The sequence below is a fragment of the Dromiciops gliroides genome, chromosome 2 (genome assembly GCF_019393635.1).
Source record: "Dromiciops gliroides isolate mDroGli1 chromosome 2, mDroGli1.pri, whole genome shotgun sequence".
NCBI lineage: Eukaryota > Metazoa > Chordata > Mammalia > Microbiotheria > Microbiotheriidae > Dromiciops > Dromiciops gliroides.
In genome coordinates this window covers 490,696,237-490,826,930 of record NC_057862.1, presented here as the reverse complement: position 1 = coordinate 490,826,930, position 130,694 = coordinate 490,696,237, and the positions used below count along the sequence as shown (strand labels likewise).

The window sequence follows — 130,694 nt, the reverse complement described above, 5'->3', positions numbered from 1 at the left end:
AACCAGTAAGATATTTATTTTAAAATACCGTTTTTATCCTTGAAAGTTCAGTTACTTTTTAGAATATCAAATATATTATAAAAGTCAAGGTTTTTTTTAGTGTTATGACTTCTCTTGTGCCATTATGAATTTCAACATAGTATGATTTTAGATCCATTATCTGACAACATCCTAATGTCTGAAAAAGTTTATAGAGAAGTATTTTATTTATTTATAAGTGAAAATGTCCTAGGTATTTCAGCCTTTTCCCCTTTTGGAACAATTTGAGTTGAACTGAATGTCTTACTTTGCCGGCCACTTTTTTCCAGCATATTTGCATACCTGTGACTCAGTGGTCCAGAAGGAGGAGGTGGAGTTAGAATATGTCTTGCTCCCCATTGCCACTTCCAGGTTCTCCCCTTTATCACCATCACCTCCTTTTTGAGGTTCCTTCCATCCACATTTATCCCAAAATCAAGATTCTGATGGCTGATCTCTATCAACCTACAAGACACTCTCCTTAATGAGTTCAGTGCCTGGATCACAGCCTTTCTCATCTCCTCAACTCCTGCCATTATACTAGGGGACTTCAAGATATCTATTGATACTCCCTCAGACATCCCAGTCTCCCAGTTCCTCACCTTACTCATTCCCATTACTTATTATTCTTCCACCCCACCACAGCTACACCCAAAGGTGGTCCTGATCTTGCCATCATCCATAACTGTTCCACTTCCATGATCATGAACTCAGAAATTCTTTTATTTCATCACAATCTGTTGTCATTCCATCTCTCCCTTTGCTTTGCAACTCTTTACCCTAACCCTCACCATGACCTCTAATTCCTCCACCACTTACAATGGCCACAGTTCTCCCTTACTGATCTGACTCCTTAGTAAACCAGTTCAACTCTACACTGTCCTCAAATTCCTTATCCCCTTATCCTATCACTGATCTGCCCTTCCAAGGCTCAGCCTTAGATCACTCCCTCCATCCTCTGTCTTTCTTCTTTCTTATTGAACAAAAATTAAGAAAAGCACAAACTGTGTTGACTGGGTCCACTACAAATTTATGCCACATTATCTCAACTGGCCCTCACTGCTGTGAGGCAATCCTTTCATGCCCTGATTAATTCACTATAACCTCAGTGGCTTTTCCACATTTCTTTCATCCCTCTTCAAATTTCCTATGGCTTCCCCTTCCCCCTACCCTCTCAACTGAGTACCTTGCTTCATATTTCCCTTGAAAATCTCACCAGGAACTTTCTTTCTTTCATTCTTTTTCTTTTATCTGAGTCTTCTTGCACAAAATGACTAATATGTAAATGTTTTGCATAATTACACATATATAACATATCTGATTGCTTAACCATCTCAGGGAGGGGAAAGGGAAAGTAAGGAGAGAGGAATAGAATTTGGAACTCAAAAAAATTTTTAAATGTTAAAAATGATTTTAGGGGGGCAGAGCCAAGATGGTGGAGGAAAGACATTAAACCCACAGGGCTCCTGATACAATAACCCCAAAAATAGCAATAAAAGAACCCTTGGGGCAGAAAAACACACAAAAATACAGGCTGAGAGTTTTCTCCAGCTATAGATAGATTTCAGGGGGCCATGCTGGGCCACGAATAAAGCCTAACCCTGCAATCCAGCCGACACACCAAACACCCGCCAGAGGAATTTGCCCCAGTGCCTCTGAATTGGCTGCAGCACCAGAGTCTTCTGGAGCCGAACATGTGGTCGGACTGAAAGGCTGGTGGGGGTGGGGTATAAGTGCAGAGGTACCAGTGGACTGCGGGGAAGGATTCGACTGTCCCACCCCAGCCAGGAACCAGGAAGAAATCCTGAGTGGCAGGAGACCCAGGTCGGGGAGGGGAGCAGTGTCATTGGAAGTTGAGAACCACACCACAGAAAGCTTTGCTGGTTGGTTGCTTAGTAAAGTAGGCCTGAGGTTATCTCCGGACCTGAGAACAGGCCAGGTGAGATTAAAGCCTGCCCCACCTCAACCCAAAACACCTGGGACCCTGTGAAGCTGAGAACAGGAGTGGAGCTGAGAAACAGCCCCCCACCCCCAACTCCCCAGTGGAGAGTTTAAAATCAAATGAAAGTGAGGCCAGGCAGGCTGAGAAGAAGCCCAACCATCCCCCGGGCCACTCTGTAGCTTGAACAGTGTGTCCTGGAAGCAGAGCCACACTTTAATAAGGAGTTAAAAGCCAAGAAATAGTAAGCCAGGATAAGTAGGCAGAGAAAGCAGAAGACCATCGAAAACTTCTTTGGGGGTAAGGTAGACCACAATACAACCTCAGAGGAAGAAGATAATAACAGGGTCAAAGCTCCAACATCCAAAGCTTCCAAGAAAAATATTAACTGGTCTCAGGCCATGGAAGCTCTCAAAAGGGACTTTGAAGAGAAAGTAGGAGAAATAGAAAGATATAGAGAAAAGGAGGAAAGAATGGAAAGGGAAATGAGAGAGATGCAGGAGAGTCATGAGAAAAAAAGTCAACAGTTTGAAAAGCCAAATGGAAAAGGAGATTAAAAAATTGTCTGATGAAAATAACTGCCTAAGAATTAGGATTGAACAAATGGAAGCTAGTGACCTTATGAGAAACCAAGACACAGTAAAGCAAATCCAATTGAACGAGAAAATAGAGGGCAATGTGAAATATCTCCTTGGGAAAAGAGCTGACCTAGAAAATAAATCTAGGAGAGAGAATTTGAAAATCATTGGACTACCTGAAAACCATGACCAAAACAAAAGCTTAGACACCATCCTCCAAGAGATTGTAAGGGAAAATTGCCCTGATATTCTAGAAGCAGAAGCTAAAATAGAAATTGAAAGAATCTACCGATCACCTCCTGAAAGAGATCTCAAAAGGAAAACCTCCAGGAATATTATAGCCGAATTCCAGAACTCCCAGGTCAAGGAGAAAATACTGCAAGCAGCTAGAAAAATGATTTTAACATCTAATTGGGGAAAATAGAATATATGTTGAAAATGGGGGGAAAATTCATCAGGAGCTCCCCTTATCCTCATCAGATAGTACTTTCCCCACCAAATCTTCCCCTCTTCCTAACTTCCCGTTTGCTGTCAAGTAGACTGCCATCCTTCCAGACCCCCAGGCTCACAACCTAGGTATTATCCTCAACTTCTCTCTCACCCCATCTCTGCCCTCATATCCAATCCTCATATCCATTGTCAAAGTTTTGTCTACTCTACTTTCAAAACCTCTTTCACATGTCTCCTCTCCTCAGACCCTAACCACCACCCTGGTGCAGGCCCTCATCATCACCTCCTACCTGGTCTATCACAATAACCAGCTGGTTGGTCTCCCTGACTCATCTTTCCCTCCTCCAGGCCATCGTTCTTCCAGCTGCCAGAGTGATCTTCCTAGTGTGTAGGTCTGATCATGTCTTCCTTCTCTTCAGTAAACTCCAGCAGCTCTCTCTTACCTCCAGGATCAAATATGAAAGTCTCTGTTTGACTTTTAACACCCCTCATCATTTGGCCCCTTCTTTCCTGTTTTCTTATACTTTCTCCCCTCCCACCCACCATGTCCTCATCAATCCAGTGACTGCTGTGCCAGACGTTATGCAATAAACTGGGGAAACAAAGACCTTGCCCTCCCCACCAAAAGAGAGCTCCTGCTGTCAAAACCTTATATTCAAGGAAGGGAGAGTGAGGGAAATAATGTGCCCACAGATTTAAGTAACACAAAATATATACATAGGAAATGCCATGTAATTTAGGAGGAAGTATTAACTACTTGGGAAGGGATCCGTGTTGAAGGTAGCACTTGAGCCAGCCATTCCAAGGAACTGAAGAGAGAAGGCAGAGCACTCCAGGCAGGGACAGGCTCTGCGCAGGGCCCAGAAGCACAAGAAGGGTTTTTGTGGACAAAGAACAGAAACTCAGTCAGTTTGACTAGAACCTAAAGTGCTTGACAGAGAGTAATGTGATGGCTTTAAACGCTACATGTAGGAGCTCATGTTTTATCCTATAAACAAAAGGAAGCCACTGGAGCTTCCTCAGAAGGGGAGTGACACTGTTTATACCTGTACTTTAGAAAGATAATTTTGGCAGCTGTGTGAAGGAAGGATTGGAGAGGAAAGAGGCTGCAGGCGATTAGAAGGCTACCAAAGTAGTATTCCAGGGGCCAAGAGATAAGAAAGGGACCAATGTGAGATAAGGATGATGAATCCACTTTCCTGTCTCTCCCTTCCCTCCTTCTCATGATCAGTTGCCAAATCTTGTTGATCCTTTCCTGGCAGTATCTCTCTCATCTGTGCCCTGCTCTTTATTCCCACTGCCATCATCCCATCCCAGCTCTCCAGATCTCTCAGAGTTATTGGAAGTTTCCTAACCGGCCTCCCTGATATCAGACTCTTCCCTCTAAAGATCCATCCCTCTTCTTCCCTGGCTTCCTTCAGTTCCTGATTGATATCCCACCTGCAGAAAGCTTTTCCCGATCCTTTTTCTGTTTGTTATCTGCAGTTTATCCTATATTTTACATGTTAACACATAGTTGTTTGCATGTTGTTTCCCCCATTGGACTACGGGCCCCTCAAGAGCAGGGACTGTTCTTTGCCTTTCTTTGTATCCCCATTACTTAGCATAGTTCCTGCCACATGGAAGGTGTTTAATAAGTGTTTATTGACTGACATATCTGCCAAATTAATCTTTATAATGCATAAGTCTGTCTGACTGCTTGGGGGTCGGGGGGAAGAACCTGCTGTGGTTTATTGCTCCCAGGAGCAAATATATAGTCCTTAGCCTGGCATTTAAAGAATTCCCAAATTTGGCTCTAGTCAACCTTCTTTACCTTGTAGGTCTTCACATGCACATGCCAACCCAAAGTCGTCTAATTTTTTTTCCACCACTTCTACCCTATCATCTCCTATATCTGAATAAGCAATCTCCTCATCTCTACCTGTTGGAATCTTTCCATTCCTTGAAGGTCCAGGTCAGCCGCCACCTTTTCTATGAAGCCTTCTCTACTTTCCTGCAGGGAAAGAAATCTCTCCCTTTTCAAAGTGTGTGTGTGTGTGTGTGTGTGTGTGAGAGAGAGAGAGAGAGAGAGAGAGAGAGAGAGAGAGAGAGATTTTACCTGGCCCTCCTCCATCTCTTTCACATTCTTCCTTACCTAAGGACTTATCTTTTCTATTATATAGTACATTTTGTTTAGTGCATGTGTTTTATTCCTCTTAAAGGAATACTTGAGGCTCCTTAAGGGCAGGAACCATATCCTGCTTATCTTTATCTCTTTCCAAGTGCCTAGCACAGTGCTCTTCATATAATGGGTTTAATAAATATTTGTGGGAAGTATATTCTCGAGATGGGAGAAGAGACTATGTGTGTCAAATATTAGCTAGCATTTTTATAGCACTTTAAAATTTGCTAAGTGCCTTACAAATATTATCTTATTTGATTCTCATAGCAACCCTGCAAGACAAGCACTAGTATTATCCCCAATTTTACAGATGGAAAAACTGAAGCAGAAGTTAGTTAACTAACTAGTGTCTCAAGCCAGATTTGAATACAGGTCTTCCTGGCTCCATGTCCAGCATTCTATCCACTGTGCCACCTACCTGCTGGTTGAATTTACTGACGGTAAAATTTAAAGTGTTGGTTAGTTTTGATGAATTAGGCTTTTTTTTCCCTTTCTTTTTACAAGGCATGGATCATTGGGTAGGGGAAGAGGAAGGGCTATATTCAGAAATGAATGTGATATAAAAACAAAAGGCATTAATAAAAATAAGATGACAAGTATTTATGGGATGAAGAGGAGAGAGAAAAGAGATGAGTAAGGAGTCAAGATCATCTGCTATTATTGACTTAGGGAAATGGGTAGGATTAGGGGTGTTAAGATGGGGGAATGTTGGGGGCAGCTAGGTGGCACAGTGGATAAAGCACCAGCCCTGGATTCAGGAGTGCCTGAGTTCAAATCCAGCCTCAGACACTTGACATTTACTAGCTGTGTGACCCTGGGCAAGTCATTTAACCCCCATTGCCCTTCCCCCCCCAAAAGATGGAGGAATGTTTAGAACAACTGCATTTAATAACTACTCATTGTTTAAGAGGTAAGCATGTCCATTGTGCCCCCTGAAATATAAAGACAGTTGTAATTTTGTTAGGAGAACAGTGGCTATTGGCATTTTGACTTAACTGAGTGAGCCTTGATACTGTCAAGAAACACTCACCAATACCACCTGCTAGACCCATAGAATGATGGTACTATGAGAGACCAGAGATATTATCTGGCCAAGTTGTCTCAAACTAAAATTTCCTGTCTTGAGTTTATAGCACTAAATTCTTTGTGCTGCTGCCACTGCTGCTTCTGCTATTGCTACTGCTACCACCACTACTCTTACTATAATACTTATTTCTACTGCTGTCTAAATCTTCATTCACCTACACAGATTTTTAAATCTTATTAATATTAAAATATTCTCATAAATCATCTGCATTCCTATATATAAACAAGAAGAGCTAGAAAGAGAAATTCCAATAAAATAACTAGAAAAGTTGGTGGAGCTATAAATTGGTCTAGCCATTCTAGAAAGCAATTCGGAAATATGCCCCCAAATGTTACCAAACTCTTCATAACCTTGACTCAACTATACTACTACTGGATCTATCTATACTTCCAAGAGATCAAAGAAAGAGGAAAAGGATATATGCGTGATGTATTTCTATCAGCTCCTTTCATAGTAGCAAAAAACTGATAACTAAAAGGATGTGCTCCTATTGGGGCTAGAAAAATTATGGAAAAATAATGGAATATTATTGTGCCATGAGAAATGACAGAATGTATAATTTCAGAGGAAACTGGGAAGATCTCTAGGCACTGAGGCAAAATGAAGTGAGCAGAATTAGAAGAACAATTGAAGGGTAGCTAGGTGGCACAGTGGATAGAGCACTGGCCCTGGGTTCAGGAGTACCTGAGTTCAAAGCCAGCCTCAGACACTTGACACTTACTAGCTGTGTGACCCTGGGCAAGTCACTTAACCCCTATTGCCCCACCAAAAAAAAGAAGAAGAAGAATTGATACAATGTTAAAATTATACAGAAAAATAGCTTTGAAAAATTTTAAACCTCTGATGAATGCAATGATAAACGAAGAATCCCAAAGAATGAAGATGAAACATGGCACTGACTTCATAACAGAGAAGTGATAAACTTAAAATGTAGAAAGACATACATTTTCAGAATGTGGCTAATGTGGGAATTTGTTTTGCTGTACTATGTAACTATATATCGAAGGCTTTGTTTTTTTAAAAAAAAAGTTCAATGAGGGATAGTGGGGGAATAGATTAAAATGCAAGTCAATTGAGAAAATTAAAATAATTATTAAACAAAAAATTAGAAAGAACAAAGGCTTTTTTTCCTATTTTCTCCTTTGACTTCTTCTTGGTGTTATTAAAAACACACACACACCTGTTTATTAAAAAAAAAAAACTGTCCACTATCTCTCTCCATTTTTCTTGATGTCCTCTTTTCCCTTGACTTCTGTGATGCTACAGTCTGGTAGTGTTGGCCCTAACTTTTTGATTCTTCCTTCCCTTGTCTTCCCAACTGGTTCCTCATCATCCTCTCATTCTTTAAATGGAAATGTACCTCCATGGATCTATCCTTGACTCTTTTCTCTTTACACTCTCACTGGTGACTTTATCTACTCCCAAGGCTTTTGTTATCATTTTTATGATTTAAAATTTTATATTTCTACCTTCTCCCCTGAGCTTCATTCTCATAATTCTAATTGTTTATTTAGGCATCTCTATTTGTATATTCCACTGGAAACTCAAAGTCAGCAAGTCCAAATTGAACTCTTTTTCACAAATTCTGCCCCTCTCCCGACTCTCCTCTTAATTAGTTAATTAATTAATTAGTTAATTTTTTGGTGAGGCAATTGGGGTTAAGTGACTTGCCCAGGGTCACACAGCTCATAAGTGTCAAGTGTCTGAGGCTGGATTTGAACTCAGGTCCTCCTGAATCCAGGGCCAGTGCTTTATCCACTGTGCCACCTAGCTGCCCCCTGACTCTCCTATTTTTGTTGAAATTCTCCTAATCCCATAATCGTGGAATCATGTGTGGCTTTCTCTTCTCCCGTATTCACATATTGCCAAATCCTATTCATTCTACCTTCACAATATTACTTTCTTATTTATTCTTTTCTATTCCAACTGCCAAAACCTCATTTAGTCCCTCATTAATACTTACCCTATCATAATTAAGTTCAAGAAACATTTCTTGGATGTTCAGTATATACAAGGCATTATTCTAGTTTCTCAGGATTCAAATGTAAAAATCAGCACAGCCCTTGACTTCAAGTTTACAGTTTACCTGAGGGAATGAGGAATATGTCTATATTATGATGGATTGACAAAAACCATCCATTTAAACTGCTTGTGAGAAATTTCAAGTGAGGGGCAGCTAAGTGGCACAGTAGATAAGGCATCTGCCCTGGATTCAGGAGGACCTGAGTTCAAATTTGGCCTCAAACACTTGACACTAGCTGTGTGACCTCAGGCAAGTCACTTAACCCTCATTGCCCCCCTTCCCCCCCCCCCCAAAAAAAAGAGAGAGAAATTTCAGGTGGAAGAAAACTTTCAGCTATGGTAATAAGGGAAGACTTCATGGAAGAGGTGGCATCTGAACAAAGACTTGAAAGGAAAAAAAAGAATATAAAACCACCATCCAAAGAACTGGAAATTGAGAGAATGCCCATCAATTGGGGAATGACTGAACAAGTTGTGGTATATGATTATAATGCTGAGTAATGATGAGCAGACAGATTTCAGAAAAGCTTGGAAAGACTTATATGAACTGAAGCAAAGTGAAGTGATCAGAACCAGGAGTAATAGCAATACTGCATGATTATCAAGTGTGTATGATTTAGCTATTCTCAGGAATACAATGATCCAAGACAATTCCAAGACTTTTGGTGAAAAAGGCTATACACCTCCAGAAAAAGAACTGATGGAGTCACTGGAGATTGAGGCATACTATTTTTCACTTTCTGTATTTTTTCAGTTCTTTTTTTCGTTTGGGTCTGTGTCTTCTTTCACAACATGACTAATATGGTAATATATTTTGCATGATTGAACACATATAATCTTTTTTTTTTTACATATAAGGTATTTTATTTTTTCCGTTACATGTAAAGATAGTTCTCAACTTTTGTTTATACAAGCTTTACAATTTCAGATTTTTCTCCCTCCCTCTCTTCCCTCCCCCCTTCCCTAGACAGCAGATAATCTGATATAGGTTATATCTATATATCTATATACATATAGATATAGATATATTTATACACACATATACATATATACACATAATAACATTAATCCTATTTCTGCATTAGTCCTGTTATAAGAGAAAAAATCAGAGCAATGATGAAAAACCTTAAAATAGAAAAAAAACCAACAGCGCCAAAACCAAAAGAAATAGTATGGTTCATTCAGCATCTATACTCCACAGTTCTTTTTTTTTTTTTCTTGGATTTGGAGATCCTCTTCCATCATGAGTTCCCTGGAACTCTTCTGTCCCATTGCATTGGTAAGAAGAATATAGTCCATCACAGTAGATCAACACTCAATGTTGATGATACTGTGTACAGTGTTCTTCTGGTTCTGCTCATCTCACTCATCATCAGCTCACACAAGACCCTCCAGGTTTCTCTGAACTCCTCCTGCTCATCATTTCTTATAGCAAAATAGTATTCCATTGTATTCATATACCATAACTTGTCCAGCCATTCCCCAATTGATGGGCACCCCCTCAACTTCCAATTCCTTGCCACCACATAAAGAGCAGCTATAAATATTTTTGTACATGTGGGTCCCTTTCCCCTTTCCATGATTTCTTTGGGAAAAAGACCTAAAAGTGGTATTGCTGGGTCAAAGGGTATGGACAGCTTTATCGCCCTTTGGGCATAATTCCAAATTGCTCTCCAGAATGGTTGGATCAGTTCACAGCTCCACCAACAATGAATTAGGAACACATATAATCTTAAAAAAAAAGAAAAAAGGAAACTCCTTTTGTTTTGGTTATAAAACTTAAAAAAAAAAGCTGCTCATCCACACCATGGCACCATCTGTGCTGCCATTGTCCCCACTTCTCTCCATGTGAAACACCAACATCCTTTCTATCAGACCTTTAAAAATCATGTTCATTGTCTTTGGGGCAATTAATCCACTCAGTTTTGGGACACCTTTCAATTGAGCTGTTTTGATGATTGAGTGCAAACTTACAAGTCTAGTATCTCCTGACTTCAGACCATACCATGCTTCATATCCCATTCAGCTAGCCATCCAGACCCAGGGTATTTGCTCTCTCCTTCCCTCACTGTAACTTTTCATCTCTTGCCTTCCACTTAGTAAGTAAATCTGTTACCACTACTGGAAAAGATGTATCAAGCAGTCTAATAGAGAGGACTGGTGGCCAGGGAACACATAGCAGAACAAGAATAAGTTATACAATGACAACAATACTACAAAAAAAGCCAAACAACAAAAGAATTAGACAGCTTAAGAACTCTGACCAAGCATGATTCCAAAGAATCAATGATGAAGCATGCTCTCCGCACCCTGACAGAGTGGTGATGGACTCAAGGTACAGAATAGACTTTTTTTTTTCGGGCAGGGCAATGAGGGTTAAGTGACTTGCCCAGGGTCACACAGCTAGTGTCAAGTGTCTGAGGCTGGATTTGAACTCAGGTCCTCAGAATAGACTTTTTAAAATATGGCCAATACGGGCAGCTAGGTGGCTCAGTGGATAAAGCACTGGCCCCGGATTCAGGAGGACCTGAGTTCGAATCCGACCTCAGACACTTTACACTTACTAGCTGTGTGACCCTAGGCAAGTCACTTAACCCCAATTGCCTCACCAAAAAAACAAAAAATAAAACAAAATAAAATATGGCCAGTGCTAGAATTTGTTTTGCTTGACTGTGCATATTTTACAAGTGTTCTTTCTTCCTTCCTTCCTTCCTTTCTTTCTTTTTAAATGGGGGTTGGGATAACCAGGAGAGAAATTGATTTTTACTAATTAAAAAAATAAAATTTAATTAAAAATATAATATAAATTATCTCTAACAACCCCCATCCCTTGAGAGGACAAGGTCTATTTCACCACTTATCACAATATTGGATACATAGTAAGGGCTTAATAGATGCTTTTTTATTCATTCATTCAACGGGTGGAGAAAATAATAATTTTAAAAATCCAGCTGCCCTTTTGACTATTTACTCTCTAATCCATCGCAAATACAGTACTCAGCCTTTAGGTGGCACAATGGATAGAGAACCAGCCCTGGAGTCAGGAGGACCTGAATTCAAATATGGCTTAAGACACTTACCAGCTATGTGATGCTGAACAAGTCACTTAACCTTGTTTTGTCTCAGTTTCCTCATCTGTAAAATAAGCTGGAGAAGAAAATGGCAAATCACTCTAGTATCTTTGCCAAGAAAACCCTAAATGGTGTCACAGATAGTCATACATGACTAAAATGACTTAATAACAACTATGTTCGTTATTCCCCTACTCAAAAACCTTCTGTGACTCCCCACTGCCTACTGAATATAATCTAAACTTCACATTCTGACATTCAGTGGTGTCCACAATCCATTTCCCCTCCTCCGCTTTACTTTCTAGTTCCTTTCCTCTGAAATTACATTCCAGTTACACTCTACATATTTTGTACATACATAATTATTTGCGCACTGTCTCCCCCATTACAATGTGAGCTCCTTGAGAGCAGGGATTCTATTTTTGCCTTTCTTTGTAACTCCAGTGCTTAATAGATTGCCTGGTACATGTTGTTCAGTCATGTCCAACTTTTCGTGACTCTGTGGACCATAGCATGCCAGTGTTGTCATTGGGGTTTTCTTAACAAAGATATTGGAATGCTTTGCCATTTTCTTCTCATTGAATTAAAGCAAACAGAGCTTAAGTGACTTGCCCAGGGTCACAAAGCTAGTGTCTTGAGACTAGATTTTAACTCAGGTCTTCCTCACTCCAGGAAGCCTTATCCTCTGAGCCACTCAGCTACCTCACATAGGTGAGTGCCTGGCACATAGTAAGTGCTTGATAAAGACTTGTTAGTTGACTAACTAATTTATTCCCCTTCACATATTCTAAATCCTACCTAGCTAGGCTAGTCATTCTCTGTTTTCTTTTTGTTTTCCTCCTCTCTGTAACTTTGCTCATGACGTCCCTGTTTCTGTAATGAACTAAGTAGCTCCACTCCCCTCCCATAACTGTCTGTTGAAGACCCTTCCTTCAAACCCTCCCTCGGGTATCTTCTCTGACTCCTCCGTTTCATAATTCGGACCCTCTGTTGAAAGTGTTCTCTCATAAATTTCTCCTAGCAGTTTTCACTTATTTTACACTACCTTGTATCATAATTTCATAGGTCTTTCTCACCTATTAGATTATAAGATCCTTAAAAGCATGGTATGTGTTATATAGCTACCTTTGTATCCTTAGTATAAAGCACAATGCCTTGCATACACTTAACAAATATTTGTTCATTTGAAATTGAATTGAATACCTTGGTGATTACCAGCTCATTCGAAAACATGGTTTTGTGTTCCCTAATCTAGTCCAAACCCCTTAGTTTTATAGGTGTGAAAACTAGGGTATAGAGAGATGAATTGGCCTGCCCAAGGTGATACCACAGTAACTGTGGGGATGAAATTAGAATGCAGACCTTTTTTTCCATCTGGAGGTCTTTTATATTACATAGACTGCCTTACTCCCTGAGCCTTGGTGCCATCATCTGTAAAATCAAGATAATCCTGTTGTTGTGATGAAAGCACTTTTAAATCCTTAAAACATTACAGAAATGTGAGCTATTGTTATCTATGTCGGTCATAGCAACTACTTTTGTTACTGTCATATCTTTGAATGCCTACTATGGGCTTCACTTTGCCTGCTTCAGCAAAGTGCTGGCTTCTTCCTTCAAATACCACTGCAATGGTTGTGTGAGTAAACTCCATGAGAACAGAAGTGTGGTCTTCCACGTGAACTGTAAAGCAGGTGATTCAATGATACCCTGTGACTTTGGAGAAATAATTTGACCTTTCTTGACCCTGTGAATAAATAAATGGAAAATACTAATTTCTCCCTTTTACCTATCAAGGTACTGTGAAATGTTAAATATATTCACTGTGGCATCATTTAAAAAGTAAGACTTTACTATTAGTGATTTTTGCTTCTAACAGCAAAATTCTCAAATAGGAGAAAATTAATAGAACAACTTAACTCCAGACTGGGGCAGCTAAGTGGCACAGTGGATAGAGTGTTAGACCTGGAGTTAGGAAAACTCATCTCCATGGTTCAAATCTAGCTTTAGACACTGACTAGTGGTGTGTCCCTGGGCAAATCACTTAACCTTGTTTTTCTCAGTTTCCTCATCTCTAAAATGAGCTGAAAAAGGAAATGGCAAACCACTTTAGTATCTTTGCCAAGAAAACCCCAAATGGGAAAGCTGGGATGATAATCCACTGTTGGTGGAGTTGTAAAAAGATCCAACCATTCTGGAAAGCAATTTGGAACTATGCCCAAAGGGCTATAGAGTTGTGCATACCCTTTGATCCAGAAGTACCACCCCTAGGTTTATATCCCAAAGACATCCCCCAAAAGAGAGAAAGACCTATTTGTACAAAAATATTTATAGCAGCTCTTTTTGTGGTGGCTGAGAACTGGAAATCAAAGGAATAGCCATCAATTGGGGAATGGCTAAACAAACTGTGGTATATGATGGTGATGGAATATTATTGTGTGTTTTTTTTTGTCTTTTTTCAGGGCAATGGGGGTTAAGTGACTTGCCCAGGGTCACACAGCTAGTAAGTGTCAAGTGTCTGAGACTGGATTTGAACTCAGGTACTCCTGAATCCAGGGCTGGTGCTTTATCTACTGCGCCACCTGGCTGCCCTGATGGAATATTATTGTGCTATAAGAAATGACAAGCAGGATGATTTCAGAAAGGCCTAGAAAGACTTGTATGAACTGATGAAGTGAGCAGAAGTGAGCAGAACCAGAATGTTGTACACAGAGACAACAGGTTTGGTTTTGTGGTTGTTTTTTTTTTGACTGCAGTATTGTTTGACAAAGAACTATGAATGACTTGACTGTTCTCCTCAATACAATGATCCAAGATAATCCCAAAGGACTATTGATGAAACATACTACCTCCAAAGAAAGAACTGATATTGATGGAACAGATTGAAGCATGCTATTTTCCACTTTCTTTCATTTTTTCTTTTAATCAAATTTTTTTGTACAAAATGACAAATATGATAACGTTTTACATAATCATATCTGATTGTTTGCCACCTCAGGGAGGAGAGAGGGGAGGGAGGGAAAGAGGGATAAAAATTGGAACCTAAAACTATAAATAAAAATGTTTATTATTAAAAAAAGAAAGAAAACCCCAAATGGGTCTTTGTACATTACCAAAATAACTGAGCAATAACAAAATCTCAGGTCTCACACTTTGATGTAGTTACTGAGAATTTAGAACTAGAATATGGAGGTCATGTAGCCCAACTCCCTCATTTTACAGATGGGGAAACTCAAGTTTAGAGACAAAAATGATTTGCCCCGAGTCACGCATCTAGTAAGCAGCATAGCTGCAATTTGAATCTAGGTCCAATAATCATAGATCTATTAGTCTTTATATTACACAGTAGTAAAGTGGGATTGAGAAAATACAAGTGCCATTAGGTTTCTACATGACCTCGACCAAGGCACTTAACCTTTGTAGCCCTCAGTTTCCAACTCTGTAAATACCAGTGAATTGGACAAAATAATCCAATGATCTCTAAAATCAATTTCATCTCCAAAGTACTATGATTGTGAATAGTTATGATGGCTCCTTCTTGAGGCAGTAGAAAACTTAATGGGCAGCTTCTTTTTAAATTTTCATTTAGGGCAGTTAGGTGGCGCAGTGGATAGAACACCGGCCTTGGAGTCAGGAGTACCTGAGTTCAAATCCAGCCTCAGACACTTAACACTTACTAGCTGTGTGACCCTGGGCAAGTCACTTAACCCCAATTGCCTCACTAAAAAAAAAAATTGATTAAAATAAAAAATAAATTTTCATTTAATCCCATGTAAGGAAGATTTGCTGCTAAAGGTTAAATTCAGGACAAATAAGTGTGTGACTTTCTGTCAGTTGTTTTGCAATTGTTTAAGATGATGTGAGCCTGATCTGGAAGCTAAGATCTAAAGTGAGGCCACAGGAAAAGAATGTGAGACATCTAGATTTCTAGATTTTCCAGAAAGTGGTTGACACCCAACTTTAAATCCCCTCCTTTGCAGCCCATTATTAAGAGATGTTTGTTGAGCTGAATTTTCTGACCTCTAGTCCTGCTCAAAGTATCATGATTTATCCTCATCTTTAAAATGAGGATAATTATAGCACCTTCCTCCTAGGGTTGCTATGAAGATAAAATGAGATATATATAAATTACTTCACAAATTTAAAAGTGTGATATAAATGCTAACTATTATCATTATTATAACACATATTGCAGCATTGTGGTTATCTACTTGTCTCTTAGAAATAGACAATGGGGGCAGCTAGGTGGTGCAGTGGATAGAGCACTGGCCCTGGAGTCAGGAGGACCTGAGTTCAAATCCAGACTCAGACACTTAACACTTACTAGCTGTGTGACCCTGGGCAAGTCACTTAACCCCAATTGCCTCACCCCCCCCCAAAAAAAGAAAAGAAATAGACTATGGACTAAATATCAATTATTTGACAGGATCCATTTCAGAAAGTCATGCAGAAATATTCATAGCATTAGCTATAAAATATTAAATGTATTCTCCCAACTTTTCCCCAAAGGGCAGAACAAAGACAATTAATTGGAAATGGGGGCAGCTAGGTGGTGCAGTGAATAAAATACTGGCCCTGAATTCAGGAGGACCTAAGTTCAAATCTGGCCAGACACTTGATACTTACTAGCTGTATGACCCTGGAAAAGTCATTTAACCCTCATTGCCCAGCACAAAAAAAAACCCCAAACGAACAAAAAAAGAAGTGAGGCTGATCTCCACTTCCAACTCCTCAATATAAAGGAAAATTTCCTTAGAATTAAAAGTTGTCCCACATTAACTGGATTGCGTTGGTATGTAGTGAGTTTCTTGTTACTTAACATGTTCCAGCAGTAGCCCTATAGCACTTATTAGGAATGATTTAAGGAAATTTCTGCTTCAGATGGAAGAGGGGACTTGTAATTTCCTCTTCCAGATCTAAGTTTCTGTGATTCTCTTAAGTCTATATTGAACATTTCGTATGTTCAACACTGTGAGTATCATTAGAAAGCAGGATGATTTCAGAAAGGCCTGGAAAGACATGTATGGACATAAGCACATAGAATGTTAGAGCTAGAAAAGACTTTAAATCATAAAGCAGAGGACCTTCATCTTTTTTGTGTTATGAACTCTTCTGACAGTCTGGTGATGCCTGTGGTCCCCTTCTCAGAACCATGCTTTTAAGTACATAAAAAAGTACATGGGATTGCAATTATATTGAATACAGTTAACAAAATATTTTTAAAAGTTCATGATCCCCAGGTTAAGAATTCTTCTCATATACAAAACAAAAAAACAAAAACAAAAAAGGGGGCGGCTAGGTGGCGCAGTGATTAAAGCACAGGTCCATGGATTCAGGAGTACCTGAGTTTAAATCTGGCCTCAGACACTTGACCCTTACTAGCTGTGTGACCCTGGGCAAGTCACTTAACCCCTGTTGCTCCGCAAACAAAACAAAACAAAACAAAAACAAAAAGAATTCTTCTCATAGAGTCATAAAATGGGTCCTCAGAACAGAGAACATAGAAATAAGGTGCTAGAGTGAGAAACCTGCTTAGAGTCAATGAATGGGGGAGATGTCAGGCACTGTACTTAGCACTACGGATACAAAAATAGGCAAGAAAGACAGCCCTTGCCCTCAGGGAGCTCACATTGTAACAGGGAAAGACAACACACAAAAAGGAGTATGGCCAAGGAAGTCAGAGGCAATGGTGATCAGAGTCATTGGTTAATGGAGTGACATTGACATAGAACTGGGTGTAGAATATAGAATGTTAGAACTAGAAGGGACCTTGGAACTCATGTCAGAGGTGGAAAACACCTTAGTGAACATTTAGTTTAGCTTTCATTTTAGAAGTGAAGAAACCAAGACTCAGAGTGAGGAAATTACATGCTCTTTGCCCTCAAGAAATTTATAGTCTAGTTGGGAAAACAGAAGGAAAAAAAAAAAGCAAACAAGGTAATGTAACCCAAAGCAAAATCGTATGGCGCAGATTATAAAATAGGAGACAGAAAGATTAATGAGGACTAAAATGGCCAAGGAAGACTTCATGGAACAGTTGGGAATTGAGCTGACTCTTCAAGTATAGATAAGCCTTTTATCTGGCCAAGAAGCTAGCCAAAATGACCTATTTATGCATTTCTCTTTCACTTATATTATTAGTGGTCTTTTTCATTTTTTTGTTCTTGTTCAGTTGTTTTTAGTTATTTAGTTCAACTGTTTCACTCTTTGTGATCCCATTTGGAGTTTTCTTGGCAAAGATAATAGAGTGGTTTGCCATTTCCTTCTCCAGTTCATTTTATAGATGAGGAAATGGGGGCAAACAGGATTAAGTGACTTGTCCAGGGTCACACAGTAAGTAAGCATCTGGGGCTGGATTTGAACTCAGGTCTTCCTGACTCCAGGTCCAACACTCTATCCATTGCTATCTCTAAGTGTGATTAGACTCAGAAATGTCACCCATTCTCCCATTTCCATATCAATTCTGTTATTTGGAAAGCTCCTTAGAGTATTGCTAACACCACCTGTGGTTTGAATAGAGTTGTCAGCTAGCATCTCTATTTCCTGGAGACCTATTATTGAAATGGGACTATGTTCAAGAGATGTCTTCAAACTTACTTTTTCTTGTCATTATTTTTTATGTTTTTTAAAAATAATATCAGGAGGAAGCTAGGTGGCGCAGTGGATAAAGCACCAGCCCTGGATTCAGGAGGACCTGAGTTCAAATTTGACCTCATACACTTTACACTTAACTAGCTGTGTGACCCAGGGGAAGTCACTTAACCCTCATTGATCTGCAAATAAAAATTAATTAATTAATTAATTAATTAAATGAAAATAATATCACAATTACTTTAAGATATATCTAATTCCTGTCTTGGAACAGAAAAACAATTCAGGAAAACTGGGTCACAAAGCAACTTTATCAGAAAGCAAATGCATTTCATTTGTAGTCCTTCACTTCTCTCCTGAGAGGATAGAGATGTGTTTTATCTTCTGGTTCCAGGGGTCAAAATTTGTCATTGTAATTGACCTAATTTCTGCTACCTTTTTATCTTGCTTTCAACTACTATTATGGCCCATGGATATTTTGTTCTCCTAGCTCGGCTTACTTTGCTCTGTATCAGTTCATAAAAATCTTGTCATGTTTCTCTGTATTCATCATATTTGTAATTTCTTATATCACAGTCATATTCTATTAATGATCAGATGCCATAATTTTTTCTGCCATACCCAATCAATGGGTATATACTTTATTTCCATATTTTTGCTATCCCCAAACTGCTATTAGTATCTTGTTTATTGGGAGAACTTTCCCTCTGTCTTTAACTTCCATGGGATATATCCCTTGTAGTAGGATTCTAGATCAAAGGATATGAACATATTAATGACTTTTCTTGTATATCCCAAGTTGTTTTATAAAATGGTTAGATTGTGGGCAGCTAGGTGGCGCAGTGGATAAAGCACCGGTCCTGGATTCAGGAGGACCTGAGTTCAAAGCTGACCTCAGACACTTGACACTTATTATCTGTGTGAGCTTGGGCAAGTCACTTAACCCTCATTGCCCTGCCAAAAAAAAAAAAAGTTAGATCAATTTACAGCTCCACCAATAGTGTGCTGGGTACTTTAGTGTTGATAATTTCTATCTTTTATCATCATTGTTGATTTGATGGTCATGAGGTAAAATTTCAGAGATGTTTTTATTTATAAATAAACTATAGTTTTCTCATTAATTATTTGGAGCAATTTATTTTGTTAATAATGTGCATTCCTTTTTCTGAAAGCTGTTTATAAACTGTCTACTTATTTAACTGGAAGCCATACTTCTTAAACAAATCTTTTCTAACTGTAATGCCATAAATTCAGAAGTTTGCCTTCTTGAAACATTCTATTCCAAATTACTATCCCAAATGAGTCAAAGAAAAGCACCTCTCTGGATTTCAGAGAAACCTGGGAGGACTTACATGAACTGATGCTGAGTAAGATGAACAGAACCAGGAGAACATTGTACACAGTATCAACAACATTGTGTGTTGATCAACTGTGATAGACTTGACTCTTCTCAGCAATACAATGGTCCAAGATAGTTCCAAAGGACTCATGATGGAAAATGCTCTCCAAATCCAGGGAAAAAAAGAACTATGGAATCTAGATGCAGATTGAACCATACTATATCTATTTTTTTTTGTTTTTCTTTTTTTGAGGTTTTTCCTTTTTGCTCTAATTCTTCTTGCACAGCATGACTAATGCAGAAATATGTTTGATGTGATTGTACATATATAACCAATATCGGATTACTTGCTGTCTTGGGGAGGGAGGGAGAAAAAATTGAAACTAGAAATCTTATAAAAACAAATGTTGCAAACTATCTCTACATGTAACTGGAAAATAATAAAATACTTTTATGGAAAAATTTTTTTAAAATAATTTTTAAAAAGAAAAGCACCTCTCAGAAGAGAAAGATTTGTCATCAATCAATGATGTGCACTAAATCCTTCAGTTTTTAAGCCACAGGGAGAAAAGTCTTCCCTGGACGTTAGTTTCCTCATCTGTAATATCAGAAGATTAGTTCGACTAGACAGTCCATAACAGTGGTGTCAAGCTCAAATAGAAGGAGCCACTAAATGGGATAGGAAGAGCCCTGCAAAGGGATTAACATTATCTAATTTCAGGTGTATTTTATTTATTTCATTAAATATTTCCCAATTATTTTCATCGGTTCAGACTGGCACTCAAGGAATGTTGCAAGCCAGAGGGCTGTGTGATTGATACCTCTGTTTACAGGCCCTCATATTATTAGAGAAGATTTAGGAGAGATATGCTGTCTTCAAGACCTATTTGAAAGGTTTGTCCTCTGGGAAATAGCAAGGCTTTTTCTGTTTTGCCCCAAAGAGCAGAAGTAAGAGTGGTAGGTTGAAGTTGCAGAGGCAAATTTTGGCCAAATGTAAAAAAAATTAAGTTTCCCAACTATTATTAAGAGTTTTCTTGGGGCAGCTAGGTGGCACAGTGGATAGAGCACTGGTCCTGGAGTCAGGAGTACCTGAGTTCAAATCCAGCCTCAGACACTTAACACTTACTAGCTGTGTGACCCTGGGCAAGTCACTTAACCCCAATTGACTCACTTAAAAAAAAAAACCAAAGAGAGAGAGTTTTCTTAAAGGAGAACAAGTGGCCGTGGGTTCTAACAGGGTTTTCCTCATTAGAAGTCTTCAGAGAAAGCTAGATGACCATTTTTGGGAAATGTTGTAGATAGGATTTCTATATAAATATGGGCTTTGACTAGGTGACCTCTGAGGTCACTTCCAACTACCAACCATCACACACAGACCAGGTGAGCCAACTTAGTTGAAGCAGCAGGGCACCCTGAGGGAGAGATCGGGAGCAGCAAGTGCCAGGCAAGGCTAACAACCACTGCCAATTTGGCCACCATCTACCCCCCCCCTCCCAGATTCGGACAGGACAGGACAGGATTCTGAATCCAGGAGCCTTGGGGGCAGCAATGCTTCCAACCCAGCAGCTGTAGCCATCTTCCTGGAAAGCAGCCTCTCTGGAGATGTAGACTGGCAACTGTTCCTGCAGGTGCTATGACCACAGCTACTGATGACCTAGAAAAGAAAGTTCTTGCCACCAAAGTCCTTGGTATTGTCAAATAGTTCAACATTAGAAAATGATATGATCTTTTTCAGTGGAAATTACATTAGATGTGATGCATTTCTATACTTTGCCACTGCACTGTAAGGAACATGGCATTTTTCTCTCTGACTCGTAGCTGAAACCTGTCCCATGTCTTGTCTCTTCCATTTGAATGGGAGCTCCTTGAGAGCAGGGACTATTGTATTTTTCTGTTTGCATGTACTTTGCCCATAGTAAACTCTTAATAAATGCTTCATTCATGCATGCACACATTCATTCTTCTAGCTTTGAGATCACTCAGTGATTCTATTTATGATTCCCAGGATTTGGAGCTGAAAGGGACCTTAAGGATTACCTTGTTGAGTTTTTTTTTTTTTTTTTTTTTTTTTTTTGCGGAGCAATGGGGGTTAAGTGACTTGCCCCAGGGTCACACAGCTAGTAAGAGTCAAGTGTCTGAGGCCGGATTTGAACTCAGGTACTCCTGAATCCAGGACTGGTGCTTTATCCACTGCGCCACCTAGCCACCCCCTCTTGTTGAGTTCTTAATGTTGTGTCCATGAAATTGTTTTTAAAATATATTTTGATAACTGTGTTTCTGTATACTTGGTTTCCTTCGTAATCTTATGCATTTTATTTTATACATTTAAAAAACATTATTCTGAGAAAGGATCAGCATGGACTGCCAAAAGGGTATATGACTCAAAAAAAGGCTAAAGACCCCCTTATCTAGTCTAACTCCCCCATTTTACAGATTGAAACACAGAGAAACAAAGTGAGTGGCCAGTTAGTTCTAATACCAAGTTTACCCCCCAGTTCCTTAGATTCCATGTCTGGATCTCTTTGGACTACATTGCTGCTGATTCCTCTGCATCAACCCTAGATCTGGGAAGGATAGAACTGAGAGACAAAATCAATTCCTGAGAGAAGAAAATTGAAGGAGTGTAGAGAAAGGTAAAGACCTACAATATGCAGTACACACACACACACACACACACACACACACACACACACACACACACACACACACATACATATACTTGGCCAGATGTGTAAATGGACACTGAGTTGGGTCCAGGATTAAACAAGAAGAGAGCAAGCTGGATTGCGTTGAAATAACCCTGACTTCTCCCTGAAACAAAGGCTGAATGACTGTTTCAGGGAACACTAGTTTTTGAAAAGTCAAAAAATGAGTATTGTTCAGAGGACAACAGAGACATAAATGGGTGGATATGAATAGGCTGTAGTGTACAACAAAAGAAATATAAGAATAACCTGTGTAAAGGATATCATCAAAGCAACGTATGATGGAAAAAAATGCTGGTCATGTTACAAGAGCAGAGCTAATTGATAGGCAGCCCCTAGTATCCTCCTATCAGGAGAAAGTGAGAAGGGCCCCTATGAATCCCCTATGGCACATTTATGGGAAGACATGGATGAGTCATAAAGGCAGGCAGGCATGGATGGGTTGTGATCTGCATTTTGAAGGGAATGTCCACATAGATAAAATCACAGATCCATCTATGATTTGAGAGTAAACTGCACTGAATGTAGACTTGTTTGATGTTAGGTTTCTTTGGAGCTTTGGAAGGAGGGGGCTGAAGGGAAATGCAGAGCCAGAAGAAGCAAGGACTAGCATTTAGAGAGGTAGGTAGCTATTAGTTTCTCAATCAATCAATGAGCATTTATTAAGCACTACTATGTGCTAGGAATTATTCTAGGTGATGGGGTACTGAGACAAAAACAACCATTCTCGCTCTCAAGGAACTTATTTTCTGAGGGTGGGGGGGGAACGTGTAATATGTATGTATACCAGTATATATAAATAAATAAAAGTTAAGTTGGGGGAGGAGCTAACAACTGAGGAAAACAGGAAAGGTTTCCTGTAGAAGGTAGAACTTGGTTTTTTTTAAAATTTTCTTTATTTCTTTATTTTATTTTTCAACACTTGTTTAGATAAGATTTCCAATTTCAAGTTTTTCTCCCTCCTTCCCCTCCCTACCCCCCTTCCCCAAGACAGCAGGTAATCTGATATAGGTTATATATGCATATATATATAATATTAAACATATTTCTGCATTAATCCCGTTATACGAGAAGAATCAGAGCAAAAAGGAAAAAGCTCAAAAAAGAAAAACAACAGCACTAAAAACAAAAGAAATAGTATGGTCCAATCAGCGTCTGTATTCCACAGTTCCTTTTTTTTTTTCCCTGGATTTGGAGAGACTTTTCCATCATGAGTCTTTTGGAACTTTCTTGTACAGTTGGATTGGTGAGAAGAATCTAGTCTATATCACAGTTGATCAACACCTAATGTTGATGATACTGTGTACAATAGAAATTGAGTTTTGAAAGGAAGAAAAGATCTGAGAGGTGGAGGTGAGAAATGAGTATGTTCTAGACAACCAGGGCAAAGACACCAAGACTTGAGAAGGTGTTTGGCTGGAACACAGAATGCAGCAAGGGGAGTGAATATTTAACAAGACTGAAAAGGTAGGTTGGTGTCAAGATGTGAAGGTTTTTCAAAGCCAAATAGAGGGGTTTATGTTTGACCATAAAGGTAATAAGGAATTATTGGGGTTTATTAAGCAAGGGAGTGACTTGGTCAGACCTGCACTTGAAAAAAATCACTTTGTCAGCTATGTTTAGGAAGGATTGGAGTAGGGAGTGACTTGAGGCCAAAAGACCAGTTAGGACGCTGTTGTAATAACTAGGTGAGAGGCACCACTAGAATGGTGACTTGTGTGAATAAAAAGATGAGGGGTGGTGGAGAGAATTGAGAGGCTCTGTGGGGTAGCAATAACAGAGGGCAGGATTCAGAATCGGGAAGATCTGAGTTCAAGTTCGGTCTCTAATACACACCAGCTATGCAACCACGGGTAAGGCACTTAACGTCTTACTACCTCTATGATCATGGTTCAAATGAGCACCAATAGGTGGAAGGAATTTCCACAAGGGGAGTTCCCCCAAACAGCTTAAAACCACAGGTTTTTTTTTTTTAACTCTTCATATCGATTTCAAGATGCGGGGATGCAAAGGAACCTTTAACATTTGTCTTCTAAAATGAGGGTCGAACGAGAGAAGGTCCTTTTCAGCTCTAAAATGATATTCTTTTAATTTTACAATATAACAACTTCTGTTCCTGTAGTCTTCTGACCAGGAGTCAGAAGACCTGGATTTCTTAATGGTAGCTCTGCCAGTGAATCGTTGTATGGTTTTTGGATATGTCCCGGTCCCCTGGCTTATCCTGTTTCCCTATCTGCAAACGAAGAGTGTTGCCCTAGTTCTCTGGGGCCCCTTCCAGTACTGACGATCTGTCTGTCATATTTGCCTTAAGGGGTTTGGACAGAGGGTGCCTGCCTTGACAGTTTCCATAGCTTCAAAAGCTGTGGAGCCAGAGGCATTAAGGGAGTGTCCAGGTAAAGGGAGGAGGGGACTCTGGATGCTCACCACAGGTGAGGATCTAAGTTAGGGGTCGTGGGGAGGTAGAGGAGCACCGGGAAATCCAGGCGCTCTACAAACTCCGAGACTGACGGAATGGGGCACGAGTTGGTGCTTTGCCACTTGCCCCACAAGCATCGGGACAAAGGTGGTGAGCGCGCAGCGCGTGCCAAGCCCGGCTCTTGCTCGTCGCACGTCCCCCGGGATTCCAAACCCAACGCCTAGCACCCCGAGAATCCACACCCAAAGCTGCGTCCTCGCCTCTTTCCCCACCTTTACTCTTCTTTTCCACGAGCAGTGTGAATGCTCCAAGTCCCAATCAAGGACCTTCGCAGGTTTCCCAGCCCCCAGAGACCCCGCCCACGCGGCGCCAGCCAATGGGAAGCCAGGCCGGTGCCCAGGGAGGGGGGGCCCCCATGCGCTCGGCCAGCGCCGGGGCCAGCTCAGAGAGCAAGAAAAGCGAACCTAACCCGTCTGAGCCGCTGTCCCGGACCTCGCCAAACGCGGTCGCCGCGCGCCCGCCCGCCCGCCAACAACCAACCGCGCCGCCTCCTCTTCTCCCCCCCCCCACCCCCCATCGGGTGCACTGTCCCAACCCGAAAGTCCAGTTCTGCGACCGGGCCGGCGGCGGCGGCTGCAGAGAGAGAGCGAGACCCAAAGAGCGGGAGAACGAGATGACCCAGGAGTACGACAAGTGAGTGAGGGTGAGGGGCGCACGCGCCGGGACCCGGGGAGGCCCCAGCCCGGGAGCTAGCCTGACGGCTGGATCCCGCGGGTAGGAGGAGGGACCCTCCCACCGGTTGTGCGAGGGAAGATGTCCCCTGTATGAGGGCCTTTCTTCGTATCCTCAGCGCTTAGCATTGCGCCTGGCACATAGTAAGAGCTAAATAAATGTGCGTTGACCGACTGACTGACCGATCGTCTCCTGTCGGGCGAAAGGGTGGCCCTGGCCACGAGAGGTAGGTAGAGTGAGGAGATCCAGCCGAGGGAGTAGCCTCACCTCCTCCTCTTCTTCTTCTTTTTTTCCCCTTCTCTTCCTCCTCCTCCTCCTGCTCTTTTTCCTCCTCCTGTCAGCTTAGCCCGGCTTGGCTCCCACTCGCGGCCCCGGGGCAGTGCAGGTGAATCGGCGGGATGCGGGGGTTGAGGCTCTGGCCAGTGGAGAGTGGAGGCTGTTCTCTCTGAGCCTCCCTTTCCCTCTCCTTCTCCTGGCAGCTTCCCCTCTGGCCTGGATCGGGGGATGGGGGTGGGAATGGGGATGGGGATGGAGGACAGGCCAGGGGTCCTACGTGGCGCTGCGCCGTGGACTTGGTCCGGGAACTTGGGTCATGGTCCTGCCACCAGCCACCCGGGTGACCTTGGGCGGCTGTTTCTGGGACCTCGGTTTTCTCCTAAGATGTGGAGGTTGGACTAAGATGAGAGGGCTCTCAAGTCCCTTCCAGCCCCAAATCCCATGATCCCTTCGATCTCGTTTCCTCCAGTCTGGGAAGAGCCTTGTCTAGACATCTGGCCCGAGGGCACAGCACCCCCGACCTCCCTCCCCATCCTCCTCCCCCAATTCCCAGGCCCCGGTGCTCTCCTGGCCCTTTGATCCCGGGGTGAGTTGGGTTGGAGGTCGATCTCCTCGGACGGAGCGCACGTCTGGTGGCTCTGTCTGTGGCCGAAGCCAGCTGTGTGTGTAGGGTTGGTGGTGGATGCCTTTTCACCTTTTTGACTTCTTTCTCTGTCTCTGTCTTTCCTCTCCACTCCCCCCCCCCAACCTTATTCTTTGTTTAATTGAAACAACTCCGAGGAGATTCTTGGCTTTGGGGAAACTCGACACCTGAAAGGCGTTGGTCCTCCTCCTCCTCCGGCTTCTCCTTCCTTATAGTCTAGTCCTCCTTCATCTCCCTTTAAATGCTGAGTGTGAGAACAATCAGTCTGTGTGTCCAGAGGAGCCTCTGAGTCCCAAAGCTTCTTTTTCTACCTCCACCCCCACCCCCATTAAAAAAAGAAAGAAAAGAAAAGAAAAGAAAAAGAAAAAGAGAGAAACCCAGCCTCCAGTTACAGGGGCACAGGCACTTGTAGCTTCTGACTGTCCTTAAACAGAATCCTGCAGCATTGCTCTCTGCGTGCCACATCGCCACCCCCCCCCCATTCCCTTTTAAAATAAGAGTTCGGATTAAGGTTTAGTGAGAGAAGCTGGAAGATAGAAGCATTGCTACATGAGACACACCTATTTTATTCTATAATGGCCTGAGTGTTGTGGTGTCGTTTGAAAAAGAGATTAGTTGTACTCAGATTCAGGCCTTTGGTGATTTTAAATCGATGCGCAGATAGGAACTACGAAAATCCTTTCCCCTCGTGCTCCTTCCCTCTTCTGCTCCATAGCAGCTAATGGATTTCTTTGAGGCGCACCCCACAGCTGGAAAGGTGGATTTATCCAGGTAATCTGATTGCTTAAATATATATATTCGGCAAATAAATGGTGACAGAGAACTATTCTGGAGTACAAATATCAAGAGAGATGATATTTTTGTCTTTTGGCTCATTCCCTGGTTTTGTGAGGGAAAGAACCAATTGCATTTAGCTTAAAATATATTTGCAAAGTGCTGTGGGGCTTACTTTGTTATTTGCATTATTAGTGGTAATTACAGATTACTCAAATCTACACTATCAAGAGCATAAAACTTTTAAATTCGGATAATTAGCTAGAAAGTACTACATTTCCAGAGATATCTATAGATTTCCATTGATTAAAAACAACAAAATACAACCCAAAACAACAACAAACACCTAAAAAAATTTTAAAAACCCTCAGAATATGTCTTTTAAAAAAGGCAAATAGCTTTTAAAAAATTGCCATTTAACATAAATTTGGCACAGATATTTTTGAAAGTTTCTCTTCTGAAATAGACTAGGAATCATAAGTTCAATATATTATAATGGATTTTGCAAAATTTATCACAAACACTGGTAAACATATTCCAGTGTTTTGGTGAAGTCTTTGTTGAATAGATATAACTAACAATTAAGTAAATGGAATAAAACCTCTCCTACTTATGTAAGTATTTATTGATTTATAGTCTGTCGTAATCACCAAGGCACCCATTGGGGCATTTAGTACATATTGTTAAATGTAAAGTATTTTTGTGAAAAATATAAATGTGAAACTTTCAAAAAGATTTGGTTTGTTTTCTGATGTTTGAAAAATTTTGAGTATGGGGAAAGAAAAATAGCATTTTAGGAATGGAGGGTTCCTGTGATGTCATAACACTTCTGAAAGTTATTTTGATTATTAATAGTAATCACTGTAATATGTGACTTGGTTCATTAACTATAATCAGCTGTATTATTGCTCAGGAAAATGCCTACTCTTTACAATTTTAAAGTTTTTTTCAATGTGTTTAAGTAAAGTTTGTTTCGAAATAGACAATGCACTGCACAAATTTCTTTCCAAACTAAATACAGGTTCCTAGTGCTATGTGCCTAAGTGTAAGTAAAATGGTGATTTTGAGATTTATAATTCATCCCAATCGAGAAGGCAGCATTTGAACCCAGCTCTTCCTGACTCCAAAGTCTGCCTTTATTCACACTACCATCCTGCTTTCACCACCCAATCCCATCCCCATCCCCCAACCTCAATCAAAGATGGTCTCGTTTTCCCAAATGAATCTATAGCTCTGTTTTTAAAGGGTTTGGGTGGCTGCCAAACCCTACACTTTGTTGATAGCTTTAAAAGATAATCTTTCTACACTCACTCTTAAAGTAGGTAGGTTACCTTTAGGCCATTCACACATTTCATTTGAGTGTTGCAATGAGAAATGAGTCTTATAAACACCTGTAATGCTTAAATTTGCTGGTTCCCAGATTAGTGATTATTCATATAGTCCTTAGTATTTTCACTTTAAAATTTGTTTTTCTTCTTTAAGAGTCTTCTCTTTATACTTCTGCAGGTTTAGTTGTCTACTTCTTGGATATTTGCAGTTTGTTTCAATTATTAAATAATGCCATCTGTATAATAGTTAAGACTGTTTACATTTCAGATTTTTTGGAATCAGTGGTGTTTGTTTTAATCTGCTAAAATAAATTTTAATCTGCAATAGAGTCAAAGCACAGGAAGAGGAGGAGACTTTAGTGGAGTTTATTTTACTACTGTATTAAAACTTTACAAGTGTTATCCAGTAGGATAAATGAGAGAAGACTTTAAAAAAAGACATTTTTCTGTTTAAAAAACAAATCACTCAGTGGCTCTGAATGTACTGTTGTTATAGGTTATTGAATGTTTATCTTTAAGATAAATTGTTGAACTGTCTTGCCAGAAAATTACACCGCTTTGCTGATTTACAGTCCCCTTTGGCCACATTCCATGTTGAATCTTTAGGGAATTAGCAGCATATTATAACTTTCTCATATACCCCCAAGGATTAAATGAGGTGTCTCTTTTCCTTTTCACTCCTACCCCAATAACCTTTAGTTGGTAGAAGATGGGAACTTGCTGAAGGGATGAAAACCAACAGGAAAGAGCAAGGAAATAAATTGTAGCAGGGTGTTGGTTGAACCACTCTTATCCTAAGAGAATATAGTTGTGACTACATGGTGCCCAAAGAAAATGAATATTCTGTTGTTGTCATACCATGTCCTTATGTCTGTTTATGTAGAGTATTTGAATAGCAAGACATTCCCTTACATGGTTTGGCAAACTATGCAGTTTATGTTGGGTTCCAAGTATAGGATAGCTACAGGTTCCCATGATGTCTAAATACTTTGTATTCTACTGGGCGGCCTCTGGGGCTACATTTAAGTGGGCTGTTCTGTTCGATGATATCTGGCCTTAAATTGACTCACCTAGGTTTATGGGGCAAAAGAATTTCAAGATTTTCTTAGTGATTTTTAGTTGTTTTTTATGCCTTATAATATGCCCAATGGTTTTATTTGTCTGATTTTTGTTTTTAAAGCAAACGGCCAGTGTTGGTTCTTCAGAATGAAGCACTCTATCCACAGCGTCGATCTTACACCAGTGAAGATGAAGCTTGGAAATCTTTCCTGGAAAACCCTCTTACTGCAGCCACCAAAGCGATGATGAGTATCAATGGAGATGAGGACAGTGCAGCTGCCCTTGGCCTGCTCTATGACTATTATAAGGTAGCTCTCTCTCCTTGTTAAAGGTTTAACAACAGCTCAAGATGCACTCGATTAAACTGCATATAAAACAGTAATTTGCTAGTAGAATGTAATGCAAGTTGCTCTGTAGTGACTATAAATAACCTAATGAATACTCTGTTAATGTGGTTCAAAGCTGGAAATCTGCAATCAGAGAATCAAAGGATTGTTTGAAAAACTTATGAAGTAACCAGTTGCTCTAGGACCTATCTTTATAAGAGAAAGATGACGCTCTTACAAAAGATGATAGTAGGTGGGTTCTATTGATATACATTCTGCAGAAGGGACTCTTAGCTTTGGTAACAATTACAAACCAAATGAAAAAGCATTTATTAAGTACTATGGACCAGGAAATGGAACTCAGTGGCAAAGTGGATAGAATGCAACCTTGAATCAGGAAGACTTGAGTTCAAATTCAGTATCCAACACTTACTAGCTGTGTGCCCCTAGGCAAGTCATTTAACCCTGTTTGCTTCAGTTTCCTCATCTGTCAAATGAGCTGGGAGAAGGCAATGGCAAAACACTCTAGTTTGTTTATTTTTGTTTTTGTTTTTGTTTTGTTTTTGCCAAGAAATCCCCAAATGGGGCCATGAAGAGTGGGACATGACTGAGCAAACAACAGCAAACTAGGAACTGTGCTAAACACTGGAGATATAAAGTCCAAATAATATTTACACTGCATGTAAGAATTATTGCTGCTGATTCCCTATAGATTGGTCATGGCATGTGGATTACATAGTCCAGTGAGGACTAGAATTCTTACTTGTGGTATAACTTTGTTTTATTTTGCTCTAATCGAGGTGGTTTCTTTTTTGATGATATTACAGTGTGCTCTGTTGTCTATAAAGGAAGCCTGGAGTTCAAATGCTGTCTCTGACACAGGACAGCTTTGTAACTACAGGCAAGTCATTGAGGTTACTCTCAGTGACCTAGGTAATGCTTCACAACTATGAATTATAGAAAAATTGCTGTTGAGCTTTGATGGAAGGAGTTTCTAATACTAATGAAATCACAGGTCCAGTCCAAAACCATCACACATGAGTATTCTGCACTCAGTATGAAAGTAGAATTAATCTGTTTTTGTTCTTGTTCTGGACTTCACAATTCTTTTTTTTTTTTTTTTTTTTTTAGTGAGGCAATTGGGGTTAAGTGACTTGCCCAGGGTCACACAGCTAGTAAGTATTAAGTGTCTGAGGCCGGATTTGAACTCAGGTACTCCTGACTCCAGGGCCGGTGCTCTATCCACTGCGCCACCTAGCTGCCCCTGACTTCACAATTCTTATCAATTAGGGTGTATACTGCTGTCTGATTTAGAGACATGAAGAATATTGGCTTAAGTTTAGTGGTGCAGTAATGCTATTTCCTGCATTGATCTTCTTTGCTGTCCTTTATCTGAAGATGATGCTACTACTCATCCATCAGGAGAGCATATACTTTTGATTATTTTTCTTGCAGTGGTAATTTTTGTTTTTATTTTTGCTAGTTCAATATTAAGCCTCAAGGCTTTAATCTGGGTCCTCTTCTCTACATGCTCTCACTTGGTGACTTCATCATCTCACATGGGTTTAATTATCATCTTGGTGCTGATGACTCACGTATCTATATATCTAGCCCCAGTTTCTCCCCTGAGCTCCAGTCCTGTATCACCAACTACCTATTGGGCATTTCAAACACAACACGTCCAAAACAATCTTTCCACCTCCCCTCCCCACAACCGACATATCTTCTAAAATTTCCTATTTCTCCCGTAGGTACCCCTATCCTTCCAGTTACCCCAGTTTGAAACTTATGTGTCATCCGTGACTCCTCTCTTACCATACATACCCAATCTATTGCCAAATGTTTCTGCCTTCACATCTTTTGCATCCTCTCCTCTCTACTCATACAGCCTACAGCCACCATCTTAGTTCAAGCTTTTCTCACCTCTTGCCTGGACTATTACAATAGCCTCCTGATTGGTCTCCCTGACTTTAGTCTCTTATTTCCTTCACATAGCTGCTAAAGTAATTTTCATAAAACACACATCTGACCATGTCAGTTTTCTACTCAGTCAACTCCTGTGTTTCTCTATTGCCTCCAAGATTAAATAAATATAAACTCCTCTGGCATTTGAAGCCTTTCACAACCTGGCCCTAACTTGCCTTTCCACCCTTGTTATATATTCCTCTCTTTGCCATGCCAGCAAAAGTGGCTAGATCAGCTCTTACTGTGCTTTGGCACTGGCTGTCCCCTATGCTTGGGAAGCCCATTCCCTTTTAACCTCCTTATTTCATTCAAGAAGCAGCTCAAGCACTGTGGTCTACATCAAAAGTGTTAAAAACATGGCCCACAAACCTTCCTGAGGGTGGCCAGAACCCAGTTAAAATGAAATTGGGAAATGTTTAGCAAAATAAATAAAAACACAATAAACATAATGTTAATTTGTGGTTTTCTAAGTTAATATCTATCTGCAGGGATTCTCATGTCCAGTTTAGTGACCCCTGTTTCTATTTGAGCTTGACACCACTATTGTACCTGAAGTCTTTCTTGATCCCTCACTCTTTGTTTTTTTGTGGGGCAATGAGGGTTAAGTGACTTGCCCAGGGCAAGTCATTATTTGTCATTATTTTGTACTTATTCCATATATAATTATTCTGTATATACTTATATTATCTCCTCTAATAAAGTGTAAGCTCCATGAGAGTAGTAGTGGGTATTTTTTGGTTTTTGTATTTTCAGTGCTTAGTATAGAGGTGCACATGTCTTACATACTTTTTGATTGATTGAAAGAATGTAAGCTTCTCGAGAGGTAGTATTGTTTCATTTCTGATCTCTCTCTGGATGCTTATTCCCCTTCTAGTCACTTAACCTCCTTGGGCCTCAATTTCTTAACCCTGAAAATGGGAGGGTAGGATTTCTTTTTTTTTTCTTTTTTTTTTTTTAGTGAGGCAATTGGGGTTAAGTGACTTGCCCAGGGTCACACAGCTAGTAAGTGTTAAGTGTCTGAGGCCGAATTGGAACTCAGGTACTCCTGACTCCAGGGCCGATGCTCTATCCACTGCGCCACCTAGCTACCCCAGAGGGTAGGATTTATTTTTAACCTCTGAGCTTCCCTCTAGCCTTTATGTCTTGTGAAACAGCAGAGTGTCTGGCACACAGTAGGGAAATAATAAATGCTTGCCAGTTGTTGATTGTGTTTATTTAAGAGGCAAAGCCATTACTGATACCTTGAGTTCAAGTCTTTATCTTCCCTCTACCCTACAATAGCTTTGCTTTATTGTTTCCATGGGGTTCGTTGTTGTTGTTGTTCAGTTGTGTCTAACTATGAATTTTCTTGGCAAAGATACTGGAGTGGTTTGCCATTTCCTTCTCCAGTAGATTAAGGCAAACGGAGATTAAGTGATTTGCCTAGGGTCACACAATTAGTAAGTGTCTGAGGCCAGATTTGAATTTAGGTCTTCCAGACTCCAGGCCCCTAGTGAGATACCATGGTGTAGTGGCCTCACATCCTTCATGTAATTTTAGCATCTTGTCAGTGAGTGGCCAGAAGCCATGAGACAAAATGTCTTTGGGTAAAAAATCTGCTTCTAGCGCCACATTGCTTTTGGTGGTAAAGTAAGATACCCTTTCCCCACTTTGACTTAGGAAAGACTTTTGGCGATACAAAGGTGGGGAAGCAAAGAGGAATAAACTCTGTTATTGGAGACCTGAGCATGAAGTTTACTGGAATTCATTCCTGGCACCAGGTGCTGAGTCTGTCTTGTTTTCTGGTTTGGAGGTTATGGTTAGGGTTTTTTGTGGTTCTGGAAGAAATTTTCTGAGGAATGGTTCTTGGAGGAACTTTTGCCTAGGGAAATTAGTCCGAAAGGATTCTTTTGGCATGGAAGTTAAAGAGTATGTGTACTCTTCTGATGTGAAATTTATCAATCCAGTCTATGAAAAAAAAAAAAAAAGCAAATACAAGTTGTTAAGGTGGCAATTGAGTTGTGGCATATTTCTAATAATTTAAATTTTCAAAGAAGACCAAAAAACCCCTTTAATGCTAGAAAGACTGATAGGAAACCTATAATTACTTGTGTGTGTGTGCATGCATGCACGTTTAAAAGGTCCTGTAGATATTTTGAAAAATCTGTGAGCTTAGGGAAGGGTCAAGTCTTTAGTACTGCTTATTACTAGGCAGGCCTCTGAGGTAGGAAGTGAAGAACTAGATGCTTTTAATGACTTAACTTATTTATTCTCGGTTATCTAAATAAGCATCAATCATTGTTATGTAATATCTTTTGAAGCTTTACTAAAGTGATTTGAAGAACCCACTTAAGACTTAGCACATAGTTTACAAATGAAAATCTTTTAAAACTATATAATGGGGAAAGAAAAAAAGCAGCAGCACAGCTTTCTGTATCTTGGGTTATTGTATGACTTGCAAGGAGATTTAAGGAAATGAACCATTTAAAGACCAGGATTTCTGCCGGAGCAGTCAGTTGCTTACATGGCTGACAGGTTATACTCCCAGGCCTGCCTTTATATTTAACTTGGTCTTTAAGGAATGGTACTAGAGAAAATTAACTGAGAAGTGACGAGTTGACAGATCTTTAGTGTGTAGAAAAGTTTTCATTTTCTAGGACTTTACTGTATTTTCTGTATTATGCCATGTCAGTAAAAGTTTTTAAATGGCATTTATGCACAGGAGGCAAAATTTTCTGGATAAACTATCTTTCTTTTTTGTTTGTTTGTTTGTTTGTTTTTGGTGAGGCAATTGGGGTTAAGTGACTTGCCCAGAGTCACACAGCTAGTAAGTGTTAAGTGTCTGAGGCTGGCTTTGAACTCAGGTCCTTCTGAATCCAGGGCCAGTGCTCTATCCACTGCTCCACCTAGCTGCTCCTAACTATCTTTCTTTTAATGGAAGAAAATAAGAATAAGGTTCTAGTGACTTCTTTATTTGAAAACCAGAAAAAAATGCCTGCATCATTGACTGGGCTCCCCAGAATAAGTAGTGCTTCTACATCAGGATCTTATTGGAATCATGATCTTATGAATGTAGATGCATGCACCGTGTGCTTTATAAAAGGTGCCTAGCCTGCTGGAGGCCATCTTCTGGGTCTTTTAGTATTTTGTGCATGCCACTATGACTCAAAATGTCTATTATATTCCCTTAGTCTTGAGCTAAGTATTACCTAATATAGTGAAAAGCTAATAAGCTACATGTTAAACTAAGCTATATTAAGCTAGCTACTCAGTAGATGGAGTACTAGACTTGGAGTCAGGAAGACCTGTGTTCAAGTTGGATCCCAAGCACTAGCTACGTGACCCTAGGCAAGTCACTTAACCTTTCTTTGCTTTGGTTTCCTCATCTGTAAAATGGGGATGATAATAGCACCTACTGCCCAGGGTTGCTGTGTGGATCAAATGAGATCATATGTGTAAAGTCTCTGGTACATAGTGGGCATTATATAAATGCTAGCTATTGTTGCTGCTGCTGCTGCTGCTGCTGCTGCTGTTGCTGCTGTTACAGCTTTGGAAGAAGGACAGTGTTTAGAAATCCAGCCTCAGGACCAGGAGGATTTAGGTGCAGGTCTTGACTCTGACATCCTGGAGATATGACCCTGGGTAAATCACTTGAACCTCTGGTTGCCTCAGGAAACTCTCTAAAACTAGAAGTTCCAGAGAAGGTGGGGATGGGGGAGGTAACATGGCATTGTGGGTAAAGCCGCAGGGTTTAGCCAGTCTTGGCCTTAGGAATACCCTGGCTCAAGTCCTGTCTCTGGCACATATGGTTGTGTGGCCATGTGGAAGTTGGTACCTCAGCAAGTCTCAAGACGATAAAACACCAATGATCTCTGATATGTTTGGGTGGCAGGAGGTTCTCTGATGTTCTTCTTACCAGTGAAATCACAGGTCTGGAGAAAAAGAAATCTTTGGCTGGATCACCATTGACTGAAGACCTGAATTCTTTGTGTGTCTTAATTCATAAGGTTCCCAGAGAGAGAAGATTATCAACAGCAAAGCCAGATGTTGAACACCCTGACCCGGATCACAACAAAAGGTACTTGTTTAAATTCATGACAACATATGACAGCACAGTTGAAAGATGCCCCATTTAGGGGGCAGCTAGATGGCACAGTGGATAGAGTACTGGTTCTGGAATCAGGAGGACCTGAGTTCAAATCCAGCCTCAGACCCTTGACACTTACTAGTTGTGTGACCCTGGGCAAGTCACTTAACCCCGATTGCCTAAAAAGAAAGAAAGAAAGAAAGAAAGAAAGAAAGAAAGAAAGAAAGAAAGAAAGAAAGAAAGAAAGATGCCTCATTTCTTTGAGAATTCAAATTTGTTAAAGGTTACTGTTTTAGATTTGATATAGATAATACATGAGTACCTGGGGAGAGATGGATGGGCTAGGCAATTAATGCTTAATTTCTGTTATTGATCCTCACTAACTAGAATGCTTCTAGTTTTGAGAAAGTTACTGTTGCTATCTTTAAAATGAGATAACCTTACTCCTCTAACAAGATATCTTTAGAATTAACTTCAAAAATTTAAAAATATGTGTATATTTTTATCTTAGAGGAGGATTTAATAAATTAAAAAATAAAAACTTGAAATACCAGCAACTCTTGATTTATCAGCCCATGGGCACCTGGGTGCCATCGTGGATAACGGGCTGGGCCTGGGGTCTGGAAGATTCATCTTCCTGAGTTCATATACAGCCTTAGATACTTACTAGCTGTTTTGCCCATGGCAAGTCACTTAACCGCATTTGCCTCAGTTTCCTCATCTGTAAAATGAGATAGAGAAGGACATGACAAACCACTCCTGTATCTTTGCCAAGAAAATTTCAAATAGGGTCACAAAAAGTGAGATATAATTGAAAAATAACTGAAAACCAATTGAACAGCTCTTGGTTTATCAGCACATGGGTTTATCCATAGCACATTTAATTTAAAGTTGACTTCAATGACATATCTTAAGTGTTCTACCACAATGCTAGTTGATGTGATCCTGGGGAACCAGCACTGTATCCAAAGAACATTGTTTTGGGTATCAAAGGGACTGGTTCAAATCTTAACCTTGGGTAACCTTGGGCAAATAATTTTTTTAAACTTCATTTTTCTCATTTGTGAAATAAGGGGGCTGGACTAGATTGAGACTAAAGTCCCAATGAAATGTAAATTCTATGAAATGTGAGCTCATTTTGATGGCTGCCTAAGAATAACACCTAAGGAAAACATACTACATATTCCAAAGTTCTATAAAAATAATTTGGGGGATTTCGGATATTTCAGGCTAACCATCAGAGGTATACTGCTTTATTAGCAAAGTAAATGATGAGGTGACTCCATAGTGAACCTTTTTGAAAATAGTTCTAATTGTTTTAATCTGCAGGATTGTGGAATTTTTTGAAATCTACTACACATTAGTCTGCTATTAAATTTTACCTCCTGGAAACAAAAGAGAAGTGCATTTTTTTAAACTGTCATCAAAGCCAAAATCTCTTAGGTACAAGGAATCAAAGTGGAATTGGCTTTCATTTACTTAAAATAAAGGTTAAGACAGCAGGGGTGCTGACAAAAGTAATGCTTGTTGGGATGTGTGACATCACCCAGGTTAGCTGCATTTGTAGCTATGTGCCTCTAGAGAGAGAGGATTGTTTTCCTTTATCAAGATGATTTCAAAATAACATGTTTAAGGGGATTGCTTAGCAGTACCCTACATTAACTTCTATCTAGTACCCTTGGGTTTAACTTGCAACTATTTTGAATGATTTCATTCCTCCAATTATGGGTTTTGAGCCATTTCTAGTTTATTTAGTCCTCTGCCAGTAAATTGTGCATGGCCTAACGACATGTTTAAATACTTTTGGCCAAGAAAATTGTCGAAAAGGTATCAAAATTGAGCTTCAAAACATAGTTTTCTTCTCTTCTCTTAAAGAAACAGCATACCAAATGTGACTGAACAACCCCTCATTTCTGCTGGAGAAAACAGAGTGCAAGTTCTGAAAAATGTGCCATTTAACATTGTCCTACCCCATGGCAACCAACTGGGCATCGATAAGAGAGGTCATCTAACTGCCCCTGACACAACGGTCACTGTGTCCATAGCGACAATGCCTACACACTCCATCAAGACGGAATCTCAGCCACACAACTTTGCTGTAGGAATTCCCCCGGCTGTTTATCACCCTGAACCCACTGAACGTGTAGTGGTGTTCGACCGCAGCCTTAACCCTGACCAGTTCAGCTCAGGTGCTCAGCCCCCAAATGCTCAGAGGCGTACTCCAGACTCCACCTTCTCAGAGACCTTCAAGGAAGGCGTGCAAGAGGTACAGGAAACAACAAATCTTCCTAATAGGGCTGTGCATAAGTATCAGGTTCTACCTTTTCCTTGTTATATAAGACTGAAATCTCAGTCTGAAATGGATTAGAAATAGAAGATTTTTTTAAGGGAAAAGGCCCATGGGTATAATTGAGCAAACTAAGCCTATAAAACCAGAAATAATTATCAAAAGCACATGGCTAATCTTACCAGCAGTTGGTTTTAAAGATCATGATTTCAACTAAATAATTTGCTGAAGGGTAGAGAAAAAACCATTTGTAATCTCATTCACAACAGGTATCTTTATGTAGTCTGCCTAATTTAAACTGTACTTTACTAAAACTTACACTGCCTTTTAGAACTACTCATTCCTTCTACATGTAACCATATAATTCCTTTTTATCATGTATATGCTTTGTGCCTCTTGGTTGTTAACCATAATTCTAAACAGTGATTTGCTTAACCTAAAAGAGGTAGTGAAATCCTGATGTCAAATTCATGTGTGAAGTTTACAAATAACTCCACTGACTTCCAAGTATATTCTCCTGGTAAATGTTAAATTTGGTACCAGGTAAGGAACAGGAAAATGTGAAGGTAGAGCTTGGTATTAGAAACTGAACAGCAACAATTCTTGAGAAATACTCCAAATTTATCTAGCCAGAATGTAAACTTGATACTGTATTTTGAACTTGGCACTCTGTAATACTTGACTTCTAAAGGAATAGGCCAATTGAGCTTCTGATTGCAAAGTCTAAAACTTAAATCATAATTTGAATGTGTGGAGAAGATGGGCAAGAGGAACATTGAATCACAAATACTTGTGGGGAGTGACCAGAATCAGTTTTAATTTACATGGCTTGTTTATGAAAATGGATATTGGGAGGGTATGGGTTACTCTTAAGTTGCATCCTTTCGATGCTGTACCAGATCCTGCATTTTTGCAGGCCAAAACTTAGTCTTTTGTAACCATGACCAGTCAAGTAATTGGCCCTTATTATATTGTTTGTATTTCAGGTTTTCTTTCCTTCGATCTCAGTCTGAGGATGCCTGCAGGATTTCAGAGGACTATGTGTTTGACAGTGGTCTCAGGGTAATTATAATTTATGTAACTTTTTTTGCAACTTATGAGATTTTAAAGTCATTTTTGACCTGTTCTTCATGCTTTGATGAAGACTTGTTCCTCATTTTATTATGTCAATAAGCTATTAGGAAGAATGGATAGCAGTCTAATTATTTACTTGCTAGGATTTTCTTAGTGACAACTGATTTTGGTGCCAGTTATGATCTTTCAGGAGAAATCTTTTACATGTAACTGTTTCTCAAGTAAGAGTTCTTTAAATAATAGAACTGAAGCCTACCTGAGCTCTCGTCTCACCTATGATGTTTTAGGGTGGGAGGCTAATGTAATGTAATCTATGAGGTAATATAAATAAAACACTTGGCAAGCATTAAATTGCTCAGCAAATGTTACTGTCATGGAGTCTAGGAGAAAAAATGGGAAGAGAGGAGGTGGGTTATAGCTAAGAATTCCTTCTAGTTATAAAATTCTTTGTTTCTTTGACAATTTCAGAATAAAATAGATTGTTGCAAATAAGTACAAAAGAAAACCACTTTAAAAATTAACCTACCTCACTGTGTGACCCCTGGGCAAGTCACTTAACCCCAATTGCCTCACTAAAAAAAAAAAAATTAACCTACCTCCTTCCAGGGGCATTTACAAGGTATAAAATGAAGTCAACAGAACTTACTATTTACCTAACTGAAATTGTTACTTGCATTGGGAAACTGACTATTTGAAATACTGTAGTGAATACCGAAGAACAAACAAGTTTTTAGAGATAGAATTTTTCTGGCCCTCTGGTTATATATTAGAACGAGAGGCATATCTGCCTTATGTGTTTCTCTTCTTCATTAGTTAATTGATTAATTCACTAGACAATTGTCTTCTGTGAAATTTCAGTAGACCATTTAGATGCTATGTATTATAATAATGATTGACATTTAAATAGTACTTTAAAGTTTTTTACAGATTCTTTACATAGTTTTCCCTTACAAAAATCCTATGACATAGTTATCATCCCATTTTAACAGATAGGAAACTTAAATTTTATAGAGGCTAATGATCTGGCCCAATAGTCACACATAGTAAATGGCAGAGTGGGTGACTTAAACCAAAGTCTTCTTTGGTTCTTTTCCAAATCCATTGATCTCTCCCTTCAACATGTTACTTTTCAAGTGGACTGAGGTTTTTTTTTATTGTTAAGTACTTTTGTGTGAAAAATTATTTTCCTCATGGAAATGCTGTAAGAAAGAAGTCTTTCTTAAGATGGCAGGGCCAATTGTATTTTCCTTAGCAATTTAGTATATCAATGGATTCACTGGACCTTCTCCAAATTAAACTAAAGCACATTGGTAGCCTTCCAGAAGAGGACCTTAGTCTTCAATGCTGTTTTTGTCACATAGGAACAACTTTGAATATACTCTAGAAGCCTCAAAATCCCTTCGACAGAAGCCAGGAGATAGCACCATGACATATCTGAACAAGGGCCAGTTTTACCCTGTCACCTTGAAAGAAGTGAGCAGTAATGAAGGAATTCACCATCCCATCAGCAAAGTCCGGGTGAGTGTGTGGTCAGTTTTTGCTCCAGGAAGTGAGGGACAAAGATTCTATGTTCTCTTCCTAAAACAAAACTCGCTGCAGGTCCCAAACTGTAGCCTTAGGCCTCAAATGCAAAGTCTAATGTCAAGTAACACTTCTCAAAAAAGATTCACCCTCTGTTTTCTCAACTTCTTTAACCTTTTGTCTTCTCTCAGAGTGTGATTATGGTGGTGTTTGCTGAAGACAAAACTCGGGAAGATCAGCTAAGGCATTGGAAATACTGGCACTCCAGGCAACACACGGCCAAACAAAGATGCATTGATATAGGTAAGCAGCTCATAAGCCTGTTCTTACTCTCAGAATTGCAAGCACCCATTTTTTTTTTCTAAATCCAATTTTTTTTGGCAGTGATCAGCTTCCTGACAAAACCAATTTATTTTTTCACCAGCCACTAGCCTTTTCCAAACATTGTCCTTGGCCTCTCAGAATTGTCTTTGTCCTCACTTTTACTTCCTTCATAATGACTACTGTGTTCCATTTAAAGGTGGGAACTCCAGATATACAGTAAGCACAAAGGTGTCTTCCTCCCCATACCATTCAAGGATTTGGGGGGGGGTGTTGTTTATTCCAAAGCAAATTTCTATCATTTGGAGAAGGACAAAAAAAGAAAATACTTGGGCAGCTAGGTGGCCCAGTGGATAAAGCACTGGCTTGGATTCAGGAGGACCTGAGTTCAAATCCATCCTCAGACACTTGACACTTAACTAGCTGTGTGACCCTGGGCAAGTCACTTAACCCTCATTGCCCTGCCAAAAAAAATATAATAATAAAAAGAGAAAGTACTATTGATTGAGAGTTGCCTATAGGCAAAACAGGAATATGACTTAACTCTAGCCTTCCTTAGTTGCGAAGCAAGCTACACTGCCAACCCTTGATGTCTGGGACTAGAGTTAGAGATTAATCATCTGGTTCTTAACAGGAAACTTACATGCAAATTCATGTTTTCTGAAGTAATTTTATAAAGAGTTTTATCTTTGTATTGTCCTTTGGGGTATAGCACGGATGGTGGTTGTTATGCTCAGTAGCATTCCCTCCTCACCCCATTTTCTCTAGAGCCCTAGATTAGGAGTGAGGAGGATGTGGGAGCAAAGTCTTATTGTACCACTATCCTTACGATTTTTGGAAACTCGATTTACCTCTCTAGGTATCACTTTTGTCCTTTGTAAAATGAGAGAATGTGGGACTAGGTGATTTCTATGGGCTCTTAGAGGCTAGAATTCTTTTTTATCTTTAATGCATTCTCTTCAGTCCAAGAATATATTAGCTTCAAATTCCATAGGGAGATGAAAAACTGTATCTTGACAAAAGTTTCATATACCCCAACTTAAATAGAATTCACAGATTTCTCCTTCCTCTTTTTCACTGTGTCCCCTATAGCTGACTATAAGGGTAAGCTTCAATACCATCAGGTAACATTGAAGAGATTGCCTACAATCGCATTTCTTTCACTTGGGACATTAACGATGAAGCAAAAGGTATGTAACAAAGCCCCAAAGGGCTTCCTGTTCTTTCTGTTTTGTGAGGACGATAGGGAGGAGCAGAGCGCTAACAGCTGACATTTTCTTTGGGCATTTCATTTCTGTACTACGCAATAGATTGAATCATGTTTGATGAGAAGGGTAGGTAGGCAGTTACTGTGAGTCATGAAATTTGATGAAAATGAGATGGGATTGGGAAGGGAAGAAAAGAAGTATTATACCATTAGGGTTTTTCCCTCCTTCCTAAAGAACCAAGATGACTCTCTTGTCTATCTTAACTTTCCCAAAGAAAGCTCGTGCCAACATTTTAAGAATCAAAGCAAAGCGATTTCTTCCCATTCTCCAGCAAAGATCATTTATCTTGACACATCTACGCATGTGTAGGTAGTGAAGGAAGCCTTAGAATTGGAGTCAGGAGCTTGTGAATTTCAACCCTCAACCACTAACTCACTATTTCACCTTGATTGTGATTCAACTTCCTTCTGACTCTAGGTTTTCAATCTGTAAAATGGCGTTAGTAATACCTGCCTACTCCCTCACTGATGGGGCTATTGTGAGAATTAATAAGATAATGTCCCTAAGGCTCTTTAGGTTTCTTAGAGAAAGGCTTTACATTAAACGGATCATTAGAGTATTTTATTTCATTGCATTTTTTTTTACAAGTTCAACCCCCCTCATCCTGTTCTAAGTCAAATTTCTTAAACTGTGGGTCATGGGGGGGTCTGTAAAAGTTTGGTAACAAAAAATGGTTATATGTACCTCTTTTATATACCTATATTAAAAATTTCTCAGATGAAAAGGGGCTGCGAGTGGAAAGAGTTTAAGAAGCCCTGTTCTAAGTAATTCTTCTTTCTTGTTCTTTTACAAGGTGTTTGAATGATTATCACTGATGGTCATTTGGCTAATCTGGTGTCCTTTAAGAAAATGTAGGTTTACTTTTTCAACCTATTGGTCCCCCATACCTTACTAAAATATTTTCCTTTTATTGTTTTGTTTGGTTTTTTTGAGGGGCAGTGGGGGTTAAGTGACTTGCCCAGGGTCAAGTGTCTGAGGGCCGGATTTGAACTCAGGTACTCCTGAATCCAGGGCCGGTGCTTTATCCACTGCGCCACCTAGCCGCCCCAATATTTTCCTTTTAAGCTAGGTGGCCAGTGGATACAGCACTGGTCCTGAAGTTGGTAGGATTTGAGTTCAGGTCCTCATCTCAGACATTTACTAGCTGTGTGTACCCTGGTTAAGTCACTTAACCCCAACTGCCTTAAACATCTGGGGCCATCTCTAGTACTCCTGATTTATATCTTGCATTGCACCCAGATGGCTCTGGAGGAGAGAGTGAGGTTGGTGACCTTGCACAGCCCTCCCTCACTTAAATCCAATTCACTGCAAATCATGACTTCACCCCAATGTCATGGTCCTCTTTGAGAATGAAGGATAAACATCACCTTCCCCTAAATCATTGAAATACTGAATCCTACCCCTTAAGTTCATTTCGTTTAGGAACTGAAGAGTTCATATGGCATGTTCATAGCAAAAAGTATTTCTTATTCAGGAATTTGATTTTTGTAAGATTAAGAATGTCTCATTTTAAATAACAAGGACTGTATTCATTGTTGGGAATAATTTAAGAAACATTTGAATCCAATCAATAAGCATATATAAAGTACCTATTCAAGGACAGGCATTTTGTTGGGTGATGGTGATACAGAGACAGGAATGACAATCCCTGTTGTCAAAGAGCATCCATTTTCATTGTGGGAGACAGCTTGTCCAGTACATGTCGAGTAATAACAAAATAAATATGAGCTAGTTTGGGGAAGGAGAGTGGGCCCTGTTAGCAGGGGGATGAAGGAAGGCTTCAAGTAGAAGGTGGTACTTGAGCTGAATCATAAAGAAAGTAGGGGATTCTAGGAAGTAGAAGCAAGGAAAGGAAGAAATGCATTCCAGGAATGGGGGGTGGTGTGGCCAGTGCAAAGGAAGATGGGAGGTAGAATGCTCTATGTAAGGAACAACAAGAAGGGCAGGTTTGACTACATGATAGAGTATAGGAAGGAGAGTGATGCATAATGAGGGTGGAGAGGTAAGTTGGCACCAGGTTGTGAAGATCTTTAAAAGCCAGAAGAGTTTCTATTTTATCCAAAAATCACTATAGAGGCATTTGTGTTTATTGAGGGAGTGACATAGTCAGACCTGCATTTTAGGAAAGTTGTTTTGGCAGATGAATTAGAAAGGTGATAGACTTGAGGCAGGGAGGTCATGCAGCAGACTATGTGAGAAGTGATGAGTGCCTGATAAGGGTGGTTTCTGTGTGAGTAATGAGAAAGGGGGATGTATCTGAGAGATGTGGTGGATGTAAAAATGGCAGTATTTTGTAGGTGATTGGCTCTATTAGGTGACAGAGAATGAAGAATCAAGGATACCTTTAGGTTGGAAGCCTAGGAAACTAGAAGGGCTGTGGTTGCCCTTGATAGAAACAGGAAGTGCAGAAAAGGTATGGTTTTAGGAGGAAAGGTAATGTGTTCTGTTTTTGGGCATATTGAATTTGAGTTGTGTATGGGACTTCTATTTTGAATAATAAGTAGTTTGTAATGTGGGACAAGTGTCAGGAGAGATGTTGAGGTTGGATATATAGATCTGGGAGTCATCTGCATGTAGATGATAATTATGTCAATTCACATAAGTTTTAATTATCAAGTCAGAAATTACAGGGAGAGGGACGAGAAGACATAGGACACGGCTCTCGCCTTGAGATAGACTAAAAAATTAAATCCTTGGTTACTTTGGAGAGAGCAGTTTCAACTAAGTGATAAGATCAGAAGCCACCCTGAAAAGGGTTAAGGAGAGAGTGAGAGGAGAAAAAGTGGAGGCAATGAGTGTAGGAAGCTTTTTTTTGTGTGTGGGGGGGGGCAATGGGGTGACTTGCCCAGGGTCACACAGCTAGTAAGTGTCATGTGTCTGAGGCCAGATTTGAACTCAGGTACTCCTGAATCCAGGGCCAGTGCTCTATCCACTGCGCCACCTAGCTGCCCCCTAGGAAGCTTTTTTTTAGGAGTTGGCCTGAGAAAGGGAAGAAAGATATATTGATAGTTTGAAGGGACGGCAGGGTTTTTTGTTTGTTTGTTTTTAAGGATGGGGGAGACAGGCATGTAATTAGACAGCATGGAAGGAAACAGTATGTGAAAGGGTAGGCTCTGGAAAGAGACTGAAGATTAGAAAGAGAGAAGTGATGCTTGCAGGGCAATCTACTGAAGAAGACAGGAAGGAGAGAGTACATTCAGAGCAGTTAGCATTGGGGAAGCCACTTCATTATCAGATTTAGAGGATAAGAGGAAATATTGGGGAATGACAAGGGGTTTTGAGATGAAGAGAAGAGGGAGTTCATGTCATAGCAAATGGCCTCTATTTTGTCATTAAAGTACAAAGCAAGTTCCTCAGTTTGAAAGAGGGTCAGGGAAGAAGAGATGTGGAAGGTTTTAGGAGAGAAGAGAAGATTTGGAACATACTTTCTGGGGAATGGAATAGAAAATTGGGGAGGAGTAAGAGGCTTGCTTTGATAGACTGAGGGCCCAGTTGAGGTTGGATAATGTGCATTTGTCCATCATCCACTCAGCTCAGTTCTATATATAGCTCCCTCCAGCTCTCTTCAGTGGCAGGCGAACAGGAGTGACAGAGACTGAACACTCAGAATGTGAGAGGCCGTGTGCAAAGAGTGGCACACACAGGTGGAACAGCCACAGGTTTTGCTCTATAGAGCTGTGGTTTGGCCAGCAGAGCCAAGATACCTCATGTCTAACCAACTGAGAAGTTCTTTCATTGGAGCCACATAGCTAAATGTATGTTACGAGGGGCCTGTGAGAGTCGCTCTTGCCTTTTGCCACATTACAGCTTTTGAGGTTGTGGGTTCCAGAATGTTGGACAGCTCACCTGACTTGTGGGGCTTTGTGACACTGGTATAAGTCGCACTTCGTTTTCTGGCCATCCTAGTTGTGCATGTGTGATATCAGCAGGTGTTTCTGTTGAATGTTTGGTGCTTTGGTGTTTGTCTCCTTTTGCTGAATGTGCCTACTCCGATCCAATAGGTAATCTGAATATTCCATTCAACAAGAATGTCTCGCACACCAGCTATGTGCAAGCACTAGACTAATGTCAGGAGAGACGAAGACAGAAATGAAATAGTCCAATCGTTGTTGCCTTAAAGGAGCTTAAGTTTACTGGGGGGAACAGCACATGACAAACTTTTTACTGAATAAATGTGGAAGGAAAAGAACAGTGTTAACAACCGCTAATTAACTATCAAGGGCCTTTTGTAGGAGGTGGCAGTTGATCCTTGTTTTGTAGGAATTGGGGGTTTCTACAAGTCAAAAGTGGGGAATATGGCCTGGGGTGGGACAGCCTCACAGAAACCCAGAAATAAGAGATGGAGTGTGATTTGTGGGGACCTGCAAGGAGGCCAGTTTGGCTGGAACATAGGGGGTGTATGGTGGAGGGAATAGTAACATGAGATCAGTCTGTAAAGATGGGTTGGGGCCAGATTGTGGGAGCAGATGTGGTACATCCAAAAAGGACAATGGGAAACCACATTGTTTGTAAGTAGATTATTTAGGGTAAGTAGAAAGGGGAAGCAAGAACTGGTGACTTTTATCCCTCCTTATTTGCCCCTGTTTAATACTTTAAATTTTACTCTTAGTTGTTCATTCATGAAGAAGTATATTATTGTGTCCTATGACTTGGTGACATCTCTTGCTTATCTTTGTGATTTTGCAAGGTCCATGAGTTAGGTGCAGTGAGCCTGTTAGGAAGAAAAGGAAAGTTTTACTTTGTATCATTATTCTTTGTCTTATTATAACAACTAAATGATATTTAATGGAACTGAGTTTGCTGGCCCTTAACATTTCTAATAATCAAACAAACAAACAACTGACCCATACCCTCAGGAAGCTTCTGTTCCCAAAGTAAACTGTAGGCATATTTTCTTCTCACCATTAGGGCTAATAAGGAACTCTTAACAAAGATTCTGGGCAGGAGGACATTTAGGCCTGACTTCAGTTCCCTGACTGCCACTGGCTTATCTGCAACTTTGGATGGATGGCTCCCTTTGTTCACTGGCCCACTCATGTCCTCCATGTGCCTCTAGAAAAAAATGCCACACTGACCAAGTAGCTGCTCTCATCAAGGCCTTCTCAGGATTGAGAAGCACTTGTGGAAATGCTTAGATATCTTGGATGAAAGTTATTGTGGGGGCAGCTAGGTGGTGCGGTAGATATAGCACTGGCCCTGTATTCAGGAGGACCTGAGTTCAAGTCCGTCTTCAGATACTTGTCCACTTACTAGCTGTGTGACCCTGGGCAAGTCCCTTAACCCCAATTGCCTCACCAAAAAAAAAATAAATAATAAAAAAGGGAGGGGCAGCTAGGTGGTGCAGTGGATAAAGCACTGCCCTAGATTCAGGAGTACCTGAGTTCAATCTGGCCTCAGACACTTGACACTTACTAGCTGTGTGACCCCTGGCAAGTCACTTAACTCCCCATTGCCCCACAAAAAAAAAAAAAAAGGGAAAGTTATTGTGTATGGACAGAGTGGTTATTTGGTGTGTCGCCCTTGAGGGTGGAAGTGATGAAAGCCGAGATGATAGAAAGAAATAATGATTGTCATGAGTTTCATTTTGAAGGTCTCAAGAATATTAGTGTTAGAGAAGAACATGTGTGAGGTGGGGGTGGGGGTGAGAGTGAGGAATGGAGTGCTCTCCATGGCTCTAATAGCATCAGTAAATGAAGTTCATTTCCCTTCCTAGACCCCCCAAAGCTGCTTTGGTGCTTATGCCTTTTATGAGAAGAGTGTTGAGCTGTCATCTCATTAGGCTGCTGTCTTTTGAAACAGATATCATAGATCAGCCTTAAATGTGTTAAAATTAAGCATCTAAACTTTAGCTTTCTTCAGCCAAGATGATTTTCTTTCTACTCTCAAAGTAATTAATGCCCCTGGGCAGGTGGAGAACACAAATTCTACATGCATGATCCTGTAGAAATCCCCCCCCCCCCCGCCCGCCCAAGTGCTCCCACCATGCACCCAAGTTCCTTATCCTTCTTGGTCAGATTTCTTTCAACAACCTTATCATATTCATTTTGTGAAAAACTAGGTGGTTCATAATTTCATTAGTATCAGGATAGATAACTGCTAGTTAATCGACTTCCTGTATATCACCTAGAAGTCTAGAACACACCTTGGCTGTGTTCACTGGCCCCATCCCAGCTCCTTTACCTTAGAGGATGTAAAAAAGACTTATTCTGCTGTTGGAGGTAAGTAGACTAGCAATTTTCTCCAGAGATCTAAAGCTCTTATAGCTGTTGCTTTGTTGTTTGGGGTTTGGGCACTAACAGGATGAGTAAAATCAGGCTCTTGGCCAAATGCCAACTCATTAAGCCACATTTTAATTTCTGCCTCCCACTCTGGAAATGGTTGTATTTCAAGGTCAGATGAGATGAAATCCCATTTCCCCGGCTAATGTGAATCTTCAGGTGGAAGGATGGGGAGGGAGTCATCACCGAATGCAGTCCCTGACTTAAAATCCAGTCTTACACATAACACCTCTTCCCTCACTTTCAACTACCTCTTCCATGGGAAACTATGTGAAAAAAACCAACTCGAACTTTTTAAAGCATTTGTGGACTTTCAGAGTTAAAGAACCTGGAAACAGCAGGAAGAGCTTTGAGGAACAGAACCTAGAGGCAAACTCCTAGGCAAGACAGATCTATTTACCTGGTATCACCCTCCTTCTCAAGATCATCTTCCCCTACATGGACTGAATATTTTTTATCTAACTTTCTTGCATTATCTCAAAGTATGTTGACTTGAGATTCATTAGAATTTGTAAATACCCTCCTTTTAAAAGCATAAATATCTCTGCGATTTGTATTAGTTCATTCATTACTTTCTAGTAATATTAGTAAATATAATTTTTTAAATTAATAAAGTATTTTAATTTTTTTCCGTTACATGTAAAGATAGTTCTCAACTTTTGTTTATACAAGCTTTACAATTTCAGATTTTTCTCCCTCCCTCCCCCCTCCCCTAGACAGCAGGTAATCTGATATAGGTTTTATATGTATATATATATATATATATATATATATATATACACACATAATAACATTAAACACAAGTAAATATAAATTTTTAAAAACACTTTCTGGTTTATAAATGGCTTTCTTCACAACAAAAGCAGGTAGTACAAAACAGGGATAATATTGACCTCATAGTTGTGATGGTCACATGATTATATGTCTAAAGTTCATCATAGACCTTAACGCATTATATAAATATCAACTATTATTGTTGTTGAATACTATCAGCCTTGGTTTACAAATGAGGAAACTGAGTCTTAAAGCTTTTAAATAGTTCACCCATTATCACTAAGCTAGACTGTTGGAACTAGATCTTTTTTATTTTACTTTATTTTATTTTATTTTTTAGCAGGGGAATGAGGGCTAAGCGACTTGCCCAGGGTCACACAGCTAGTAAGTGTCAAGTGTCTGAGGTCGGATTTGAACTCAGGTCCTCCTGAATCCAGGGCTGGTGCTTTATCTGCTGGGCCACCTACCTGCCCTAGAACTAGATTTTGAACCTAGGTCTTCTATGATAACTAATGCTCTTTTTTTTTTTTTTTTAGTGAGGCAATTGGGGTTAAGTGACTTGCCCAGGGTCACACAGCTAGTAAGTGTTAAGTGTCTGAGGCCGGATTTGAACTCAGGTACTCCTGACTCCAGGGCCGGTGCTCTATCCACTGCGCCACCTAGCTGCCCCAACTAATGCTCTTTTAGCTATAGCGTGCTGTCTCTTCTGGATCACTCTTCTGCTTCCTAAAATGCATGAGTTAGTCTGACATTATCTACTCTGTGAGAAAGGGAGTTTTAATTGGTAGGGAGGTGATGTATGTAATTATAAAGCACAGAAAACTTTTGGGATGAGCAGGCCTGGATGGAGTGCTACAGTGGACTCTTCAAGCATTGTGGAAGGCCTCAGAGTTTGGGGAGTGACATCTGTACAAAGGAAGGCTTGAGAATGTCAAAAACAAATCTGAATTTTTTTCCCAGAATCTATCCAGTTTCCAGAAAAAGAGAAGGCAACTCTCTTCTTCCTTCTCCTTCTGCATCTTCTGACCCCACTTTCAGAACTCAGAACTGAGGCTTTTACAACTAGCAGTATAATTTACCTACATATGGGTTATGTGGTGGGCTAGTCTGAGAAGTTAACTACGACAAATATTGTTGTTTCTATGGGGAAAAAATGTGAAATTCCAAAGACTGACTTAGATTAAAATTCCTCAAACGCAACCTGTTTAAAAGGGAGCTACTACTAGCTATAGCATTTTCCAAACCAAGTGACTAATTCTAGAGTCTTATAGGCATATAAGGCCTCAAAGCCTTAAGATCTGAGAAACTAAAACTCAAGTTGGTTTGTCAGTACTAACAGAAAGGGATTCAGCCTTCTTAATGCCTTTGTGTTTGCTGTCCTATAGCTTCAGAAATGGAAAATGGTTTGCACAAGTAAAGAAATTCATAGGATGCTTTACTAGTTGCATTCTTAATAGGTCTACAAACTCAGGCAGCTGAATATCTACTAAGCAAACCTTTTATGTTGTTTATTAGCTGTGTGAATCTAGAAGCAGCACAAACAGCTGAGTTTGAAAATGAAAGCAAATGATATCTAATGATAAAATAATTCAAGGATTAAGCAATTTATTGAACATAGTCAAATAACCCAAGGAAATACTTAACATGAAAGGAGTCCTGTTTTGTTATATTGAAAAACAACTAAATAGGCTCACAGGAAATCAGAGTTCAAAGACAAAAACCATCTTGGAAATGTAGTTGTTTGTGTGCTTTATTAATCTTCAAAACAGAGCAAACCCTTTTAGGATATAATTGACCCAGAGGTGTCAAAGCCTTTTTTTTTTTTTTTTTTGCTTTATAAAGTCAAATCACTAGATTTGTCATTGGATTTGGGTTTCCTCTAAATGTTGACAATGAAAATCTGAGAATTTGAAATGCATTTAATAGCTACCTGAACATGTACCCAAAAGAGGTTGTGAGAAAGGCTGGACATCTTATCCCAAGATCTAATTTCTTTTTCTTTGCTGGTAATTCTAAGACTTTAAAACAAACTGAGATTTTGTTAGTTTTACTTCACTCTTCTGATGGGATCCTGGTTACTTGTTCCCAGGTATCCATAAAAACTCTGGGAGAAAACACTAAATGATCATATTACTCATAGACAGATGGAACTGCATCTCTTTTTAGATGGTATGATCTATCTCTCAGGTGACATGGCCAATTTCAACAAACTTTTTTTTCCTTTTTCCATGGTTCAGTCCTTTTTATTTTTTTTTTCCTTCTGCAAATACCTGTATAGAATAGTCTCTGGGGAAGGGGAAGGTGGGAGTCAAGAGGATGAGATCCTAGCATCCTGTTTCCCCAGGGAAAAAACTGTCAAAGAAAAAATACCTTGTGTTTTTGCTTTTAATCGTAATCTACGACTATAAGGAGGAACTCCCAGGCACTCTAAAAAGCTGTCCTTCAGAGCCAAATGTTTTGTGTGTTACGGAAGAGCTCATGTTACAAAAGAGAAGGGATTAAAGTAGAGTTTTGGAGCCAGCCTAGAGTACCAGGGAGCTTTAACGGGAGGAATCCTGGTGTTTGGATGGAGTATTGGTATCTTTTCCCCTTTGTCTCCTTGTCTCAGCAAAAGTATATGGAGTTCTCGGTGAGGATTATTGTGGCTTGCAAAGTTCATTTTCTAAGAGGGGTGGGACCATTCTGGTAATTTGAACTTAAGACTTGTGTGTGTGCTTATGTGATGCAGGTTTATCATTTTAATAAGTTTGTTGTGTCTAAGCACAATATTTGGAATTCACTGTGAGAGCAATTTTTAATTTGTTTGGCTTGAGCCTATTGCTTGCATTTACAGGAATTCCATTCTAGTGAAGCATCAATCAAGTGTTCCATTAAAACAAGGTGTTGCCATGTTTGGTTGCATTAAGCAGGGGCAGGTTTGGTTTGTTTCACAACTTTAAATTTCCCAGTGTGAATGAGAGGGAGGGAAGAGAGGTGAGTCAAACATCTACTTGCATTTGCAATAAAATGAAGGCAGGAGGTTAAGTTGCAGAACTACAGATAATGTATATGCTCCCTGGCCTAAATACAGTTTGTGGCTTAGGAAGAATACTGGGAGGAAGCAACTCTTAAAACCTGAGTGTTTGGCAGATGATCAAATTTTGCAGAATTAGAACTAGATTCAAACTTTGCTATCCCAGTGCCTTAGGAGGAGCTTAAGCTTGAAGTATGGAAGTTACTCAATGGAGATGACTCTTTGTGTGTGTGTGTGTGTGTGTGTGTGTGTGTGTGTGTGTGTGTGTGAGTGACAATTGGGGTTAAGTGACTTGCCCAGGGTCACACAGCTAGTAAGTGTTAAGTGTCTGAGGCCGGATTTGAACTCAGGTACTCCTGACTATCCATTGCACCACCTAGCTGCCCCAAGATGATTCTTTTTAAAAAATGTCATGTGAAGAAAAAGAGTAGAGTAGAAAAACAATGTTGTAGGGACTAGAGAAAAAGATGGCCGTTCAGATGAAGCATCCCAACAATAGTATTCCTCCTGGAGAAACCAATAGCTTTTGGAACTGGAGCTCAGATTTGGAGAGAGCAGGGACTTTCCTTGGTTAAAAATTTGCAGAAAAATTCATATTTATTCATTCATTGATATAGTACAAGCTACTTCACAGTTAGAGGAGTTTTTGTTGTTGTTGTTGTTGTTGTTGTTGTTTTTGTGGGGCAATGGCGGGGTTAAGTGACTTGCCTAGGGTCACACAGCTAGTAAGTGTCAAGTGTCTCAGGCCGGATTTGAACTCAGGAACTCCTGAATCCAGAGCTGGTGCTTTATCTACCACACCACCTAGCTGCCCCCAGTTTTTTTTTTTTAAACTAAGTATTCTGGGTGTATTTGTGTAGAGTTTTCTCTGACAAAACTATTCTCAATTTTCATTTTGAAAGGTGAGTTCTGTAGGGGTCTAAGCAGAGATATCTTCCCTGGTACAGAGGACTTTGAGTAAGCCACCGCTGGCTGAGGAGCTAAAACTTTATAATCTCCAAATAACAATAGCTTGCCTTTATAGTATATGCCTTAGGGTAAAGGCCAAATGTTTTAAGGTCTTTGGATGGATAGGCAAGACATTTGGCAGGTTAAAAAAAAAAAGCTTTAGTTTGGTAGCGAAACTTTTACCTCATGAAACAGATTAGCAACAGCAATTTTGGTTTAAGCACGACTTGTTGGCCCACTCTTGAATGGGCTTCTCTTCTTTTCATTACCTCTACCTTCTTTACTGTAAAGCAACAAGTTTGGTCCTCTATGGAGTATTCTTCTTTTGAAAGTTTATTACCAGGGGGCAGCTAGGTGGCACAGTGCATAAAGCACTGGTCCTGGATTCAGGAGGACCTGAGTTCAAAGCTGACCTCTGACGCTTGACACCTAGTAGCTTGTGACCCTGGGAAAGTCACTTAACCCTCGTTGCCCTGTGAAAGAAAGAAAGAAGGAAGGAAGGAAGGAAAGAGAGAGAAAGAAAGGAAGAAAAGGAAGGAAGGAAGAAAGAAAAGAAAAGAAAAGAAAAGAAAGTTTATTACCTTCCTTTCCCCAAGTCCTTCCAAGAAATTCTGTCCAATGTGGTTTTCTTAGTCTATCATTTCAACCAGTTTGTCACCTAAAAACTGAATCATGGAGAGTTGAATATGGCCTGGAAACATTAGTAATTCAAATGGATGTTTTTGTAGAATTTTCCCAGAGTAAAAGGGGAATGAATAGCAATAAGAAAGACAGCTTCTGTGTAGCCAAAAATACTGAACTCTCACCCTTATTAAATTTATATATGTAATTCATCCTCAGGATTTTCTAGTTTTAATTTTTTTAATTGAAGGAGAAAGCCCTAAGTGGAGCTGTCTTTCTTAGCTGGGTGTTGACATGCCTATTAATTTCTTCCCCTTATTAACCTACAAACTTACCTTTCCTTATTCCATATTTGGTGGTGGGGATGGAATGCGGTCTATGTTTGCCTTGGGTCACACCTGCATCTAGTTCTGCAGATTTCAGAGCAAACATATCCTACTTATTTGGGACACATGGCTGCCAGGACTCTCTATTTCCCAGGTGATTGCAGTTCACCAGGTCACTTCCAATTTGTAGGATCTGACAGAGTGACGGGATGAAGGCATTCCTTAGTGTGGTTTATTTTTTCTGTTTTTAGTCTGTGACTTTTCCCCTGGCTCGCTTCAATCTATATAGAAACTGAAGATGATGTGTGGGAGGTGTGGGAAGAGAGTACTATGGCAACATCAAGGTTGATGACTAGATACTTGTTATTCTTTTAGGGAAACGCCCCACTTAGAGGTGAAGAGTCTTCAAGTCAGTCTTCCTTCTTTTCCTTCTCCCATCTTCTTTCACCTTCATTTCTTTATGGTCATTGGAAGAGCAATACTTCCATGGTCACAACCCTTTGTAGTTTGTATTCATGTTATCCAATAGTGGTAGTGTAATAATTTAATTTTAGGAAACCTGAGGCAAAGAGCCATTTATCTAGGGCTGCTTAATGAAACAGAGAGAGCTGGATCTCACCTCTGAATTCTCAATTCAGATGTCAGAATTTTCTTGTTCTTGATCAATAATCATTAATCTATTAATAGCTAGTCATTAATTAGGCATGTCTATGTTTACGAAGGTCATTATTAATAACTGATGCGATTTTAACCCCAAAGTCAGTACCATAAAGATTGCCTTGTTATAGTCTGAAAGCATCTGTAACGTATAGAACTGTGATTTTAATGATGAAGAAAGTCTGAACTGAGTTGAAAAGGGGAATTAAACTATGACTTAAACTGAGCTATCTTACTATACTGCTCCCTGTGGCATAAATGGGCTTCTCAAAATCATGGCTATGCCTTCTCTAAGCAATTATATAACACATTGGAATGATTTTAAATGAAGATAATTTATCTGTAGGACCTTCCTTCTAGAATTCTAGAAGCTGGGAATGAACTGAGTTTAGAGTTTATAGTCAAGAAATACCTAGCTGGGACTAAATGAATGAATAAAAATATGTATTAAATGCTTCCTATATGTTAGCACTGGGTATGCAAATACAAAAGAGACAGTCCTTGCCCTCAAGGAGCTTACAATTTAAAGGGGGAAGCCAACAAATATAAGGGGGGAAACCCATTAGATATTCTGATTGCCATAGGGCAATCGATGACATGCCCTTTCCAGAAACAGTGATACTGCTCATTAATTTACTGTTCTTGTAGCAAGAGGTGAAAAGAAAAAGAGGAGGAAACAAGCATCTTGGCATGGTAGTAGCTGTTGTTGTTGATCCTTCCTCCTCAAAAAAGAATTGGTCCCAATGACATCATGAGGACGATGTCTTGACTTGTGTGTGAATTGGATTTAAGTGAGGCAGAGCTGTGCAAAGGTATCAGCCTCACTCTCTCCTCTAGTCATTGAAGTCCAACTCTTTTTGGATCATGCCGCCTTGGAAGAACTGAGGGCTTGCAGACCCCCCTCCCCACCCTGAACTAGCTCTGAAAAAAAAGGCATGCTAGTAAAATAGTAGGTGAAACAAGGTTGGGTGACTGGGGCATTAGTGGTGAGACAGTATGGCAGGAAGATGGAAAAGAAAGAATGATAATCACTTATCATCCTTCTGAGACTTGTATTTTAGTTTAACTCAGTCTGTCACCTTCTATTACATATGTTTGCCTAGGTTGAATATCACTACAAAGGGTTATAATAAGGACTCTTAGAAGTTGCTGAGACTGTGTACAAGATGGCTATAAAAGCATCTAGTAAATCACTGATTGGAGGACTATCATGTGACTGGGTGAACTAAAGTATAACCTTGGTATCAAGTAACTGAAGGAGCAAGTTGACATTGGTCCAGAAATGAGCAGCTAACTTATTTTGTACTTTGCAGGTCTTTAGTTTGTTAGAAGTATTGCCCAATGATGGGAAAAACTCCTCTTGGCTCACAGCTAAATGAGGTCACTTTTAAAATAACTTTTTCTACTCTCTTGAGCAATAATTTTCTATGAAGAACTTGCCCTTCTTTATGCTCTTTATGATAGCAATGTGATTTATCGGCAAGAGCAATGGATTAGGAATCAGATGACCTGAGTTCTAATCGTTACTTTGCTTCCAGCTACCTGTATGTCCTTGATCGAGGCACCTATTTTATCTGTGCTGCTTCTCATGTCAGTAAAATGGACACATTTGTTGTGTCCACATAAAAGAATTTTATGAACTAAGAAATGAGCTAAGTGCTTTCTTCCAAATTGTGACCACTGGCTCCATTTCCCTGATTGCTCTCCACTGAAGATCAGACATTTAACTTTTAGAACTCTATGATAGCCTTGGTTTTTGTGGGATTCATAACAATAATTGTCTTTATTTTTTAAAGCATTTATTAAATTTGACCATTTTTATATGGTGCTAAATAAGTAGTTTGCATGCCTGGGCCTCCCCAAATAGTTACTCACCAGGCAACAAGACAGAAAGTTCTGACATAGTAAAAGATATAATGATAAAGTAAAGGACATCCAACAGATACATAAACAGGAAAGATATTTACATAATATGCATGTCAAGGGTAAAATACTTTTTTGTTAGGGTAGACATAAAGAGTAAGTTCAGGGGCAGCTAGATGGCGCAGTGGTAAAGCACCGGCCCTGGATTCAGGAGTACCTGAGTTCAAATCTGGCCTCAGACACTTGACACTTACTAGCTGTGTGACCCTGGGCAAGTCACTTAACCCTCATTGCCCTGCAAAAAAAAAAAAAAAAAAAAAAAGAGTAAGTTCACTTTACAATATCTTCTTGGCACCTCTTTGTAAGAATGTCAATAGCTACCACTTTCCCAAAGCATCTTTCTTGATCACTTCAAGCTAATTTATTTTATTCTTTCTCTCAAAATGATTTGTGTCTTCAATATGCCATTGCATTCACCAGAAATCTGGTGTTTACTTGAAATTGATATTGTGAGGAAAGCACTTGTAAACCTTAAAGCACGGCATATAAAAATAGTAGTGGTAACTTTGTTGTTTCAGTGAAAGAGGCAGCGTGGTACAGTGGACAGGTAGGCACAGTGGATAGAATGCTGGGGCTGGAATCAGAAAGACTCATCTTCATGAGTTCAAATCTGGCCTTAGACACTTACTAGCTGTGTGACCCGGGCAAGTCATTGAACCCTGTTTGCCTTGGTTTCCTAATCTGTAAAATGAGCCGGAGAAGAAAAAAGCAAACCACCCCAGTATCTCTGCCAGGAATATCCCAAATGGGGTCCCAAAGAGTCATTAATGACTGAAACAATTGAACAACAGCAATTACAAACAGTGGACAGAGAGCTGAACTTGAAGTCAGGAAAGTCTGGGTTGAAATGTTGTCTCTGATGATTAACTAACTGTACAAACATGAGCAAGTCACTTAATCTTTCTGAGCTTCAGTCAACTTTCAGAGCCTCTTAAGTTATAGAAAGGTTGTGATTTGCATCATTGGAGATAAAATCACACCAATGAAATCACAAGATTTTTTTATATGTGGTTGCGCTGTTTCCTTTCAAACTGTACCCCTAAAAATGTCCTACACATTGTGCATAGTATGTATCATAGTTTAGTATTTAAGCTATTCCCTTCTGTAGGCTACCATTTGTAAGACAATGGAGTATATGCAATCTGAGGAGTTAGAAACAAAGCATCCTGCTTCCCTATGGGGTTTTCTTGAAAATGTTGTCCACTTTAACTTACTTCTAGCATCTTTCCAGGAAAAATTATGCAAGTTGATTGTCTTAATCAAATTCTTCGAAGTAATAAAACTGGTTGAAGCCATGTTACAGAATTGACTTTCCTGATGAGTCTGGTGTAGTCAAACAGCTTTATTCCATGAAGTTAAGTGATTTGATATGTTGATTAGAAATGAAGTTATAGTATATGGTTATTCCGACAGTTCATTGCTGAAATGCTTTCATTTAGGTTTTTTTCTCGTTTGTATTTTTTTTTTCATTCTAAAAGAGTGAGGTGAAATGGGACAGTTACATAAGGAAGCTGGTCAGAAGAAACACTTTGACATACTGAATAAAGCTCAGGAATTGTGAACTGCTGAGAAAAAAAGAGTAGCATACAGACCAACACAATTGGAGCTTTCAGAAATAAGGTGATTTGTCTTCAGCAAATATAGGACACTATGACTCTAAGAAGCACTCACAGGTAGTAGCATATCTGTAAAAAGCAGCTGAGGCTACAAGCAAGGGACCATCTTTCCAAATTCATAGTGTGGAAAAGATCATTGCTCATACATACACCCACATTTTCAGGTAAATGAAGAATAGTCAACTCTGGTGCTTCTTGGAAAGTAATTGAAATAGTAATGATGACAAAAGAAAAAAAGGACAAAATTTAGAGGGGTGGTAGGCAAACAAGTACACTGATGACCAGTGGGTAGAATTAGAAACCTGTCCAGACAAAGCGATGTGGACTGTGCTCAGAAACTCTGCATACCCTTTGACCCAGCTATACCACAAAGAAAGAGGAAATGGCTCTCTATTTAAAAAATATCTATAGTGTTATGTTAGCCAAAAATTCAAGGGTGAAGAGGTGTCTCTGCTGGGGAAATGAATATAATGAGATATTATTGTGCCATGAGAAATGAGAAAATGAACAATTTTAGAGGAAGCTTGGTAAGACCTCCATGAACTGATGCAGAGCAAATAGAGTAGAAATAGGAGAATGGTGTATACAACAATAACATTATAGAGAAAAACAACTTTGAAACACTTTAGAATCTGAGCGATACAATGGTAAACCAAGAGTCCAAAATAAAGAAGATGAAACATGCCACTCGCCTCCTGACAGAGAGGGGATGGGCTTAAAATTTAGAAAGATGTAAATTATGGGAACTGGCTATAGGTGTTTTTTGGGTTGTTGTTGTTGTTTTTTTTTTTTTGGTGGGGCAATGAGGGTTAAGTGACTTGCCCAAGGTCACACAGCTAATAAGTGTCAAGTGTCTGAGGCCGGATTTGAGCTCAGGTCCTCCTGAATCCAGGGCCAGTGCTTTATCCACTGTGCCACCTAGCTGCCCCCCTGGCTATATGTTTTGCTAAACTATGCAGCTGTTTTGAGGACTTTTTTTTCTTCTAAAATTGCACAATTTGGGGGTAGGGGTAGTGGGAGAGACAGATTAATAAAAAATATTTAATTTCTTGAAGAATAAATAAATTATTTTAAAAATAAAAACAATAGAGGCAGCTAGGTAGTGTAGTGGATAGAGCACCAGCCCTGGATTCAGGAGGACCTGAGTTCAAATTCGGCCTCAGACACTTAACACTTACTAGCTGTGTGACCCTGGGCAAGTCACTTAACCCCAATTACCTCACACAAAAAAATAAAAATGAAAACAGTAAGCTTAAAGGAGGAAAAGAAAATGTGAATGAGGTAATAACTTGCATTCATATGGCACTTTAACATTTGCAAAGTGCTTGACATGAATTTTAATATGCTCTTCACAGGTAGATATTACAAATATTATTATCCCCATTTTACAGAAAAGGAAGCTAAGGCCTTGCCTGGTATCATATGGCCAGTGCTCCAATAACACATGTGAAATAATGCTTCATATTTATATATGGCTTCAGGGTTTTCAAGGTATTTGCCTCAATAGCCCTGTGATGGGTGTAAGACGAGTACTACCAATCCCTTTTGAGGTGAGGAAACCAAGGTCATGCAGTGTCAGAAGCAGAACTTGAACCCGAGAAGCTCCTGATTCTAAGAATAGTCCACAGTTACTATGTTATGCTGCCTTTTTTTTGTGTGTGTGTGTGGGGGGGCAATGGGGGTTAAGTGACTTGCCCAGGGTCACACAGCTAGTAAGTGTCAAGTGTCTGAGGTCGGATTTGAACTCAAGTACTCCTGAATCCAGGGCCGGTGCTTTATCCACTGCGCCACCTAGCCGCCCCCATGCTGCCTTTTATAATGAAAGTGCTATAACAAACGGCAGCTGTTCTTATCACGGAAACCATAGACCTTTCCATCCCAGATTTGGCCATAGTGTGAGCATGAAATGTGATTGTTTATATACAATGACATTTCTGCTATAATACAGCAAGCCTAAGAGGCCAGTGTTAGCCCTGCCCCCTCCAACAATTGTCTCGGAAGTTACCCTGCAGTTTTTCAAAAGGTTTCAAGCCAACTGGTTTCAAAAGGTTTCAAGCCAATGTATGCAAATGAAACATTCAACAGCTATTTTGTGTCTGCTTAAAGTGACTATTCTAATAGCAATACGGGGTTGTAGAAATGAATAATGGACCTGGAGTAAAGAGACCTAGATCTGAACCCTGCTTTTAGCATGTATTAGCTCTATGACCACGGGCAAGTCACTTCACCAAACCTTAAGCTATTCATCTGTCAAATGAGGCTAATAATAATATTTATAGCTTCCATCTCATAGGCTTGTTCAAAGGATCAAGTGGGATCGTGTATGCAAGGTGCTTTGGAAACCTTCGGTGTTGGCTGCTATCATCTCTCTATTTGCTAGACTTTCAAAAATACACAGTCTCAAGGACCATGCCCTCAAAGGGCTTATGGTGTAATAAATGAGAAGAACATGTATATACCTAGAGTTAGCAAGGCAAAATGTGGTAAGGACCTTAAGAGAGATACAGCCATTGAACTGAAGGAGTTCCAAGCAGACATCACTTCCAGCTAGGGAGATTGAGGAAAAGTTCAAAAAAGGTAACAGTATTTAAGCTGAGATCTCAAAGATAGGTAGGAGATAGAAATAAACGGAAAATGCATTTCGAGCAAATGGAGTAGTAGTCACTAGTAGGAGCCGATCGACAGAGGCAAGTTGTAGCTGGTAAATAGTGAATAGTTCAATTTGGCAGTAGTATGGGATATTCAGCTTGATTCAATTCAATAAACATTTATTAAAGCCCTACTATGTACCAGGCACTGTGCTAAGCACTGTGTGGGGTAGAGAGAGAGAGAGAGAAAGATAAAGTTGGAAAAGGTAGGTTGGGATCAGAGAATGGAGAACTTTGAATACCTAGTAGGAGAATTTGAACTTTGTTAGGTACTGAGCTATTGAAGAATTTGTAGTTGTAGAAATTATGGTCAGAGCACATGCAGGAATTCAGGAATTAATCACTGTTTAGAGATTAATGATTTTCTCAATTTAATTCTTATACTGCTTTTTTTTTTAAGTGAGGCAATTAGGGTTAAGTGACTTGCCCAAGGTCACACAGCTAGTAAGTGTTAAGTGTCTGAGGCCAGATTTGAACTCAGGTCCTCCTGACTCCAGGGCCGGTGCTTTATCCACTGCGCCACCTAGCCGCCCCTCTTATACTGCTTTTTAATAATTTCTCTTTTCATCTCCACCAAAACTATGCAGAATATTGATTAGGAATCCTGCCACTGTGGGACAAGTCTCTTATTGCTCAGCCTCAGTTTCCTCATCTGTAAAATGAGGAAGTTTTAAACTCCCAATTTTAAGATTCTAATTTTCTATTAGGTTTTTTTTTTGCTTTAACTGTTGGTTGATGTGTTTATGTGTTTTGGTTTGTTAAAGTTAGAGTAGAAGCTGAAACTTTCTAAAATAAAGCTTTTATATGATCTGAATTTTTTTTTGTCAGTATTTTTTCTTTTTACCATTATCAGTAGCTGAAAGTTTGTAGATTTCTTTCTTTTTTTCCTTAGGTCTTTAATAATGTAGTTCATAGGGGGCAGCTAGATGGTGCAGTGGTGAAAGCACTGGACCTGAATTCAGGAGTACCTGAGTTCAAATCCGGCCTCAGACACTTGACACTTACTAGCCGTGTGACCCTGGGCAAGTCACTTAAGCCAGATTGCCTCAGTTCCTCATCTGTAAAATGAGCTGGAGAAGGAAATCGCAAACCACTGCAGTATCTTTGCCAAGAAAACCCCAAATGGGGTCACAAAGAGTCAGACACTACTGAACCCTGAAACTGTTCAATCATCATAGCAACTCTTCTCCAACTATTAAAATGATCGTCAAAGGATCAAAGATTTAGAGCTGGAAGGGACCTCAGAAGTCATCTAGCCCAACCCCCTCATTTTATAGATGAAAAGACTGAGGCATGGGGGGGGAGGGGCGCTGCAGAATGATTTACACTGGTCACACTGGCAGTAAATAGCAGACTTATAATTCAAACCTAAGCCCTCTGGTTCCCAGTCCTGAGCTTTTTTCCTTAGCTTTATGTCCTTATTAAATCAAATCTTATGAGTTCTCATTTGTCTTCACATGTAGAATATTTATTTTGTTGTTAGTTTTTCTTTGTATGGATTAAATTTTTTTAAACAAACCATCATGTGGATACCTAATACACAGCTGACCTATATTTTTCCAATAGAAGAATCTATTGAAATAAAGATGTATTACGGATTGGGTTATGCATTGGGTGTTAGTGGATTAAAAAAGATTTTCTTTTTAAAGTTGTGTTTAATCTGAAAGGCATGGAATATCTTCAGGAATTAATGAAAACGCTGATTATAGTGTGCTCATCAGGAAGCTTAATAATTTAGGCTTCTGACTCAACTACTAATAATACTACGTGATGTTTACATAGTGCCTTTCTTCTGAAGAATTCAAAGTGTTAACATGCTTTCTCTCTGTGAATTAGGTGGGTGGAAAGTATTTCTGTAATTTCCCCTGTGGGTAAATTGAGGCACAGAAAATAACTGACTTGTATAAGTTCACACATTTGACTGTGCTTAGACCAGACTGAAAAAGTCCCTTGTGCTATCATTTATAGAACTAAAGAAGATTGAATTGAGTATATAAGTCTTATACTTAGAAACTTTATTTTCAGGGAAATAAGATTATGGCTCTGATATATGTTTTAGATATAATTCTTCCTTCTCCCTTTCCCCTATTCCTCCTTTCCTTTTGAGAAATAACACTGGAGAATACAACCAAATGTAAGAGCTATTGTGTAGCTTTTGTAATGCTTCCTGGAACAATCATTATAAATTAGTTCAAGATCTTATTTCTTGTTGGTTTCTGGGTTAGCAAGCACTTGGTATCATAAATTTTATAAAAGTTAATCCTATGAGAAAGTAAACCACATTTATCTACCTTTAAAATTTTCTTCTCTTTTTAAAACTGAGACTTGAGAAATAAAATTAAATCTTTTGAAAAATAGTGAGTACATTAATTCATGGCCAAGAATGAGGAACTAGACTTAGAAAAATGGGTTGGACGTTTGAAGAGGAATCCAGCAGAGCATCTTTGGCCTGTTTAGCAGCTATTTTTTGTGGTTAGTTTTTTTTCTTCTTCTAGTAATTTTAGGGGTGGGGACTAAATGGGTTGCTTGCTCATCTTATGTGATTTAAAATCTTGGTACTTTATGACTTGATTCAAGGTTGCCATCAAATGTGGTAAAGAAATCTTAAAACTGGAAGAAAAGAAACATTTAACACTCAAATAGGGTTTTTTTTTTTAAATCTTCATGGGATATTGGGCAAGGAGGTATAAAAACCCCACCCCAAGAGGTAAGGGGGATAGCACTCATAGTTAAACCCTATACCCCTTTCCTGTAGGGTTTCTTTACTCCCCAATAAGACAAACCACAAATCTGGTGGGCTGCCAACTGTAGTTTTAGTTGTCACCTGTTCCCCCTTGGTCATTTGTAATGTTATTTACAAGTGAATAACAATGGTGGAATTAAGGGAAGAAGGGGTTTATTTTTGTTTTTTTCTTTTTGCCCGGACCAAGAAAAGTGGGGAAATCTAGATAGCCCAGCAGGTCAGGAAAAGACTAGGACCCCTAAGTTAAAACAGAAGTCAGAAACCCAACAGATGTAAGATACAAACCTTTTTAGAGAATAATGAAAACCTCTACAAAAAGGAGTCTGAGAATCGGCTCATTGTACTATTTCTGTATATGTCTGGAACATTTCTTTACACTGGGTCAATTATCACTGAGTTAATTCTTAGACTAAAAAAAAATAAGAATTTTGTCTTGCGGGAGAAGGGGTGGAATGAGGAGAGAAATTCATCTTCCGTTTAAAATCCTACTATTTTTCCATTCTAATACTTTGGGGTTTGTTTGCCTGTTTGTTTTTTGTGGGGCAGTGAGGGTTAAGTGACTTGCCCAGGGTCATACAGCTAGTAAGTGTCAAGTGTCTGAGGCCAGATTTGAACTCGGGTCCTCCTGAATCCAGGGCTGGTGCTTTATCTACTGTGCCATTCTAATACTTTGTAAGAACTTTGTAAGAAAGGTTGGTGGTATTTCTGTTTGTTTAGATTTATATCTATAGAAACCATTTCCCTAAAATATGAGAAAGGGATTGAATTTCTGCATTTTATAGCTAGGGGACACTGACTGACTTTGCCTAAGGTTTTGTCCTGTTTGGGCTATGGCATACTATTTCAAAGTATATTAAGTGACTGTCTACTGAGGGAAGTTAAGACTAATTCCTATTGCTTCTCAAACGAGTCTAAGATTACACTTATGATCCCTTTTATGCCTTCTGTTCCCGTTTGTGCTTTTGCCAGAAGAATGCTAACTTCCTAAATACAAAACCCTGGCTACCAGGTGGATTCAGAATCAGTGCTGATCCTAGCGGTCCCTACAGCTAGTAGATTTAATAAAGTATGCTGTGTAGAACTGGATCGTGCCACCTTGGAAGAACAGAGGCTTGCAGACAGAACCAGCTGAGAAAGAACTAACAACTAAGGGGATGAAGAACAGCTTCTCCTAGGAGATGGTTGGTGAGGTGAGCCTTACAGCTAATCTAAGATGCAGAGGTGAGGAGAGGGAATGCATTACAAGCCTGAGCTACAGTCTGTTCAGAACGCAGGGAGGCAGGGGGTGAAGTGCTGAGTTCAGAGAGCATCAGGTAGTTCAGTATGGAGAAGAGACATTGGAAGATATGTTAAAATCCATTACGTCATGTAATCATGTAAACTTTTTCATTCTTAAAGGTAATTCTCTGTTTGAAATATTAGGATTTACCCTAAAATTGTTCAGTGATTTTTACTGTTAACTCTGAATATTATGAAAAGGAAAAGGTTGCTTGTTTTTCCTGCAGACCAATCTTTATCTAAAGTAAGCCTTCTGGGGGCAGCTAGATAGTGCAGTGGATAGAGCACCGGCCCTGGAGTCAGGAGTACCTGAGTTCAAATCCAGCCTCAGACACTTGACACTTACTAGCTGTGTGACCCTGGGCAAGTCACTTAATCCCAATTGCCTCACCCCCCAAAAAAAATAAAAGAAAAAATAAAGTAAGCCTTCTTTGCTTATTGTCTTTGAACTTAATTTGTCTCCCAACATATCGTATACAATGGCCAAAAAAAAAAATGCTTGAGATTTTCACAAAAAGGCACTATATTTATGGGAACCCAGCTTTAAAGGGGTCTAATAGAATTAAAAAATTTTAGAGTTGGAAGGAATTTTAATTTTTTGAATTATCAATCACTTATTTCTCTCCTTTCTATCACCCTTCCCTACCACAAAAACCCAAAACCTTTATAAAAACATGCCAAATCAAGTAAAACAGTCTCCTATTTTCCATGCCCAAGTGCATCTCATTTTGCATATTTAGCCTATCACCTCTTTATCAAGAGATGGGTAGAGATGGGTGGAGTTGGATCAAAGGCTTTGAGGATGTTTCATATAGAGTACAAATGAAAGGGGATTAACTATAGTTTTATTAGTATAATCTGTGGTGAGGTATGGGGGGGGGGGAAGCATAGTTTCTGAATGACTAGACTAATTCACAGCTCCAGTGAAAGTACATCAATGAGCCCCTGAGTTGGAAGGGATCTTAGAGAACTTTGGTACTTAAGTGGCTCTCTGCCTTTCCATGCTCCATTACCAGCTCACATCTTCTACTGGTCATATAACTGAATGTCTCATGACATCCTCCATGCTCTTCTTTTGTGCATTTCTTCATGGTAATAAGTTGCAGCCTCTTTACACACATCTCATGTCTCTTTATTGTCCTTTTAGTTACCTGTGACTTTGTCTTGGGACATTTTGATTCTGTGATTCACAGATACACAGAATTCCCTAGAAGAATACTGATAATAAAAAGTTGGGCCTTTCTTTTAGGGAGAAATGTAGAGTTTTTAAAATGTTGCATGATTTTCCAAAGGAAATTCATTCTGGTTTGTACTGTTTGCATTGGTTAGTACTAAGAAAGTACTAACAACTAAGATTCTTTGGCTCCTATTCTGGCCCCAGATTATTGTCTATTTGTACTCTCTGTCCAAGGTATGTGTACTGATTTACCGACTCTACAAGAGATTCATTTAACTGTATTTTATCATCTGGACAATTGGCATTCTTTATCCACTTAAGTTTTCTTTGATAAATATCTGTTTATGCCAAACTTTCTTGAATAACTATGGATCTTGTTTAGGAAGCTTTGAAGTGTTCTGGGGATTGATATAATTATCAAGATGTCATCCTCTGTAGTAGTATCTGAAGGACCTCGTCCTCTAGAGTTAATCCCTCTTCCATTTGTAATCAGCGTGAGACATCCTCAGTGATGGTGCTGACTTTAGTGCTCAGTAATGAACATTCATCTTCCCTTTTTGTATGGGTAAGTAAGCCACACAAATTTAATCAGAGGATCACCAGACTTGTGTCTTTTATTTAAGCAAATATATGGGAGGCACCATGTTGGAGAGCCTTTAAATTAACATTTGGTTTTACCTAATTTTATTCTTTTTCAGTGTCAACAATTAGCACAATGGGATTTGATATCTTCTGTATATTTAAGGCAGTTGTGTGGCTTAGTTTTACAAAAGGATTTGCCAGAATATTCCTTAAATTATAAGCTCTCATGTTGCAATTAAAATAATTATTTTTATTAAATCATTTTGTGTTTATTGCATAAAGGGAAATTTATGCCATTAAATACCAAATAGTAGTACAACCGGGACCATCAGTTTCCAGCCGTTGTGATGAGTGTGGCATGGCCAACCGCCTCATTTGCAGTGCCAGCCTTTAAGTAGGGCTGGAGCAAATTGTCTTCATAGCTACTTTCCATAGTTTTTCTGCCTGCCCCTACCTTCCATAAGGAAGTAGCTAGGCAGTTGTGAGAAAGTTCAGGGAGTCCATGAACACTTCTGGCACATGCCCAGAAATGTCCTTCCTTTCTCCCTTTTCCTCATTTAATGCCTTCTCCCCATGCTGTCCCACCTTCTGCAAACACTCAGGCTATCCTGTCTGTTTCCACAGTATTATGACCTATGATAGTCAGAAGTCTGCTAACAAGAAAACGGGTGACATGTTTAATCCTGAAGAATTGGGGGGTTGTTACCATAATCTTCATATGAAGTGATTTGAAATGTGCCAACTGTAACGATTGGAATGACGCCACCTGCTGGAGACTTACTGTAGGAAAGCTGCGCCTGAGGGCAAGACATGTGGCTTTTCTTTGGCGTCAGGAAGTGACGTTTGCTTGTGGGAGGAAGAGGGGACGAGGCTGGCGCTCCCGCTCTCTTTTGTGAGGACTCTCGTGGAGAGCGGAGCTAAAGAAGCACTCTCCCTTTGATAGATGAATCTAGGCCTTTCTCTCTTCACCAAATTCTTATTCTCCTTAATAAATGCTTAAAAGTCTAACTCTTGCTAAAGCTTATAATTTATTGGTGACCACTCATTAGATATTTTAGACAGACTAGCTAGAATTTTAGCCCCTTACACAACTTTGGAAATAAATTTACAAAAGATATGGGAGTAAAAAAGCTGTATCTAGATGGGTCACAAATAATGGTGAGGAAAAAGTTTTCCTGGTCTCTGTTTATTCCTATCCTAAAATTGGACTAAAGCTTGTTTCATTTTTGGACAGAAGCTCTAAAATGGGTGGGAGGGCAGGACCACACTTTGTGTTGGATTGCCCAAAGGAATAACACTGTGGATCAGATGCTGCTTTCTGGAACTGATGAGAAATTAACTTTCCCAGGCAAAATCCATTCTCTTCAGGAAATGAACTACACAATCTAGATTGCCAGAGGATAGTTTAGTTGTTTCTTACTACAAAACTCTGTCTCGGATCATCTTCTAATGCATACATGTTATATGATGTAAATGAGTAGTCCGCACAAATCGAGTTGTCCTTCCCTGCCTTCTCCCCACCCCCACCTCCCTTTTCTAACTCTGGTCTTCAACTACAGCCTGCATCCTTAACTCTGGTTTGCAGGTGTGGGCCTGCTGATTGCAAAAGATATTGGTGAGAGGGAATGCTTCAGGACAGATATGATGAATATGAACAAAGCAATTCAAATTTTGCATTTTATCAATAATGGGTTTAATATTCTAGACTACATTTCTATATAGAGTAGGAAACAAATGAACTCAATGTAAACTTGCTAAAGAATTGTAAGGTTACTCTATACCGGTATTTATTTCTGCAGTTTATTATTCGAACAAATTGTTTACCCATCACCTGGAAACTAGGAAATAGTGTGTGTGTGTGTGGGGAAGAACTCACTATAAACATCAGTTAACAAATGGTGGAATTTTTGATCTAGAAAGTGTTAAAGATGATCTAGTCTAATACTGGCAATTAAGAACTTGCTATATTCAAGTGACCCTACTAGATACTGCAGGGGAACACAGAAACTTACTATACAATGTAAAGTTTTGGAATCTTGGCTCTATTGTCTATATAGCCTTGGGTATTGTCACTTCTTTGGTTCGTGGTTTTCTCACCTATAAAGTGAAGGGTTTGGACTAGGTGATCTCCATATCCTATATCATATTTTATGTGTGTCTATATAGTCTATATAGCTATACATGATTATATCTTATATATGTGATCTATATAGGATATCTATGTAGGCTATATCCTATATATGACCTATATAGGATATGGATTTTATATACAGGAGATATGTGATACATGTGTGATTTCCATATCCTATATCACACACATATTCATATGTGTGTATATTCCAACCCCTTCACTTTATAGGTGACAAGAGCCTATATCCTATAGAGATACATTATATCTATTATTTTTAAATTTTTTTGGTGAGGCAATTGGGGTTAAGTGACTTGCCCAGGGTCACACAGCTAGTAAGTGTTAAGTGTCTGAGGCTGGATTTGAACTCAGGTCCTCCTGAATCCAGGGCTAGTGCTTTATCCACTGCGCCATCTAGCTGCCCCCAATTATATCCATATATAGATGTATATAGATATATGATATATCTACACTGCTCTATATCCTAGAGAGCTTAGAGTCTAACTTGGGATACAAGACATATTCACATTTAAGAGTAACAAACAGTACCAAGCAGTTGATGTGAAGTGCCAATTGAATGATATAGATAAGAAGTACTATAGGAGTTAAGATCACTATTGTTTGAAGTGATTAGGAACTATATTAAGAAAGTAGTACTAGATCAGGGTATTGAAGGGTGGAGATAAGAGAAAGCACTGTAGATAAGGGAAATATTATGAGCTAAAGCATGTATGAGGAACTTTGAGGCTGGTCTAGTTGGCATGGAGGGATTGGGGAATGGTGGGAGATAAATTATAAATATTAAATGAGGATTTAAACACTCTAAATTCTGAGACACATACCCCTCTCCCCAAAATGCTTTCAGTGTAGTTCCACTTCAAAGCAGGATATAGACTATATCACGGTTGTAGTTTGCTCATCAGTAAGACGAAGGACTTAAATCAAATAATCTTTAAGGTCCCTTCTAGTTCTACAACTTATGAACATCAGAGTGCAGAATGGGTTGTGAAACTCAGTCTTACTGAGATACTTTAAGCAATATTGGGAAAGTAAATCATTCTTCTTCCTCCCTACTTTCTTCATGATATCTTAGGGCCATAAATTTAGAGATAGAAGGAAACTTAGAGACAATTTAATCTAATTCTATCCTTTTATATATGAGGAAACTAAGACCAAAAGTGGTGAGGTGACTTGCCCAAATTCACATAGCAGCAGAAGTGGGGGATTTGAACTCAAGTCTTCTGCCTCCAAATCAAGTGTTCTCTTTGCCCCATCTACATTTTTTCCCCATTTTTCTCTTTCTGGTCTCCTCCCTTAAAATCTAACCCTCAGATCTTCCAATTTCATCCAAAGATATTGTTTTACTACTGATATTCAAAGCTCAAGAAGGTATTGACACTTAAATTCTGCAATCTTTTCTTACCTTAAGATTTCCTGAATCTGGACCAGAAAACTTCAGCATTTAGGAAGTTGTAGTACCAATAATATCCACGAGGTGGTGCTCCCTTGCTGCAGATAAATCCTGAACTAACGCTTACTGTAGTTGAAACTGGCAGTTTGACGCTCTGAAGCTATGCTTTTAAATGTAGAGGTTAAAATACAAAAATCACAAAAAGGATAAAATTAGCCAATGATTTACTTTCCAAAATATTCACCTCAGGGTTTCTTTAAAGATTAAGGTCTTCTAGGGCATTTAAAATATGATTCAACTTAAAATGATAATTGTTTAGGAAGAGTCTACACAAAGTTAAATGCAATTGTATTTTACTTCTTTTGGTCTTCCATGTGTGTCTGTGCACATATGTATACATGTATGTAGTAAAGATATAGCAAGGCGATAGGACATCCCATGTTACTTTTAATAAAACAAAAGGAATTCTACTTGGGGAGTAAAATCCTAATAACTTGGAATGTGACTGTTTAGATCATTATTAATTGGGGGGAGGGGGGGTTGCCAGAAAGGAATCCCCCCCCAAAATTAAGCATTTAGAACATTGTTGAAGCAACAACACATGTAACAACATTCCCACACTTCCTTTAAAAAAATAATTCATGCATATGTCCACATTTTAAATAAAATAATCTGTAGAAATAATTCTTAGCTCAGATTCTATTCAAATAAATTAAGAATTTATTACAATTTTATAATACACAAACACCTTAAAATACAATAAAATAATGCAACAAATGTGTGATTCTTTAATCATGCTAATATCATTTTAAACATCACCCTTAAAATTTGATTATTAATATGATAGATGGACTCATCTTTGGAACAAAGTTTCTTGGAACAGGGAAAATATTGTTGCAATTTCCAACTCATAATTATCTTTATTAATTAATCCAAAAATGAGTTCTTTGTCTTTCTAATAGCTATAGGCATTAAACTCACACAAAGTTGTTAATAACAGTAAAAAAATGTTGTTTAATCGTCAAAATATAATTAGATTTCCATGTTCAAATGCTTGTTTCAGTGTATCATATTTATTCAAATATGATATTTAGAATATCGGCATCTTTAAGACAAAATGAAAATTGCTTCTATAGACTAGTCACAGAATCTGAGATGGAAGAAACCTCAGGAACCATATAGTCCAACTAATACATGAAAGGCTTATCCTCTGTGACAAATCTGACAAGTAGTTTATTCAGCTTCTGCTTGAAAACTCCTACAGAGGAGGAAGAATTCCATCATCTATTGAGGCAATTTATCTAAACCATTCCACTTTTTGGACCGCTTGAATTTTTAGGAATTTTTTCCTGATATCAAGCCTAAATTGGTCTTTTCAACTTCTGAAACTCTGCAATTTCACATTTATCCTTATTGAACTTCATCTTATTAAATTCAGCCCAATTCTCTAGGCTTTGAAGAATTTTTGGGGTCCCAATGTATTGGCCACAAACTTTGAGTCTGGCCATTGTTTTTGATTCTTCCCTTTGGGGCCAAACAGAACAAGGTGAATCCCCTTTTCTTAGGAGGAAAAAAACCCTTCAAATACTTGAACACAGCCATCATGTCTCCCATGATTATTTTTATCTTGGGTTAAACCATGTCCAGTTCTTCAACCAGTCCTCATATGTCTTAGACTCAAGGCCTCTCAGTGCTTTGGTTGCCCTTCTCTGGACACTCTGTAGCTTGTCCTTTGCACAGAACATAAGCCAGTGCTCTCCAAGAGGTCTGATGAGGGCAGAGGAGAAGGACTCTTGCTTCCATGTTCCTGGAAACTATGCCTCCTCAATGTATTTCAAGATTGCATTCGCTTTTCTTTTCTTTTCTTTTTTTTTTTTGGTTGCCGCATCACATGGCTGATTCATATTATACTTGTAGTTCACTAAAAACCCCAAATCCTTTTCAGAACAACTACTATATATAGTTGTGCTTTCCTTATCTTATACTTAGGAAGCTGAATTTTTTATATCTAAGTACAATACTTCACATTTATCCTTCTCGAATGTCATCTCATTTAAAATTCAGCCCAGTTCTCTACCCTTTCAGGATTCTTTTGGATCCCATCTCTTGCTTCCAGTGTGTTAGCTATGCCTCCCAGCTTTGTGTCATTTGCAGATTTGATCAGCATACCACTAATGCTTTTCTTTAAATCATTACAGCACAGAACCAAGCCCAGATCCCTGGCATATTCCACTGGAGACTTCTTGCCACTTTGACACTGAACCATAAACGTTGAATCTGGCCATCAACCAGTTCTGAATTCATCTGATCATATAATTGTCTAATCTTTATTTCTCCATCTCAAGAATATCATGAGATAGTTTATCAAAACTTTGTTAACATTTACATAAACTATATCCATAGAATCCTCCTCATTACTAGTTTAGAAATCTTGTGGGAAAAGGAAATGAGGTTATAGTCTTTCCTGATAAAGCTTTGCTGGTTTTTTATACTCATTGTTTTCCTTTGTAGATGTTCACCAACTGTTTAATGAGCATCTCTAGAATTTGTCCCAGGAATCAAATAAAGCTCTTATCCTATAGTTTATAGACTCTCTACTCTTTTAAAAAATCGGGGGATTTGCCCTTCTTCAGTCCGTGTTAACCTCTTCCATTTTCCATGATCTGTGTCATATTCATCAAAAAATCCATTGGTCATTTTGAACATTTCTCCTCATGTGGCATTTTAGAAAATGGGCTTGCAGAATAGCACCTTCCCTGACAGTCTCAACATGTTGTACATATATAACCAAAAGAGCTGTTGCTGCAATCACTTTTCACTGAGAAACGGGAAGATTTCACTTTCTCAGTTAATTGATCAAAAAGGTTTTCAGGCACATGGACAATCTTCTTTCCCACTGAGTTATCTGCCAATGCAACCATTTAAAGCTGTGTTGCCCTTGTTTCACTGAGTATCATTTTGTTCATATCATTAGCTGCAGGAAGTGCTAATATTTTTTCTATTGAATGAGAACTTTTACAATTAACAATTCTGTAGGCAACCTTCTACGTTGTAAGTAAATCTTTTAGTGTCACAGATGTGGTGTTTGTGGGGAAAAATTTATTTTTGCTTATTAAGAGCCTTCTCTCAAAAAAGTTTGTCTCGTCAACATATTCTGCACATATATTTATCCTTCCCTTAAGAAGATAATCTCGGGGGCAGCTAGGTGGCGCAGTGGATAAAGCACCGGCCCTGGATTCAGGAGTACCTGAGTTCAAATGGGGCCTCAGACACTTGACACTTACTAGCTATGTGACCCTGGGCAAGTCACTTAACCCCCATTGCCCCGCAAAAACAAACAAACAAACAAACAAAAAAAGAAGATAATCTCTATAACCATTCTAACATTATTTTAATTTTTTTTAATTGTAGTTTAAAAAAATAAAACCATTTACTGTACTTACCAGAATGTATGGTATATACCATATATATGGTAAAATATAACATTTTTTGTACTTTTCATTTCTGCACAAATATTGTTTAATTGTGTTTGCTTACATACTTAACATGAAAATGTAGCAAGCAGTGTGATGACACAACCCATCTTTGTCATGAGCCTAAGTCAGCTGACAGTGACAGATCCCCCTTATGTAAAGTCTTAGGGCTACCCATTGTCACAGTTTGAATGAGGGCTTTCTCTATGAGTTTGAGGAGTTTTCAAAGGAGGATATTATGTTAAATTTCTCCTACACATTTCAATTCCTACATTTAGCAGAAAGTGCCTTACAGAATGAAGGATCATGTGGTAACTCAGTTTCTCTACTACCAAAGGGAAAAGGAAAAGACTGACAGACAAGACTTTCATGTGAAAATGAACTTTAATGCCATCTGGAGACAGGAGTGGAGAGGGCTTGTGGCCTTTCCAATCTGCCACCAGACTGGGACAGGAGGTGATATGGCAGTTCCCACGGATGACTTCTCAACTTTCTCCATTTGTACCAGAAAAGTTTCATCTCTAACATGTTTTAGGGATACTCTCCTGTGTTACGGGGTGCCAGGATGGTGATTAGTGTAGTGCAAGGTTTTATCTGTTACTTCCACTTTCAGAGCTACCCTTTGGGAGGTGAAGATATAGAACTGGAATGTTTCTTAATCTTCTAGCATTAAGCTAACAAGGGAAATAGAAGGCATCTCATTTGTAATCTCAGGTACTGTGGAGACATTTATCTATGAAGTAATAATTGAAGAAAAACCTTCTTGACTGGGTTTGGGGCTAAAAGCAAATAAGAACGAGAAGCAATTACAATTATATAGGTATAGAGTATATTAGCCAATTAATATGGACAAGTCTTCCTCAAAAGATTTTCCTTTAAATTGCTTGGCCCCTGCCAAGAGTGTGGTTTTGGGATGTCCTCTCAAGCGAGGATCTCAGGCCCTCTGATGGGGCTATTTATAATTTTTTTCCTTTGGCATTCTATGCTCACTTGGCATATGAATGCTAACTCAGGTTTTATAGAGAACGAAAGATATTAACAAAAGGGAAGAAAGGCCTTATCTATTAATACAGCTATGTATTAATGTGTGTATGGATAGCACTTGCAGTTACAGATTTCTGCAAAGCAAATATATCCTTATACACTTCAAAGTTCATATAAACAACAAACCAAAAACTATGAAGTGGATAATGATAGCATATACAATACCATGTTGAATTTATGCATACCATATTAAATAATCTGTGTTATTTTCAATCGTTTATACTGTGGATTTGACTCATTATGGTAACTCCTTCATTTCTATGACTCCTAAAGTGAAAACAAAAGAAATGGCAAGTACATTGGTTGTTAATAGTGATCATAACTAGCTGCCACTGATATTTAAGGCTTGATTCACCATGTTAGTCTTGTTTTTGTTGACTCTTATTGTAACTTCTTCATTGAAAAAAAGGGTGATTGGGGCAGCTAGGTTGCTCAGTGGATAAAGCACTGGTCCTGGATTCAGGAGGACCTGAGTTCAAATGTGACCTCAGACACTTGACACTTACTGGCTTTGTGACCCTGGGCAACTCCTTACTTTGCCAAAAATCTTCCATAGAGAAACTATAGAATTTTCTTATGGTCTTCTTGTTTTGTTGTCTTTAGAGTGCCAGTATGAAAATCAAGAGATCCATATACTGTTTTTTCAAGATCACCATCAACTGGTCTTTGTCCTTTTCTGGTTTTACGTGTTCCCAATAACATCTTTCATGCCAGTTCTTGTAAATAAGTTGCCATTGGGAACAACCCACAGCTTACTTATACCTAATATGCATTTTGGTTTATTGCATTTTTAATTCTTCTGAGATTGTTGTTTTCATTATTCTCATTCCCGTAGCATCAGTGGGGGAGAATATTGGTTAGATGGGATTTTATTTTATTTTATTTGTCAAGGATGAAAAAAAAAGGCCAGCCTCTAAATATGAAAAAAGAAAGGCTTTGAGTCATTACTCAAGAAAAGGACCTGTGAATCATGATAGATTGTTCCCTAAGGATTTGGACTGTGTGTAGCCCAACTTCTGGATGGCATTTGCTATCATCAAAAGCGTATTGATAACAGAATTGTAAAGCCTTATCCTACCCTTAAAAATTATTTTCTATACCTCAAGAATTGGAATTAGAGAAGATCTAGAAAGGGATTTTTTTCAAGGGAAGGGAAGGAGAGAGATTTTTTCAGTGTGGTCTGAGAAGAGACATGACAAAAGCCCATAAATAGCATGGTTAAGGTGACTAGAAATATAATTCACAATTTCCAAAATACTATGACAAGGGGGCACCTTTAAAAAAAATTCAAATGGCATAAATTTAGAACAAATAAAAGTGATACTTAACACCATAGAGTGTAAACTTTGTAGTAATGAGTTCTATAAAGTTTACACTCTATGGTGTCAAATATCACTGCTCCTATCCCTCACCCCCCCAAGTGGTAAATGCATAAAATATCATTGAATTTTGTTTTTGTGAGGGTTTTTTGGTGAGGCAGTTGGGGTTAAGTGACTTGCCCAGGGTCACAAAGCCAGTAAGTGTCAAGTGTCTGAGGCTGGATTTGAACTTAGGTCCTCCTGAATCCAAGGCCAGTGCTTTATCCACTGTGCCATCTAGCTGCCCCTATAATTGAATTTTTAAAAAAAGTTTAATAGATTTTTATGGTCAACCCATAAATATCTAAGGAGTATGTGTCTTTACAGATATATTTTTGCAACGAGATAATAGATTTAACTGTACTGTGGATTTGACCTATTTTGAGAATTTTTTGGTACCTATTTCTGCTAAAGTGAAAACAAAAAAAAATAGCAAGTACTATTGTTGTTGTTCAGTTGTTTCAGTCGTGTCCAACTCTGTGTGACCCTGTTTAGGGTTTTCTTGGCAACAATACTAGAGTGGTTTTGCCATTTCCTTCTCCAGCTCATTTTATAGATGAGGAAATGGAGACAAACAGGGTTAAGTGACTTGCCCAGGGTCACACAGCTAGTAAGTGTCTAAGGCCAGTTTTGAACTCAAAAGATATGTCTTCCCGATGCCAGGCCTGTAACTCTACTATACCACCTAGCTGCCCTTAACGGCAAGTTGATAATCCTGATTATGCCTAACTCCCACTGATACTTAAGACCTCATTTCTCATTCACCATAGGGACAACATAAAAACATCAGTCCCACAAGACTTTTTGCTAGTTGGGAAGAAGGTGGAAAGTGCTATTGCTGCTATTTTTTTAAAAGAGAAAAATTAGGTATAGAGAAACTGGTTATGGATGCCAGAGATGACTGTTTAAATTGCTATTAGAACTCACATGTGCCTTTAATTGGGTACACTTTTAAACACTATCTCACCGGGTAATGAAAGAAGTTTAACCTGACTGACCTAATTAATATTAATATATGGCCTGAAGGATAAAGTAGTGGTATGCAGAACTACTTAGAATTTTTCCTTTTCTATTCTATCATTCCTTTGACCAACAAATGTATTAATAAATTTCCTCCCCCCATAATTTTAAAGATGCTTTGTGTAAAGCTAATGAGGCACAGTTCTTTAATTTTAAAGTAACCTTCATAGGCATGTCAGTGAAATTGGTTCTGTTGTGATGAATTAAACGTGGTACTTCAGCAAGCTGTTCTGATTGTGACTGTGTGACTTTGTATATGACCTGTTGTTCATGGAACCTTTCCTTCTTTTTGTAGGTTTTTATTTCTGTGAACTGCTTAAGCACAGATTTCTCCTCTCAGAAGGGTGTGAAGGGGCTGCCCCTTAACATTCAAATTGACACATACAGCTACAATAACCGAAGCAACAAACCTGTTCACAGGGCCTATTGCCAGATTAAAGTCTTCTGTGATAAGGTAAGATCAGCTGTGGGAGTACTTAAGAGTACCTCTTGAGCTTCCTTGAAGCCAAGCTGCCAGTCCAAAGTCCTTTTAACTCATATATTTGATTTTGCAATATTAAAAAGAGATCTGAGAACTGAGTTAATAATATTTAAGTGAATGCACTGAGGACCCTTAGACAGATTACTGCTATCTTTTACTTCAATAAATCAATATTTTTTTCTACTCCAAAAACTTTCCCTTTCCCTTCCCCCGATACTTTTTACTATTAAAGCAAAGGGTGGAAATTTTAGTAATTTAGAAATATTTACATGTCTTCTGTGTGCAAAGGATTATACTGGGTACTGTACAGATATATAAAGAATCATAACATTTCATGGAGCAAGAGATTTTAGCTGGGTCTTGAAGGATAGACAGGACGTGTATAGTATCATAATAAAAGTGGTTGGGGCAGCTAGGTGGCACAGTGGATAAAGCACCGGCCTTGGATTCAGGAGGACCTGAGTTCAAATCTTACCTCAGACACTTGACACTAGCTGTGTGACTCTGAGCAAGTCACTTAACCCCAACTGCTTCACCAAAAAATAAAATAAAATAAAATAAGTGGTGATTTACCCTAGCTGCTGGTATACAGAGGACCATAATTTCCCATCTACAAAGCTGGAAAATATACAGTGCCTAGCATAGAGCATGTTATAGGTTCTCAACAAGTACTTGCTGTTTAATTTTATGCTAGCATCAGTTTGTTTCAGAGACTACAAGATATTGATCAAGAATAGTTCAAGAACTATGATTAGATGGGTAATGCTCTCAGGTTTCCTTTTACCAACTTGACATTTTGGCAGTTCCCTTTTGATAAAATCTCCTTATATAAGATTTTCAGAGGGTAAAAGATTGATCAGTCAATCAACATGGATTTATTAAGAATTTTCTAAATTCTAGGCTCTGTGCTAAAGCACTAGGGACTTACAAAGACACAAGTAAAGAAATCCCAGCCCATAAGGAGCTTACATCCTAATGGATAGCTAAAAGCTTACATTTCTGTCAGAAATCCAAGCTATCAAGAGCCATATAAAAAGATCCTCAAAATTATTATTAGGGGAATGTATCAACTTTCTTCTCATTCCTATTTTGTTTTTATTTTTGTATTTTGTTTTGTAACTCATATAACATAATCATATAATTTAAGTTTGCAATGGACCTATAAAATAATTAGTATAGGGAGCTCACAGTGATGAAATTCCCTCTGCTAATCCAGATCATTACCTGCTCTGCAGTTTACAGTCTTAAAGAGTTAGATGGGATACCGAGATACCCTGACCCTCTCCCACCTCTCTGGTCTCCTTACACACTGCACTCTTTCTGCATTCCTCAATACAGTAATTCTGGTCTCTCTGCTGTTTTGGACACACCACACTCCATCTCCTCTCTGGGCCTTTGCATGGGAAGTCTTCTGTTTCTCTTGGGTCCTCCCTCCTTCCCCAGTTCCTGGAATGTTTCCTTTTAAGACCACTCCTCTAGTACCTTCTGAAGATCCCCCAGCTGCTCATGCCCCACCTCCCAAAAGTTCCTTTGATTCATTTTTTCCCTGCCCTGTAAAGCGTTGTCATCTCCATTTGACCAAAAGGCTCTTGCCAGAAAGAGTAGTTACCCTTTTGTCTTTAAAGTTCTAGCACCTAGCACAGTATTCTGTACATGGTAGGTACTAATTATTGTGTGAATGAGAGATTGAAATGAACAGACCGAGAAAATTAAAGTTTCATTATTTGTCTGATGACTCCTAAACGAGGAGTTGTCACAAGATTTAGAAAGCTTTTTTTTTTTTCATTGTGTATGTCATTCTTGGGGTAGGAGGGCAGTCACTCTGGAATGCAAAAAAATATCCTGACCATCCATAGTAGAATAGGTTTGAGACCACTGACACCATTTTATGGCAGCCTTATTGCCTTCCAATTCTTTTAATCACATGTAATGAGGACTTGATAATATCCCAAATCATGAAAAGCTTTACAGATGTTTAGCTAAGACTGAATTGTTGTAGTTATTGAAGAAAACTGCAGACAATTTTATATGAAGGAAAATGTGTGGTCGGCTTCTAGTGGTGCTTTATGGGCAGTGCCCCTGGAGTTTCCTGTTACAAATACTAATTTAAAAGATTTAAATCAAAGCTTGATTTAATTTCTTGTGTCTCATTTCCCCTAAAGAGGACAGAGTACTTTTAAAAAAAAAACATTTTTTTCTTCTTTTCCACATCTCTCATGGAAACCTCATCCCATTTCTCTCAGGAGAACTACACTGGGCAGGTGGGGGGAGAGGAAAGAGGGGAAAAAGGAGGGCAAAAATGAAACTTATAGTCCCCCATTGCCCTATTTCATACTATACAATCCCTGAAATTACAGGTGACTCAGGGAACATGAAAGATGAAATCGTATTCTCAAAAGCTTTCATGTCCAGTTTCTTAATCTTAAATCACTGAGGTGAAATCCTTAATGAAACAGAAAATAATTACAATTTCCATGCTATGGAACCCCTTTTCACAATGTTCCCACACACAGAATTTGAAAATATTCTCTATGGACTTGCAGATACCTTTCTGGTTTCTTTGTGCCTGAGCTTTAGCTCCTATGTAACTCATATCCTATAGACACTCAACAAATATTCATGATATTTTCTGGACACTCAGTAAACATTAATTGGTAATTAAAGTTGTTTCCTTTTATTTTAGGTTATTTCTATTATGTCTCCTTTCTTCTATGAAACACTTTAAATGCCTCTTTGATTCTGTCTCTTTTTGAGAATTAATCCATCTCTTGTTGCATGCTTATTATCTCATTTCTCCATGTTCATGCTGGCTCAGTACACAATTTGGGGGGGGGGCAGGGCAATGGGGGTTAAATGACTTGCCCAGGGTCACACAGCGAGTAAGTGTCAAGTGTTTGAGGCTGGCTTTGAACTCAGGTCCTCCTGAATCCAGGGCCAGTGCTTTATTCACTGCGCCACCTAGCTGCCCCTCAGTACACATTTTGTGCCTTCTTCTGTGTTCAGTGACAAAGAAGAAATGGTCTGTTATCCTACAGAGGTATTTTGTTTTTGTTTTCTCCTAGGATAAAAATGTCTGTACACTTTTTAAAATATAGACTATTTTGTTAATGATTAGCAAGTCAAAATGAGAGTTTTATCTTAGTAGAGAAAATACTTTTTTGAAAATATTCCTTTTTAGCTATGTGGTACTTTGCTTGGATGGAGCATCATTATTAGAAATCTGTTCTTGTGGGGCAGCTAGGTGGCACAGTGGATAAAGCGTTGGCCCTGGAGTCAGGAGGACCTGAGTTCAAATCCGGCCTCAGACACTTAACACTTACTAGCTGTGTGACCATGGGCAAGTCACTTAACCCCAATTCCCTCACCAAAAAAAAAAAAAAGAAAAGAAAAGAAAAAAGAAATCTGTTCTTGCATCAGAAGGAATGAGTGTTTCAGAGAAAACTGAAGAAAATCTAGGACCCCCCCCCAAACAAATGGAGATTTGGCAGGAGCTGTCCCTGATGAATTTTTATGTTTTCCTGGCCCTCCATAAGGGAGAAAATTTTTAATGAAGTCCATTTACCACAGAGAGCTTTCCCTGAAGTCAAAACTGAATTGAATTAATGTAAAATTAAGTTGCAACCATACCAAGAAGATCTTCAAATTAATTTCTTGAGCCATGCCATTTTTGATCAAGAACTGATATAATTATCTAAAGATATGTTTGTTTTTCTTAACTTTCAATGTCATAGTAGGTTGAATTTTGGAAGTTTTATCTACCCACTACTTTGGCCATTCATGAATTTGATTTCTACCAAAAAAAAAAATTATATCCCTTTTGCTTTAGAACTCCTGGTAGCATTCATATATCCATTCTAATTAGGGAACCTAAACTGGTTCCAGACATTGTCTCTCTGGATAGTATGACAATTAAATGTGGGTATGAACATGGCCTACAGTGAGCTGCTTTTTTTGAAGGGTATGATTAATCAAGTCCTCACTTAGTCTCCTACTATTTGCATAACCTTGGGCAAATCACTTGAGGTTTAGTCTTTAGTTTTCTAAACTATGAAATGAAGGGTTTGAACAAGATAACATCTAAGGATCTTTCCAGCTCTAAGTCTGTGGTCATATCATAAAATCTCTGTGCCAGAAGCAACTCAAAGGTCATCTAGTATAACCCATATCTACACAGGAATTCTGTCTTAAAGCATCCCTGATAAGAATTCCAATGGTGTGGGGAACTCATTACCTTTAGAGGCAGCCTATTCCACTAAGTATGTTGTTGGGCACTCACCCACTAACCTTACTTAGTAACCTTCACTTGACCAGTCTGAGCCCCCAGAAATGACTATTCATTTCAATAACAGCATATTACATTCATAGCCTAAAAAACCTTTTATTTTGGGAAAGGTTTTCTAGTGATTTCTTTCTAGTTTATGATATTTATAAAAAGCCCTTATCTATTTTCCATTTCACAAGATGTTCGCCCCAGAATTCCAAATATCAAATAGAAATTTGCTTACATTTGAATTTTCACTACACTTAAAACATTTAACAAATTTATTAATGTGTCATCTAGTGGCCAAGTAGAAAACCACAGGCTTTTTTTTTTTTTTTAGTTGAGAGCAACTGTCAGGTCACTTTGATGATTTTTAATAAAGCTAATTACTTCAGGAAAAATTATCTAGACAAAAAGAAGATATCAATTTTAAATTCACAGGATGCTTTTTGAAAAAGGAAACTTTGGTCCCTTTAAATTGCTTATGTTTTCAGACCTTTTCAATGTAATGATCAATTGAAATTTTATCTCTTCTTTTTCTTTTAAAAATAGTGTTTGTTATATGGGATTTCTGGTGATGTAAAAAACCAAAAATAGAGATAAAAATATAGTTATTTTAAAATAAATTCCAAGGGGGCAAGCATAATTTTTCTTAAGTATAATGAAGAACATATTGATTTTAAAGCAGATTTATTATAAAGAAAAAATTTTGGAAGGGAAGAGGATTGTGTATATGTGTATATACACATACACATACATATATACACACATACATATGCATGCATGCATGCATATATACATACACCTCATATAATCAATATGTATAGTATAGTTGCCCAATAAACTAGTGGCTCTGATACTAACTTAACTGTTTTACCTTGGACAAGTTACTCTCTCTGCTACTTCCTTTTCCTCTGTAAAATGAAAATGTTGTCCTTTCCATATTTAATAATCAGATTTTGTATGTTTATAACCATTCTGTAGTACTTACAACATAATTTTACTATTCTAAATGGTTATAGTTTTATCTGTTTTCAAGACACATTATTTCTTGTGATATATTTGATACTAAATATTGGGTCAGGAATACAATCTCCATTTATAAAATACCTCCTATGGGACGATAGCAACAACAGTAGCAGTAGTAATAATAATAATAAATTTACAATATGAGTTTAGGGACACATTGTGATGAAAACAAAACTTGCATATATCTCTCCTTTATTTTCTCTGAGGCAAGGCCAGAGAAAGAACAAAAGGAGGTGTTATTCTATTGAAAGGGGCAGTGCTGAGTAAGGAATTGTCCTTTATGCACAATTATAACAGAATCACAGAATTTTTGAATTGCAAAGAGACATTAGAGGTCATTTAATCCTATTCACTTCACCTTTTCTTCCTTAGTTATTTACTTGTGTTTCTGGGGAACCTTCTATCCCTTTTTGAGCAGACTTTGTTTTAGGCAATCAGGATTAAGTGACTTGCCCATGGTCACACAGCTAGTAAGTGTCTGAGACTGGATTTGAAGTCAGGTCCTCCTGACTCCAGGGCTGGTGCTCTATTCACTGTGTCACCTACCTGCCCCATGAGCAGACTTCTATAGAATCTTAGAAAATATTATCCTCCTTGTCATTTTTTTTAACCTACTTGAAATCCTTTCTCCCCCAAATCTAGCATTTGAGGCTATCTCTGGGTAAGACATAGTGGTCACCTTCCCCCTCAGAGACCAGTTCTTTTTTTTGTGTGTGAGGCAATTGGGGTTAAGTGACTTGCCCAGGGTCACACAGCTAGTAAGTGTCAAGAGACCAGTTCTTTTTCAGGTTCCTGCTCAGACTCTTGTCCAGAATAACCCTTCCCCTCATTGTTTTCTCCATTTTTCTTCTGTTCTTAGCAGCTCCAGCAGTTTTCCATTTCTATCATGTACCTTTGCCTACTTTATGACCTTCTGGAACTCGTTTCTTCCTTCTGTCCAGGTGGTTTTAAATCACGGTGGTGCTTCTGTTTTCCCTGCCCTTACTGTACAAATGCTTTCTCATTACACATTCCTCCTTCTGCTCGTGGATAGTCTCACTAGAGCATAACTTCTTTTTTAAAATATTAAATAACTAATTAGAGACAATATTAAACATCAATTTAAAAACTACTATTTAAATTTAGATTCATTTCAACATAGAACATATTGTAATTTAACCTCTTCAGTTTTCCCTCACAAACAAACAAAACAAAAGAAAAGAAAAAGAAAGTAAATATATATTTTTTTAAAGAAAGTAAATGTAATTTTGCCTGAAAAATCTTTGAAGAGATGCTATTTTAATAATACCATTAGGCATATTAACAACAATGAAATTATTTTGTCAAGGGCATAAGTATTATTACAACTCTTACTGTATACTGTCAGATTGCTATATATCTTCTTTTTTTGTTTGTTTTTTGCAGGGCAATGAGGGTTAAGTGACTTGCCCAGGGTCACACAGCTAGTATCAAGTGTCCCAAGGCCAGATTTGAACTCAGGTCCTCCTGAATTCAGGGCAGGTACTCTATCCACTGTGCCACCTAGCTGTCCCCGCTATATATCTTCTTGATACTATTCTATTGCCCCCTTTTATCTCATCTGTTCCTTTTGAAGAAAATAGCAGTCATGAGTCATAGCACACCTAACCTCAGTGATGCTTGCAAAGTCACTGAATTAAAGAACTCTTGCGGGGCAGATAGGTGGCACAGTGGATAAAGCACCAGCCCTGGATGCAGGAGGACCTGAGTTCAAATCCATCCTCAGACACCTGACACTTGCTAGCTGTGTGACCCTGGGCAAGTCACTTAACCCTCATTGCCCCGAAAGGGGGGGAAAGATCTCTCGAAGAACACACCTTAAATGTTTAGAAAGTAAACAAGTATAATGGTGTCTGAATACAGATTGAAGCATAATTTTTTGTTAGTTCCTTCATTTGAAGTTTTGTTTTTGTCTGTTTTCTTTCACAACCTGGCTAATGAAGAAATGTTTTGCATGACTACTCATGTATAGCTTATATTGAATTGCTTGAGTTCTTGCAGGGAAGAGGGAAGGAGGAAGAGAATTTGGAACACAAAGTTTTTTAAAAATTGATGTCAAAATTTGTATTTTACATGTAATTTGGGAAAATAAAATTCTAAATATAAAATTAAAAATTAAAAAAGAAAGTGAACAAGTAGACAAAGATGAAAAGGGATACACAGTCAAGAACAAGGGAGGTAATCATCTCACTCTTCTTTGTAATGATCAAACCATATCTATAGAGTCATATCCAATTCTTTTTTTTTTTTTTTTTAGTGAGGCAATTGGGGTTAAGTGACTTGCCCAGGTCACACAGCTAGTAAGTGTTAAGTGTCTGAGGCCGGATTTGAACTCAGGTACTCCTGACTCCAGGGCTGGTTCTCTATCCACTGCGTCACCTAGCTGCCCCATATCCAATTCTAAGTATCACTCTTTGTAAGGAATTATCCTGAAAAACTAAAAGGGATTAAGAAGATGCCCAGGATAATGAGGGATCTAGAAAAGTTATGCATTTGAGGAAATTGGCATTGTTTAATTTAGTTTGGAGAAAGAGATTAGGACTGGGAGCGAGGGGTCATCAAAAGAGGACAGAATAAAGAAAGATAACCATCTTTAAAACTTGATGGATTCTCATGTGGAAGGGGTTATATTTATTCTCGGTTTAGGATCATGGGATCTGGAAGTAGAAAAGATTATCTTGTAGATTATCTAATCTGATCCTTTTATTTTATAGATCAAGAAACCAAGTCATGCTCAGAGGGCTGAATCAAAGTCCATGGATTCATAGATGGAAGGTTTCAGATCAGCATAAATGATTTACAGTCTCCAATTTTGACTTGATGTAATCAGAATTGGAAGAGCTACTGTTGATCAGAAGTATTTTTTTCTTTATAAACAAATTTGAAAGCTTTAGTGGACTATTTTCAAATGAAATAAATCGATTTTAAGGATAAGCTTTCCAAAAGATACTGTTATTTTAGGTTCCAGGAATAGATCACATTGATGACACATCTCCAAAGAGGGAATTGTATTTTCTTGGGGAAAAATAAAATTGGACCTTTTTTTGAGAGGACTAGACAGGCAATAACACCTTTTATCTTCTCTGATAGGGAGCTGAACGAAAGATCAGGGATGAAGAACGAAAACAAAGCAAAAGAAAAGGCAAGTGCACTGACCCCAGCTCCCAGTTGAACGCCTGTAAGTAGAAACGTTTCCACTAAGAGTTTAACACTTCATTTACTATGCAGAACCGTGGCTACAGTTATCAGCCCTGAAAAAAACAAATGACAGTATAATTGTGGCTGGTTTTACTGGTCAAGAAACAAGAGTGATGTAAAATGTTTCCTTTTCCACATAAGGAAACAGACACACACACACACACACACACATCAGCAATTTGACTGGGAACCACAGAGAAGATACATACATACGTATATACATATGTGTGTGTGATCTTTTCCAGTAAATGGACATATTTTTATTATTTTTAAACTAACAACTTTTGGAAATTTCTTAACCCTTAGTGGAAATTTTAATGTGCTGACACCTGTAGGTTCCACAGTTGTTCTGTTTGGGCATTTCATGAGTAATAATAATGATAGTAATGACTATTAGCTCACCTTTATGTAGCATGTTAAATTTAGCAGATATGATGCATGTGCTATTATCCCATTTCCAAAATGAAACAATTGAAGCCAAAGAGCTTAGTTGACTTGCTTAGGGTCACAAAAGGTAGTGGCAAGTCTCAAGCTTAGGCATCCTAACTCCAAGTACAATGTTCTTTCTACTAATCAATCAGTAAATAAGCATTTATTAACTGTATATGTACTGGGCCCTATTTTAAGTTAAGTATTGGAGATACAAAGTTAAAGGCAAAAGACAGTCCCTGCCCTTGAGGAACTCACAATCTGACAGGAGAGACAGCATGCCAATAGGTATGTATGAACAAGTTATATAGAGGATCAGTAAGAGATAATCAACACAGGGAAGGCACTGGAAGTAAGAAGGATTGGGAAAGGATTCCTGTAGAAGATGGAATTTATCTGGACATGGAAGAGACCAATAGGCAGAGATGAGGAGGCATTCTAGGCATGGGGGATAACCAGAGGAAATGTCTGGAGCTGAGAGATGAAGTATCATGTTTGGAGAACATTAGTGAGGTCAGTGTCACTGGATCAAATAGTACATGGTACAGGGAGGGTGGCTGGTATTTAGGTGTAAAAAGACTAGAAAGTTAGTGAGAACTATGTTATAAAGGGCCTTGAATGCCAGACAAAGGATTTTATATTTTATCCTGGAGATGACAGGGAACCACTGGAGGGATGCGTGCGTGTGTGTGTGTGTGTGTGTGTGTGTGTGTGTGTGTGTGTGTGTGTGTGTGTGTGGAGATTTGCAGCAAGCAGAGCTAACAGTAGGCTATTACATTTAAAATTTTAATATTACATTTAATATATATTACATGTAACATAAGATATTTTACATATTAGTTCAGAATTGAGGAGATGAAACTCTTTACCAGGATAGTGGCAGTATAAGAGGAGAGAATAGGACCTATTTGAGAGTTATTGCAAAGGTGAAATCAATAGGCCTTGGCTATAGATTGGATATAGGGGGTGAGAAAGAATGAGGAGTTGCGGAGGATACCTAAGTTATGAGCCTAGGGGACTGGGAAGAAGGCAATGCCTTCAGTAGTAATAGGGAAGTTTGGAAGAGGGGAAGATTTGGGGGAAAAGATATTAAGTTCATCTTAGGACATGTTGAGTTTAAGGTGTCTACAGGATAAGATGTCCGATAAGCAACTGAAGATGTGAGATTGGAGGTCAGCAGAGAGTTTGGGGTGTGGGAGGGAATACATAGATTTGAGAATTATAAGTATAGAGATGATAATTGAATTCATGGGAACTGATGAGATCACCAAGTAAAGTTAGCAGGAGAAGATAAGAGAACCTAGGACAGAGCTCTGTGAAATAGCCATGGTTAGCAGGTGTAAACTGAAGGAAGATCCAGCAAAGGGATGATGAAGGCTAGGTAGGGGAATCAGGGGAGAGTGATGTTCTGAAACTTAGAGATGAGACTATCAAAGAGAAGAGTGTGATCCATAGTGTCCAAGGCTGCAGAGGGGTGAAGAGAAAACCCCATTGGATTTGGCAGTTAAGAGATCTTTGGCAGCTTTGGAGAGAATAGTTTTGGCTAAATGATGGGGTCAGAAGCCATACTGTAGAGAGTTAAGAAGAGAGTGAGGAGAGAAACAGAGGACCTTATGAAATTGTTTACCTACAAAAAGCAGAAGAGATATTGACATTATTAGATGGAAGGGATGGAAGTATCAAGGTGACTTTTGGGGGGGGGGTTTGTTTGTTTGGGTTTTTTTTGTTTTTTTGGTGGGGCAATGGGGTTAAGTGACTTGCCCAGGGTCACACAGCTAGTAAGTGTCAAGTGTCTGAGGCCGGATTTGAACTCAGGTACTCCTGAATCCAGGGCCGGTGCTTTATCCACTGCGCCACCTAGCTGCCCCCAAGGTGACTTTTTTTTGAGAATGGAGAAGACATGATATGGTAGTGGGCAGTATGGAAGGAGCCAGTAGACAGGGAGAGATTGGAGTGCGGATGACAGGGAGCACTCTGTTGGAGGAGATGGAATTGGATGGGATCACTTGTGCAAGTAGGGCCACCTTTTTTGTTTGTGAGACAAAGATGGAGATAGTGATAGAAAGCATCTGAGTGACATGAGATGAGGAACAGAGGAGAAGAGGGAGCTCTAGGTGAATGTTCTCAATTTTTTCAGTAAAATATGAGACAACATTCTCAGCTGAGAAGATGGGGTGGGGGGAAGGGAGCCATGCGAGGTTTGAAGAGCAATGCAAAGGTTTGGAAGAGCCTCTGTGGAGAGTGGGATAGTACATCATGCATTCTCTTCTGTTTGTTTTATATCACTAGTTTTCATTTTCACACAACTTTTTATCCACCTATAGGAAGGAGAGAGAACCATTGCTCCTTCCTAGTTGCTGTTTTCCATGTCAATGTGTGTGCATTTAAGCATTTTTCTTTTGAACAGGCTGCCCGAATCAACACACTTGCCAACAAACCCATTAGTCCAGATTCTTATTACCACCCCTCAGTGAAGGTTCCTGATACCACTTTAGAGGACAGCAGTGTATGCAGCTAGGATTATAGGGATGGCTAGTCTATATTTAACATTTTTGAAGCGGGAAGAAACCTTGTTTGCTCTCTTTTGCATTTGGTGTATTTGGAAGGTGAAGAGCCGTTCACTAATATAGTATGATAACTGAGATCAAAGGGTTTTTCTGTCTTATTTTCAGATATCTGTAACAATTTTAACTGGTACTTTTCAGACTAGAACTAAGTATGCTTGGTCTGTGTTTTCTTTTGTTGTTTCTACTATCATTTTTTTCTCTTAACTTTGATAAAAGTTACACTTTTTGTTTAGATTTTGGATACAGCACATTCCCTTATATACAAACCAATTTGTCTTGGCCCTCAAAATGGAAACTTATGCCACAAGTTAAATATGAAAAGTACTATAACTTACATCTCATTTTTCTTATAAGTGATATAGAATGTTGTGCAGTGGATATCCTGATACCAATTTTTCTTTTGAAATCTGTTTCTTCCACTTACTCTCTTTCAGGTCTTGATATGAAAGTGCCTCTGCTTCCATCCCACAAAAGAATGGACATCACAATTTTCAAGCCCTTTATTGATCTTGACACTCAGCCCGTTCTCTTTATCCCCGACGTGCACTTTGCCAACCTTCAACGTGGGGCTCATGTAGGTGACAAATCTTCTGGGGGTCTTAGGATGTTGTTTGATTCTGTTATTTGTCCTTTCAGTGTTATTATAGGTAGGCATTTTTATAGTCAGTACTTTCATATTAAATGGATGCTCAAATTAAATGTAATTTGACTACCTTTTAAGAGTTAGCCCTTCAGAATACTAAATGGAAATACTATGATATCCTCAAAAATAGAATATCTTTTAAAAATATTTTTGTAATAAACACTTTTATATATAGTTTGGGGTTCCGATTTTTTTTGTGAGGCAATTGGGGTTAAGTGACTTGCCCAGGGTCACACAGCTAGTAATTGTCAAATGTCTGAGGCTGGATTTGAACTCAGGTACTCCTGACTCCAGGGCCGGTGCTCTATCCACTGTGCCACCCAGCTGCCCCTTGGGTTCCAATTTAAAAACATTTCTATTTAAAGTTGTGAGTCCCAAATTCTATCCTTCCCATCCTTCCCCTGGCCCCCCTCCCTGAGTTGGTAAACAATCCTATATAGGTTATACATGTGCAATCATGTAAAACATTTCCATATTGATTGTTTTATACAAGAAGACTCAAATAAAAGAAAAGAAAGAAAGTGAAAAACAGCATGCTTCAGTCTGTATTCAATCAATATCTGGAAGCAGATAGTATGCTTCATCATTAGTCCTTTGGGATTGTCTTAGATCATTGTAATTCTAAGAATAGCTGTCATTCACAGTTCTTCATTGCCCAATATTGCTGTTACTGTGTACAATGTTTTCCTGGTTCTGTTTACTTCACTGCATTAGTTCATGTAAGTCTTTCCAGGTTTTTCTGAAATCATCCTGCTTATCATTTCTTACGACACAATAATATTCCATTATAATCATATACGACAGCTTGTTTAGCCATTTGCCAATTGATGGGCATCCCTTTAATTTACAATTCTTAACCACCTAAAAAAAAAGAGCTGCTATAAATATTTTTTGTACAAATAGATCCTTTGGGGGAATGTCTTTGGAATATAGACCTAGGAGTGGTATTGCTGGCTCAAAGGGCATGCACAGTTTTATAGTCCTTTGGGCATAGTACCAAATTGCTCTCTGGAAGGATTGGATCAGTTCACAACTCCACTAACAGATACTAATATATCTTAGAAATCCAGAATGTATTTCACTTAATTTTGTTTCTTTAGTGTATAAAATTGGATTCTTGTTCTATGTTTCGCTTATTTTAAAAGATTATAAATCATCACATTGGGTTTCTAAATGGATGGAAAGGAATACAAATGTAGAAGAGGTCCACAAGCACTTGGTTTTGGGAGAATTGACTGAATGAAATTTGGTTCCATTTGGTCAGTAATCCAAAGCTATTTGCCTTTTGGTTTAATAAAACACCATTTAAAATGTATATTTTGAGTGTATTTTAAGACAACCTATTTTTTTTAAGGTTCTTCCTATTGCCTCAGAGGAATTGGAAGGTGAAGGGTAAGTTTTGTTTTTCAGTATTATTAAGATTATATGCTTTAGAGCTAGAAGGTATTATTGAAATTATTTAGTACAGTCTCTTCATTTTATAAATGAGGAAATTGAGTCCCAGAAAGGGGAAGTGATTTACTCAAATCTTTTGACTCCAATTTCAATACTCTTTCTACTTCCTATGCCAGCTTTATCCTACCTTTTTGAGTTTAGACCAATTTAGAATTCAAAGTAATACAGATATCCAAGATGATAGCATTTCTCTTTTAGTAGGGCAAATGTTTCTTATTACTAACCATCTAATCATAGGCATATAAGTTTCAAGTCTCAGGATGCATTTGGTTTTCCCCAGGTATGATAGAAAGTAGGGTGGGGTTTTTTTGTTTGCTTTTTTGGTGAGGCAGTTGGGGTTAAGTGACTTGCCCAGGGTCACACAGCTAGTAAGTGTCAAGTGTCTGAGGCCAGATTTGAACTCAGGTCCTCCTGAATCCAGGGCCCGTGCACTATCCACTTCGCCACCTAGCTACCCCCAAAGTAGCTATTTTTAACCAGAATTCTATGCTACAGGTATCTCAAGCACTCTCCTTTCCTGAAATGACTAATCTGTAAGAAAAACTAAAGAACCAGAAACTTCTGACATCACCACCTAGTGTTGGATGACCGATGCTTTCTGGTTCTTTGGAGCCAATAGTGTGAAACACTTGGGAATGGTTCCCTTTCTCCTGGTTTTCCCCTCCCTCTCCCCAAACAAACTTCTACTTCTAAACTTGGGCTTAACTTTTTTCCATGTATCTGCCACCACTTCGGTTTAGGCTGTCATTACCTTTATCTTGAAATTTCAATATTCTCCTAATTGATCTTCCTGCTTCCATTTTCTCCTGGCTCCGATTCCACTTTTACTCAGTTGTCAAATTGATTTCCCTAAAGCACAGATCTGACTGTGTCACTTTCCAATTCCATAAACATTGGTGATTCTGTTTGTTCCCTGAATGATGAACATAAGCATTTAACATTGGCATTTAAAGCCCTGTACAACCTGGACCCATCCTATCATTCCAGCCTTGTCATATATTACTTTCCTGCGCATGCGCACGCGCACACACACACACACACACACACACACACACACACACACACACACACAGAGTCAGTCAAACTGGCCTTCTTACTGATACTCACATATTGCACTCCATCTTCTGTCTCCATGTGTTTGCACTGGCTGTCCCTATCTGGAATGTCCTTTCTCCCTCTCTCGGAATCCCTAGATTTCTTCAAGGCCCAGTTTAAGCACCATCTTCTACATGAGGCCTTTTCTGAATCTTTCTTTCCTCCCCCTAACAGCTTCTTGTGCTGGGCTATCCCCAAATTGCCTTAGATCCAATCTGCATATAATAATACATGTATGTAGGGGCAGCTAGATGGCGCAGTGGTTAAAGCACCGGCCCTGAATTCAGGAGTACCTGAGTTCAAATCCGCCCTCAGACACTTGACACTTACTAGCTGTGTGACTCTGGGCAAGTCACTTAACCCCCATTGCCTGCAAAAAAAAAAAAATTAAAAAAAAATAATAATACATGTATGTACTTTCTTTCTTAACTAGACTTCTTGAAGGCAAGGACTCCTTTTGTTTCTGTCTCTGTATCCATACTGTCTAGCTCAGTGCCTGGTATATAATAGCTACATAATAAATACTGTGTTAATTATTCCCAAATCAATCCATCAGTCAATCAGTAAACACTGATTAAACTCCTCCTACCTGCCAGGCATTGTACTAAGTGCTGGGCATGCAAAAAAAGACAAAAGACAGTTCCTACTGTCAAGGAGCTTGCAATGTAATGGAAGAAAGCACACACGCGCCCACACGCACACACGCACACACGCACACACGCTATATACAGTATAAATAGGAAATCAAAGAGGGAAAATGCTGGAATGAAGAGGGGTTGGGGAAGATGGGATTTTAGTTGGCACTTAAAGGAAGCCAGGGAGGTCAGGAGAGGAGTTGAGAAGGAAGAGCATTCATTCCGGTTATGAGGGTTAGCCCTGGTCTCTCTTCTAAATCTAGTCCCATATTCTTAGCTCCCTGATTCATACACATTCATTCATTCATCAGATAATCTGGATGACTAATGGGCAAATGATGTTCTGTCACTGGGCCATAGTTTCTTCATCTGTGAAATGAGGGGGTCTTGCCAGCTGATAGCTGGTATGCCCTCTCATTCAAAACTGGCAATCCTATTTTACTATATGCCTAGCACTCTTCTCAGTGCTTTGGGGAATACAAAAATATGTAAAATGTGATCCTTTCCCATGAAGAATCTAGAATTGGCTGTCCTGTTGTCACTTCAAATAATGGCTTAAAATGAAACTTTATCTTCTACCTCAATCTAGCACCTGATTGCCCTATTTCTCTTAATGATATCATAGACTCATAGAATGTTAGAGCCAAAAGAGGCAGAAATACTTTAGAGTAATCCCCTCACGTTATGGATGAGGAAACTGAGATCCAAAGTGGTTACTTCAGTGAATCCTAAATTTAATGCTGGAAGGGATCTTAGCCACAATCTAGTCCAACCACCCCATTTTATAAATGGTAGAAGTGAGTCTCAGGGAGATGAAGCAACTTGGCTGTGGTCTCGCAGGTAATAAATCTGCAGAACCATGATTTGAATCTATTTTTCCATGTGTGTGTGATTCCAGATCAAATGAGCTTTCTTTTCTTCATAAAAAGTTTTATCACTGCCTTTCACTTTTTACAGTGCTGTCATTTCCTGTTTACCACCCTTAACCCCTGCATTGAATTCTCCCTTTTTTTTTTTTTTAGTGGGGCAGTGGGGGTTAAGTGACTTGCCCAGGGTCATACAGCTAGTAAGTCAAGTGTCTGAGGCCAGATTTCAACTCAGGAACTCCTGAATCCAGGGCCGGTGCTTTATCCACTGCACTACCTAGCCGCCCCCGCCTTCCTTTCCTTTTGCTACCATCTTAGTTTAGGCCTTAGCATTGCTTTCCTGGCCTTGGGTCCTCTGATGACTACTGTTTTGTAAAAAACCTTCAGTGGTTCTCCATTAAGAGGATAAAGATCAAATTTCTTATCTGCCACTCAAGGCTCCTTATAGTCTGGCTTCCACCTACATTTCTAACTTTAAGCTCATAGAATCATAGATTCAGAGATGGAAGAGAACTTAGAGAAGGTCATCCAGTCCAACCCTCTTGTTTTATAGTTGAAGAAATCGAATCCCAGAGAAGTTAGGTGACTTGTCCAAGGTCACAACGCAGGATGTAGTACATGGTAGAATTAGTAACTGAGCCCAGGCCTTCTGACTCTGAACCTGGTACTCTTTCTACTGTACTACACAACCTCAAGGCTCTGTTGCTCTTCCTGTCTGAACCTTCTACTCCAGTAATGCTGAGCCACTCACTTCTGCCAAACTAGCTGGCATGTTAGCCCTTCTTTGTGCCCTTCCTGGAATGTCTTTCCTCATAGGCAAATGTTCATTTCAAGGTCCAACTGAAATCCTGCCTTCTCTAAGAAATCTCCACTGCCCGCTCCCTGTAGAAGGGATCTTTCCCTTTTAAGGGAGTCAGTGTTTTGTGGTAATAAAGAGCATGGGACTCATCGTCAGGGTACTTGGGATCTAACCCCAGCACTTCCCTCAGTTTTCTCATCTGTAAAATGAAGGGTTAGGCTAGGTCTATCTGAGTTAAAGCTATCAGAGGCTTTTCAATCTCTTCCTGATCTAAATTTCTCTGACTGTGTTGATATTTGTCTAAACAACCCATTGGGCACTAATCATTTATTCTCTGATATTGTCTTTTTATGGATGTAAATCTTGTGTTCCTAACTAGATGTTAGGTTCCTTGACTGCAGAAACCAAATTTCTTAACATTTTTATGTGCTTTGCACTTGCTAAACATTCAGTAAATTGTTGTTATTGATATTTTTTATGGATAAGGCCAGTAACAATATAGTTGGGGTTAATTTCAGGTCTAATATGAAAAGGGGACCATATGGAACTGAAGATGACTTTACTACTACACCTCCTGCTAAGCTGACCAGGATAGAGGAACCAAAGAGAGGTTCGTTTGCACTAGAGATGTGTGGTGGATATTTTATGTCAGAAGAGAGATTTAGCCAACTATTTATACAGTAACGTTATAGAGGACCTTTGTCATTCTCTCATGAGGATGATAGCTTGAATATATGGTACTTTAAGTTTTGCAAAGTATTTACACATGGCATGTGATTTGAAGATCCGTTGTTATTTTAATTATAATAATAACAAAGAAATTTACGTGTTACAGGCATGACAGGAACGCTTAACCTACTTCCCATCTCCTTGAACCTGGAGCTGTCTGTCCTCTGTGGATTCTTCTGAGCATATCAAACTGAAATTTATTTTTTTAGCCAAAATATCTTGTAGTTGAGCAATGATTTATTGCTTAGAAGAAGAGAGATCTCCCTGGGGGCAGACATTAAGTCATGACCTTGCTTTTTCTATAAGTTCCATTGGTATTTCAACATGAACATTTTGTAGTAAGGCATAGGCTTAACAAGCCAGATGCCTGCACAAAGTAGGATTGAGCACTGTGAGAGCACCAAGACTAGTAAATCATTGACTCTGCTGACACAGTCATGGGAATGGGCATTATTACTGAATATTAGGTAAGTTAAAGCACTGCAGAGAAGAATGTTATACAATCCATCATTCAGTACTAAGACATTCAGTTGAAATGTTGATATTGAGATTAGCCAATAAACCAGAGTAATTCAGTTCTTGCTTCAGATTCACCTAGCTGTGCAAATGCAATGGAATCAGTTTGGATGTTCCACAGCCATAATCCCAGCAAGAGGACAATCACAGGGGATGGAATGCTTATGTCAATGTTTTATCGTTTTTAGGTTAATTAAGGAAAAAAGGGAATGCTAAGATTAGAAGTTTCCCTGGATTTATGAGCTCTTTCTTTTCCTCTCCCCATTCCTCAGAGGTTTTATGTGTGGTTATGGGAAAGGGTATACATGAGTATGGGCATACTTTATATTCTTTGGGGGGGGTGAGGCAATTGGGGTTCATTGACTTCCCTAGGGTCACATGGCTAGTAAGTGTTAAGTGTCTGAGGCCTGATTTGAACTCAGGTCCTCCTGACTCCAGGGCCGGTGCTCTATCCACCGCGCCACCTAGCTGCCCTCATACTTTATATTCTTAATCCCTAAATAGTGACTTTTGTCTTTTTAAATATTTTCTGTGAAAAAAAATATTTTTTTTAACTTTCTATACACTTCTAAGGCAAAACACTGAACCAGAAGACAGAGAAGAGTAGTTTGTGGGTTAAAACTGAAACAGAACATATTCACTACCACAGCCAACACACATTAGAGAAGAAGAAACTGAACGACTTGGGAACATTGTAGATGGAAGATAGGAAATGGAGACTCAGGGAAACTCATAGAGCTAAAAGGAAATTTAAGAGACTCAACTAGTCCAGTGGTCTCAAATTCAAAGCACGTGTTTGATTTATTCATTCAATAAAAATAACATTCTTTATGTAAGGTACCATGAGCGACTCTAGAGATAAAAACCAAAAGGAAAAGAAAAAAAAGAAAAGCAACACCCTGCTTGCAAGGGTCTTATGATTTATTGGAGGAGATAAGACATATACATAAATCAGTGTAATCGAAGGCAGAGATTGCTAGGTGATGCAAAGGATAGAGCACTGGGCCTGAAGTCAGGATGACTCATCTTCTTGAATTCAATTCTCAGCTAACTGTGTGACCTTAGGCAAGTCACATAACTCTGTTTGCCTCAGTTCTTCATCTGTAAAGTGATCTAGAGATGGAAACAGCAAACTATTCCACTATCTGCAAAGAAAACCCCAAATGAGATCATGAAGAGTCAGATATGACTAAAATCAAATAAATAACAATAGCAAAGAGATGGGATGAGAGCAAATGAGAAATCAAGATAAAGTGATCTAGGAATATTTCAGGAAAGGGGATAATATTTGAAGAGGATGAGGGAAGGCTACATGGAGGATTTGGCACTTGAATCTTGAGGGAAGAGAAGGATTGCATATTTATATCATTAATCAATTTGTACTTCTTTCTAAATATTTGTTCCTCCCACCTCTAGTCTATGACAAATGACAAAAGACTTATTCATCTAAATTCATTTTCAGTCAAGCACGTGGTGAAATGGGTTCTAAGCAGCCCGTAAACTTAGAGGCTATAAGCAGCTACCTATGGTTTTGAGGCTTTTAGTCTTTCCTTTTCCAAAAAGACCCACACTGATAGGTTCCTGTTGAGATTTAAATCTACTAAATCCCATCTTTGTGCCTTTGCCAAGCTGTCACCCCCCCTTATGTAGAATTTGCTCTTCCCTGACCTCTGTGTCTTTGAGTTCCTAGTTCCTTTAGAACTCAAGCACACCCTTCAATATGAATCCTGAATCTCCCCTTCCCAGCAGCTGCTGGTATCTCTCTTCCAAAATTACTTTTGCATGTACTTACAAGTACATATTTTCTCTCCCTGTGGAGTATATGTTCCTTAAGGACAATGACCAATTCATTTTTGTCTTTGTAGCTTCAGGGCCTACCACAGCACCTGGCATACATAATAAATGTTTATTGAACGAATGATTGATTTGCCATAATGAAGCTCTAGAACAAGGGTATTCCATATCTGTTCCATGGCTGGAATTTTTTTTTTACTAAACTGTTTAAAAAGTTAAAATAAAAAGAAGTTGAAAATTGAGTAAATTAAGGCATATTTTGTGATGGTTAATGTGTATTGACTATAATAGTGAATATGTCTTATAGTTTTAACCCATAAGCTTGTTTTACTTTCATTCATGTGTATTTTGGGGGAGACTTCGGTGAAATTCATCTCCTCTCTCCATGCCTTTTCCCTCTTGACTTTTAGTACTGCTCTATGTTCGAAAGGAGTCAGAAGAAGTTTTTGATGCACTGATGCTCAAGACTCCATCTTTGAAGGGCCTAATGGAAGCTGTAAGTAATACTGTATATAATATTTCTTTCTAAATTTTTCTTTTTGTGTGTGAGCTTAATAATAATCAAGAAACAGAAACATTTCAATATAAAAAGAACAAGAAAGAGGATTATATAAGAAATTTTGAACTCTGTTACATGGTGAGGTGTCTCTGTGTGTGTATGTGCATCCAGAGGTGGCTTTGGGCTTATAGCCCCTAAGTTATGGTATTCATAAGTGTATGAATACTTTACAAAGACAGTAACAAAATTGCTCTATTTGTTTGTGTCCTTTTGTACATTTTTTATTTTCTTCTTTGCATTATAAAAATGTTTTATTGATACTCACTTCTTGCCTATCACTTCCCACTAACCTACCATCTACCTCCAAGTAGAAGCGCTCTCTTGCAACAAATAGTATAGACTATCAAATATAGAGTATTTAAAAAGACAAACCTCCTTTTACATTTTTTTACTTAGTAGTACCCATTTTAGCTTACAAAAGATTTTGAGAAACTATCTGATTTCTTAATTATGTAGGAATTTTTTGTTGCAATAATTCTTTAAGTAGTTATCCATATAAGTAGGCTTTTTGAGTTCATATTCAATAGAATTTTTTTAAAAACCAGGATTGAACTTGTATTTTTATTTAGATTATTAGTCCTATACTATATTTATGTTATATAATATACTATGAAATTCCTTGAATTTATGTACTTGGTTGAATAAAAAATATAATATAAAACCAACAAGGTATTTTAACCAAGAATTTGAACACTTGAATACATGAAAATGTTGGCCCTAGAGTGTATCATTTAAATTTCTAATTAGGGAATCACTGTATTTATGCCAAAATTATATATACTTACATTTGGGAGAAAAAAAAGTTTAGAGGGATTAAACTAGTTCCTAAATCTGGCCTTAGACACTTACTAGCTGTGCGACCTTGGACAAGTAACTTAATCCCTTTTGCCTCAGTTTTCCTCATCTGTAAAATTAAGTTGGAAGGGGGCGGCTAGGTGGCGCAGTGGATTAAGCACCGGCCCTGGATTCAGGAGTACCTGAGTTCAAATCCGGCCTCAGACACTTGACACTTACTAGCTGTGTGACCCTGGGCAAGTCACTTAACCCCCATTGCCCCGCAAAAACAAAACAAAACAAAAAAATTAAGTTGGAAAAGGAAAAGGCAAACTACTCCAGTATCTTTCTTTGCCAAGAAAACCCCAAATGGGATTTTCATGGCTGAAATGACTTAACAACAAAAAGCTATTCCCATAATAACAGAAGCTATGTCTCATAAACTTTTTTGCTGCCACTAGAGATTTTTCTTATATGACCTCAATAGAGCAAGCCAAGGACTCAACTGATCATACTTGATCTTCCCAGGTTAGTTTTCTATTTGTGTCATATTTATAGCATTAGGAAAAACTAACCTGGTGATTGCCCACCTTGTTCTCACACTGTGGTGAGCTTCAGGGAATCAACATATGTTGCCCAGATTATATCGATTAATGAAAATAGTTTAGCACGCACGCTCGAGCACGCGCGCACACACACACACACACACACACACACACACACACCACCACCACCACACTGAATTGTTAATGATGGGGCCCATCCATAGCCTGGAGGTTGGAGAAGGGAGTTGGATTATGTATACCTATATCTTTATAATATGTGTAATAAGTATGTATATTAAGGGTAGTAATTATCTGGAATGAGTATAGTGCATAAAGTGCTAGACTTGGAGTTAGGAACACTAGGGTTCAAATCCTATCCCTGAGATATTTACTGGCATTATGTCTGTGGGTAAATAATTTAGCCTTTCTGATTATCTGTTTTGTCATCTGTAAAATGGGGAAAATTATATTCATAGCACAGGATTGTTAGAAAGATCAAATGAGATAGTGTATATGAAGTACTTTACAAACAAATAACATAAAATTATAAAAAAATAATAGTGTCCTGTAATTAACAGTGCTTTGTTCTATCTTAGATATCAGACAAATATGATGTCCCTTATGATAAAATTGGAAAAATCTTCAAGAAATGTAAAAAAGGGTGAGTATTAACTGGCCTCTTTAATAACATTAATTTTGTATACAATTGTTTCAAACACACATAAGGAAACATTAATACTCTTGGCTATATTTTTATAAGGAATTAAATATAAAACATTTCCATACAGTCACTAAGGCAACCTTGCTAGTAGGTTTTTAAAAATATTAACTATACCTGACGTTAAAAAAAATTTAATACAGCATTTATTTTTATTCAAGTTTGCATTTAAAACTATTTCCAAACCTTAAATAGTAAGCCTATTATATAAAGTCACCTCTAATGATAATGACTGTTAAAAAAAATCATAAAAATCAGAATCATACAAGGGGAGGGCCTTCTTTTTGTGGGGCAAGGAGGGTTAAGTGACTTGCCCAGGGTCACACAGCTAGTAAGTGTCAAGTGTCAGGCCGGATTTGAACTCAGGTCCTCCTGAATCCAGGGCCTGTGCTTTATCCACTGTGCCACTTAGCTGCCCCCTGCCCTTCTTTAATATGATCAAAGTGTAGATAAGTCAAGAATTAATAGTTTTTGCAACAGAAAAATACTGGAAGCTTTCCCAATAAGTATGAGAGTAAAGCAATACTCTTCCCAGTATTTGTTATAGTTCTAGGAATGCTAGAGATAATATGGGAGAGAAATTAAAGGCACAAACTTCAGTAAAGAAGATATTAATTTGCTAAGAACACACTCAAAGTTTATGTAAATACAAGTACAAAACTTTTTTATAGGAATTAAAGAAGACAAGTAAATGAAGAGAGATTCAATGTTCATATTTGGACCACATTGCTATAATAAAATGATCTTATTTCCTAAATTATAGACCTAGTATTAGAACAACTGGACTACAAAGAAGTTACTTTCTAGGAGAAGACAAAATAACAAAATTCATTTGGAAGAACAAAAAAGGAAATAATGAAAACTAGTAGAAAATGAGTAGTAACCAAAACTATTTGATTCTGGTTAAAAAATAGAAAAGTAGAACAGTGAAACAGCCTGTATAAACATAACCTAAAAACAATAAAAAACAGTAGCCCAGTGTATGACAAATCCAATAACACAAACTACTCAGTATGGGACTCACTAATCAATAATAACTGCTGGCGTAACTGGAAAGCAGTTTGGCAGAAAATAAGTTTAGACAACCACCTTATATTACATAGCACAAGCTCCAAATGGATATGTCATCTAAAAATAAAATCACACCATTTTGAAAAATTAGAGAACATAAGGAGGTACACTCAGATCTATGGTAAGGGGGAGAATTTTTAATCAAATGTGATGATCATAAAAGATAAAATAAACAGTTTTCATTATGTAAAATTTAAAAGCATTTACATGAATCAGTATCACTAAACTAAGGGCAGATGCTATCCAATATGGAAAAAACATATCAAATATCTATTATAAGTCTGGATATAGGATATTGAAATATGAAAAAGCAGGAGTCATTCACTACTGAGTGGGTCCAAGGATATAAAGAGTTTTCCTTTTTCTTTTCTTTTTTTTTTTTTTTTGGTGAGGCAATTGGGGCTAAGTGACTTGCCCTGGGTCACACAGCTAGTAAGTGTCAAGTGTCTGAGGCAGGATTTGAACTCAGGTCCTCCTGAATCCAGGGCTAGTGCTCTATCCACTGTGCCACTTAGCTGCCCCAAGAGTTTTTCAAAAGAAGAAATGCAAACCATAAACAACTATATGAAAAAATGTTTCAAATCACTAGTAATAAAAGGAATGCAAATTAAAACAATTCTGGGATTTGTCTCACATTCATCAGGTTGACAAAGATGATCACGTTGGAGAAACTATGGGAAGATAGGCTTACTATATACTCTTAGTAGAGGTGGGCATTGGTCCAACCATTCTGAAAAAAAATTTGGATTTATTCTAGGAAAGTCACTAGAAGTGTTCATGTCATGCTGTTTGGTTCAACAATCCAACTAGTGACTTAAAAGGGAAGATAAAAGATTCTGTATATGCCAAAATATTCATAGCAGCATTCTTTGAGGTAGCAAAAAAAAAAAAATGGAGAGGGAAAATGTTCTTATCAACTGAGGAATGGCTGAACAAACTGTGGTAAGTGAATGTAGCCAAATTCTATGGTGCTATAAGAAAAATAAATAAATATGAGGAATTCTGAGCTACAAATAGAATTATTTGAATTGGTACAGAGCAAAGTAAGTAGAATCAGCACAACAGAGTATACAATGATTAAAATAATATAAATGAAGACAACACTTCTAAGCTGCTGAATCCAGATCAGTTGCAAAAAAATCCATGAAAAATACTCCCTTTTCCTAGGTAGGTGACTAACTAGGGGCTGACTATCAGAACAAAATGTTATACACCCTGTCAGACATGTTCATTTTGTCAGTTGGTTTTGCATAACTGTTTATCTTTGTTAAAAGAGGACATGGGGTATATTTTGGGAAATGACTACAATGATGAAGACAAAGGAATTGATGATTTTTAAAGTAATAGATAAGACAAAAATAAAATAAATTTAAATTTGTTATTATCAGCCATTTCCATACTTAGTAATAAAGGCAACTGAATTCCAATGTTCAATTATAATGTTTTAAAGTGTCAGGAATCAAAATATGTTTAGTTTATATAAACATGAATTGCCTAGAACTTACTACCCTTTAGTTGTGTGATACTTCGGGATTTTATGAAGCTGAGTTTTTGGCATATATATACACTAAGTCACCTTTAAAATACATGGTACACTCCAGTTTTAAAGAACAAACAATAATTACATCTTTCTGAATAGTCCTATTGAAAAGGTTTGAGTGTGCGGCACTCTTAAAAGAGCATTACATTTAAAATTCAGAGACCTAGGTTAAGGTCCCAGTTCTTCGACCTTAAGTAAGTCATATCCCTTTTCTAGGCTTCATCTTGGAAATTAAAAGGTTAGACCAGGTGACCTTTATGGTTCCTTCTGGCTCCAAAAACTCGTATAAGTGTAATGATACACTCCTAGGAATAGATTGTTAAGAATGTCCTACTGCTATAGCTATTCTTATTAATACGTTTTCTAATGCCAGATTAATAGGAGCTTTTTTAGTAATAAAATTTTGATATCATTTGGTTTTATATCACCTATATTTCCCAATGTGTCCCTTTTTTTCTTTCCTTTCCAAAGAGCCATCCTTTATAACAAAGAGTTAAAAAGAGGGGAAAAGGGGCAGCTAGGTGGCGCAGTGGATAGAGCACCGGCCCTGGATTCTGGAGTACCTGAGTTCAAATCCAGCCTCAGACAATAAACACTTACTAGCTGTGTGACTCTGGGCAAGTCACTTAACCCAAATTGCCTCACTAAAAAAAATTAAAATTAAAAGAGGGGAAAAAAATCAGTTCAGCAAAACTAACACATAGAAAATGTCTGCCATCATATACAGTGTTCCACATCTGTGGACTTTGACTTCCCCAGAGAAGATGAGTAGGTGCCTTTTCTTCTCTCTTCTTCAACACCAAGCTTTGTCATTATAATTTCATAACATTGAGTTTCATTTGTTTTGTTGTTCTTATTCTTTTTATTTATACTCTTGTTGCTGTAGTCACCATGTATGTCATTTTCCTGACTCGGTCTACTTCACTTTATATGTTCATCTGTCTTCCCATGCTTCTCTATCTATATTCATCATTTCTTACAGCACAGTAATATTACATTACATTCATATACTGCAACTTGTATAGTCATTCCCCAGTCAATAGGTATCTACTTCATTCCTAGTTCTTTGCTCCTACTAATAGTGCTGCTATATATATTTTGGTATATATGGGGTCTTTCTTTTTTTGTTCTCTAAGTATATGTCTAGCTATGTAATATATGGTATCTGTGGATCAAAGGGTGTAGACATTTTTAGTCATTTTCTTCACATGATTCCAAATTACTTTCCAGAATAGTTGAACTAATTCACAGCTACACCAAGTGCTTTTGTGCTACAGTCTTTCCACAACCTCTCCAACACTGGCTTTTCTTATCTTTTTTCTGTGTTTGCCAATTTGCTTAAAGATGTTTAGATTTGCACATTTCTTATTATTAATGATTTTGAGAATCCTTTCATACAGTGGTTAATAACTTGCAATTCTTTTGAAATATTTTGTTCAAGTCATTTGAATACTTACCCACTTGGAAATGCCTTTTAGTCTTGTATATTTTTGTTAGTTGTCATAACCTGACTATCAGGCTCTTATCAGAGATTTTTGATATAAAGCTTTTTTTCCTCTAGGCAATTACCTTCATATCCTACTTGTCTTCATTTTGTTCCTGCAAAAGTTTTTCAGTCTCATGTAATTTAAATTATAATACTTTATTCTGTTGGTTCTTAAAATTAAGTGTGTAATGTGACAGTAAATAACCCTGACCTTTTCTCCACACTTAGAATCCTGGTGAACATGGATGATAATATAGTAAAGCACTATTCTAATGAAGACACCTTCCAGTTGCAAATTGAAGAGGCAGGAGGGTCGTACAAACTTACTCTTACTGAGATCTAAAGACAAGCAAACCCAGAATTCTACCTGGGTTAAATGAAGGTGTTCAATGGACCTTTTTGTTGAACTGCAGGAGGGTGCAACAATGAACCACTTCCCAAAGAGGAACAGTTGTGGAAGTGATTCATGCGAGTGCTTGAAGGGGACAAAAGAGCATTTGGATTGGAAATGGTAACATTGATATATTTTGTCTTCTTCAGATGACATGGAATCAATATGTGAAATTTATAATAGTTTACATTTATAGAGCGTGTCACAGCTACAAAGTACTTAATACACATTGTTTCATCTGAGCCTCCTAATAACTGAGGCAGATAACAGCGAGTACTATTATCCCAGTTTTATAGATGAAAAAACTAAAATTCAGAGAGTAATCGCATAGTAGGTGGTAAAAGCCACATCTAAACCTGTACTTTAAGTAGACTGCCCTTCCCATGGTACTGTACAACGTCTAAATTTAGTACTAAAAGACTATTTATCCCATGGTTTTGTGAACTGGTTCACCAGTACACTGCCATTTACCAATTTCTTATCTGTTCCACCTTCTTACTTATGAAAATTTAAACAAAGAGCAATAGATTTGAATTTAAGCTTTTCTTACCCTCAACTAACTTGAGTATCTTGTGAGACTGTCTCATGCTTGTGAGAGTTAGACATTATTCTGTAACCTCTTTTCCTCAATAAGTGTTTACTAAATAGGTATGATACTGAAATCTTTCTTTGTAACTTTCTTGGACATATAATAATGGCCTTATGAAGAACTGAAATGGGTTATAGTATAAAATCATTTTAGATAAAGCTGTATTGTATATAAGTGCAATATATTTTTGAAGGTTCTGTAAATGTATGTATATATATGTCACATAAATATATAATATATAAATATGGTATTCATGTACATATAATGATAAATGCAATGAAAGCTATCTCAAAGAAATTCCACAAACCAAGGTAAAATTATTTTTGATGGTATGCACCAAGATGATCAAATACAGCATTCAAATGTTTCTTTGATAATGTTTTCCCAAACACATGTATTTATTCCATAGTATAGTAATACCTTTTAGTATTCTGTATGAGGTGGCTGTGTCCAGGTTTTGATATTACATTAACAAGTGAAATTTAAAAACAAAAGACTCCTATACTCATTTATGTTGTATATGTACTGGACAAATATGCCTTCGTTAAGTGAACAAAAATGAATGAATAGTTAATATTCAGTAAATGATAAAACTTAATTCAAACTGGAATTCTTCTTAATCTGCTGGGTTGGAGATGAGAAAAGTTCTACTTTAAAATGCTTAGAAGCCTCAGACTTTGGTTCTTTTCTATTACAATTTTGGGAAACATTCATGAATTTATGACTAAGTTACTATGGCAGGGGAAGTTTTGTATACATATAAATATATCCAACTACTGAAAAATGTAAATTTATAATACAACTACAATCACGGGTATTTCTTAGGTTCAGGGATGATATAGCCTAGGCCCTTTGTACAAGTAGAATCGATAGCAATATTTTTGTGTTTCAAATATTTTAATGAAGTATGTGAACTAAATTGATGATTTGTTTTCTAATATAAGATACTATGGGACACGGGTCATATAACACTGTTTTATATTTTGTTTTATGAAACTGATTTTTGCCTTGTGTGCTGTTTTTAATTGTATCATTGAAGATGTATTTTAAGACAAAGGGATTAAATTTTATATGTCTATTTCTTAATATGACTTTCTCTTATATGGTCTCTCAGTTTGACTTTATCTTGGCGTGAACCAGAAAAGGATGTTGTCTTCTTAATTCCTACTTTCTTGCCACGGTTAGGTAGGTGCAGTGGATAAAGTGCTGGGTTTGGAGTCAGGAAAAGCTGAGTTCAAATCTAGCCTCAGACATTTACTAGCTGAATAACCCTAGGTAAATCATTTAAACTCTAGAGGCCTCAGTTTCCTCAACTGTATAATGGATATCAAAATGGCAACTACTTAATAGGATTATTATGAGGATCAAATGAGATTATCTGTAAAGTACTTAGCATAATGACTGGTACATAAGTAGAGACTTAATAAGTGCTTGCTTCCTCTCCCCTCCCCCATATATACACATAGCCATCTACATGCCACAAAAAACGGGACAGAAATCAATTCTACTTTTGGCTGAAATATTAACAAAGTCTCGTCATTAAATGCCCCACAGATCTACATTTCCAATCTTCTTCCCTTTCTTTTCTTTTTATATCTTAGTTGAAACAAAATTTTAGGTCAGAATTGTGCTTAAGCTCATAGGTTTGTTGAAACCAAAGCCGCTCTGAGATTATGCAAGTAAATTGATATTTGTCACATAGTGGATATTCAACAAATGTTTGTTCTATTAAGTAAACCGTTGTCTGTTTGCTCCTGGCATATATCAATTCCTAGTCTACCCGTCTCTTTATATCTTTTACTTAAAAGTCAGTAGTCTTTACTTATACAACATAGTTTATAGGATGATAAGATCTAGAACTGTAAAGGGCCTATAAAATGATCTAATCCATTGCCCTCATTTTACAGAGGAAATGCAGGAAAGAGAATTGAAATTGCTCACTTAGGTCACATAGAATGTTGTCTTCTAGTCTGGCTCTAATTCTTTAGTCACTCAAGAATAAAAATATCCCTGCTGCCTTTTGGCTTCATATAGCCAGAATGCTGCTTTGGGATGTGGGTCTTGGCCAGACCAATAAATGGCAAAGTATTGCTGATGTGCAAAATTCACCTTTTATTAGTCCAAGACTTTTAATGGCCTGGCTGTTGTCTCAACATGTGGCCAGTGAAAAATATACCCATTCCTTAGCAAGAACACATTTTTGTTGGTAGAGTGAAATGGGAATCTCTTAAAGATGGAATGATGAAATAACAACAGGATATGAAGAGGGATGGTGGGAGTAGGACCACAAAAAGGAGAAACTGGAAAGTAGGAATGAATAGAAATTCAAGATGTCACCACAGTTGCTTTTTCATAGTTTATTTTTTCAGATATTTAAAAACTTTACTAATTGCAACATTTTGGGTCATAATTCCGTCTATACTCTTTGTCCAGTCTGATGCAAGAAATAAAGGAACTCTCTGAAGAGGATGGGTCAGGTAAGCTGATGTTCTTGTAAAACTATATATCGGGGGCAGCTAGGTAGAACAGTGGATAAAGCACTGGCCTTGGATTCAGGAGGACCTCAGTTCAAATCCAGCCTCAGACACCTGACACTTAACTAGCTGTGTGACCCTGGACAAGTCACTTAACCCTCGTTGCCCTGCCCCAAACAAAATAAAACAAACAAACAAAAACTATATATCAGGTTTCCTTCTGAAAGAAACCCCCAAATAGGAAGGGAAAGGGGAAGAAAGGAAGGAGAGAATTTAGAACTCAAAAATTTTAAAAGCACATGTTAAAATTGTTTTTACATGTTGTTGGGGAAAAATAAAATATTAAATATATTTAGGGGGAAAGTGAGTGATAGGGGAAAATAAGGAAAAAACTAAGAAAAAGCCTACCATGTATCTCAAAAGGAAGAAAATTCAGTTAAAAACAAAAAACAACTATATTACCAGAGACAATATTAAAATCATAAGAGATGTCAACTAATTCATCTAAAAAATTGATACAATCATTAATAAGAGAAGTGCAAATCAAAACAACCAACTCTTAAGGTTTCAACTTGGAACCTGCAAATTGTCAGAGATGACAAAAAATGGGAATAGTGCTGGAGGGGTTGTGGTAAGATAGGTGCATTGGTACATTTTTGATGGGGCTATGAATTGGTACAGCTATTTTGGAATATGATGTGGAATTATGAAAATAAAATAACCAAAATGTACATACCCTTTTGTCCACATATTCCATTACTGAGCTTATACCCCAGGAGAACATTGGGAAAATTTAAGTCACCATAAACACCAAAATATTTATAGCAGGTTTTTTTGTGATAACAAATAATTGGAAATAAAAGATATGTCAAGCCATTGGGAAATGGCTAGACAAATTGTGGTACATGAAACATTAATATAATGAAACATTTCTGTAAAAAATTATTGTGATAAAATAATGGGATTTAGCAGATACTCAAAGGCCCACCTGGAGATTAATCTAAACTGATTGAATTAAGTGAGAGTGATTGACTGCTGATTAGCCTACTTCAAGTTAACTAGATTGTAAGCATACTTGGCTAGCCCTTAAGAAGGTATTGTTCTCAGAAGCTAAGGACTTGGAACTTAACTCAAGACCACCTTCAAGTCCAGTGAACAATGAATTTGGATGATGCCTACCAATCATGTTGAAGCAGTGTGTAAGGACCGCCTCTGCTCTAGACCTATAAAAAGCTTCCACACTCAGTTTGAAGGGAGTTCATGATTGAAGCAGGCTTGTGGCTGAGGACTTGAGGAAGAACCCGACCAGGCTGGAACTCTAGGCTAGATAGGCCTTTTCTTAACTTTCTGAACTCCATGTGAATACCTGGTATGCTTTAATAAATGCTTAATGCCCAAATACTGGTACTAAAGTTTCTAATTTAAGGCGACCACACATTTAGATTTTAAACATCACATTATGAATATGATAAATATAGAGAAGCATAGAAAGATGTATATGAGCTGATGGAGAGTGAAGTCAGCAGAGCCAAGAGAACAATACACAATGACTACAACAATGTAAATGAAAAGAATGACCATACAAAAAAAATCACAAGTGTGTGTTGCAAAATTATAAAGAACAAGTAGTTCAAAAGGAGATATGAGAAAATATTACTAACCTACCTCTTTGCAGTGGTGAGTGGTCCACAAATGTTGTGCACTATGCATATTTTCAGGCTTTTTCAATTTATTAATCAGTTATGCTGATTTTTCATCTTTTCCTTTTTTTCTTTAAAAATACTATTTGTTATATGGGGTGGCACTTTCAGAGGGAGGGCTACTGAGGGAAACTATGTGATGTAAAATAAAATAAGCAATAAAAAACCCATAAAAACTTTTTTAAAAAAAACAACCCTCTTCTGGAATCTCTACCTGCTGCCATCATTGAAACACCATACCAGAAAAAGATTTGGATCTGAATCTACTTTGCTTATAATCAGGCAAAGGGCTTATATTACAATGGGGGAGGGGAGAAAGAGAAGGGAGAGACAGGACACAATCAGCAGTTAAATAGGATAAATAGGCACTGGCTACTTTGTTTCACAAGGTCAGATCTCTAAGTCTCCTTCTGTCTTCCTCCTTTAACAGAGCAGGAGCAAGGTGGGCTAGTAGTGATAAACCCATTAGTTCCAAGTCACACTGTGGTGGTTAATGTGCTAGAGGGACAGATGCAGGACACCCTGGGTTCTAGAAATAAGATGTGACTCAATCCTACCAGGATTTCCTCTGTAGTGCAAGATGGATGATCTTTCTCCTTCAGAAATTTCCAAAATCAAATCCAAAAGCATTTTACCAAACTGGTGAATTCTAGGATAGGTTTTCCTTGAATCTTTCAACCCCTGAATGTTCATAGCTCAGGGGTCATATATTGTTTTCCTTTCTTAAAAATGAAAGCACTGGGGGGGCGGCTAGGTGGCGCAGTGGATAAAGCACCGACCCTGGATTCAGAAGTAACTGAGTTCAAATCCGGCCTCAGACACTTAACACTTACTAGCTGTGTGACCCTGGGCAAGTCACTTAACCCCATTGCCCATTAAAAAAAAAAAAATGAAAGCACTGGGGCAGCTAGGTGGCTCAGTGGATAAAGCACCAGCCCTGGTTTCAGGAGGACCTGAATTCAAATCCGACCTCAGCCACTTGACACTTACTAGCTGTGTGACCCTGAGCAATTCACAACCCTCATTGCCCAGTCTTCCCCCCCCCCCCCAATGAAAGCACTGTTTTAAATTTCCTGGAATTTAGCCTCAAAGGATCCTTATAAAAGAAAGATGTACAAGGTGCCTTAAACGGGAAAGTGGAAAAGAAAAAGATGATGTTATCTTTTCTATCGGCATAGACCAAAACATGTTTTTAAGTCTTCTTTTAAAATTTAATGATAAGGCTCAGCCTCCATCTGGGAAGGAACTACAAGACAGGGTCTTTAAATTCAAGTAAAATCAGATCCAGCTGCAAATAAGCCCAAGGTATTATCAAATAAGGGAGAGCAGAGGAACAAGAGTGATAACCTATTGGAGAGAGAAGCCTATCTTTGAAGCTTAAGTATTTGAAAATCAACTCATTCCTAACAATGTAGAATTTTTAAAAAGGCAACTGTCTCTCTTAGACCGGCAGTTTGAAAAGGCAAAGCAAGAAATCTTTTTCAAAAGAATACTGACATAATTACACTTATCTGACATGGATGTAATTTTTGTCAAGACAAATTATGAAGGACAAGGTAAAAAGTTGCTTAATTAATGGAAAATGCCATGGTACATATTCAAAAACTGACCATGTATTAGGGCACAAAACCCTCATAGTCAAATGTAGAAAGGCAGAAATAGTAAATGCATCCTTCTCAGATCATGATGCAATAAAAATTACATGTAAGAAAGAGCCATGGAAAGGTAGACTGAAAATTAATTGGAAACTAAATAATCGGGTCAAACAACAAATCATAGAAACAATAACTTCAGGGGGCAGCTAGGTGGCGCAGTGGATAGAGCACTGGCCCTGGATTCAGGAGTACCTGAGTTCAAATCCAGCTTCAGACTCTTGACACTTACTAGCTGTGTGACCTTGGGGCAAGTCACTTAACCCTCATTGCCCAACCAAAAAAACAAACAAACAAACAAACAAAAAAGAAACAATAACTTCAAGAGAATGACAATAATGAGACAACATACCAAAACCTATGGGACGCAGCCAAAGCAGGGCTTAGGGGAAATTTTATATCTCTAAATGCTTACATGAATAAGAAACAGAAAGAGGAGATAAATGAATTGGGCATGCAACTAAAAAAGCTAGAGAAAGAACAAATTAAAAATCCCCAACTAAATACTAAATTAGAAATCCTGAAAATCAAGGGAGAAATTAATAAAATTGAAAGCAAGAATTAATCAATAAATCTAAGAGCTGGTTTTATGAAAAAATCAATAAATAGATAAACCTTTGGTTCATTTGATTAAAAAAAAGAAAGAAGAAAACCAAATTACCAGTATCAAAAATGAAAGGGGTGGGGCAGCTAGGTGGCGAAGTGGATAGAGCATGGCCCTGGAGTCAGGAGTACCTGAATTCAAATTCAGCCTCAGATGCTTAACACTTACTAGCTGTGTGACCCTGGGCAAGTCACTTAACCCCAATTGCCTCACTAAAAAAAAAGAAAAAATGAAAGGGGTGGGGGCAGCTAGGTGGCAAAGTGGATAGAGTACCAGCCCTGGATTCAGGAGGACTTGAGTTCAAATCCAGCCTCAGACACTTGACACTTACTAGCTGTGTGACCCTGGGCAAGTCACTTAAGCCTCATTGCTGCGCCCCCCCCCAAAATGAAAGGGGTGATTTCACCACCAATGAAGTGGAAATTAAAGAAATAATTAAGAACTATTTTGACCAACTGTATGCCAATAAATTTGACAATCTAAATGAAATGGATACTTACAAAAATACAAATTGTCCAGGTTAACTGAAGAGGAAATAAAATCCTTAAATAAGCCCATATTAAAAAAAGAAATTGAACAAGCCATTAATTAACTCCCTAAGAAAAAATCTCCAGGGCCAGATGGGTTTACAAGTGAATTCTAACAAACACTTAAAGAACAATTAATTCCAATACTATACAAATTATTTGTAAAAATACGTGAAGAAGGAGTTCTACCAAATTCCTTTTAATTAATGGAAAATGCATAAAGTAATTTTCTCTCCCCTCCCCCATCCCTGTACATTGAAATAAAGGCTACAGAAAGATGTGAATGAATATGCCCTGTTATCTACTACTGAACCTAATGTAGTCCCTATTGCTCACTCAGCTCTAAAATCACATGAAAAAAGAGCTCTCTTTTGGTGTGAACACACACACACACACACACACACACACACAAATATATCAGCCCAAATTTCTGTGTTATTCCCAGGTGTTGGAGTGGTTATTTCAAAGGTGAATAGATTCTGGTGTGTCCCCCAAATTCCCACCATGTTGTATTCTGAGAAATCTTTCCGTTCTTACCTTCCTCCACATGCCTCATCCAAACCCTGTTCCTGCTAAACATATATTTGTTTTAAATAATAAATACCTAAGATGCCTCAGGTGAGCTCCTCAGGCAATGGGCTCTTTCTTCCTCCAGTTACCACCATCTTGGCTGTTTTGACTCTGTATGGGAGAAACACAAGAAGCCTAGTATAACCTTACTTTCTCAGTGCTGTTCTATATTACCATTCCTTCTTCCCCACTCTCACCTTCTGTGATTAAGTAAGAGAACAAAACAAAATGCATCTTAGTTTCTATCTATGGTTGTAGCCTGTAGGAGGGTGGTTGGCTTCTGCCCTCAAACTGGGGTCTCCAGAGCCCAGGAACTTCTCCTAAATAGCTATCTTTGGATTGAAAGATATTCCCTTCAGTTACTAGGTACATACACAGAGATGCTTAATGTGTATTTATCTGTTTTGTTTTGATAAGGAAGAGTAGTTTTCTTGCCATTTACGCAGAGTAACCATGCCCTTACAGGTCTCAGAACAGCCAAAGGCTTGAAAATCAGATGGTCTCTCTTGAGATCTTACCTACTGGTACCACTCAGGTGGGGCTGAGAAGGAAGGAGTGATTCCTTGAATTAGACAGGGGAGCTAGAACTAGAGGTCCAGGACCTTTTTTACTTCCTACTTTCTTTTCAGAAGGTTAAGCAAGTAATACAATAATAATAAGAACAGTTCATATTTATGTGGAACTTTATATAGTGGCTTAAATACTGCTTTAAATATATAGTCTCATTTGAGCCTCACATCTCTGTGTAAGTAGCAAAAGAATAATTTGCTCCATAGCTATGTGACCTTGGGCAAGTCACTTAACCCTTATTGACCAGCAAAAAAAAAAAAAAATTAATTACTCCACAAAGGAGGAAACTGAAGGTTAGAGAAGGATTTTGAACTGGCAAAATCCAACCCCTCCCCCTTTTTATTTGTTTAATATTTTATAAAGTTCTTTTTAAAATATTACTATATTCTCTCAATGTGATCCCCAACCCCACAAGAACTCTCTTTTATGAAGAAAACCAATTAAACACAACCAGGGGGCACAATGACCCTGTCTCTCAACAAATGCCTCATTCCATACCACCACTTCTCTGTTATATTAGAATACTTTATCAAGGTAAGATTGGTCGTAGCATCACTCAGAGTTCTGACATAATTTAGTGTTGTGTGTGTGGTTTTTTTACTTTTTATTATGGTGGCTATTGTGAATATTATTCTCCCTCCCTCCTTCATTCTTCTTCTTTCTCCCTCCCTCCTCTCTCTCTCTCTCTCTCCTTTATGTCCCTTCATATAAGCCTTACCAAATACTTCTGAATTCCTCATACTTCTCATTTCTTATGACAATAATATTTCATAGCATGCATTCAGCCATTCATCAATTTATGGGTACCTTCTTTTTTTTTTCAGTTTTTCACTTCTACAGTCATATTAAAAATACTTTGGTATATGGGACTGTTCTCTTTGTCTTTAACCTTTCCTTGGAGAACATCCCATTAGAAGGATCACTGGGTCAAAGGATATGAACAGTTTAGTAACATTTCTCACAAAATTCCAAAAAGTTTTCCAGAACAACTGGACTAATTTGAAATTCCTTCAATTGTATCAGTGTACCATTCTTCCCATAATCCCACCCACCAGCATTAAATATTTCCACCATTTATGACCTTTGCCAATTTGAGACAATCCCCTCATTAGATAAGGAAACCAAAGCCTAGAGGGGGAAATGATTTAATCAATTAAATTAAAGAGCTGGGATTTGTACTCAGGTCTTCTAACTTTTAACAAGTCCAATATGCTTTCTACTATACCATGCTGCTTCACAGAATCTATGGCGATCTGAATCACTATATCAGATCTTCCTTTACTTCCTGGAGACTGACAAGTTAGGTTAAATTATTAGAGTCTATTCTCTGTGTCTATAAGCTTTATAATAATTGTAATGATTGGAGTGACGCCACCTGCTGGAGAGTTACTGCAGGAACGCTCCACCATGAGGAGAAGGTGTCTGAGGGCAAGCCATGTAGCTTTTCCTTGGCGTAAGGAAGTGACATTTACTCGTGGGTACTGTCTATCAAAGCTACCAGCCAATTAGCTTGGAGCCGTGTGTGCTTGTGGATGGGATGTTCCCAGTTTCACAGGAGGCTTATGGGACAAAGAAGAAGCGAGGCTTGCTCTCTCACTCTTTTTCTGGAGGACCTCAGGGGGCAGAGGAGGTAGAGACATTGGCTCCCTGAGACAGACAGCTGAATCTAGGCCTCTTTCTCTCTCTTCACCAAATTCTTATTCTCCTTAATAAGCTTAAAAGTCTTACTCTTGCTAAAGCTTATAATTTATTGGCGCCCACTCATTAGATATTTTAGACAGACTAGCTAGAATTTTAGCCCCTTACTAGCTCATAATAACAAAGCACTTGAAGATTTGCAAAATACTTTACTCACAACACCATGTGGTATTATTAGTACAAATTTTGTGTCTGTTTTCTCTATGGCCCAGAATCATACAGATAATAACGTGTTGCAATGGGACTTGAATGTGGGTCTGACTCCACAATCAGTGCTCTCATACCACTGTTCTTCTCACATCGAGCCTATTCCTAGAGTCACTGAACTAGTTGATTTTTCAAAGACTCAAAAGACCTAAAAGGTAGAATTGCCTGAAAATGGAAGTGACCACCTCTTCTCTTGGGAGGTGGTTAAGTAGAGGCTGAGTGACTATTTCTTAAGAATGTTGGAAAGGATGTTTATCCATTGTGCAGGGCTTGGGCTAGATGATCTTCTAACTCTAGTATTCTCTGATTTTCTGGGTCTGGGGGAGAGGAAGTCCTTGACTTTGGGAAGCTTGATATGGGAGACTAGTAAAATAGCAATGTCATCAAGACACTTTTCCGCCTCTGTAACGAAACCCAGGAATGTTCCTACAGTTCCAAACCCAGAAAAAAGGAAAGTTCAGGGGCTTCTTCCTAATGTTGAATTTTTTTTTTGTTAACCTTGAAATAGAAGAGGCAGTATGGTACAAAGTAAAAAAATAGATTAGAAGAGGAACCAAGGACAATTGTATTTGAGTCTTTATTCTACATGCATTCGTCAGATTCTAATATAGGCTGACACTTTGTTAGATGCTAACAACACAAGGACAACTAAATAGTTTCTGCTATCGAGGAGCTTACATATTCTATTGGGGGAATATGACATAAACACAAAAATATTAAATACCAAATGCAGGGTGTGCAAAGACTTTTCAGGCTGTTAATGCTTTAAACCACATTAAGGCTCTTGGGACAACTTATATATGTAGCAATACTGTGGAGTTACTCTTCCAACTCACGTGCACACAAACAGATCAGGCCTCCAGAACTTGGCTGGCTCTAACTCCTCAGTTTCTTCTAATTCTATTGGCTTGAGTCCCCATTCCTGTGTGTTGGTAAGTTTGAGGTTAGCTCAATAGCCAATTAAAAGGCACTCCACAGGGGACAGAAACAGTTACAAAATACCTTCACATAACCTGGACCGGAGCAGGGTCCCTCCATTACGTATCATCATTCACTTGCAGAAGCAGGCTCAGCAAAAATCCATATGGGTTGACACCAAAGAAAGCAGATTGCTTATGCTTAAAGAACTGTCATTGGACTGTCATTGGCCAGGCCTCCCCTCTCATTTGACACTCAGAGCCACAACCATGCATTCTCCCTCCCCTTCCAGTTTTCTTTTGTATGTTGCCTTATTAGATTGTAAGCTCCCTGAGGGCAGGAACTGTATTCCTTTTTTTCATATTTGTATCCCCAGCACTTAATACAATGCCTGGAACATAGTAGGTGCTTAATAAATTGACTATATAACAGTCAATAATAATAATAAATAGGGGCAGCTAGGTGGCGCAGTGGATAGAGCACTGGCCCTGGATTCAGGAGTACCTGAGTTCAAATCCAGCTTCAGACACTTGACACTTACTAGCTGTGTGACCTTGGGTAAGTCACTTAACCCTCATTGCCCAACCAAAAAAAACCCAAACAAATAATAATAATAAATAGATTTGTTATAAAAGAACTACTAAAGGAAGAATCCTTTGGCCAGATGGATTTACAGGTGAATTCTTTCAAATACTTAAAATTCAAACCTTGCTACACAAATTTCTTAAAAATAAAGAAAACAATCTCCCAAACTCCTTCTATAAGACTCACTATTGGAGCAGCGAGGTGGCACAGTGGATAGAGCACTGGTCCTGAAGTTGGAAGGACCTGTGTCCAAATCTCACCTAAGACACTTCACTAGATATGTGACCCTTGGCAAGTCACTTAGCCCCAACTGCCTTAAACATCCAGGACAATCTCCAGTCATCCTGATATATATCTTGCCACTGGACCAGATGGCTCTAAAGGAGAGAGTGAGGTTGGTGACTTTGCACAGCCCTCCCTCACTTCCAATTCACTTCAAGTCAATGACATCACCTCCCAATGTCATGGGCCTCTTTGAGAATGAAGGACAAACATCATTGTACTACCCACTTAAAAGAGGAAGGTATAACAAAGAGAGCTATGAGACAATTTCATTAATGAATATTGATATAAAAATTTTACATAAAATACTAGCAAAAAGGCTACAGAAATACACACACATATGTGTGTATGTATATAAAGCCAATACACTATAAATAAGTTGGCTTTATACCAGGTAAGCTTTATACCAGGTTCAACAGTAGGAAAACAGTTAATATAATCATATTAAAAGTAAAAACACCCCAAATCACATCATTATGTCAATAGATGCAGAAAAACTCTTTGACATAGTAAACACTCATTTGTGCTGAAAGCTCTGAAAAGCATGGAAGGACCATTTTAATACTCTAAAATGTATGTTACCGAAAATCAAAAGCGAGCATTATTTGTAATGAAGAAACACTAGAAGCTTTTCTAATAAATTCAGGACAAAAGCAATGTTCACCATCACCATTATTATTTGATATAATTTTAGAAAAAAGAAAAAATACTTAAAGGCATCAACTTTGGCAAAGAGGAGACAAAATTAGCTTTATTTATAGATAATATAATGGTTTACATAGAAAACCCCAGAGATTCATCAAAGTAACTAATTGAGATAATAGCTTCAGTAAAATAGTAAGACACAAAAGCCAAAAAAAAAATTGCCAACATTTCTTTATAGCAGTTAGAAAATCCAAGAAGAGGGGTCGGCTAGGTGGCACAATGGATAAAGCACCTGCCCTGGATTCAGGAGGACCTGAGTTCAAATTCAGCTTCAGACACTTGACACTTACTAGCTGTGTGACCCTGGGCAAGTCACTTAACCCTCATTGCCCCGACAAAAAAAAAAAGCATCAAAAGAAAACCCAAGAGGAAATAATAGAAAGGGAAATCTCATTAATTACAAAAGGCACAAAATATCTGGGAGTCAATCTACCAAAACAACACCCAGGACACTCTAAATATGATTATAGAACACTTTAAAGAAAGTCTTAAATAATTGGAAAGACATTTATTGATCATTGGTGGGCCACACCATTATAATAAAAACAATAATTACCTAAATAAATGTAAAGATTTAGTGATACACCAGTCAAATTACCAGGGGAATACTTTATTGAATTATACAAAATAATAACAAAATTCATTTAAAACCAGTCAATCAATTGTAGTAAACAATGGGGATACAAAGAGGCCACAGATAGTCCCTGCCTCAAGGAGGTTATAATCAAATGGAAATGAAAACATACAAACAAATACATGCAAAGTAAGCTATAGAAAAATAATTAAGAGAGGGAAGGCTCTAGAATTAACAGGGGTTAGATGGGGTTTTTGTTGGAACTTAAAGGAACAAATGAATTAAATAAATAAAAATATAAAATGCACATAAATGAAAAAGTAAAGGAAAAGATAAAAGACATAAAATCTCAAAAGAAATAATGAAAAAATAGGAATAATGAAGGGGGAATAGCACTTCTATATTTCCAAGTTATATTATAAAGTATCACAACTATTTGATACTGATTTAAATATTACTAAAACAGACTAAATAATCAAGAATCAGAACAAAATAAACTTATTAATTCATTGACAAAATTTATTCTGCCTTTTGGAAACATCTGGCAGGCTACCGGTACTTCCATTAAAATTCTATATTCTTAGACTCTTCATCTGCTTGCATTGTCTTTTTGCTGAGGTTCAGATGCTATCATGAGAGAGTTTGGGCAAGATTCAAATTTTATGGAAGAGTTCAGGCATCCCTGATAAACAGGACCCTCACACCCCAGTAGGCTGTTCTTCTAAGTATCCTGGCAACCATACTACCATGAACAATTAATCTGCCACTTATTTTGAATAAACTAAAAATCAGAAGAAACCATACAAGGCAAAATTCCAGATACCATATGTTCTTAACTGTCCTTGTCTTTCTCAACTTTTAGCTTTCTGGGTCACGAAGGCTCTGTTCCATTTCTGTAACGTTTTCTAAGATTAGCTTGTTAAGTAAGGGAACTGAAAAAGCAAGATGCTCTATAAGTAAAAATGCCAAGTTCCTTTTTCTTTGGTGGGACTTTAACTTGCAGCTCCAAGCTGATAAGATCTCAAACCAAGCAGCCTACAGGCTTGGTTGTAGCCTGCAAGAGCTGATTCTTAGGACCAAGCCCATCATCTCAAATGAGGAGGTTAATTAATGAGACACTTCAAGTCACTTTAGGATGTTTAAATTAAGTCTAGAGAACCATATTTGATCCCCCCCCCCATATATCTGACATCAAGGCAATGTGTTTAAAATAGCAAAGATAATTTTTTTTGTCTTGTAAGACACTTTTATTTTGTTTTACTCTATGAACACAATTACAAAACAATTTTCACACAAATAAAATCAGATCTATATAATTGGATAAATATCAATTGCTCATGGATAGGCCAAGCTAATATAATAAAAATGACAATTCTACCTAAATGAATTTACCTATTCAGTGCCATACTAATCAGACTACCTAAAAATTATTTTATAGAGTTAGAAAAAATAATAACAAAATTCATCTGGAAGAACAAAAAGTCAAGAATATCAAGGGAACTAATGAAAAAAATGCACAGGAAGGGGGGCTAGTGGTACCAAATTTGAAGCTATACTATAAAGCTGCAATCATCAAAGCTATTTGGTACTGGCTAAGAAATAGAGTGGTGGATCAATGGATTAGGTTAGGCAAAGGAGACACAGTAGTAAATGACTAGTATTCCACTGTTTGATAAACCCAAAGACTCCAGCTTCAGGGATAGGAACTCAGTATTTGACAAAAACTGCTGGGAAAACTGGAAGATAGTATGGCAGAAACTAGGCATAGACCAACATCATATACTTTATACAAAAATAAGGTCAAAATGGGTTCAAGATTTAGACATAAAGGGTGATACCATAGATAAATTAGGAAAGGAAGGAATAGTTTACCTCTCAGATCTATAGAGAGGGGAAAAATTATGTCCAAAGAAGAGATAGAGAATATCATGAAATGCAAGATGGATGATTTTGAGTACATTAAATTTAAAAGGTTTTGTACAAACAGAAGCAATGCAGCCAAAATTGGAAGGGAGGCAGAAAGCTAGGAAACAATTTTTACAACCAGTATTTCTGATAAAGGCCTCATTTCTAAAATATATAGGGAATTAAATCAAATTTATAAGAATATAAGTCATTCCCCAATTGAGAAATGGCCAAAGGATATGAACAGGTAGTTTTCAGATGAAGAAATCAAAGCTATATATTGCCATATGAAAAAAATTCTCTAAATCACTATTGATTAGAGAAATGCAAATTAAACAACTCTGAGGTACCACCTCACACCTATCAGATTGGCTAACATGACAAAAAAGGAAAATGATAAATTTTGTCGAAGCTGTGGAAAAATTGGAATACTAATGCATTGTTGGTGGAGCTGTGAACTGATCCAACCATTCTGGAGAGCAATTTGGAACTATGCCCAAAGAGCTATGGGACTGTTCATACCCTTTGACCCAGTGGTACCACTGCTAGGTCTGTATCCCAAAGAGATCATAGAAGAAGTAAAAGGACCTACATGCACAAAAATATTTATGGCAGCTCTCTTTGTGGTGGCAAAGAACTGGAAATCGAGGGAACGCCCATCAACTGGGGAATGGCTAAAGAAGTTGTGGTCTATGAATGTAATGGAAGACTATTGTGCTGTAAGAAACGATGAGCAGGAGGAGTTCAGAGAAACCTGGAAGGACTTACATGAACTGATGCTGACTGAGAGGAGCAGAACCAGGAGAACATTGTACACAGTAACAATAATATTGTGTGATGAACAATGGTGATAGACTTGGCTCTTCTCAGCAGTGCAATGATCCAAGACAATTTCAAAGAACTCATGACAGAAAGTGTTCTCAACATCCAGAAAAAAGAACTATGGATTATGAATGCAGATTGAATCATAGTGTTTCTACTTTTTGACTGTTTTTTTCCTTCTTTTTTGAGGTTTTTCCCTTGTGCTCTGATTCTTCTTCCACAACATGACTAATGCAAAAATATTTCATGTGATTGTATATATATAACCTATGTCAGATTGCTGTATGTCTTGGGGAGGGGGGAGGGAAGGGAGAGTGGCAGAAAAATTTGGAACTAAAAATCCTATGAAAACAAATGTTGAAAACTATCCTTATATGTAACTGGAAAATAATAAAGTATTTGTATTTATTTTTAAAATTAATCATAAAAGTATTTTATTATTTTCCAGTTACATGTAAAGATATTTTTCAACATTTGTTTTCATAAGATTTCTAGTTCCAAATTTTTCTCCCTCCCTTCCTTCCCCCTCCACTCCCCAAGACATAAAGCAATCTGATATAGGTTTATATATATATATATATATATATATATATATATATATATATATATACAATCACATTAAATATTTCTGCATTAGTCATGTTGTGGAAGAAGAATCAGAGCACAAGAGAAAACCCTCAAAAAACAAACAAAAAAGGGGCAGCTAGGTGGCACAGTGGATAGAGCACCGGCCCTGGAGTCACGAGTACCTGAGTTCAAATCCAGCCTCAGACACTTAACACTTACTAGCTGTGTGACCCTGGGCAAGTCACTTAACCCCAATTGCCTCACTAAAGGGGCAGCTAGGTGGCACAGTGGATAGAGCACCGGCCCTGGAGTCAGGAGTACCTGAGTTCAAATCCGGCCTCAGACACTTAACACTTACTAGCTGTGTGACCCTGGGCAAGTCACTTAACCCCAATTGCCTCACTAAAAAAAAAAAAAAAAAATGTCAGTGAAGGCTAGCAGCAAGTCCATGTGCTACATGCCCCTCCTGTCCCTGGATAGTTGCTTTGGGTGCCTTTTTACCAGTGTCAGATGGTTTAAGTATGTTGGGAGGGTATGAGGAAGTCTGGCTTTGTTTTAAATAGAAAGATTGAGAATGAAAATTTTGTAGCTTGATTTGAAAGTCAATAGACAAAGTTATAGAGGGTTAGGAAAAATTGAAATGGAGGATACCACGTGTTTCAAGCTCCTCTTGATATATATATACTTTCACTTTACAATCTTTGGCAGTAAATTAACTTGAAATAGAGAATCCAATAATATGTATTTCTTGGAATAAATAACCCTTGTGTAAATTATAATGCCAAATAATTGAAATTATAAATTGAGGTTCTGTGTGATAACATTTGAAAAATAGATCCAGTTGTAATTGAATTTATTCTGGTTTCATTTTAAGTGAAATTTATTATTTATTATTATAGTATATCAGGAAATTTGTTAGCTGTGTGGTTTTAAGCCATTACCCCAGTTATATGATGTGTAATGTGGATAAAGATAATGCCTAACATTAATTTGATCCTTTGTTTTGTTAGATTATTAAATATGTGAATTCATTTGTTCTTTTGGGATTGTGGATTTAACTGTTAAAAGACTGATGTAAAACATAATAAGAAATAAGTAGCAGATTAGTAACTGGGTTAGGGTGTCAGTATTTTAAGATTTCAGGATCTGGCTCCATGCTTAGTAGTTAAAGTGCAGTGATTTAACTTCAATTAAGAACTAGAAATCGCAAAGGAAAAGATTTTTAGAAACCTGTCTATAATCAGCTATAGTCTAAGAGTAAAGTTAGAAAGTCATCTGGTTAATAGTGTCCACCCACCTTTCAGGATAAATCTGGAGGAAGGCCTTATTAAATCTAACCCTACATGAATATTGGATATGGTAAAAAGAATATTGCTTATTATGATTTGTGATTATTATATAAAATTTTAATGCTTCCTTGTACTGTTCAATTTTTAATTATTATTTTAATTCAACTAATTAAATAATTTTTAGGTTTCTGTATGGGGAAACTAGCCATACCCTGCCAACATAAAATCAAATTCTTGAGGGCTCTTTGCCTGGGCGAAAAGCAGCAGGTCAACTTAGAATCGTGGGATATTTTAGCCTAGTACATTTAACAAATTTCTTAATTTCTAGTGATATATTTAAAGAAAAAGGGATGATAAAGATATTGAATACATTTTTAAAGGCCTGTAAATTTTGTTATTGTGATAAGGTTAATTTAATTGGTTGTATTTTTCCTTTTGGCCTATAAAAACTTAATCTCCTCCCCATTGTAAGCACCTTTTGACTAAAGAAGGTGATAGATAACTAGGAATTTTGTAATTATTAGTTTATTTTGTTATAGTACTTTGGGGATTTATTTATATTAAAAGCATTTTACACCAATTTAGTTTTGATAAATTACAATTTTCAAGATTTATTTTTGCCTTAAAGTTGGATAAGAGAGAAATATCTATAATTTAAGAGGTTCCCAACTAATTTACTTCATAAAAGTTTAGTGATTATTCCTTTTAACATCAGGATAAATTTTAAGTTGTTTTTAAGAAGGAAAAATACTTTTAGGAAGAAAAGTATAAGTTAAAAAGTCTTTTGTAAAAATCTTTTGTGGTATTTTTAAAAGGCCTACCAACTTTTCTTTGTAAGCTAATTTATTGCAATAATTTTATGATATTAATAACAATCACATCCAAATCTACTGTGATTAGTAAGATTGTTGTTTGAGGATATAGCTTTTGTAGGACCCTGAATTTTCTTTTTTGAGTTTTATTCTTAGGTCTGTTGTCTCCTTGGATCAGCTCTAAATGTGCTCTTTAAGGGAAACATCAGCAATTAGCAGCTCCATGGAAGCAATATCTGAGACCTAAGGGTAGTAAATATCTGTCCCTGGAAATAAGGTAGGAAGGTTAGCTTGGGAAAGGTTGAACATTCTTATATAAGAAATATGTCCATTTGGTTCCATATACTAAACTACTTATAGTTATGTGGGTCCTGAGGATGAGTTTTCATGCTGTTTATAACCATATTCTTGCTTATAACTCTCATAGCAAATTTCTTTCCTTTTGAGGGGGTGCAATGGGGGTTAAGTGACTTGCTCAGGGTCACACAGCTAGAAAGTATCAAGTGTCTGGGTCTGGATTTGAACTCAGGTCCTCTTTTATTGTTGTTGTTGTGGCAATGAGGGTTAAGTGACTTGTCCAGGGTCATACAACTAGTAAGTGTCAAGTGTCTGAGGCCAGATTTGAACTCAGGTCCTCCTGAATCCAGGGCAGGTGCTTTATCCACTGAACCACCTAGCTGCCCTGTAAATTTCTATTATCAGGGTACACAAAAAGTGGAAGTTTGCCATTGCAATTTTGAATTATTGGTTAAATTACTGTAACAAGCTGTAAGTGGGAAAGATCTTGCTGTTTTGATCTGAATTCATTGTCATTTCATAGCCTAAGTGATAGTTAAATTAGTGTTTGAATTTGTCGTATGTGTAATATTCAATTCCTGAGGTATCTCATTCTTTCAGAATTATAGGATTATAATTAGACAAAAGTAAACAAACTTGTGAAAGAAAGATATAAATCTATTAAGTTCTGAGGCTAAAGTTAGGATCCTCTTTCATTTTTGTTTTAAGGAAGAGGATTTCAGTATACAGTTATGTTAGTGAAGAGTAGTAACCTATGAGCTATCTTGTGTCATCTTAATGGGAAATCTAATTTTACTTGTGTCTGTTATTTAATCTGGAATTAGAGCACGTGTAGAAATGCATGCAAACTACTTAAGAGTCACCTTAAAGGTGTTCCTATTGTTGACTTATGGGGTGGGGTGGGGAATGAGGGTTAAGTGACTTGCCCAGGTTCACACAGCAATAAAGAAACCCCACTATAATCTTGCCTAACAGTAGTAAGTGTCAAATGTTTGAGGCCATATTTGAACTCAGGTCCTCCTGAATCGAGGGCCAGGGTTTTATCCACTGCGCCACCTAGCTGCCCCCTGTTATAATTGTTTAAAGGGATTCTGAGAGCAGTAGTCTATGCTATGGTTAATAATTGAACATGTCTACTATAGACAATTTTTTAAAAAATCTATTCTCTACATACAATTTGGATTATTATATTCACACACCCCAAGTCTTCTGTTGTTTGTTATTAAGAATCTTAAAGCAAAATCATTCATGTAATGTTGAATCTTAAAAAAATACTTACTTAGCAAGAGTACTAGTTATATCAAGAAAGTTGTGATTTTTCTGTGATGAATCTCTTACTGTTACCAATGTGAGGTGATAATCAATACTTATTGTCTAGGATATATGATCCTTGAGAGCTGAATATACCTGAAGCTTTGATTATTGGAACTTGCTATTTAAGACCTTATGGGACTATTAACTAATATTCTGAGTCTGATTCCAGTTATCATCAAGGAATGCTATTGAGTCAATAAATCTATGATGCGAACAACCCTATGGGGTTTTATATCTATGAACTGTGACTACTGGCATGGACTGAGGTAGTATTCTCCTCATTCAATTTTCCCAACATGACATTTCTTCAGTGGAAAATATCCTATCCGGCTGACTTTAAGCCTGGCTGAATGCAAGTAGTCATCTATATAATTTTTGCCTGTAATTGACATTAAAATAAGGGAACACTTTCCCTTATTTCCCTATTCTTTTTATGGCAAATCTCTATAATTATGTCATGTGATCAGTATGAACATAATATTAAATCTTTATCTTATAGGGTAATATGGAAGCATGTCTAAGTTACAATAGTAAGATGCAGGTATAAGATTTGAGCTATTTAGCCTAGAATTGTAGTTCTTTCTATATTCCAAACAACTAACTAATTAAGCATTTAACCTTGACATCTATTATTAGCTATATATCCTGTGTAAATTAGGATCCTTTAATTTCTCACAATGGTATGGGGATAATTAGGCAAATTATTCAAAGACTTGTGAAATCATGATATGATTCTGTTATTTAGTTAATATCATAACTCATTTCTTTATTAAGGAAAGAAATATCAGTAAAATTATAATTATCTCAGAAGAATGATTTGTGTTCTATCTTGTAAATGCCTTAAAGAGACATCCACTTTTATTAGGGGTTATTCATTCAGACATGGCTAAAAGTTGAAAATATATTTTTTAAATTTTTAAAATTTTTAAATTATTATTTTTTTTTGCGGGGCAATGAGGGTTAAGTGACTTGCCCAGGGTCACACAGCTAGTAAGTGTAAAGTATCTGAGGCTGGACTTGAACTCAGGTCCTCCTGAATCCAGAGCCAGTGCTTTATCCACTACGCCACCTAGCTGCCCCCTGAAAATATTTTTTTATAAATAACTTAATGATGTGCACTGTTTTAAAATTGATTACTCGATGTATTTATATATTCCTTCCCAGAACAATTTTTACAACTGAAGTTAATCTGGCAACTTTTAAGTGAATTCATTTTTGTATTAGAGTCCATCTTCTTATAAAAAGTGTTCTGTTATTAATTCTATAGTGGGGGAATGAATAATGGCAAATAAAGATTGGGTTCCCATCTTCTGTTTGTACCTCAGTTTCCTCTCTCTTGGGTTCTCGCTCTCTCTGTATATGTATGTATGTGTATATATACACATACATACATATATACACACATACATATATATGTGTATATATATATATATATAAACATGATAATTGGCCAACCTAAAATTGTAAAATCCCTAGTTTAAAAAATTCCAGATTTCATTTTCAAATAATAGAGACATAATGTTTGAGCTAACTTTCATTATCTGACTTGGATATAGGCAAAACAAATTTAAAATCATGTTAAGACCAATTTGGTAGGAAATTGTAGCAGACAATAGACTTTCTAAAAGTGACTTGAGGTAGAAAAGAACTGTGCTGAGACAACACCAGAACCACAGGACTGCATCAGATGTTTCCAGAGGAACAGACAGAGACACATCTATGAACTTTATTTTTGCAGTTTGTTTATTTTTTTCCTTTGTACCTTTTATCTGTAAGTTCTTCTTATCAAAGGGGATTTGTCAAACCATCATTCAGCTTTCCCTTTTTCCTCTCACATTGTCTCTCCTCATAAGTTCCATAGTTAGAAACCCTTGATGAAGTGTTTGTCATATCAGTTAGTGATTCACTGAGGAGGCCATGCCTCTCAAGAATCAAATGGGGAAGTGTGAAAAATGATTGCTAATAACCAATATCTTGGGGCAATTCAGAGCTTCCCCCTCTACTTCCAAAGTCCTCACTTTAAGTTCAGTTTTCTTATAGGACATTACTGATAATGAGATTTCATTAACTCTCCTCAATCTTGATCAGACCCATGCAACCTTAAAGCATCAGGGTTGTAGGGAGAACTATATTGAAAATGGCCTGAGGGTGAATGGAGCCGTGATAATAGAGTAGTAGGAAGCAATGCAGTTAGTTCCTATCTACAAAGTCCTCCAAACAGACATAGAAAATGCACCAGACCAGATGCTGACATGAAAATCCAGAAAGTCACAGTGAGCCATGTATTCAGTTCAGTATAGGGAGAAAGACATCAAGGTCTGAAGATACTGGAGATAGAATAAGACTAGGAGCATGTTGCATCACTCTGGTTCCCAGGCCCAAAGGAGATTTCAGACCCAAAGGGCACACCCATATCTCCTTTCTGGGGCACTATGATGGAGACAGGTACAAACTGGAAGTTTTGTCTCCCACCATCCAGTTTTGGAACGAAAATCCAGGGTGAAGTGAGAAGGGGAACATGACCTTCCAGGTAGAGAGGCCCTGGGTGGTGAACTGAGAAAGGATAGCATTCTAAAGCCAACAACAGCAATTTGACTCAGACCTCTGACTCAGAGCAAGGTCTCACTTCCAGCATCTGCCTCAGCCTACAGAGGAATAACCAAGGCAGGAATTCTAGACCAAAGGAGAGCCTACAATTTGGCCTTTCTGAAGGAACAAAGTTTTCCAACTGGCTAATAGGAGCAGAATCCTGTAGTAAGTAAGTTGCTCCTTTATAGAACCAAACCAAGGTCAAGAATTTGCAGGGCTCATACCAGGGGGATAGCAAACAAACTTCGCCCTCAATTAGACCACTTTGAAAGCACTGAAAACTTGCAGGTCCCTAGCCTGTCCTTACAATTCTGGGATAAAACAATACTCAGTACCCAACAAAAGCAGCAATAGAATCAGCCCAGAAGTTCCCTCCAGAAGCAAAGGAGAGCCCAACCCCTAACATCAAGTCAGGAAGTAAGCTGAAAAAATGAGCAAACTAAAAAGAGATTCCCACTATAATGGTCTATTATGGTAGTAATGACACTCAAGACACAAAGAAAAAAGAAAAGAATGACCTCAAAATATCTACAAACAATGCCTCAGAGAAAAAAACAACTTGGGCACAAACTCATCCAGAATTCCTGGAAGAGAGGAAGAAAGAGGGTTTTTTTAAGAATTTTAAATTTTTTTTAATATAAATGGAATGGGAGTGCTTGAGGAAAAATTGGAAAATAAGTGAGAGTTATAGAAGAATTAGAAAGGGAATTAACAGCTTGGCACAAGAGGTATGAAACTTTGCCCAAACAACAAACTTTCTGAAAATTAGAATAGACCAAATGGAAGCCAATGACTCCATGAGACAAGAATAAATATTAAACCAAAATTAAACAGGAAAAAATGTAAGGTAGGCTCTTAAAGCAAAAACAGTTGACCTGAAAAACAGGTCAAGGAGAAAAAATTTAAGAATCACTAACGAGGAAGACAAATCTTCCTGAGTTCAAATCTGGCCTCAGACACTCCCTAGCTGTGTGACTCTGGGCAAGTCATTTTGCCTCAGCATCTGTAAAATGAGCTGGAGAAGGAAATGGCAAACCACTCCAATATCTCTGCCAAGAAAATCCCAAAATGGGGTCATGAAGAGTCAGACACAACTGAAATGACTCAACAACAACATGAACTCTGAATGCCATAACTAAAAAAGGAGCTTGACCTCATATTTCAAGAAATCTTCAAACTGCCTGGATCTCACAGAGCCAGAGGGCAAAGTGGAAATAGAATCCAAACAATCACCTCCAGAAAGAAGCCCAAAAATAAAACCTCCCTGGAATATCATGACCAAAACTTCTAAGTCAAAGAAAAAATACTGCAACCAGCCAGAAAGAAAGAATTAAAGTACCGAGCAGCAGTCAGGATTAATCAATCAATCAATTAAGCCAGGCACTGTGCTAAGCACTGGGGATGCAAAAAAAAAAAATTAAAAATCAGCTAAAGGGGCAGCTAGGTGGTGCAGTGGATAGAGCACCAGCCCTGGAGTTGGGAGTACCTGAGTTCAAATCCAGCCTCAGACACTTAACACTTACTAGCTGTGTGACCCTGGGCAAGTCACTTAACCCCAATTGCCTCCCTAAAAAAAAAAAAAAATCAGCTAAACAAAGTCCCTGACCTCAAGGATCTCACAATCTAATGGGGGAGACAACATGCAAACATATACAAACTATACATGAGATAAATAGGAAGTAATTAAGAGAGCGGAGACACTGGCATTAAGAGGGGTTGGAAAGGCTTCCTGTAAAATACAGGATTGTAGCTAGAATTTAAAGGAAGCCAGTAGGCAGAATTGAGGAGGAAGAACATTCCAGGCATGAGGGTCATTGTGGATTCCGAGAGTGGATCCATGGAATCCAATATGGAAACCAAGAATGATTTTGCAGCCACCACTAATAAAAATTTGGAATATGATATTCCAGAAAGCAAAGTATATAGATTTATAGACAAAAATAACAACCATCAAAACTGAGTATAATGGCTGGGGATGGCCAGGGAGGGGGGGGGGAGCGGGGGAGGAGGGAAGGAAGACAGATTTTTTTTTCAATTTGAATAGTATTTTATTTTCCAAAATATATGTAAAAACAAATTTTGACATCAATTTTTTAAAACTTTGTGTTCCAACTTCTCTTCCTCCCTCCCTTCCCACCCCGCAGAAGACAGATTTTTAATGAAATAGAAGACCTCCAAAACTTCCTGATGAAAAGACCAGAGCTGAAGAGAAGCTCACAGGAGTGAAGAGCAACAGAAATATGTAAACATGAATTAATAAAAATAAGGACTAAACAAGGATAATTGGGTTTATCAAATACTATACTACTTATGTTTATTTGCTTCTGTGTTTTATGTTCCAAAATCTATTTCATTGGTTGACCTATTTGGGGGGGGGGGGAGCAGGGCAATGAGGGTTAAGTGACTTGCCCAGGGTCACACAGCTAGTAAGTGTCAAGTGTTTTAGGCCAGATTTGAACTCAGGTCCTCCTGAATCCAGGGCTGGTGCTTTATCCACTGCACCACCTAGCTGCCCCTGGTTGACCTCTTTTCAAAAAATTTAACCAGTAACAAATTGTTTTGATCATCATGACTGAATAATACAGTTTGATATCTGGTACAGATAGACACCCCTTTTTCTGACTTTTTTTTCCTTATTACTTTTGAAATTTTTTATCTTTTGTTCCTCCTGATGAATTTTGTTATTATTTTTCTAGTTCAATAAAATATTCTTTGGGAAATTAGTATAGCACTGAATAGATAAATTTAGGCAGTGTTGCCATTTTTATAATATTAGTTCAACATTCTCATGAGCAATCACTGTTTCTCCATTT

At 38.1% G+C, this 130,694-nt stretch overlaps 1 protein-coding gene across 1 annotated transcript; it reads left to right on the top strand.

Moving 5' to 3' along the window:
* The first annotated feature begins 25,025 nt into the window (after window positions 1-25,025).
* GRHL1 (grainyhead like transcription factor 1) lies at window positions 25,026-106,275 on the top strand. Its single transcript, XM_043981014.1, has 16 exons — window positions 25,026-25,067; window positions 29,308-29,494; window positions 35,464-35,534; window positions 37,419-37,850; window positions 40,266-40,422; window positions 40,617-40,728; window positions 41,839-41,936; window positions 44,329-44,427; window positions 77,328-77,486; window positions 85,912-85,999; window positions 89,450-89,589; window positions 91,013-91,050; window positions 95,027-95,118; window positions 97,958-98,043; window positions 100,022-100,086; window positions 104,469-106,275. The coding sequence occupies exons 1-16, from the start codon at window positions 25,048-25,050 to the stop codon at window positions 104,581-104,583; spliced, it is 1,959 nt and encodes a 652-aa protein (XP_043836949.1). The 5' UTR covers window positions 25,026-25,047; the 3' UTR covers window positions 104,584-106,275.
* The last annotated feature ends 24,419 nt before the right edge of the window (window positions 106,276-130,694 follow it).

Coding starts and splice junctions, on each gene's coding strand:
- GRHL1 (XM_043981014.1), top strand. CDS start 25,048: ATGACCCAGGAGTACGACAA. Junction 98,044..100,021: donor TGAAGGGCCTAATGGAAGCT/GTAAGTAATACT, acceptor GTTCTATCTTAG/ATATCAGACAAATATGATGT. Junction 100,087..104,468: donor TTCAAGAAATGTAAAAAAGG/GTGAGTATTAAC, acceptor CTCCACACTTAG/AATCCTGGTGAACATGGATG.